This window comes from Lepidochelys kempii, chromosome 6 (genome assembly GCF_965140265.1).
Source record: "Lepidochelys kempii isolate rLepKem1 chromosome 6, rLepKem1.hap2, whole genome shotgun sequence".
Classification (NCBI taxonomy): Eukaryota; Metazoa; Chordata; order Testudines; family Cheloniidae; genus Lepidochelys; species Lepidochelys kempii.
Window position 1 is genome coordinate 118505697 of NC_133261.1, and position 144179 is coordinate 118649875.

Consider the following 144179-nt stretch of genomic DNA (forward strand, 5'->3'; position numbering starts at 1 on the left):
TTCCTAGCATGGGGGGGAATGGAGGAAGGGAGAATAGGAAATAATGATATGGAAGGAGGACATGAGGACACAACGCCCAGGGCATGTGGCTTTGGTGATTAATGTTGGGGGATGGAGCTCTTGCCATGGTGGAGAAAGGGGAAAGGAGTGAGCAGGCAACTTCAGGATCCTGATAAGATAGGGTCAGACAGCCTGGTCTCTGCACAGGATAATCAGCCCCTGCTTGCTCACACTACCTTGTGGAAGTGTTCTGCATACGTTCGCCGTGCTGGGCTCTGTCTGGCTCCCCAAGGGGGTTAAGATACAGCCCTGGACTGGGCAGCGTCAGACCAAGGCCTAGGCCCGTGATGCCCCCAGACTCTAAATGTTCCTTTAACAGGTTTTTTACTCCTTACAAAGACCAGCAGAGCAAGGAAACGCCCGGGTGTCTGTGCAGCAGGGAGCAGCACCCCTGCAAGGGCCTAGGCCCACCCCAGGGGGCAGCTCAGCGCTCGCTGCTCCGGGACACACCCCCCCCACACCCCCGGGGAGGCAGGGCCTGCATTCCCCCCAGGCCTCGGCAGAGTTGGCTCCCTGTGGGTGCGGCTCATGCCCAGCCATTGCACTGTCCCCGCCCCGCAGTATAGGGGGCCAGCTGCCCATTACCGCCCCGCCGCACGAGCGCTTGAGGCACGGGAGAGCCCCCGACGAGCCAGCCCCTGTTCGCTGTGCGCCAGGGGGTCGGTGCAGAAAGAGCACCGCTGCGCGCAGGGGGGCAGGGCCCACAGCCCAGCCTGAGCCGTCTTTGTTCCGGGGGCGGGGGGGCGCGCTGCAGAGGGGCCCGTCCAGCCGCACGAGGACGCTGCAGCGGCAGCAGCCTCGGCTCCCGGGGGGCGGGGGGGATGCACCCTGCGCGGCCGAGCGGAGAGGCGCGCCAGGGCCCGGTGCATGCGCGAGCCGCGGCCGCCGACCCGGGCCGACAGCTGCGCAGGCTGGAGCCTCCCACCGGTAAGCCGCGAGCCCCGCCCGCGCCGCAGGGGCTGCCGCCCTGCGTCCCTGCAGCGCCTCCCCGGGGCCCGGCCTCGCTGCTCCGCAGCAATCCCGCTGCTGTGGCTGGCCCCGGCCCGGCTCCTCCTTGCCGCTCTCGGGCTGCATCGCCCGGACATGGGCGCTGCTCCGCCGCGTCCCCGGGGCAGCCTCCCGCCCGGTGCTCCTGGATAGGTCGGGGGGGCAGCCCCTCCTGGCCTCCGCGGTGCAGCGGCGGCAGCATCCCGAGAGGCTGGCTGCCGCCTGCCGGGCGCGTCCCCCCGGGGCGGCTGGGCGCCGCCGGGGCTGCCCGCACTCCTGCCAGATGCCTCCGAGCTTAGCGCTGGGGCTTCGCAATGCAGTGGCTCGTGCGGGAGTCGGGAACGGGCGGGAGAAACGATATGACCCATGAACTGCGCTGCAGGCGGTGTGACCCGTGGCCCCGGCCGCTCGTGAGCCGCAGCAACGTAATACACCAGCGGGATCGCTGCTGCGGTCTGACATCGAACCGCGACTGGCGGCGTGCGTGTGAGGTTGTGCCTCCGGGTGCCGAGGTGTGCAGGCGCCTGAAAAACGAGGCAGGGAGGAACTAGATCTGGCAGTGCAGGGTTGTTGTTGTTTATTATTAATAATGTGTATTGGTGTAACGTGCAGAATCCCGAGGCATGGACCAGCGCCCTATTGTCCTGGCGCTCACTGTAGTGTAGACACATAACAGCGTCTCCGGTCGTGTCAAAGGGACCGTCAGACTCCGCAGGATAGTTAAAGTAGCGGGGCCAGGTCCTGTTTGTTCTCTCCTCCCCCAGCACTTTCCTATGGCTGGTTTCAGAGTAGCAGCCGTGTTAGTCTGTATTGGCAAAAAGAAAAGGAGGACTTGTGGCACCTTACAGACTAACCAATTTATTTGAGCATGAGCTTTCGTGAGCTACAGCTCACTTCATCGGATGCATACCGTGGAAACTGCAGCAGACTTTATATATACACAGAGAATATGAACCAATACCTCCTCCCACCCCACTGTCCTGCTGGTAATAGCTTATCTAAAGTGATCATCAGGTTGGGCCCTTTCCAGCACAAATCCAGGTTTTCTCACCCTCCACCCCCCCGCACAAATTCACTCTCCTGCTGGTGATAGCCCATCCAAAGTGACAACTCTTTACACAATGTGCATGATAATCAAGTTGGGCCATTTCCTGCACAAATCCAGGTTCTCTCACCCCCTCACCCCCCTCCCAAAAACCACACACACAAACTCACTATCCTGCTGGTAATAGCTCATCCAAAGTGACCATTCTCCCTACAATGTGCATGATAATCAAGGTGGGCCATTTCCAGCACAAATACAGGTTTTCTCACATCCCCCCACCCCCATACACACACAAACTCACTCTCCTGCTGGTAATAGCTCATCCAAACTGACCACTCTCCAAGTTTAAATCCAAGTTAAACCAGAACATCTAGGGGGGAGGTGTAGGAAAAAACAAGAGGAAATAGGCTACCTTGCATAATGACTTAGCCACTCCCAGTCTCTATTTAAGCCTAAATTAATAGTATCCAATTTGCAAATGAATTCCAATTCAGCAGTTTCTCGCTGGAGTCTGGATTTGAAGTTTTTTTGTTTTAAGATAGCAACCTTCATGTCTGTGATTGCGTGACCAGAGAGATTGAAGTGTTCTCCGACTGGTTTATGAATGTTATAATTCTTGACATCTGATTTATGTCCATTTATTCTTTTACGTAGAGACTGTCCAGTTTGACCAATGTACATGGCAGAGGGGCATTGCTGGCACATGATGGCATATATCACATTGGTGGATGTGCAGGTGAACGAGCCTCTGATAGTGTGGCTGATGTTATTAGGCCCTGTGATGGTGTCCCCTGAATAGTGTCCACTATGGCTGTGATCACAGTGAATTTGATAGTTACTCCTATCCTTGCTACCTCCAATGGGTTTACAAACAGATTTCCACAGGTCCCAAAATAGTGAGCGTTGTATCTACTGCACCTTATGGGACGGGATGTGGGGTGAGGACGTGTGGCCACCTTTATTTTGTCTGAAAATAAGACTCAGAGTGATGAGTTCTTTGTTACTTTGATTCTTATTTGATTTTGTAAGATTTTATTTCTCTGTTGTCCCTCCTATTCTGAAGGATGTGAAATCGCTTTACAAGTGATTAGCCTAATCCTACTCCTGTTGAAATCAGTGGGAGTTTCAGCACGGATATTGGTGGGAGCCATTGTGTGTCCTATGAACATGCACAGCATTGCTGAACAACAGATACTACCCGACATGGGACGGCATCCGCCCGTGCAGCACGCAGTGGTGATGGAGAGATGAGATAAAGTCGGTGGAGAGTAGACAGGACCCTAGTTTTGAAAGCCAATAAGAGGGTAGGGCATGAACCCTGCCACTGACTCCCACTATTACACATGAAAGATCACCAGACAGTAACATTCATGAAACACATTTCTCCTGTCTTGGAAGGGTGGAGTGCTGAGTTGATCCTATTAGAATTTATAAAAATGTATGTGGGGAGGGGGGTTGTTTTAATTTTCAGTGATCAAAACCAAACACATTTTACAGATACTCTCTCAAGAGAGGAAAGGGGTGTATTAAACATTTGTCGTCTTTTCTGAGCTTGTTAAACTAGGATCAAAATGTTGATCCCTCGGAAGTTGTGTGCTTCTCCTTCTCTCTCTCTCCACTTGTGTGCTTGAGTAAAATTTCTCATGTAGTGCACGTTGTGTCTATCAGGTAATACTCTGTGCTTGTGTAGCTCAAGAATGCTTTAGGAACATATAGTGCAATTTTTGTATGACTTATTTTTCAGGGGATACAAGACAGTCTGAATGACACTGTCATTGAGCGTGTCGTGAGACACGGAAAGTCAAAGGCTTTTGTGCTTCTAAATCAGTTAGGCACTTACTGATGTTTACAGTGGATTTGATTAAAGCATTATATGATGAACTTTTCTAACTTCGGTTGCTTATTTACCTTTTCATTGCATAGATTTTAAAGATATTTAATATTCTTAGATTTAATTGTAGACATTATGTATTCTGGGTGTCTGATCCAAGCTCTTAGTTTTGACTTTTCCATATTGGGTCGCTACTTCTGTTTCTGCTACTATTTCTGCTGCAGGCTGCTTCCCCGAGGCAATATCAAACAATTCCTCTGAGTATGGACCCAGGCCATGTTATGGCTGCTCTGGCAGCAAAGCTTCCGTGGGGACTGGCATGAGCATCAGAGTCACATCATGAGCCTGATCCGGCAGCTAATGGCTCTCCTCCCATACTATTTTAGGCCTGGTCTACACTAGGAAATTAGGTTGGTATAACTACCTCGCTCAGGGGTGTGAAAAATCCACACCCCAGAGTGAGGCAGTTAAACTGACTTAGCCCCCATTGTAGACAGCGCAAGGTTAGCAGGAGAATTCTCCCGTCAACCTAGTTACCCCCTCGGGGAGGTGGATTTCCTGTTCCAACAGGAGAACCCCTTCTGTGGGTGTAGACAGCATCTTCACTGAAGTGATACAGCTGCAGCCGTGCCGCTGCAGCATTTAAAATGTAGACAAGCCTTTAGATTCGGGGGGTTAGAAGGTCGCCATCCCCATTCATCAGGCTATTGTGAACCGCTGTGGGCTCAGTGCAGTGTGAGATTTAGAAACCAGCATCTGGTCAAATTCTTCCTAAAAGAGGCAGGATGACGGGAAGTTCCCAGAAGTGCAGTTCTCATCCCTGGCTTTCCAATAGTCTGTCTTGAGCCATGAGATCCTTCCCTCCGCATCGGTCCATTGAATCCCCAACGCTGCTGACTTACCCAGTATTTCTTGGTATGCATGGTCATTTCTGGTACTCTTACTGAAGTCAAATGTCTTGTTTGTCTCAAACGAGAGATTTACTGGAATCTGACTATGGTCCCATGACCATAGTGCTTAGCAAAGGATGACTTCTTCTCACTGGTCATAACTAATTCAGGGAGAGGAGAGTTAACTCTGTTCAGTTCGGAATGAAATGGAAGGGCTAAACACCGCGCAGCTGTACGTGAAAGGGAGAAGGGGGGTTTGCTTCTGTTTCCTGGGAGTTGATTGGCTAATCTTGGGATAGAAAGGCAAGAAACATTCGCCCATGGGATTGTGGGGTACTGTTTTTCAGACTCTCAGGGCACAGGTCTGGAGACCTGGCTCGGAGCTGTGTCCATGCTGAAAAATGATAAAGTTTGGACCCGACTCACAGTGGGACTCTCGTTTGGACCCTGCCCCACAGTCAGGTCCTAGGGCCTGAGTACTGAGGGTTTACTGGCCTGGAGTCGGACAGATTTGTGTGTGGACAGACAGGTGTTTGTGCTTAAACCTGAGTCTGAGCCCAGGCTTACACTGTAGTGTAGACATACTCTTAGTGGGAGTTTTGGTTCCACAGGTAATGAATGCAGCATTAGACCTTCAGTGAATAGAGGTCACTGACTTGGATAAATGGCTTTCTTATTCTAGAGTAGTTTCAGTTCTGGGGGAAAGGTGAGAAGTCAGGCCAGAGCAAAAGCAGAGTCCATTTGATGTTAAGGTTTGGTAACTTCCGACTGTTTAGATGAAGCAGGTTCTTTTTAACAAAAAAATCTGGAGTTTCTACCCAGCACAAAGGCAAATAGAGAATCATTTTTCAATTTCAATAGACTGTGTTTGGGGCATTCCTAATGATATCAGTGGGAGAAGTTACTAAATTGTGGTGTACATACCACCTGGCAGATGTTAACATACTGCACTATCAGAGAGCCCTGTTAGCTTTTGTATGACCTCCACAGTATGCGCCTTTATCACTTCTTCAGTGAAATAAACTGGTCTTTGATACTACTACAATTATCTTCACTTCACCAAGAACTCAAATTTTGTCCTCTTTTGCCTTTAGAAACACCATGGATACAGCTAGCCACAGTTTAGTCCTCCTGCAGCAATTGAACATGCAGCGTGAGTTTGGTTTTCTGTGTGACTGCACCGTTGCAATAGGAGATGTTTACTTCAAGGCCCACAGAGCAGTGCTAGCTGCTTTTTCGAACTACTTTAAGATGATATTTATTCACCAGACAAGGTAAGAACGTACCTCTTTTTCTGCATTTAAGGCAACTTTTAAAATTTGTTCTTTAAAAGGAATTAAATTCTGAAGGAACATTAGTGAGGGATTAAATGACTCTGGATTGGTTACATAAAATAATTATGGAGTTGTAACCCTCTAAAACCAGTTCATTTCCAGCCTAGAATGTAGTGTCAGAAAGTCCTTTTGATCTTACTTGTTTAATCAGCATAAGCCAAAGTTCAGGTCCAACATCTGGCATTGCTGCACATTTGAAGAGGGATGAATGGAGAAACAAAAGTTGAAGAAGTATCACAGCTTTCTTAAGCGGCAAATGCCTAGAATTTTTCACTGAAGTTGTGTGTACATAGAAATAAATACAATACTTTGGCTTACCATTTGGACCAACACTGAAGTTTTAAAAATAAAATTGAGTTCAGAGTTTGTGTTTCCTGTTGACCTGTAAGGCTTGGGAACTAACTTTGTACAGTATTTGTCTACAGAATACACAGAGGATGTCTGGTAGCTGGACAAGCTTCCCCCCACGCTCTGTCACCAAATGACTCTGGCAAGACTGGTGTAGTTCAGCTTCCAAACTCATTCAGTTCATGGCCTTGCTGTTGCAACTACTAGCAAGGGTAACGGTGCCATATTGTGCTGCAGACACTTACAGATAACAGACTGTGCTGAGACCATCAATTCATCTCAAGTGTCGTAGAGCACTGAGTATCAGTCACCTGGTGACATTCAGATGCTGCACCCCAGTTGGGTAAAAAGTGGTTTTGAAGGCGTCAGATTTTGTAATTACATGGGATAACTCCTGAGTTCTAATCCTGCCTCTGACATGGAGTTGCTGTCTACAGATGAGGTGTCTGTCTGTGTGCTCACTTTCCTATCTGCGAATACTCCTTCAGCGATCTTGAAGGCTCTTTGATTAAAATTTGGAAAGTGCTTTGATGGCTGGGAGTGAGAGATTAGTGCTGAGTGTTTGTTATAATCAATACCATTCATTGACATTGGGACATAAAGCTGATAAAATATATGCCTATTGTAATGCAGAGTGGATAAAAATCAATGATTTTTAAACACAAAATATTTTTTTTATTTAAACTAAATGCAGGTTTATTTTAAAATAAACCTATTTAAAATTAGTTTTGAAATTATGACAACCTATTTTAATGCTTAATGTATTATAATCTGTTAAAGCCAATTAAATGCAGCACAAAAATACTAAACAGTATATATTTGCTGCCATGTTTTAAAGTCAAACCACTGAATTGGTGGAAGTCACTCTCTAAGCATCTAGATCCAGAGTTTGCTGAAGGGCTAAACTAGCTTTTGACAGCAGAAGCCTCTTCTGCAGGTGCAGAGAGAATATTTTCTTCATTTCAGTTTATTCAACTTGGTCAGTTCAATGACTAGTTCATTCAAAGTTAAGAAAAACAGGAAAACAGTCTTCATTTACTAAACTATGAATACAAACTAGGTGTTTAAGGATGAGATCTACTTGTTCTGAAATTTGAAGGACATGGTGACCAGAAACAATCCGTTCAAGTCACTAACTACAGAAATCTCTTCCTTTCTTTAATAAATTAGCTAGTTTTTAATATAAAATGTTTTGCTAATTTTAATGCACTTTTTTCTTACATATCCAGTACATTTAAAGTAGTTTTATTTAATTAAATTTTTAAAATGCTCTTTATGTGCATTTTTAATTGAATTTGAATATCCATCCAAATAGAGCTTGACACAAATCACAAGTAATCATCTAGTAAATAAGAAATGGGTCATTCACCATTTTCTAACATCATAAATGTAATAAGAATCAGAATAAATGCAAGTTAATCTATCTAATTGCTTAAATAAATGTGTATAGATATAGTGTATCCTCCTGGTTATCAAAAAGAATAATGACACTTAGTATAAAGGCTATATTTAATTGCAAATCAACATGTTTTAATGGTTGCCAAGCAGCGAGAATCAACCTTTCTTTAGGAAAATAGCTAAAAAGTACAGATGCAAAACACATTTAAAATTGATGATTTACATCAAAGTTTCATCCTTGCTAATTTAAATCATGATTAAGATTGATGGTTTAAATCACTTTGATTTAAATCAGTCCACCCTGTTGAATTTATTTAATTATTGAATTTAATAATGAATTTATTATTTATTTAAATATATAGCAATAGTCTTAGGCCCAGATTTTCAGAATCGCACACAATAAGTGAATTCATAATTTGCAAACAATTACTGCAGTGGCATGCAAAGTTACACTGCATATACAAATGACTGAGTGGATGGCTAACTGGTCACGTTCGTGCACAATTGATGCAGTTATGCACGCAGTCACTATAATTGCACATGTAAATTATGCCCATGTCCTTTTCTTTGTGCATGTGTCATATTTATTCTGAATCTGGGAAAGGTAGCCAACGTGTGTTCTCTCAAAGTAAATGAAGGGCCACATGAATGCTTAAATAATGGCCAGGATTATAATTTGGAGAAACAGATATATTTAATCATGTGTTCTGTTTTAAACAGTGACTGCATAAAGATTCAGCCTACAGATATCCAACCAGACATATTCAGTTACTTGTTGCACATCATGTACACTGGAAAAGGTCCAAAGCAGACTGTCAACCCCAGCCGGCTGGAGGAGGGCATTCGATTTCTCCATGCAGACTACCTTTCCCATATTGCAATTAAAATGAACCAGATACTTTCCCCAGAGACGATGCAGTCTTCAAACTTATATGGAATTCAGATTTCAACCGCACACAAAGCAACAAAGGAAGGTCTTGGAGCAAAAGAAAATCTGACAAATGCCAGCAACAGGTCTGCTAACCCGGGCGATCACCCACAGTTACAGCTCTCACTTGCCATTGGACTAGATGATGGTACCCTCGAACAACAGATCACCCATCCTTCCACCCAAGCAACTGGGGTTGCCAAACCAGTGGAGGAGCTTCAGAAATCATCTGTGTCTATAAAGCAGGAGAAATGTGACCCCGAGCCAGTGATGTCCCAAAGTCACGTGTCGCCCGCTCCAGATGTTTCTAGAACTAATCTCAAAATGCATTTATGTCATTACTGTGGGGAGCGCTTTGATTCCCGTGGGAATTTGCGGGAACACTTGCATACTCATGTCTCCGGCTCACTTCCCTTTGGCGTCCCAGCCTCCATCCTGGAGAGCAATGACCTTGGTGAAGTGCAGCCTATTACTGAAAAGGGGGAAGCTATTGAAAGTCATCGGCTTGGTACCTTCCTAAGGAAAGAGAAGGAGCATCCGTCAGAACATCCAAACCATAGTAACACAGAGCCCTTACAGTATGGCCAGTGGTCGCTAGTCTCCAAAGACACTGAGCCTGTGGAGTTAAACTGCAACTTTTCTTTTTCAAGAAAGAGAAAAATCAGTTGCACAGTCTGTGGCCACAAATTTCTCCGAAAGAGCCAGTTGCTGGAACACATGTACGCCCACAAAGGGAAACAATACAAATATAACCGAGGCCAAAGGTTTGGTAACCCAGTAGCCCACAGGTTTCATCCTTATTGTGACAGTTGGTCTGACTGTCCAGTAAAAAGTGCCAGGCTCTCTCAAGATCACCTAGATTCATCATGTGCATCGGAGTCTGATCTTGCTCCAGAAAATGTTGATGCGATCCTCGTAGAATAGCTTTGTACGTTGCCTCTGATGAGCTGAAACTATGAATGCTTCACTTTGTTTGTGTCCTTTCATTTTGCTGAATGTTCTGGGTACTCTTCTGAAGTTTTTGCTTCACCGAACAGCTCTGTCTTGAGCGAGATGGGGCTGTAACAACTATGTACACCCTTTTACTTGTATATTTAAACTTTAAAATCCAAGTTGATTAGAGAACAAGCTATTTGTCGGCAATGTCCAGATAACTTAGATCAGTCTTTCATAAATTAATTGTGCATTACCCAAGATGAGATTGTAGAAGTTAGTGAGTGTGGGGTTTAAGCATCTAGCACACTGAGCAGAACTTTAGGACTGTGTGTGTCTTTAGAATTATTCTGAAACCAAAGTGGGTTGAATGTATTCAGAGGATATTACTTTTCTTGGTTAGGTTTTTTTTTTCTTTTTTTAGGTTAATATCAATTCCCTAGAAAGAGAGAATACCCCAAAGTACAGAGGACATGTGGGAAATGAACAAGCTACAGCACATAAAACCTCAGGCTGTTCCCTTTTCTGGTAATCCTGGAGGTTGATGTAGAGATAGTGACCCTGGTTCGGCAAAAGCATTTGCAGCCCCATTGACTTTGAATACATTCAGAGTCCATACATGAAGTGTGGCATCTACTTAAGTGCTTTGCTGCAGGAGAACTAATGTGCATCCTTCCCCATTCCAAGCCCAGCTGGCCTGCCCCTGCTTGATCACTCCCCTCCACAAATGTGGAACCAAATCCTACTGAAGCCTTTCAAAGGGTCCCATTAATGAATCTTCCTCTGTAAGATGGAATGAGATCCAGGCGAAGAGTCCCCTCCAAGAGGATCTAAGAGGCAGTGGTTCTCAACTGGGGATCGATGGACCCCTTGCCCTTTCAAGGGGGCCGTGGGGCCCCACAGCTGAAGCCCCGATCCCCAGTGCCCCCTGCTGTGCTGAAGCGGGGGGAGGCTCAGGGCTGAAGCCCTGATACCTGAAACCCCCCACGGGGCTGAATCCCTAAGCCCTGGTGCTCCCTGTGGAGCAGAAACCCTGAGCCCATGGTGGGCAGAGTTGGGGATGTGGAGGGCATTGCCCTCTCCCTCCCCCCAACTGCAGCACAAGATCAAGGCAGTCCCAGGAGCAGCTCCACACCTCCCCTGAGTCCCCCCTCATCTCCTCTCCCCACCCCCTGGCCAGGTTGGAGGCAAGAAGCCAGAGCTGGGCAGTGCAGGGCAGCTGGTGCCATGGAGCAGGCAGCCACAGCGTTCCTTCCTCTCCTGCTCGTACCCCAGGTTGAAGATGCTCATCGGCTCCCATCCCCCTTTGCTCCTGCAGAGGCAGCCGGTAAAGAGCAGCCCCGGGGGGGAGACCCGGCTCCATGGCTGGCAGACCCCTCTGGGAACAGGGACCGCAGGGGAGTCCTCCCAGCACACACCCCTAATACCCCTCTCCCTAGACCCTGAGCTACCCCCTGCCCACACACAGCTCTTAGTACTCCTCTTCCTGCACCCTGAGCTACCCCTTGCCCACACACAGCCCCTAGCCACCCCGCTCCCTGAACTCACCCCCACCCCGTGTGCACACAGCATAGGCACCAAATTCCCCGCTTTCCTGTGGGTGCTCGCTCGCTTCCCGTCTGCCCCCGGCTCTCTCCCCACTCAACCCCTTCCATGAGGCCCCTGCCCCGCCTCCATTCCAACCCCTTCCCCAAAGTCTCCGCCCCTCCCCCTCCCTGCCAATATTCCAACTCCATCCCCAAATTCCCACCCCGGCCCCTCTTCCTCCCCTGAGCATGCCACGTTCCCGCTCCTCTCCTTCCCTCCCGGAGCATGCCAATGCTGCCAAACAGCTGTTTGGCAGCGGCCAGGTGGGAAACGCTGGGAGGTAGGGGGAGGAGCAGGGACGCGGTGCACTCAGGGAGGGGTATAAGGGGAGCTTGGCTGCTGGTGGGGGCAGAGCACCCACTAATTTTTCCCTATGGGAAAAATTACTGAGAAAATTATGGGAAAAAACTACTGAGTCGGCACCTGTGCACACAGCCCCAGCTACCCCCTGCGCACAGCCCCTAGCTACCCGCTCCCTCCACCCTAAGCTGCTTTCAAACTTTTTTGAGCTAAGCCCCCCCCACCTTTGAGTTATAATTTAAATATATAAACTCCCCCCCTCCCTGGACCTCACCGTGTGGAGGTAGCTTGAGCCCTGCTGACCCCTGCCCCCCCAAATACAAGTCAAACTACACCTATTCCCAAGATCCCTCCCCCAAGACGCTCCCCACCTCTCCTGGGCCCTGGAGTTTTTATAGTATGTCGAGGGGGGCCTCAGAGAGAAAAAGGTTTAGAACCCCTGATCTAGGGGACACCATCTCTTTTAAAAAAAAAAATCCTTTTCCCCACTACAAGTTATTTCTACATATGAACAGCTTTGGATAATATGCTCCTAACTACTAGGGTTATGTGAACATTAAAAACTCATAGATAAGGCACATTGTCTCTTTTTGGGCTCTTCTACAACCGTAATACTATTCAGATAGAATTTTTGTATGCCTTTGTTATCATTTCCTGCATATCTCAAAAAATGTATTCTTCCAAGTCAGTTACAAATGTGCATTCACATGCATTCTGACCTCAGGTTAATATTTTGCTCTTCTATAGTGTTATTTCATCTGAGCATCACAAACCACTTCCTGCAGTGCGGGGTGTAAGGAGCGCCCAAAGAAGTGTACCATTGCTGGGGGCGGGGAGAGGGGAATTCCGGCCAACAGCGAAGTGGAGTAATTCTGATATAAAGAACAATTTTTTAAAATGTACTGAATAGATGCTGTGAGCTGCTCCACTCTGCTGCTCATAAAATGTGTGAGGCACTTTTCCAAAAATGTGCGTTAAGACTAGCAATGAAAGCCTCCTATTCGTTGCCATGGGATTGCATCACGAGAGTGCACTGTGATGGGGAAAATCTTTGAGCAATGGTGAGGGAAAATACCTGCCAAAATGCCTGGTCCAAATCTCTTCTGAAGGCAGTAGACTTCATCTGGCTCCACTGAGATTGGATCAGGCCCAGAAAAAAATCTGAAATCAAAACATTTTTGAATTACCGAAGCATCATATGCTAATTATTTTTCGGACTCATCTTGATTTGATTTCTTTATATTATATTCAGTAGAGAAGCCAAGAGCTGCCTGGACAGAGATCTGACTTTTCTTAGACGTGGTCTCTGCACACCAGGGTTGAAGCACCTTCTTAAGGTGATACAGGGATGCTCACACTGCTGTTTCTCGTTGGTAGAGCCCCTTTCGCAAACACTGACACTTGGAGAAAAATGACTTTGAATTGGCAGCCAAGCCAATTTCTGCTTTGTTCCCCCAGTGTAACATCAACCTAGGGAAAAAGGGGTGTTTAACATGTTCATTAATATGCACTAAAATCCTAATGTAGTCAAGGCAGATTGTAGCCCTAACACACATTAGCTGGTCAAGCTAAACCCTAGACTCCCGACTAAGATTTACCTCAACTAGTTAACGTGTTTTAAACAGTAGACCATGAAAACAAAACCAAGGATTGATGACAGTAGGCCATACAGACACAAAATGCTACAGGAAAGAACAAACTAGGGTATATATTCCTTATACATTGTGGTCTTTAGTTGTGCTAAGTGTAATTTTTTTAAACGTTGCCAGAAAGATACTTAAATGGGAATAATGAAACTGAGCAGAAGTCACATCTGCATGAGTTACCAGCTAGCTGTGATGTATTTATATAGTAGTAATGACTTTATCATATTGAATATGAAGAGGAATTTACTTTCTGAAATTAGTAAATAACTGTTTTGTGTTCATGTGTATCTTTTAAAACTAGTGAGCATAAAAACTTAAATGTTCTTCGAGTGCTTGCTCATGTCCACTCCATTGTACGTGTGCGTGTGCCTCTGTTTTAAGGCAGGTCGGTCTTCTCCCATCCCATGATGGCATGGTTGCTGAAGGGCCTGGAGCGCCTTTACCTGCATGTCTAGGAGCCGGTTCTCCCATGGGATCTGAACCTGGTGCTATCAAGGCGCATGGGTCCCCCCTTCGAGCCTTTGGCTTCCTGCTTCCTTCTGCTTCTCTCATGGAAGGTCTCTTTCCTATTTGCTATAACTTCGGCCTAGAGGTGTTCAGGGTGTTCACATCAGAACCGCCTTATACAATCTTCTATAAGGACAAGGTCCAGCTGCATCCGCACCTAGCCTTTCTGCCCAAGATTGACTCCCAGTTCCATACTGGTTGAGACACATATTTACCAGTCCTCTGCCCTAAGCTTCATGCATTGGATGAGGAATGCAGGCTGCATACCCTGGATGTCAGGCGGGCACTGGCCTTCTACACAGATAGAATGAAGCTGTTCCATAAGTCAAGGCAGTTGTTTGTTGCTGTCACAGACAGACTGAAGGGTTGCCCAGTATCTACCCAGACAATATCATCATGGATCAGTGCCTGCATCCACTACTGTTATGAGCTGGCGAAGGTGCCCCTGCTGGCGATCGTGACGGCTCATTCAACGAGGGCACAGGTGTGCTCAGCAGCCTTCCACACTCAGGTACTGATCCAAGAAATTTGTCGGGCTGCGACCTGGTGGTCCGTCCACACATTCGCTTCACATTATGCGCTGATCCAGCAAGCCCAAGATGACGCTGGTTTCAGCAGAGCTGTGCTCCAGTCTGCAAGACTGTGAACTCTGAGCCCACCTCCAAGGACACTGCTTGTGAGTCACCTAAAATGGAATCGACATGAGCAAGCACTCGAAGAAGAAAAATGGTTACCCACCGTTGCTCATGTCCATTCCATTACCTGCCCTCCTGCCCCTCTGTCGGAGTTGTAGGCAAGAAGGAACTAAGAGGGTGTAGTGCTGGTGGTGCCTGATATACTGTGGCATGAGCGGACCGCCACAGCCAGCCCTATGGGTACCAGTAACGCAAAAGTCTCCGATGACCGTGCACGTGGGCGCACGCCCTGCAATGGAATGGACATGAGCAACACATCTTGAAGAACAACAGTTACAAAAGATAGGAAACCGTTCCTTATTTTCTGAAGGACTTACCAGTGTGTTCTCCAGTTAACCTTCCTGGTGCAGTCATCTGTGGCTTGAACACAATTAACTTATTTGAAACGTTATATACTTTACAAAAGTGTGTCCCTTGAGTATTTCTATAGAAAGTCTTTTAGGTACCACTGTGAGTCATGCAGTGTGTGTTAAAATCAATGATTTAAAACATAATTTTAAAAATGGATTTTTAAAAATTGTAATTGGATTTTTCTTTAAATTCATATTTATTTTAAAAAATCTATTTACAATTTGAATTTATGACCACCTACATTAACGTGTAAACTTATAATTATTAAAATTGTTTAAATTAAATAAAAAATATTAAACATATTTGCTGTCAGATTGTAAAGAAAATCAAAGTCACTGAACTGGTGAAAGTCACTGGCCAAGCGTCTGGGGCCAGAGTTTGCTGAAGTGCTAAACCAGCTTTTGACAGCAGTAGCATCTTTTGCAAGTCCAGAGAGAATATTTTATTCATTTCAATTTATTCAACTAATAATAGTGCACTGGTTCCCAAACTTTTTACCTCGCGCCCCCCCCCGCAGTACCCCTGTCCCCACCCCCAGGAGTGGGGCCATGGCTTTGGGAGGGGCACACAGACAAGTGTAAGGGGGCCAAGGGCAGGGGCGGGAGTGGAGCCTTGGCCAAGGGCCAAGGCTAGCAGCTGGGGTCCTGGGTGTGGAGCCGGCAGCTGGGGTCCCGGGTAGGGGCCAGCAGCTGTGGCCAGGAGCGGAGCCCCGGGTGTGGGGCCGGCAGCCATGACCAGCAGCCGGGACCCCGCTTGCAGGGCCAGCAGCTGGGTGGCACTCCCCCACCCTCCCTCTGTTGGGGTTGGCACAGGCCCCAGCTGTGCTCCCCCGGAAAGTTCCTTTGTGACCCCCCCACCCTCGCCCGAGGGCAGCATCCCACAGATTGGGGACCTGTGTAATAGTGACTGAACTGAATTAGCTGAATAAACTGAAATGAAGAAAATATTCTCTCTGTACCTGCAAAAGAGGCTACTGCTGTCAAAAGCTGGTTTTGCACTTCTGCAAACTCTGAAGGCAGTAAAGCACCAAATTTAGTGTAAAGTCTGTATTTCGTTGCTAATCAACATGTTATGGTTACCAAGCAATGAGAATCAATCTTTCTTTAGCAAAATAACTGAAAAGTACAAAACCATTGATTTTAAGTAAAGTTTTGTGCTTCCTGATATCCGTCATTACTAAAAGGGGTGATTTAAATCACCCCATCAAAATCAGTCCACCTTGGATGAATGCAAGCTGAAAAAGCTAGAGAGACAGAAGTCTTGTCAAATCTAAACAGTGGTAACTGGAGCTACTCCTAAAAACATCTTAATTATAAAAATTTTGCAGAATAAATGCAAATCTTGGAAAAAGCTACATTTCCAAGTAATGACAGTAGTCATGACAGCCACTCCTGGCTATGTATCAATATACTTTTTATTATAAAATATTCAGAGGAATGTATGTTTGAATTTATGGGCAGACTATTCTTTAAAAAAGACCCTGTGTATCCTCTACAATTGGACTGAAAGCAATGCATTTATCGACAGAAATAAAATCACTTGACACAATAAGCACAGTGACTGGGTGCCATTAATTACTCCTAAATATCTGAAGTTATTTGATCAACACAAAACAGATCTATTCAGAGAGCTGAAAAAATGGTCTGTAATGTGAACTGAGGACACTGAAAACTTATCATAAAATAAGTGGAAAGTTTTAAAGAAAAATATCATAACCCTTTTCAGTGAAGCCTTCTTTGAAACATGTAACCTTTTCAGTTTTATGAGCACTAGTACCAGTGTGTTTTGATGCATTCAACTGTGTGCTGCTTATAAAACAGAGCAATTCTATCAAGAGTTCTACGTGATCTAGGGGATTGTGATACCAAACAGTTTCTGATGAGACTGGGAATTTTCACTTCTCATTACTCTCCAATCTGACCCAAGTCAATAGTCATTTTCTTCTGGCAGTTGATGATCTACGTCAACAGGTGTCCACCTTGCAATTGGCACCTAGATTGGCAGTGTAAGCAGAGAGCTAGAGGACGGAATTGGCATGAAGTGTGAACTGTACTCATCCCCAGATGTAGTCCCTGCAGAACCCTGCTCACGCTCTTGATGTGGCAAGGGTTGTACTGCTGTCTCCTGTACTGAACCAATTCTGTGGCTAAATAAGATGTCATTCTTCAGGGCTGGTGACCTAGCACTTTTCACCAGTCCTAAACATACCCTTAGGCCAGGTTCAGTATTGAGGTGGTATGCTGTACTGTCAAAAATCCATTCTGTGACTTGTGAAGGGTGAAGAGCCTCATACCGCCTTCTAAAGCCACTAAGGGATAAACCTAGCATTCTGGTCAGCACCATTCCCCTTCTTGAGATGATGGCTCCACTCTGAGACTTGAACTGAGTAGCACTATTGCTGAACAATAATCAATAAATGAATGCCTTGTTTGCATACTGTGTCCATAATGCCTGGTTTATAACAGGTACAGATAACTAGAGTGAAACCAAATTTTACTCTACTTCAGCAGATGTTTTTCAAATTAGTTTCCCAAACAATAACTGCACCAGGGACCTGTTCCATCTGAGTCAGCTAAGATAGTGAAAGTTCAAAGTAAGCCTCTTAACATCGCAATGTGCTGTGTAACAAAGCAACACCATTTTGTAACACTAGAGGATTGTGTCTGTTAGCTCTGAATATTCCACTTTTATTGGAGGGTTCACCAATCTGTCACTTCATGACTATTTGGAGGAAAGTAGCTGTGCTGAAGGATGTCTGTGCTATGAAATTTAAAAAAAAAAATTGGTTTTATTTGGAAGTCCACTTTCTATGTGGGTTTCACTGTTATCTTCCCTAAGCAGTGAAGAAGTGTGACTACATGCACAGATGAGTTCACTAATATCCAGCTGGAGAGGCTTTGTCCAGTTTGGCAGAGGAAAAGGGGGCCCTCCCCAACTGCCATAGCTAGTAAAGGGGAAATGGGGGAAGTTTACAAAGATTGAGCAGGGAAGAAGGGAAGCACAGGTCAGGGAGACTCTGCGCTTCCTGCTGCCCAGAAGAGAGAGAGAGAGAGTGTGTGTGTGTGTGGGGGGGGTGTATTTATACCCAGTGCAGCCCTGAAAAGCCCCATGTGATCAGACTTGGGTGGGCAGCACCCGTCCACTCATGAAATCACCAAAAGGAGCAGGTTTCCTCAGGATCCACTATGGGCATTACTCTAGTTGTCCTTTTCTTTGGGAGCTGAGAAGGACCTTTTCTCTCACCACCAGATTGGCCAACCTGAGGGTTGTGGGGTTTTGTTTTGTTTTTTGGTTGGTTGTTTTCTTTTGCGTGGAGTTTGAATCATAGAGTATCAGGGTTGGAAGGGACCTCAGGAGGTCATCTAGTGGGGAAGGGGAAAGGAACAGATTGTTGGGTTTTGTTTAACCTTCTCCACAGCAGGCTGGGGTAGTGATTGAGGTTATAATTTTGCAATTTAGAAGGTTAAAACTAGTGGTGACTGGCCAGTGCAGGTACTTGTTATGGCAGGGATCCAGATATTGGATAAAAATGGTTGGAAAAAGATTTGAAAGCCAGCATTCCTTAAGGGAGCTGAGGAGGGGGTGTTTGCCATCCACTACCAGTTTTAAGTACTAAATTGCAACATTATAAGTTATAACCTAACCCCCCATCCCAGTCCATTGGGTCCCAGAGCTGTGGAGGGGAAGGCAAAAAAACCCCAAAAAATCCAAACCCCACCTGGCCTTGGCCAACGTGGTGGTGAGGGAAAATATTCCTTTTATAACCCTTCATCCAACGGAGGGTCATAGGGGCCCAGCAAGGGACTAGCTTGGACAAGGTTGGGGATAATGTGGCAATGATTAAGGAATGAAGATGAGGTGCACTGTACAACTTATTGCTGGGTACTTTCAGATATTTTAGGTGACTAAGGTTGTGGCCTAATTAAAGCAAATTAATTGCCTCCCAGCTTCTGGAGTGGCTGGACAAGTGCTGAGTTCCTTCTTAGGTACTGAGCTTGTAGCCATCCCCATGGCCTCCCTCTAAGCCCCACATTTTGTCCCATCTTAAAATTAATGCCACCTTGAAGCTGGGGGAATAACATGGACAAGGCTAAATATACTGCTTTGGCAACTTTGCCTGTGTTAGGACTTGGTTGGCCAGAAGGTGGTACTGATGCACAACTTGACAAGTTTCTCCCTTGCCTGAGCTACATTAACTGTTCATGCTCGGCTTAGCTGGGATCTGTGACTTGGGTTTCACGCTTATCATCCCTCAGCTGTGAAGCGAGCTGAGCTCAGCCTTCATCCTGCTTTTCCAGCTTGTAACAGATTTCACATGCATTGTCTTGTCACCTGGCTACGTCAAGGCTATAAACACAGCTTCCTAAGATTTCTTCTAGATTGGGAATGGGGGTGGGGTAAGCGAGTGATGTTTTCAGCAAAACTGGGTCTTTCCACTTCAGAGATGCAGCACACATACTGAAAGATGTTAAATAAAATTTGCATCAAACACGCTCTTTCAGAAGGGACAATATTAGTTTTGCGATGGTGCAGTGAACTGAAATTACAGACCCATAAAATTGCACTAGTAAACCACTTTAAAAAACCATCTTGAAATGTACAGAGATGCTGTGATGTGGAGGCTGACTGCAATTAGCTAACATCACTGTGGATACAGACTTGCAAAACCTACCTCACTGTGCGTTCAGACCTGTGGCTCTACAATTACAAAAAAAGTCTTAGGGTGATCAACCTCCAGTTACAGCCTTTTAACCCTCTGCTAGTCCCCTGTCCTGAATCGTCAGACAGCAATAAACCTTGCCAGTCAGAAATTAAACTCCTATTTCCTTTTACAGGAAACCTGAAAGCGATAATGTCAATCACACAACTCCAATTGGATTTTTCAATCAAAAGACCACTATTCCTGCTCTTAAGCTGTTACTGACTGGTGTTCCTGTCAAAGGCAGGTACCAGGACAAACAATAAAAGAGCAATTAAAAACTTGGAGACAAATGTAATGAAGCTAGACTATGGGCTGACTGTTTATGAATGACAACAAGCCAGAGCTTAAAGCACCAAAATGTAATTACATCATTTATAAGGCTCTGAGGCGTTTCCATTGATCAGCTAAATAGCCAAGGGCCCAGCTTCAAAGACACAAAACACCACTCCTAATTGTGAAATTGCTGTTTCCGATGCACATGGTAACCAGACAAATGGCTCCTTGATGTAAAGTGGATGAGTGAAGGGCCTAGTTTTTCATTTTATGCCAAACACGTGAAAGAGACTTTGGAAACTGAAGAGAGCCAGGCATCATGCCTGCCCCATGGAATGGGGGGGTTATGCAACTTTATGGGCAAATCTTTCTCTAGACACCTGTTGATCAATTACTTGAACAACAGTTGTAAGGACTTTGAACAACAGTTCTTGTGTTAGGGCCAGGTTGCGGTCCATGCAGGGGAGGGAGGGGGTGTAAGGCCTGCCCCCAAACACCCCTACACTTGACACCTGCATTGTGTGTGAAGCCCCTGTCCCACTCCCCAATCACAGACACTATGGTAGCCACTGGCCAGTGCAGTTATATCAACATGCTCGGCGAAGCAAGCTGTGCCAGGCATAGAGCTGGGGCAGATTGTGCCCTCTTCGCCCCCCCCCCCCCAGCAAAGGAGGAACAGCAAACCAGATTGTAAAAGCTTTTACGAGGGAACACCCGTCCAACCCTATATTTATTAACAGGTTTTTTTCCAGCAATGGTGAGATTATTAATTTTCCTTGTGTGCCTGTGATAAAGGCCCCCCTTGCTCTCACTGGCAAGTTGAGCCTAAATTCAGCAGCACACCTTGGCATGCCCTCCTCTCTGCCCTGCTCCACCAGCCCTGATTCTGGCAGCCTGTTATGGCAGGCACCCTGACTCATTGGTAGTTCTGCAGCAGCGTCAGGTCGAGTCAAGACGAGAGACTTGCATTGCATTCAGCGTGCCCTGAATAGTACAATCAATTCAGCATTTCTTGGGCTATTGATTTGGATAGTAAATTCAATGACATTTTAATTTCAGAATGTTTCTCCATCATTTCTCCTGCCTCCAACCTCTTCAGATTTCAATGCAGGATGTCGATGATGCACAGCTGCTTTAGAGAAGCTGTCAAGGGACAAGTGGCACTGAAGGCACTCAGAAAAAAGCAGGGGGCTGAGTTTTTGTAGCAACAGGGAGATGATATATCATTCCCTCTCCCTTGTGGGCAGGAATGGAGATGATCTGTAATGGTGTGTGGGGGGGTGTTTGAACATTTCACTCCCCTCCTCCCCCCACTCCTGCCACTCAGCAATATCTCCCCCTACAGATCTATCATTGCTGAGCACAGTGACGGACACACACTTCATCGAGAGCTTTCTGTACACCTATCAGCAGTGAGCATTCAAATTTTGACATTTAAATTGTCAGATTTCAAGGTTAACATTCTGAGACCCACTGTTGCCCTTAGCTAATATGCACAAAACTTCCAATGTGTGTCCACTGAGAATTCGGCACCAGGGCTAGCTCCAGAGAGGGATTTAGGCACCTAACCCAAAATTTAGATTCTTAAAGGTATGCTCAGCTGCAGCCCAAACCTGTAGGTGCCTAAACTCCCTAGGCACCCAGGTTTCCAGCCATAAAGTCCCCTAGGTGTCTCCATTTCTGCTGGTGTGCACTTACAAAACTGCTCACATCGGATGGTGCTGAGAAGCCAGGCCCCTCACTCACACATAAGCTCCAGCAGAAACCTCAACCCCTCTGCCTTGCTCAACTGCAGGGCCCAGTCCAGTAGGTATTCGCAGCATATGCCTAGAGGCCTATAGCACTCCCTTAGGATGGGGGAGAACCAGGTTCAAAGTCTTTCTCTGCCTGGCGTGGAGCAGAGACCTGAAGAGAGGTATCACCCCGTCCCAGGGAAGTGCTCTAATCACTGTGCTGTAGGGTATTTTGGGGTGGGTTTCTCTCACTCTCTGCTGTTGAAGGGGTCAGGTCCCAGTCCCTGCTCCCCTTACTATTTAATATTTCATACAAAGTGGGACATACAAATTTGAAACCGGGTCTCCCACATTTCAAGTGAACGCTCTAATCACCGGGCTCTTGTGTAGGAAGGGGATGCCAGCTGTATCACCTCTTCCTCCATTCTTAGCCAGAAAGGAAGGACCTGGCTTCGGTGTCCAACTCCAGGAGAGGGTTCATAGCTGTGAAGCAGAAATACATGCCTCCTCCCCAGCCCAGAATTAGGCACCTTTGAGAGTGGGCATAGCTGTGAACCCGCTCCTGGAGTTGGGCACCTAGGCCAGGTCCTGCTCAGCGTGCTAGCTTCTGTGAATCCCCTCCTTAGGCACCTAACTCTCCCCACATCTCAGGGAGCCCAAAGGCCTATCTTGTGGCTGAGGATTCCAGTAGGTGACAGGGGGCCTGAAGTTAGCCCTTTAATGCCTCCTTTGTGGATCTAACCCTTGGTTTAGGCTGCCTGCAAACTAAGGCTGACAGTATTGCATCTGTTTGTGTTGAGGGTTGTCTCTGCAACCGTATGGTCTAGAAATGGGCGGGGGGGGGGGGGGGGGAGGAAGGGAGAGGAAAAGAGGAGAAGCAGGGGGGAAGTTGAATTAAAGCTTATATTCTTCAATGGGAATGGATGACTGAGCTAATTGCACAAGCCAGAATTGTGGAAAACATGCCTGCTATAAAATGTTATCTGCTCCCTCTGAAATGGCTTCCTGACAATACCAAGTGTGACTGAGCTGTCACTAATACGGGTCAACAAGGTGTCACGTTTTAAAGCCCTGTCCACACCAGAATCTGGTGTAATAGCACCAATGACACAAAAAGCCTTAGGATACACTGGTCATGGACTGGCTTGCTGGTTTTTTCCATGCTTTTCGAGCCTAGATCAAATTCTCCTCCCTCCCCTGATTTGTACAAGTTGTGCTGTACACACCGCAGAGCTTATTTTCTCACAGATTTGCCAGGAGCGATGGCTTCTTCACCAGCAGCATCGCCATGCTGTTAACGTCTTCAGCAGCACCTCTAGAGGCCTCCTAAGAACACGGTGCTAGTTAGCTCATATAGGTGTCTGTACACTCGTGCCTGGCCAGGGCAACGAGATATGGCTGCAGCTAGAGGCCAGGATTCAGAACGGGACTGTGATGCTCAGAACTGCCCACCTTTGCTTTCACGAGCTGCATCAAACTGTCAGTGCCTTAGACACACTGCTTCCCGAGCCTACAGCTCTGCCCCACGTGACGCCTTTCTTGGAGTGGCAGGGGCAGGGCAGCAGAATGGGGCTGCCTTCTCTGCCCCAGGAGTGACAGCAGGCCCTCCCCCGCCTCCACTTCTCTTTCCCTCACCCCATGAGACAAGGGGAGTAGCACTTACCTCAGTAACCAAGCAGAGGCTGCTTAGGTGAGTGGGCCAGGCCTATCGCACTTTGCTCCTGCCACACAGTTCTTTGCTGGGATGGTGTCCACAGGTCCCCCAGAGCAGGGGGTTTTAGAGTTGCCTGGGGCAGCTCACACCTATCAGTGCTATTGCCTCAGGCTCTCTGCAGACCTCATTGCATCAGTTACTTGCTTTTATTAAAATGAAAGCTGAGATTCTGATATAATCACGTGACTCCCAGGGCTGGGGCCCTTCGCACAGGCAAACGTTTCCTATGTCTCAATCCAGGCCGCTTATGAAGCAGCACTGCTATTGTAACCAGAGAGCAGCTATTAATTTATAATTATGAATTGTCCCCAATCATCTCCCCCTAAAACTCAAAATTACTGTTATGAAAAGCCAAGAGAATCCAGCGAAAAACTAAACAAAAACAAATAAGAATCACAGTGTGAAGATGAATACAGATGATTTCAAGATGCAGTACACCCCAGCTTCCTTGACAGACACGGGTGGTCAGAAGTAATTACAATAACCTAAGGATTACATTAGCAGAGAATTGTTTCAATGAAAATATGCATTCCTTCTGTCATGGCCGGGTTTGAAACAAACAAGGGAAAACTAGAATTCCCAAATACCTGGCTAGTGTAAAACTGATGTAGCTCCTTGCTCTACTGAGAAATCTGTCCACATCTTTTCTCTAAGAAAGATTTCAGACTCATCACCTAGTTCCATGTCATTTTGCCACCTACCTTCCTGTGTCTTTTAAATCTGTCCCACCTGATAAAGCCACACAACCCTCTGAATCAGAACTAGTGAGCACAAAAGTGTAATGACAAAGTGCAATCTGGAAGTTCGTGTTAAAGAGTTATGCTATGTTACTACACTAAGTTTTATAAAAACTTATGATCATTTTGAGGAAACCATAATGGCTGGAGAATGAGTTTTTGGATCCATCAATGAGGTCCATTTTCCATTTAGCTTAAATACCACTTTTTTTTTTTTTCCTCCTGGATTAGGACTGTTTGATTCATTTACTTGTGTACATTTGTGAAACAGCTCTTGCACTTTCATAAAAATGATCAACAATGTCCAACTAGCTCTGTGGATTTCAGTGGGGCTACATGGATTTGTAACAGCTGGGGACCTGGCCCCACACAGTTCATTCATTTTAGTGTCCTACTGTACTTGTTGAACCATTTACCAGAAGTTTTCACAAGGATCATTTAAACTAACATGGTTGCTTTCTGCTCACTATTACCACAATACAGTTGTGCCTAGACGGTGAATTGTTCTAAAAGCTATTTAAGTTTGTATTAATGTATTTTAATACTCTTCCTTCTTTGTTGCTTATATTAAAAAAGCTGTAAGAAAATAAAATATCGAACATGACATTGCGAAGTACCAATGGGCAACTTGTTGGACAAGAAAGATGAGTTGTCCCTGCCAAGGGTCATGCTGGAAATGTTGGGGGAGAGAAGTAGGAAGGAGTGACTAGAGGGAAGGAAAAAAAAAAAGCATTCATTCAGACAAACGCCGGACAGAAACCACTTCCACAATTCAAAGAGGCAGCAGACCAACAGACTCCTGAATCAGAAGCAAGATGGCTGGAGAAGAAAGTAACATACGTGCTCAAAGTCAGACAGTAAGCATTAGAGGTTAACTAGCATATGGTTTCTTTTAACCACCAGTGAAAAAACACAGTCTTTTTAAAAACTTCCACAATACCTTGTATCTGCAGCTCTTGCATAGCCAGGCAATCATATGCTTATAGGTTTCATAGCCCAGTTACACCCACACAACTATAAAACAAACTTACCACTCTTTATTCAAGAGGCTAGCATTCGTTGTTAGTAATAAACTAATAACCCTTCTGTCTGGTCTTAACAGAGGGAGGCTGTGAGGCTTAATTAATTCATGTTTATAAAGTTCTATGTTCTTTGTGATGTCCTGTGATAAAAGTGCAATGAATGAAAGTGCAGAAAAATTACAAGTATTTACTATTACATACTGTAAAATACTTATGTGAAAGATGCTAAATAAAGGAAGAAGGGTGCTAGGGGTTGTTTGATCTGTAACACAAATTAATCTCATTTGCTACTGTTGTTAGGACTAAAAAAAGTCTGAAAAATATAAGAACAGTGAGCCAAACGCAGGTCTGTGTAATGGGTGCAATTCTACTGACTTCACTGGAGTTGCACCTTCTTACACCAGGACTGAACTTGACCTAGTATGTCTGAAACCCACGCAGCCTAGTGAAATTATTAGTCAAAATGAAGCCACACTAATTATATCTAACACATTAAAAATGGGTCACACTTGCTTTGACGCACAGTAATCAAAGTTAAGCCTTTGTGAAAAGGACACATTTGCTTAGATAGTCTCAAAAGTTCTAGCAATGTCTAGAAAACCTGTTTCTACTCACTGTATGGATGGATGCCTGAGTAGCTAGAAGTATTCAAATCTGGACAGGTGATCTTTATTGTAGATTAATCTTTCAATGTAAAATCACTATTTCCTGCATAGCCACCCAGTCAATCACAATGCAAGAAAACGACAGGTGTATTCATTTGTAAGGATGTGCTTGTGAGTTATGTATCCAGTTATAATGGAAGGAAAAGCTAGCTACTGTGCAAAAGGATGGCCAACACAAACCTCAACATATATCAGTAGTGAACACCTGTAGGCCCAAGGTTGGAGCACAAATGTATTTTTGTCAATCACAAGTTTCATATCATTTTCTTTTAAATATCTACACTGGCCAGTTCCTCAGCTGGTCTACATCAACATGAAAGCCACCTGAAATTGATCTCAACGGAGCTATGCTGACTCCCACCAGCTATCCCACTACGGAGTCAACTTTTATCCATTTCACAGAGCACCTGACATTCTCTTCCACAGCCTACAGACCTTCCAGAATTACACTGAGCTGCAGCTTTCTCTCCCTCCAGCAGTGATCTATCAAGACATCTAGTGCAAGTCCATTAGCTCAAACAAGCCTCTTCCTGCATTTCTGTGTTGTGCCGGAGAACGCTGGTAGAGTTCCAAAGTTGCGTAAAGTGCTGAAGAGTCATTTTTAAATTATGCCACAATATTTGCAGGGAACGGTATAAAGCACTAATTCATTAGTGTTACAGATATTGGATCAGTGATACTCTGATCCAAACTACAGTTAAGCAAATACATTCATAGAAAAGAAAGTTTAAACACTTTTTCACACCTCTTGATTTAAGACTGGCGTTCTACACATACACACAGAAGCATGCCCTGGTGTTCATTGCTCATTTTCAGAGTGTGCCATTGAGTGAGTGCTTTGCCCGGATTCTCTACCTCCAATGTTTAAAATGTGACTGAGCACTAGTTCCTAGGGAAAACTGTAGCCCTTGTATTTTAACACAGGATCCATGTACTGTCCTGGGGAGGAAAAAAAGATTCCCAAAATTGCAAATGGTCAATGCATAATTGCCAAGTGAGGTTGCTCTCTCTGCATCAGCTCAGAAATATGCACAAGAAGGCATGTTTTCAGGAGAATATGGTTGTTTATTTGTCTGCTGCACATAAATTATAGCCCCATGACCCACATTCATTCTTTTACAGATTACAATCAAAAGGCTTCTTTTTAAAGAGCTGGTAATGAACAGGGCAAATGATACACACACACTTACTGTATATATTATACAATATACAGAAAAACTCTCACAACAAAGCATTTGGTATTTTCTGTCAATGACAAACCTGTTTCAGGATTCACCTATGGCAGGTGTTTAAGGGCTTGATCTGAAGTTTTTCTGACTACTTCAATGGGAGCAGGATTGGGCCATTCCAGCTCAAAGCAGCAGTACCCAGCAGTTAAGAACATAAGAACGGCCCTACTGGGTCAGATCAAGGTCCATCTAGTCCAGTATCCTGTCTTCTGACAGTGGCCAGTGCCAGGTGCCCCAGAGGGAATGAATAGAACAGGTATCAAGTGATCCATCCCGTCGCTCATTCCCAGCTTCTGGCAAACAGAGGCTAGGGACACCATTCCTGCCCATCCTGGCTAATAGCCGTTGAGGGACCTATCCTCCATGAATTTATCCAGTTCTTTTTTGAACAGTTATGGTCTTGGCCTTCACAACATCCTCTGGCAAGGAGCTCCACAGGTTGTTGTGTGAAGAAATATTTCCTTTTATTTGTTTTAAACCTGCTGCCTATTAATTTCATTTGGTGACCCCTAGTTCTCGTGTTATGAGAAGGAGTAAACAACACTTCCCTGTCTACTTTCTCTATACCAGTCATGATTTTATAGTTCAGAATACAATGCCAATGATAGTGTATTCAAATGAAACTGCAAGGAGAAATTAAGTGGCCTAATGCAGTTACACACAGATGGGATGGATTTGTTTGCCCAAGTTCGGAAGAGCTATGAAGCTGGGGGGGAACCCTAAGACTTATTAAAAAAAAATGCTGGCTGCAGTCAAGGGCATTAGCAGTAATTAAACAAAAAATGCTCAAGTTCAAACAGACTGATTGGAGACCACTGCAACTGCGGGAACTATTTTAACCCTGAGGCAATACTGTACCACTAATGCACTAGCAGCTCACTCCTATTTATATTACACACTACATAGTAAAAATGTGCTAAAGCAACGGGCAGGCCTCAGCACTCCGACATTATAAAAACAAAGGAAGGCATCAGAAGAGAGTATCAGTAACTTGCTCACTTAGGCCCAAACCTGCACTACTGATGTAACTGGAAGTTTTACCATGGACTTCAATGGCACCATTTTTTGGCAACACCATGCCCGTGGGTCAGAGTGCATGACTGCAATGCATCTGAGACGCGCAAGACATTCTGGGCAGTGGAACAGGCTAAATTACATGATGCACTCTATATACCTGCCTCACTTTATACAATAATAGTATTGACATGTCAGTTGAGATTGCAGTATTTTTTAAAAGAGCATCCTGAGACACTGACCCAATCCTGCAAGGTTCTGAACATGCTCAACTTGCACTGAAGTCAATGTGCCCAATCTTGTCGGCATTGAAATCAATGGCAAAACTCCAACTGATTACGCTGAGTACAGGCCCAACATAGTTGAGAGTTCTCAACAACCCATAATAAATAAAATATAAACAATAGGAAAAAATCTAAAATATATAGTGACATAATAGAGCCCCCAAACTGCGAAAGAGACAAATTGAAATACAGCCACTAAAACAACTTACCTTTTCCACAGCTATCAACAATCACAATGTTTTAAAGCCCAATCTCATGAGCCTGTCAACACTTTGCAGGACTGAGTCCTTATTCTTGGATCCATTTTACATATACACAATGGCCTATCCAGCATGCAGAAATACACTACACACAGACCGCAAATACCTAAGGAGTTAAGACTTTCTAGCCTTTCATCTTGGTGCTAAACAATTTTAAATTGCTGCTGAGTCAGACTATATTTTGGGGCATTCTTGTCATTACAGAACACTGTTATGTTTACTATGGTCCAAAGCCATTTCATTAACCAGCTGTTCTACAGATGACTGAATCGCTGCCTTAACAAGGGAAGCAGCAGTTTCTATCAGAAGCAATTCATACTGTTCTGAAGTTCCGTGTTCCTGATCACTAAGACCATTGGGTGACTGAGCAGGAGAACTGACTTTAGCCTCCCTCCTGGGGCCACTGCCTGCTACTACGGCCTCTTTGCGATTAGAAAGTTTACTGAAATTGAGGTTCCCACTTATTTTTTTATTCACCTTTTGCTTATGTTCACATGAAATTGAGGACAGTTTGCAGTCCTGGTTCGACTCCTCTTCATCAGGCTCATCATCTGCTTCAGTAATTGTAATCACAATGCTCACTCCACTGGCATCCTTGTTTTCTTCTAATTTCAATTGTTCATTTAAACAGCTCTGCACACTTACTGCATCATCTTTAAATGCCGATTGATTGAAACTCATTATTCTCTCTCTCGATTTACAGTCTTCACTAGCATTTATGTTCCTTCCAGACTCTCTACATTCAAGCCCTGTGTCATGGATGTAATTTATTTCTTGTACCTCTGTGGCTTCAGCTACTCTATCTGGCAGGTCCTTAGAAACATTAGCGCTAAGGGTGGTATTGAGATCAACTCCCTGGTTTGCTACAAGTGTATGTTCAGGAGTTTCATGTAGGCTCTTCTGGTGTAGCTCTTCCTGGAGCATTATAGCAACTGCCTCTGAATTTGCTATTTCAGACTGAACGATGCACTGTGTGTGTTGATCAATGTCTGGTCTGGACTCTACCAAAAGTGCATTCTTCCCAGTGGAATTAAGTGAGTTCCTGTCACTTTTTTCAGATGCTTGGCTGAAGGATTGATCCATGCTAGATTTGACTGTTATTGTCAAATTCTCTGGTTCACTGTTAGCTTTATTCAAAATGCCCATCAGTTCATTTGCTTTAACACTGCAATCTGATTCTTCTGTTATTTCAGAATGGCTGGGTTTTTTCTTGCCTCTTGAGAACCGTATACAGGGAATTTTAAGCCCAGAACTAACCTGATTCTTTGGAAAACTTTGCAAGCCAGGATCCTCAGCATTTATCTCCAGTTGCACTTGAGAATCAGAGTGTGTCTGCTTCCTTGAAGATTTTGACCTTCTCTTAGGTGTCACTAGACGTTTTATAGTTGTCCAGGTTCCCCTTGATGACTGAGATTGGTTGGAAACTTCCCCTTCTCCAGGGGCTGCACTGATGGATTGGCTTGTATGTTTCAAGGTTACAGAGTCTTCTTCACAGACACCTTTCATCTCCAATGCCTTCTTACATGGCTTCTTTCTTTTCTTAAAGCAAAACATTGTGAGTTTTTCTGCCTGTTCTTCAGTTGAAGAGCACAGTTTTGCTGCACTAGGATTTTCTGATTGTGCTGTGTTTTCCATTTGAATTTCTTTAGCTGCCTTCTCCATATTTGTGGTCCTGCCTTCTAATTTCTTCATATATTTTTCTTTTCTATTAACCCATCAGATAAATTAATTGCAGGTAAGCTCAGAGTGCAGTTCTTTGAAATTTCATCCAAAAAACATGAAATTACTTTTGTGAACTGACGAGGTGTTATGCAAAGAAATGTTCTGATGGACTTGTTACACTACATTTATATTTCCACTATGATTTTTTTTCTTACCTGTCCTGAGAGAAAGACTGACTGGATAGATTATCACACACTTTACTGCAGTTTATCAAATAGGCTCACTTTCATCTCTGGGATGGCCAACCTGAAACACTACTTGATACGAGGATATTATTTCAGCAACAGTTGGACTTTTTTTAAATGGATGTTAAATCAGATCAAGAATTGACCGTTTTCATTTTATGATGGGCATCAATCAACAACTACTACTTGCTAATATGTTCATTATTTCACATTCTTTGAGCAATTGTATTGAAGTGATATTAAAAAAAAAAAAAAAAAGATACACCAAGCGGCCTTATTTTGCCTCCAGTGATAGGGTCAGCTGTTTTTCCTCTTTCCTTCTTTGCATTTCATTTGCTTTCAATTCATATTGCAAGGTTTGCCATTTATGTTGAAAAATATGGCATAGGCTTTCATCTCTCGAATTGCTTCATATGTATCTGCAACAAAACAAACAAATGATGAAAAACGTCATAAAAATGGATATACAATTTGTGTTTATAAGAACTGGGTAATTTTTCAATTTCTAAAATTCCGTGCTCTGTGTCCTGATATACGTGTGCGCGCGCGCTATTCTATGCTCAAATACACCCTTGTAATCAATGGGAGCTGTGTTTCAATATATGAAGGCAAAATGGGGTTTCAAGAGTGCCACTCTAGTTACACAGGAGAACTACCACACGAATCTTGCATATATATGAATTTTTATGTGGGTAGAAAGGGAAGTTTATTTTTATATTTTACTTGTTAGGAAAATGTTTTTCCCATGAGAAACACTTTCCCCTACTGACCCATACACACTCATAATTCCCCCAAGGGAAATTCTGAATTGAGATATCAGATGTTTTTATTCTTAATGCATAAGATGATCATATGCAGCTCCATAAAATATAAAATGGAGGGTTTGAGAGTTATAAAAGAGAAGCTTCCTTCATACAGTTTGGTTTATTTACAGTGTGTGCAAGCGTTCCATGGCAACCCCACTTTCACAGAACACATGTTCATCATAAAATGTATGTAACCCTTCCGAACATTCCTGAATATAAAGATACAAATACACATTATACCACACTGACATACTTCTCAGTGAGTACATGGGATCCTCTCTCCTTGGATAACTCTGGGAAATTCTTTTTTGAAAAATATTTTCTTTTGTGTCCTACTTTTTAAAAAACACTATTGTATGTATGTTTTAAAAAACTAAACTTCTAAATGCAGTAATTTACTTATCTAGTATGCATCCGATGAAGTGAGCTGTAGCTCACGAAAGCTTATGCTCAAATTAATTGGTTAGTCTCTAAGGTGCCACAAGTACTCCTTTTCTTTTTATGAATAAGGACTAACACAGCTGTTACTCTGAAACTTATCTAACATTATTTGCTGTGGCTTAGGGATGCAACAACATATAAAAATACAAGCAAAGCAATGCACCGATATTTTATTTGATTATGAATTCAAGTCACTGACATGCAATCAATTTGTATATGGGCAAAAAATAATGTTTTGCCACAATTATTTGTCAATCTTTGCTTTCCCCTAAACCTTACTCTTGAGACCACATGTGCTATGGAGACTATCTGCAATCCAGAATATGGAATCTGTAAACTGACACAAACACTGATTTTGGAAAGGAGACCCAGACCAGCATTCCTTAATCATCATTAGTTTCCCCCTGTATCGACATTACTGTATTTCTGGCTGGAAAGACAAGGAAATGGATCTGTCTGAAGAAAACAGCCAAGAGAAGATTAGGTGTCTTCTCCAGTCTCATTCTCTTTTTTTATTTTTTAAAGCAGGATGCCCTGGGATCACTTCATGACATTGCTCACATCATTGTGCAATTCTAGATCAAATGACACAGTAAGCATTACATCTCAGTGCTTTCACCTCTTGTACACTCCATGTGCCTGGCAATTTATTTCTTGAATGGCAGAAAAAATGGATGCTGATTATTAGCAATCTTCAGGCTAGTGGAGTCTGAAATTGCACAGAATGAGAATTACAATGTGCTTAGTACCTTACTGAATTGAAGCCTTAATCAATAACCCCTTTTCTGAATAAATCTTTCTCAGTTAATTTTTTTTAAATAGAAAATAAAGGAAATAGAAATGTTCAAATTACAGAAAAAGCCTTAGGATATCCATACCAGCCAACAGACCCAGGCACCCACAATATAAACACCTTTGATTTAATGCAGGTTTCTTTATATGGTCTCCAAATCTCTGGAGGTTTCCTAAGCTATAGTATTTGCAATGGAAATGGAAACATTTCTGATAGTTTGCAAACACACTGTTTCCCAACAAATAGGTTCACCTTACATAAGACTGATGTTATGGCCAAAATTTTCAACAGTGTTGCTAAAAGTTCAGCTCCTTCATCATTATTCAGACAACTAACCAGGTGGGTTGACTTTCAAAGGTGCTGAACACTCCCAGCTCCCATTGTGACTAATAGCTGTTGTGGGTGCTCAGCACCTCTGAAAATCATGTCATTTATTTCAGAATCCTAAATATGGATTTATTTCTCTAACTTTCGGCCCAGTGTTTGAAAACGTTGGCCTTTGTCTTTATGATGCTATGGCACTCACCAAATCTTCAGCCAAAACTTGCATCAACTGTGATGTGTTACCCTGCCATACACAGACAGGGAAAGTCTTTCTAGGGAGCGATTGATAATGAAAAGCCTAGATTCCAGCACACTAATGCAAAAGATCCATTCGTAATAATTCGCTACATAGAGCGAGCAGGAAATGACAGAGATTGAAAACTTTTGCCTGTAAAGAGATCTATCAGCTCCCTTGTGGAAAGGAAGAGAGGCTGCCGCAACACAAGTCACCTGTCTCCTTCGTGTGCCAGCCACCGTAATGAAAAATGAAGCTAGAGGCAAAGAAATAGATGGGGGGGCGGGGGGGAAGAGAAGAAACATTCTCCCTCCGATTTTCCGTGTGAACAGTTCCATCATCCGGAGCCGGGGTCTGAAGCGCAACAGGGCTGGCTCGGCAGCAGAGGAGCTGAGCCCCAGTGAATCCTCTCCGGCTTGCCCCATTTTCAGTCTTCTCCCTTTGTGCCGGTTGCCTTCAGGCTTGGCAGGGGGCTGAGCCGGGAAGCGATGTGCCCCTCGAGGCGCTCTCACCCTCTCCCTCCCCTAGTGGCACACCCCCCACCCTCCCCGGGGTGCTCCAGGGAGGCTCACAACTCCTCCAGACCAAGGGAGGGCTGCAAAGGTCCGAGGAGGGCGGCTGCCCCTCAGCTCCCCGGCGGCCAGCGCTGTCCCCTCCCCGTGCCCAGGACTAGCCAGCTCCCCGGACGCGGAGCACAGAGCGACCCTCTCTGCACAGCGGCAGGCGGCTCCGCGCGGAGCCGGGGGCGCTGCACGAACGCAGCCCAGCGCCGCCCAGCTTTGCTCCCCGCAGCCCCACGGCAAAACCCGCTCCAGCCCCAGGGCCCCGCGCCCGCAGCTCGGGCTGACGCTGCCCCGCTCCGCCCACGTGGCGTGCAAGGGGCACGGTGCCGGGCGGCTCCCTGACCCACGCAGGCCAGCGGACCCGCCCCAGCCCACGCCCGCTCTCACCTGGCGCCCACGGCCCGCCGGAGAGCGGCGCCCGCAGCCCGCTCCGCCCGCTGCTGCTGCTGCCAGTGCCGCCGCCGCGGGGACCCGCCCAGCCGCCGCCGCCGCCGCCGCGCGGGGGCAGGGAGCCCGGCCCGCCCGCCCCGGGGCAGGGGACGCGCCCCGCTCGAGCCACGCCCCCGGCTCCCGCGCGCCAGCGGCCCGGCGGGGAGGCGCAGAGCCGGCGCGCACGGGGGCTGCGGGCAGGGCGTGGCCGCGGCGGGAGAAGCAAAGGGGGCGCTGCGGGCGGACGAGCGCTGCGGCGGCTGCCCGGAGACGCACCGTGCGGCGCCCCCGCCGAGCCCCGCAGCGCCCAGCACCTCCGGCCCGGCAGGCACCTGCCTGTGCAACCTGCCCCCCGCCGGAGGCCGGCTCGCCCCTCGCGCCCAGCCTGGGCTGCACCGCGCCGTGCACAGCCTTGGCAGGACAGCAACACCAGCCCGAAGTTTGTTAGTCTCTAAGGTGCCACAAGGACTCCTGGTTGTTTAGCTTCAGATCCACAGATGCTCTATGGAGAATGAACGCCTCTATGATCTGTCCCGAGATTAATGACACTCTCGTCAGGTTTGCTTTCAGCCAGTCCTTGGCCAAGAGGGACAAAGCCCGTGTTTAGTTTTTAAAGCAAGGTTGTACAAAAGAAGTGGAAGGGTAGGTGGGGGCTAGGAGAGGAAAGACAAGACAGGCTGAAGGAACAAGATAAAGTTAGTAGAATGGAAGACTGCAAGAGGGAGATGCCATAAGAAGTGCAGCCATGAGATGAAACAAGTATTAAATGTAGCAGCTGACACAAGTTAATTAGCCTCTAGCTCTGTCTATTCTGGCATCCTGGCTCCAGAACTGGCCTGTCCAGGATGCCTTAGATGAAGAAGCTCCTAGGGTGCCTAGCCACATGCACTATTAAATATGGGGAGAAAATCCTTCCTGACCCTATGCAAGTGGTCTGGTTTATGTTCTGAAGATTAGTTGTTCTCGTTGGAATGATATTATATAAAAGAAAATTTAAATGCATCTAGGGATTTTATGACAACTTAAGTTACTCTAACTTCACTCTTGTGACAGCCATGTAATTGTTACATAATTATTCTCCTTGCTAGCTTACTATATATAGTGTATGTGTATTACAGATCAGCTCATGTACTGGTTGGTGCATACACCTACATCAACTTTTCTTCCAGTCAGAGCAATTTTTTAACATATGCTAGGTCCAGATCTAACACAAGCATATGGGCCTTGCAGTTTTATGTGGAAAGAATTATCCAAAAATATTTAGCTGCTTGCATAGGCAAGTTATTTTAGGCAACTGACACAAAGAACTTGTGGTCTCACTTCAGATCTTTTATAGTCAGAGTACATCCAAACCCACTGAATAATTCAGGTAATTTATTTTCCTACAGATGATATGCAGTACCCCAGAAAGGAAACTGGATTAAATTTATACAGTGGTGCACTGCAGGCTCAACAGTATTACTGCAATAATCACTTTTACTTGTCAATACTGGGACTGCTGCCATGTACGATCCCGAAATTCATCATAAAAATAACTTCTATTTCATTAATCTCCATGCATATCTTAAAACCCAGGGAACTCTTGAAGGATTTTAGCAATTTAGTGGTGTTAATTAGAAGTCTGGCAGTAACTACATTTTCACGTTATGAAGTGATTTTTTGGCCTATTGTGACAAACCTTGTTACAGACCATTTCATTCAGTGCTAGGGCTGTCTTTTCTCACCAAAAAGGGGATTTCAACAAAAGTTGTTACATCATTTACAAATCTCATCCTTGCTCATCAGCCATCTATTGAAAACCACGTATGGAACAGCTTCCCGTCCCCAGCCACAGCATGGTGATCCAGTCTCCAAAAAGGCAAAAGTCTATATGCTCCACTGCCATTAACAATTTAGTAGGTAACAGAAACACAGATTGCAGGGCTTTCTTAAGACTGGATAGAGTGCAGGTGCCCACAAGAAAAATTCAAAGCAGAAACTAACGGTCAGAAACTTTAGGGTAGGAACAGAAGCAAAGGGATTCTTCCCTACTACCTACTTTTCATTGAATTAGTGTAGTCTGATGGCACATTTTCTCTTTTAATGCTAGCAATAGATTATAGAGTTAAGTGCAATAGGAAGATACAGTGCTCAGACTTTAAGGGATAAGGTGTATCTGTGCTCTAAAACACATTTAAAAACAACCAGTTAAGCCCTGGGTTGTTGTAAACACTGTACCAATTGAGAAACTGCAATTTTATTGTTATATTTTAATAAGTAAAAATCACAGAGCTTGAAAGAGGGTATTAAAAACAAGTTTTGTATTTTGCTCCATCTGCAATTATGAAGGGCAAAAGCAATGACCTCCTGAGGTCCCTTCCAACTCTGATATTCTATGATTCTATGAAGGCAATATCATTGAAAAACATCAGTGTATAAGATTTACAAGTTCTTATGCTCACTGAACTAAAAGTTAGCCTGAAATAAATTTTTTTTAAAATTTATTCAAATTAAAAAAATAAATGCATGCATTTCATTCGTTTCCAAATGCTCCTTTCTCCCAGTCACTTCATGTATTTCATTTTCTCAGCCATATCTTATTTTGTCTTAAATCCGGGGATAACTGAGTTTGCATTACTCATCAAGTAAGCTTCAGGTAGCTAGAAAGAAAAATGAAAACTTAATTACTAATATATATGTATATCTATACATCTAGCATATCAAAGGCAACTTTTAGGAGGAATTACAACCAAATGCCATTGGAAACATATGGCTTCATAGTTAGATGTGAGTAAATCCCTTAACTCAACCCAAAGATTTGCAAGGCTTCTAGCCTAAGTAAGAGACTTACCTTTGGTTAACATTTCTTTTCAGAATAGCCCATTCACCTGTTCTGAGACTGGATCCAAGTCAATATCATAGAAACAGGGCCGAGTAGGAAGTCCTGGCATAGTACTCATCTAGCAGACAGAAGGAAAAGTGTATTAGTGGAGAGAGCCTGGGACTGGGAGTTATGCGGGCTTGGTTCTGTTTCTGGCTCTTCCATTGACTCAAGTGTGACTTTGTACAAATGATTTAGCCCAAGATTTGGCAAAGCACTTAAGCATGTGCTGAAATTTAAGCATGTGCGTAGTTCCACCGATTTCAATGGAACTACTCATATGCTTTAATTAAGCTTTGCTGGACAAGGGAATAACTGTACCATGGTCTCCCTGTTTGTAAGATGGGGTGGGGATCTCAATACCTCACAGAAGCGTTTTGAGGCGTTCATGTATGTCTGCATGTCGAGCTGGATATGTAAATTCTAGCTTGAGGTGACACAGCTGCACTAGCTCTGATGGAGCAAGCGGGCTAAAAAAATAGAGTACAGGCGAGTCTCATCTTACGCTGGGGTTACATTCCGCAGGCAGCGCGTAAAGCGAAAATCGCGTATAGTCAAAATTACATTGAGTGCAATGGCGGGCAGAATCGCCTGCACTACAGGTACAGTATTTAAATTGTTATTTTTCTTTTTTTTGTTTTTGCCGACCGCGCAAAGCTGAATTTGCGCATGTTAAATGCGTGTAAGATGAGACTCGCCTGTACAGCATGATGGTGTGAGGGGCTAGTCACCGTGAGCACATACCTGTCCAAGACGTACTCAGCACGACTAGCCTCTCTCGCTGCTGTGGCTACATTCTATTTTTAGCACACGAGCTCTGATCACGCTAGCATGGTGATGTCTCCTCAAGCTGGAAGTTACACCTTTAGCTCACAGTGTAGATACACATAATAAACATGTCAGAAGTGCTCTGAGAGCCAAGGATTGAAGGCATTACCTACATGCCCAGTACTGACTTGGAAAAGAGATGGATTTTAAGACAGACGCTGGGCTTGCACTGAGGAGGGGAGGGGCAACTCATTTCCACTGGATGGAACAGCCAGTCACATTAAACTGTATGGAAGTTCTGAGAGCTGTTTTAAGTCAGGACAGTGGTGCACTGGCCAAACAGAGTGCAGAAGCTTGCACTACACCTGCCTATGCAAGCCAATGCCATCGCTTGTTCAGTTGTCAAGCGCCAACATTCACAAATCCATAGAGTTTAAGGCCAGAAGGGGCCATTAGATCATCTAACCTGACAGCTGTAGAACCTCACCCAGTTATCCCTGTTCTGAGCCCAATAACTTGCGTTTGACTAAAGCGTATCATCCAGAAAGGCAGCCTGTCTTGACTTAGAGACCTCAAGAGATGGAGAATCCACCACTCCCTTTGGTAGTGGTTAATAGTCATCACTATTCAAAATCTGTGCCTCCTTTTTAATTTGGCTGCCAAAGACAGACAGACTCAATCATTGGTTCTTATTACACCATACTCTGCTAGGTTAAAGAGCTCTTTCATGGGAATTAAAAACTGAGTACTTGTGCACTGTAATCATGTTACTGCTCAATCTCATTTTTGCTAAACCAAACAGACTTAGCTGTTTAAATCTTTCTCTGTTTGGTGTTTTCTCCAGCCCTCAAGTAATTTTTGTGGCTCTTCTTTACGCCGTCTCCAATCTTTTTAAAGAATTATCAGAACTGTACGTACTATTCCAGTATCAGTCACACCAATGCCATATACAAAGGTAAATCACCTCCCGACTTATACTCACTCTTCCTCCTTTTATACATTCAAAGATAGCATTCGGTCGTTTTGCCACAGCACTGCCCTGGGAGTTAACATTGAGTTGTTTGGCCACTACGGCCCATAAATCCTTTCCAGAGAGCCCCTGCTTTCTAGGATACAGCCCTCCATGCTGTAGGTATGGCCTGCATTCCTTGTTCCTCTACATATTACATTTCACTTGGCTGTATTAAAACATTCTGTTTAAAGTGAGCCAAGGTTACCAAGTGATATAGACCACTCTGTATGACTGCCTGTCCTCACCATTATTTACTTTTTTGCCACTATTTGTGTCATCTGCAAATTATCAGCAGTGATTTTATACTTACTTCCAGATCACTGATTCAAATGTTGAACAGTGTTGGACCTAGAACTCATCCCTATGGGAACCCATTAGAAACACCCCCATTTGAGAAGGATTCCTCATTGATGGCTGCTTTTCGAGATTGATCAGTCACCCCATTCTTATTCCATTTAATGTGTGCTTTACTGATATTGCATAGTGTTATTTTTTTAAATCAAAATGTCACGCAGTACTAAGTAAAACACTTTACAAATGTCTAGGTATATCACATTGATACAGTTGTCTTTGATTGATAAGCTTGTAATCTCAAGTAAACACCTCTTGTAAAGGAAAAACAGAAAATTGTTGAGCATAAAGTTAATCACAGTATTAAAAAATAAATTACACTGTACCCTGAACACAACAGAACTACAAAACCTGTACATCTCCATAGCAAACCATTTTCTCCATCACATGGATCAGCACAGAAAGATAGGAAAGCATGCAGGATACCAGCTGCAATTATTTCTAATCTGTGCTTCCTAATGTCATAGATCTCATTGGCTTTAAATGATACCACACACTTGTCCACGTACATTGTACTTTGCAGGCAGGCTGGATGAAAAGATGGCTCTGAATTAATGGGGTGGGGGCGGGGAGGAGAGAGAGAGAGAGTGTGAGTGAATGTGTGTGTGTGTGAGAGAGACATTAATTGCTCTGTTTCTTCCTTGGGAAGAGCATAAAAAAGGGTAAGTGCTGACTTGACACCAGGAGATTTACAAGAAGATTAAACTTTCCTTTCAAACCTGTGTCCTGGTTTAAGAGGATGTTAAAAGGGCAGCTTCTTGTTTAATACAATAAACGAAAACACTAAAAGGATGTTTTAAGAAGGTTACAAGTGTGGCAGGGGAAAACAGTGGGTCCCCGATCCTGCAACTGACTGTACCTACATGAACCCCTCTATTCACCTGGAAGTCAGCAGGGCTTCACATAGGCACAGGCAGGTGCAGCATCAGGGCCTAAAATAATTCACTCCTTGATGCTCTAGAATTCAAGTAAATACTGTAGCTAACTTTCAGCATGACAATTGTTTGCTATCTCCCAAAAAGACCTCTTCTAGAGCAAAAGGTTACTGTATGTCAGATCTCTTTGTCTATTATTCAGCTTCTTCTTCTTCTTCGTCTATTATTCAGCTTCAGTCCCTGGAAAAATCATGGAGCAGGTCCTCAAAGAATCAATCCTGAAGCACTTGCATGAGAGGAAAGTGATCAGGAACAGCCAGCATGGATTCACCAAGGGAAGGTCATGCCTGACTAATCTAATCGCCTTTTATGATGAGATTACTGGTTCTGTGGATGAAGGGAAAGCAGTGGATGTATTGTTTCTTGACTTTAGCAAAGCTTTTGACACGGTCTCCCACAGTATTCTTGTCAGCAAGTTAAGGAAGTATGGGCTGGATAAATGCACTACAAGGTGGGTAGAAAGCTGGCTAGATTGTCGGGCTCAACGGGTAGTGATCAATGGCTCCATATCTAGTTGGCAGCCAGTATCAAGTGGAGTACCCCAAGGGTCGGTCCTGGGGCCAGTTTTGTTCAATATCTTCATAAATGATCTGGAGGATGGTGTGGATTGCACTCTCAGCAAATTTGCGGATGATACTAAACTGGGAGGAGTGGTAGATACGCTGGAGGGGAGGGATAGGATACAGAAAGACCTAGACAAATTGGAGGATTGGGCCAAAAGAAATCTGATGAGGTTCAATAAGGATAAGTGCAGGGTCCTGCACTTAGGACGGAAGAACCCAATGCACAGCTACAGACTAGGGACCGAATGGCTAGGCAGCAGTTCTGCGGAAAAGGACCTAGGGGTGACAGTGGACGAGAAGCTGGATATGAGTCAGCAGTGTGCCCTTGTTGCCAAGAAGGCCAATGGCATTTTGGGATGTATAAGTAGGGGCATAGCGAGCAGATCGAGGGACGTGATCGTTCCCCTCTATTCGACATTGGTGAGGCCTCATCTGGAGTACTGTGTCCAGTTTTGGGCCCCACACTTCAAGAAGGATGTGGATAAATTGGAGAGAGTCCAGCGAAGGGCAACAAAAATGATTAGGGGACTGGAACACATGAGTTATGAGGAGAGGCTGAGGGAGCTGGGATTGTTTAGCCTGCAGAAGAGAAGAATGAGGGGGGATTTGATAGCTGCTTTCAACTACCTGAAAGGGGGTTCCAAAGAGGATGGCTCTAGACTGTTCTCAATGGTAGCAGATGACAGAACGAGGAGTAATGGTCTCAAGTTGCAGTGGGGGAGGTTTAGATTGGATATTAGGAAAAACTTTTTCACTAAGAGGGTGGTGAAACACTGGAATGCGTTACCTAGGGAGGTGGTAGAATCTCCTTCCTTAGAGGTTTTTAAGGTCAGGCTTGACAAAGCCCTGGCTGGGATGATTTAACTGGGAACTGGTCCTGCTTTGAGCAGGGGGTTGGACTAGATGACCTTCTGGGGTCCCTTCCAACCCTGATATTCTATGATTCTATGATTCTTACAAAACTAAATTCACCTTCTAAAATGATACACAAAGAATGTTAGGCATCAGCAGTGTCTTACCAAAAAATTTACAAATCCAAGTTTTTTAAAAAAAAGGACACACTAGCCTGATTTTACCACAAAATTCAGCGCCTTTTAAGTCACTTTGCATCGTTACACAGTACATTAAGAGAATGATCATCTCTATGAATGTTAATTATTCATATATTTTTATTGTCATTCTGCTGTTCTCAAAACTAGATGTAAATGACAGTGTGGGGTGTTTTCCTTAATGTAGGCACTGAAAAGCTGAAGAATGCAGAGTGATTATCATTGCTTAGTTACGCATGGAGAGGCACTGAATCCACCCACAGGATTAACAAACAAAGCAAGCAAGCAAGCAAACAAAAAAAGGCCCAACAATCAAGCACCTATTATATATTACAGGCTAAAAATTTTCAAAAGCACTTAGTAACCTGTTTTCAAAAGTGACCTAGGCACTCAGAAGCCAATGTCTCACTGAAAGTCAATGGGACTTTGGCTCCTAAGTTCCTTAGGTTCTTCTGAAAATTTCACCCATTTCTAAGTACTTATCTGGCCCAGCATATCATCATCTAAGGCAGTGGTTTCCAAACTTTTTACCTCATGACCCCTCCTTACCTCTGTCCATGGCCCCCCCTCCCCGCAGCCTGCAAGCCGCGGTTAAGAGCTGGGGCCAGGAGAGGGGCCACAGTTGGGGCCGGAGTCACAGCTGGGCTGGGAACCAGAAGCTGAGGCCAGCGCTGCAGCTGGGGGTGGGTCTGTGGCCGGGAGCAGAGCCTGAGCCAGGAGTGGAGTCACGGCCAGGAGCTGGGGTTGGAGCAAAGTTGGGGGCAGAGCAGAGCTAAACAGCCTTCCTGGGGGACTGCACCACACAGTCTGGGGTCCATTAATCTAATGGTATGCCTACACTGCAATTTGACACTTAGGAGCTGTTTAATTGTGGTGTAGACATTTGGGTTCAGGCTGGAACCTGAGCTCTAGGATCCTGCAAGGTGGGAGGGTCCCGAACCTCTGTACCAACCCCTTGAGCCCACATCAGCTGACACAGGCCAGCTCTGGGTTTTTACTGTAGGGTAGAGACACCCTAATGGGCTTAGACAACAGCCTGAATTCTGCATTCCCCAGAGCTGGATCCTGCAATCATGCCCCTCTAAAGTCAAATGGCTTGGTGGATACTTGCACAAGACTGATCTGGTTGCAGGGTCAGGGCCATAATCATAAATCTCCTATTAATCCTGATGTTATTGTGTCGATTAGAGTTAATGTCTTGCGCCAAAAAAATACTTTAAACATTTGGAAAGCAAGACTGATTTTGCAGAACTGACACCATGGGAGAACAAACCAGTTCCATTTGGTTTTAATTTCTGAAAACATCCCCCTCTCATACATCTGATCTAAGATGCATACCCCATGGTTGCATTTCAAACTCTCCAAAAGTCATTGGATTAAATTCTGTGTTGTTTGCAATGAATGTAACTAATGATGGGAAAGGGCTCAATTTATCTTTCACTGTATCCAAACACATATGCTCTTTTTAAAGAGGACAGATTATTTAAATGAGACCTGACTAATTCCTTCATCACAGGTAATCTAGAAATATTTACACTGCCATGTTCTTCTTGTTCAATCAATGAACCCAGCATTGAGATTTTGGACAGTTACCACTTGCAGCAAGGAGGGAAAACACTCTCTATGCCCTATCCACTCAGAGAAACAACATTTAGTAGGTCCTCTACCAGCGTCTGCCCAAACAGGACTAGATTCCTCCCCTCCAGATTTTCAGGCACTCCTTTATTGCTGATGTTATTTCCTTGGACATGATTGTCTGTAGCTCCCTTTCACTCTGCTTTGATTACACCAGCCATTTAGGGTGGTGATCCCATCACGTTCGTCACTGGATCCTGTTCCCACCCTGGTCATCTCCAGCTGATGATGTCACTTCCCCACTTTTGTGTGGTTTTTATTGCTGTCTTTTTTTTTTCTTCAAACCAACCAACCAATTTGGAGGCAGTGACTGAACCTAGTTTAATGGATTAGATGCAGCTCAAGTTTGAGAAAACTGAACATAATGCCTGTGGTTTAACTTTGTTCGCATGGCACCAACACTGTTTCCGCATCTGTAAGTCGCGACAAGGCCACTGGAGATCAATAATCTTCAAGATGCTCTAGGAACCAAATTGTTGAGTGTGCCTGAGCCATGAAGAATTCAGTGAATTTTAGTTAACGACTAAGCACGGACGGTCTGAGCAATGGTAACAATATTGCTCTTTTAGGATACTTAAACTCATTTTCCAGGTTTTTTTGTTTTTTTTTTTCTTGAACTTCAGGGACTGTTTCTAGTTAAATATATATTTTTGTTTTGTTTTTTTTAAAGCATGGATTTAAAAGAAACATTCAGCTGTTTAGGGAGGCAGGCAATTTCTTGCTCGTCATGACTGACTGTTTACTCTTCTACTTGGTGTTAAAAATTAATTTAATTTTTTAAGATTTCCTCAAACACAACAAATCTAGTTACAGTGAATTGATTAAGATTCAACCCCACAGATCTAAAGCACTACTCATCATTTCAACTGTCTTAAAGTCAAGTCTAAGAGCACTAGCGTTACATCTGAAAGGGGGATTCTAGTACTCGAGAATGAGAATAGCACCTAAAATTTGGCAGAGTGCTGGCGGGCACAACCCAAGTCTCCCTCTGCAACTGAAGTAACACACTTTCATCCTGACCTTCCTCACCCTTGCTATTCTGGTCTCCACTAATCAGAGTGAACGGACTCTTGCCAAATTATACTGTGGTTTTACAATGTGGACAAATGTCAGCTAAATCCAAATTCATTTCACTTCTGACCCAGACTACTTGGTCAGTGATATTCCATCCTGACAAATCAACCCAGTGAGCCCATGCACTTTTTTCTTCTTTTAAATTCATATGGTTTTAGGGTTACAGCAAGCAAGCTGCTGTTGGCTACAGGTAAGAACATAGGAATGGCCAGACTGGGTCAGACCAACGATCCAGCTAGCCCAGAATCCTGTCTTATGACAGTGGCCAATGCCAGGTGCTTCAGAGGGAATGACCAGAACAGGCAATCATTGAATGATCCAACCCTCTGTTGTCCAATGATCCATCTCTTGATGTCCGCTCCCAGCTTCTGGCAATACAAGACTCAAGTTTTTAAATTAAAAAACACCAGCAGTTCAAAATTAGGTGAAGATGTTAAAGACTCTTTAGTCCTACCCCATGTATTTTCCTATTTATATCTGATAACTGACTTTACAGTAAGGGGCAGTTGAAATGTGCATCTTCCTATTAAATATATTGCTTCCTTAAATTGGAGAATTGAAATGCTATTGACTTTCCTGTAGCACTCGGACCTTCCCCTTTCAGTGAAACAGTTATGAACTTTCCCAATTGATTTTTGTCCTTTATTTGGCAAATGGAGCTTGCTTCCTCATTGCCTTATGCTCCCCATTTGGTTTACGTCTTAGTATCAGCAGCAGCAATCAACTGTTTGCGGCAAAGCAGGAGGAGGAGCTTACCTTGAGTCTGATGCATTCAAGTAGTTAAACTAATTCTCTGCAGCTGTACAGACCCTTTAGCTACAGAATTTCAAGGCACTTCACAGTTAGAAACTCCAAGCCACAGAACACCCTTGTGAACTAAGTATTATCCCCATTCTGCAGACAGGGATGCTCAGGGAAGTTAAGTAGCTTGTCCAAGGCCAGTGTTATTCTGGGAGTCTTTGCTGTAATTAACATTCCTTCAATCACACAACAAGGAAAGTAATAAATATCCAATTGCATCACTGACTGTATTGTGCACATTGAGTGCTACTTCTAAACAGACTAAATTACTCTGCAATATTACGGAGAAGGAGTGACTGGTGCAGGTGCTGTGCCGGACAGATTAATTACTCAAAGCCCTTCCAATGTAAGATGGGACAGCTAGCAGGGAATTCTCTGTTCGGACCCTGGGAACTCACTTCCTCTCCAAATCTGCACCCCAGGGTTTGTTAGCCTCACGGCATGTTGCATGGCTCCCCCATTTTGCTCTGGCTCATGAAAAAATTGGCACTGGATAGGGCTAGGTGTGGGACTTGGCTAATTTCACTATAAATTGGTGTCACTGCAATCGATGCAGCAGCGTCGATTTAGTGGGTCTGGTGAAGACACTAAGGCACTCTCCCATCAACATAGTGTGGTGTAGACACCGCTGTAAGTCGATCTAAGCTATGTCGACTTCAGTTATGTAACTTACCTAGTGTAAATTAAATTGACTTACAGCGTTGGTGTAGACCAGGCCTCAGGGACCATATGTAAGGTCAGTTAATCTGCCACATTTTATGTTGTTGCTGGATATTGGAATTATCTGGAGGAAATGAGGGGTTTGTTTATTTTAGCATATTTTTAAAAAACTATCAAGGGCATCCAGCGTATTGTACAGGCGCTCCATTAGGAGCACTATATAGACACATTATTAGTACACTGTGTAAATCTACATGGATAACGTGTATGGTATGCAGAGTTCCCTCTCATAGGATACCAGCAAGAACCACTGATTTAAACCACCAACTGGAATGCACACGCATTTTTTCCAAAACTTTTTCCTTTATGGAGCTGAGGTTTTAACTATGACACTTACCGTTCCTACCAATGGATACAGGAATCCAGCACCTACACTGGCCCTGATATCTCGGATAGGCAAGATAAAGCCTGTAGGCACACCTTTCTTCTCTGGGTCATGAGACAATGACAGGTGAGTTTTAGCCATGCAGATTGGCAGATTTCCAAATCCCTGGGGAAACAAGAAGGGGCAAGAAAATGGGATATAATTTGTAAAGTGCAAAAGTAAAACTTTCATCTAGGTAATCTGCTTCATTCTGCCATTCTTTGGATTAACAGACCATCTTGTCTCTCAGTAACTGGTTTGCCTACAACCTGCATGTTACTGTCAAATCAGTTCTGTATCACCTTTCCTCTTTTCTCCAGTCACTAAGGAAAAAACAAACGTTGTCATGGCCAGATCCAAACAGAGAAGAGGTTAATGCTTTTATAGGAATCCAGTATATAACTAAGCGTTTTTGTGGGGTTTTGTTTGTTTTAATTAATTTTTGTTTTAACAGCTCAAAATTAAAGTTCTCAGCCCACCTGAAGTCTTTATCAGATCAATATAATTGCAGGATGTGCGGGACCAGCAATTACACAGCTATTATATGAATGGTCTGTAGAATATAAAGGGACATGTAAGAAATATGAAAAGGGAGCAGCCATACAAATAATTTCACAAACAAATGTTCTCCAAAAGAGAAGTCATTCAAAACATGCAAGACACCAAGAAAACACAAACCATCTGCACAGCACTCAGCTTCAAAACCGTTTACAGACATTAACTCTCACAGCCTAGCTGCAAGGGATGTAATTATCACCAGTGCCCTATTACAGAAGGGGAAGGAGAGACCAGCTAGGATGGTGACATGACTTAAAACATTGGGTGAGCCAGTGTTTCAATCAGGAGAAGTTCGTAACCAGAACACCACCCTTTTCCCAACAGCTGTGCCGATTCCCTCCAGTCTGTAGGTGCATGGTTTGATTAGCACTGACACTGCCCTTCACATATGGAATTCACATTTTAAAAACTCAACTGTTTAGTGCAAATGTTTTAAAGGGAAAAGACAATGGGCAACAATGACCTGGAGAACTCACCTGCTTAGTGTACACTACAACTTTCTGCTCTGCCTCTGGAGATAGCTCAATGTCCTTTGCCCCATAAATCTGCTGTGCAATAATTCTGATCTTCTCTACAACCGGGAGCTAGAAAAGAGAAACAAGTCAATGATGGCCAGTCTATCAAGGGCTGTGACATCACAGAAGCTCTGCAGTCCTGTACACATCAAGGGACACGCAACCTGCAGCTATTACACCAATTTCTACTTGCAGCTCTACAACAATGTGAGGGTTTTCAAAACAGGTTTCACTCATCACATTACAGCGGTTTCTTTTGACAGTAGGACAAACAAGACTCATGTATTGTCACCAGAAGCAAGAAAATATGCATAAATATTCTTTAAGCTGAGCTTACATGTTAACCATCCAACCTGGTTACAACAGTGAAACACTTAAGAGGAGTGGTGGTGGGAGGGGGGAATGGTAACTTCTGAAAAAGTCCAAAGCAGTTCTAGGTACTCAGGAAAACAAACAGCATGTAAAAGAGAAATTCAACATCTGTTAAGGTGAACACATTGATTCAAAAATATAACATAGCATTTCACTAGGCCCTTAGACAGCTGTCTGCTACAGAGGAAGCCCTGAAGAAGAGCTCTGTGTAAGCTCAAAATCTTGTCTCACACGAATAGAAGTTGGTCCAGTAAAAGATATTACCTCACCCACCTTGTCTCTCTGCTATAGAGGAAGTCAGACATGTTCAAGCCAGAAATGGTGGTTACTGTTAAACACCAGATCTGGAGACACTGACTGAAAGATGTATAAGCCAGGCTCCTGGACCATTTAGGCACTCTCACTGGAGCACTGTGAAACTTTTGCATGAATATCTGGCACTGGCTTTCAATAAAAGAATCAAACTTTGGCGCATCAGTCAAGATTTTCCAGAAGTGAATAGCGATTTTGGTGCCCAACTCCAGACACCTTAAGAGGCATGATTTTCAAGGGGTTGCTACTTGGCATTTTCTGAAAATCAAACCCCTTTACAGTGTGTCCGGCTGGGCACGCCAAAAACTGAGGTCAGTGCAGCACCCACTCACCCACAACAAAATGGCGGGAGGGACATGTACATTAAATATGAAATCATCATCACACCAGTGTTTCTGGGGTGGTCCTCCAGTGTGTGCACAAGCATGCCCTGTGAACCCCTCCATTTTCCTTCCTTCTTTCACTCTGTCCCCCCTGCCCATTACGTATTCGTGGTCCCCTCCTGGCTAGCAGGGGGGCACCACGCTCGAGCGTAATAAACTTGGTGTTTTTTGGGAACTCTGCAGTTGTGGACTTTGTTTATGTGCCTCAGCCTAGATTCGAACTGTGCGTGTCCTACCAGGTGTAATTTGTAGCATTTGTGTGCATGTCCTACCAGGTGTAATTCGTAACAATACTGACATCCAGGAAGTTACCCTCCTTTTGGCTGAAGGATGCATGGGTCTCTCTTAGGCTAGTAAGTCATTAATTGCACTACAAAGCATCAAAGGGAAAATGGCAATTGAAGGATTAAAAGCAAGTAGAACATGGAGATGTCCTCCATGTTCTTAGAAGAGATACAGAAAACTCCAGAATGGGGAAGGTGTGGCCGGAAACTGAACTACGAGAGCTCATTACACCTGTAACAATCTTAGAGAGTTACCTGAAACATCCATCAACTCTATTTATAAACCACATTTCCAGTTACTTGCAGTATTTTTAACTTATCACTTAGCTTCCATGTATTTAGAACAGATGATTTTCAATCCTTGTGAGACATTAAATGATTATTTGATTACTCTGTGGACTCAAGACAATAGAGTTCGAATCAAATTCGCCCTTGGATATAAAATAAATTGATCACGTATTTGTTTTGTGGTCAGGCAGGCAGGCAGATTTCAGTGAGCTCCACCCCATGCAAAGCAAGAGGCACATTCTGAAGTTCTAAGAAAGATCACAAGTTGAGAAAAACATCTCTCAGGTCTCTTCATTTCAGTGTATGGCCTGGAAAATGCATCTCAGTTTGAGGAGTAAATACCCTCACTGCCCTGATCCATGGTTGCCTACAGTAGACGTGCTTCACACTCTGAGTGGGAGTTCTGGTAAAGCCTTTCAGTGCAGACAATGAACAAGTTCCAATCAGTCATCCAAAATGCAGGGAAAGAGACTTTACAATTCACTGCCCAGACTCAAAAGATCTAGGATCCAATGGAAGTCTCAGATTTTAGGGTGATCTTCAGTACTTAGAGCAGTGGTTTTCAACCTTTTTACATTTGCACACCCCTAAAAAATTTCAAATGGAGGTGTGGACCCCTTTGGAAATCTTAGGCATAGTACGCAGACCCGTATGGATCCACAAACCACAGGCTGAAAACCACTGACTTAGAGCAAATAGATCTAGGCAACACCAGCAAATGGATACAATGCACTTTCGTGAAGTATCACAGACCACAAAGCATGTCTGTAATTCTAATCCGCAATGTCCTCAAACATTTTTGTTGAAGTGAAATGCAAAGTCACATAAGGTCTCCCCTTTGGTCAATGCATGTTCTCACCTCCACATTGTAGAGAAACTTGAAGTTACTCAGTTCCTGTGAGGCTCTCTGAACGGCCTGAGCCAGAGCAACAGCTCCTTTCCCTCCCTCTGCCCAGTGAGTGCACTTCACAGCATCATACGCCCCAGCTTCTTTTGCTAGTTGAATGACCAGTTGCAGCTCAGCCTCTGTATCAGATCTGTAAAGATGACCAAGTATACACATTTAGTACTCAGATGATTTGTTTGCCTCTTTTAAACATACAGCCTATATCTTTCCCCCCAAAATATCCTAAAATGCTGAACAAAGCAATCCTAGAAGCCAGCAGACCCACCCTAACAGTCAGGATAGATTTTCATATAGGCCTCCACTATCTTGTGAAAGAAGCCAGTCCACAGCAGTACAGCCAGCTCTCTCCGTAATGGCTGCGGTGTATACAGAAATCTATGACTGACAGAGCAGCATCCTGTATTTTCAGTGGTTTCTGTCCTATACAGAGGTCAGCGTCACCAGCATAATTCTTGTACTAGGAAGTAAGAGACTACCATGAAAGCAAATACCATTGTTGGTCTATGAATGGAGATCGGATGGATATAATGCACTTCTTAGAAAGGCCAAAATTGATACTGTGCTACATATCAGAAACTATTCACTTAGGATGGCAAATCCTTAGCTGATTACTCAGTTTCAGACTGGCTGAGATCTGCAACTGGAATCAGTTTAATAGCAGTTCAAAGCTTTGTTGCTTGTATAAAAAGGGACAATAGCGACAGCATAGACTATTATATACTTAATCTTCAGGACACCAGAAGCATCTTCTGATCACAATCATTTAGTTCGCAAGAATGAAAATTACTGGCTCAATAAACAACAATCCTATTTTATCAAGATTAAAACTAGCCAGGGAAAGAATTTAAGAGATTGACAAAGGAGCTCTCTTAGTCATATTTATCAGACAATTTTGTTCAATGCAAGATACTAGTTGGTAGCAGTTTATACATTAGTTTATAGAAAGCAAGAAAAAGGTGACATTTCAGAATACCGGCACTTCACACTTGTGGAATGGCTGCAAACACAGCTCTAACTACTAGCCTCACTTACTTGAAAGCATTGACAGCGACTACCACGGGAGTGCCAAAGGTCCGGGCATTCTGGATTTGTTTGCCTAAGTTACTACAACCTGTTGCCAAGAGCTGAAGATTCTGCAACGATATCAGTGAGAAACGAGATACATTTTGTGAGGAGCAGTGAAACTTCGACCAGGAATCTCTGACTTTAACAGCAGATGAAACTAATAATGATAATAGTATCAAAATAGAAATAAGGCCTTAAAGACAAATTTTCATGCTGCAGCTTTATACAAATATCACTGTTTTGTTGAATGACAGATAAGTTTCCTTACGGGAAAGGAATGACCATCTCTAACCAGAACAATGAAATCAAATGATTATTACTAGTTTAACAGCTTAAGATATCTTCAGTTAGTTTCAGCTGCCAACCAAAGGTGGAAGGAATCAAGTCTCTGAAGTCCTTGATTTCCTTTTAATCCATTCCCTGCATAAGCAGAGACAGAAGCTCAATAACTCCTACAGTAAAGCCTCATTTTCATCCATGACGCATTCTTGTGAAGTGTTGAATGTCATTAACACTGAATTATGTGACACTGAAGTCTGTGTTAACAGCTTTGGGTTTATGCATATTTACATTTGCAGTGTTTCAGGTTATCAGCATGGGATGCTGGCCATTTCATTACTAGTTGTGCAAAGGGGAATTCAAACAGAAGTTCCACAAGCAAAGACGTGAGCCTCATTAATAAACAGGGGCCATACTAATTAGCAAAGTGTACAAATGCATCCATGTAAAGTTATGACTTTAACCTATTTCCCTTCCACACTTGCAAAAACAGTATTCCTTAATCTATACACAGCTCCAGCACTGAAGGGGTCATAGGCAGCAGAATGGAAATTACCATGAAAAAAATCAAGCACTTGGACAATTACATGAGCTCAGGAGAAACTGAAAGCTCTGAACACTGACTAGGTCAATAATGATAACTGCTTGAGAGAGCACAGCCAAACTGTCATTATAAAAATGAAACATTACAGTCTAAGATAATAGTTAGACAGCAATAATAAAGAAATACTCTGACAGCAGCAGAAGTGATGCACACTAGTTATTGGTTGTGCATTGCATGACAATTAAAGCAGCTGGTTAGCCGATGGCAACAATTGGATTTATAATGATCAGAATTACCTCTTCGGTGTATTCCTTTGGCAAGGGTACCCCAGCAGTGACCTGCAAGAAACGCAAGAGACTCCTATGAATGATAGCAATTTGCACTGAGTTGTATCTCATTTCAGGTTAAGAATTAGACCCTATTCTGCAGTCTTCTTTCTTCATAAGACTCTGTCATCTTTTTCTGAATACAAGGAATTTGCAGAGTTACATATTCCGGATGTGACAGAGATGTCCCAGAGTGCAGAGGCTTCATTACAATAATAAAAACCAAGCAGGGCATGCATCTCTAATGTACCAAACAAAGTCATGTACAGCCTTCAGGGATACATTATTAACTTTTACCACTGACAGTCTCAAAACAAAAGCATGCACAGGACAGATTGTCAGAAGAGCCAGTGGCACACACAAGAGCCCATTAGAAAAAGGATGTACAGCTCTACAGTCCAGGCTGGAAAAATAACACCCAAATGTGATTCACTTTGCCAACAACCATTTTAGCTTCTTAGATCTGGGAAGGCTTCAGGGCAGAGACGAAGGCTACAGGGGATAATGGACTGGGGAAAAGACTATAGGGGAGCAGAAGGAGACACACGTGGAAGGCAGAAAGGACCAAGAGGGGATTGGCGGGGCAGGCAAGGGCTGACAACTGCAAAATTCTAGATTCACTATCAGTGTGGGTGGAGGTTTCCAGTTCCTAGGAGAACTTTGCTTTGAGAGCTCTTTGGGACAGAGGCTGCATCTCCATACCACGGGGAGAGCACGTACTATGGTGTTATTTGGTAGCATCCGCAGAAACCATATGGGCAAATAAGACAGTGTAACAGGGATTTGGCCACCAGAGGAAGCCACAGCTGCCAGATTGCGTCACTAAAACAAGTGGTGAGTCTATGGAAGGCCAGAAAACAAAGCCTGATAGAGGGCTCCTCTATTGGAAGTAATTGCAAAAGTGCCTCTCCACTTAGGACCCGCTGAGGCAGCTGAGTTGTTCTGGAACTGCAGTGGTTAAAAACCTCCCACAGAATCAAATTTGCAAGAGTCAGACACAAAACAAAGTGTAGATTAATGAGCCAGACATATGCCCCTGGGATGAAATCCTGGCCCCAGTGAAATCCATGGGAGTCAGGATCTTAGCCTGCTTTTATCTCTAGCTACACACAGGACTTCAAAAGGATTCATTTATAACAAGAATTGTCCCTTGGGCCTACAGAAAGTATTGCCTAGTACTCACAGTGGGTCCTCCTCCATGCATTTTCAGAGCTCTGACAGTGGCAACCAACACAACCACGTGGGGCCGGAGGCCAGAATACCGGCACTTAATGTTGAAAAACTTTTCCATGCCAATGTCTGCTCCGAAACCTGCTTCTGTTACTGTAGGCGGAATAAAGAGCACATTAAAACAGTGAACAGGGAAGTCAGCTCTCTTTGAAAAAAAAAACAAAAGGAAGTCTCTTTTCCAAGAGGAAAGACAGCAAACACAAATTTACCAACAAAGCCTTCCTGACCCACGAGCTTCAGTGCAATTTTATCTGCCAGAACAGATGAGTTGCCATGTGCGATGTTGGCAAAAGGTCCAGCATGAACGAACACTGGAGTCCCCTGGAAGAGAAAGGACAGGAGAAAACAAAAAAGGGAAGGTTCAGTACCTTCTGAAACTTTGCAAGGCTAAGGACCACAGCATTTGAGGTTGAGAAAAATACACTTGTGGCAAACAGCAGTTCTTAAAGCCTTCTGATCAAACGTTCATTCCCAGTAGTAAGAATCTGAAGCAAAAATGATTTTAATAATCTGCCGAAGTGGAGATATTAATCCTCCCAGGAAAGAGATGGTTAAATTATAACAATACTTTTCACTTCTGTAGCACCTTCCGTCAGAGGCTCTCAAAACATTTCACAAACATTCTATCGTCCAAGTATTACAGAGGGGAAAACTCGGGCAGAAAGATTACGGCCCACATTTTTAAAGGTATTTAGGTGCTGCTGAGCTCAGGTTCAATTCTTACATTTTCCAGACCAAAAAATAGTGCAGATTTATTCTGCTTGGGGCTGGGAGATAGAAAGGGTAGTGCAATCTAGTGACTGAAGCACAGGTCTGGCAAAGGGGACTCTTGGGTTCTAATCCTAGCTGTGCTGCTGACTTGCTGCATGACCTTGGCAAGTCACTAAGGCCCAGATCTGTCTATGGAATTTAGGCTCTTAAGTGCCTAATTCTTTCTGAAACTGATTTAGGCTCCAAAAAAATCTGGGCCTCAGATCATGCAGCATGCTAATCGCAGAGCTGGGATTAGAACCCAATGATATGTCTACATTGCAATTAAAACACAGCGGCTGGCCAGTGCCAGTTGACTCGGATTTGAAGGGCTTGGCTTAAGGGGCTATTTAATTGCAGTATAGACATTTGGGCTCAGGGTGGAGCCCAGGCTCTAGAACCCTGCAAAGTGGGAGGGTCCCAGAGCTCAGGCTGTAGCCCAAACCCAAATGTCTACACTGCAATTAAACAGTCCGTTAGCCCAAGCCCTGCGAGCCTGAGTCAGCTGGCACAGGCCAGCCACGGGCATCTATTTGCAATGTAGACATACCTCAGGAATCCCCATTCCCAGACCAGTGTGTTAGTCACTAGACTGGGCTGCATCTTCTATCTCCCAGCTCCAAGCAGAATAAACCTGCACTGGTTTTTGTTTAGAAAATGTAAGAGTTGAACCTAGCAAGTAGAGAATGCATCATCCTGGAGGCTCCTGGTCTCTGGGGGTATGCTACTCTGTAGCTGGGAGCAAGCCTCCCAGCCTCAGCATGCTAGTGGCTCAGACTGGAGCTTGGGCTCTTATGCCCCAACACCACAAGTCTATGGACCTGGGCTCCCAGACGCATTGCAGACCCACTCTGGGTATGTGTGTATGTGAGTGTAAAGAGGTTGTGTAGGTAAAGGGGAAGAGGGGTAAGGAAATGACTGAGTGATTCAGGCACCATGGTGACTGGCTCTAGGGAAGTCCTCTCCAGCCCTCCTTACACAGAGGAGTTACTTACCAGTAACTGGAGCTTCTTTCTTCAAGATGCGTGGCCCCTATCTGTGTTCCACCATGGGTTACACATGTGCACCATGCGCCCGGAGAATTTGAAAGCGGTGTCCGTTGGCTCACACATGAGCCTTGGCTCACCCTGTGTCTCCGACTGAGAGGATAAAGACTCTAGAGGAAGTGCCCGCAGCATAGACTGCATATTGGGGAGCAGTCTTTGCTACCACTTTTCCTTCATCTATCAACACCTGGAAACATGCTCTGTCCTGTTGTGGCAGACTGTTAGTGAACTACACCAACTTGGAGCAGTTCAAGAAGTCATATTTGGCCAGTAGTGCCTGATATTTGGCTATCTTGAGCAGGCAGCTAGATGACGAAAAGACCTCTCTCTCCAGTAGGTCCAGACATATCTTCTTTGTCAACAGGGGCAGATCAGGGATGTTGCTGTCTAGCCCTTTCAGAAGCCGCTTGGACTACCAAAGAACTGGGAGAGGATCGAGAAAACAAGAACTCAGACCCTTTGGCTGGCACTTAATAGCAGCACTTTCCAGCCCTCGAGGGCTGGAGCGCAGGTAGCAGAAGTGCGCCAAACAGCCCTAGCTGGCTCCATTGTAGCCTTATTAATGGGGGGGGCACTATTTTGTTGGATCCAGATGGGTAGAGGATGTCCAGGAGTTTGTGCTGGGATTCCTGAACCGCTTCCACAGGAATCTGAAGTTTGCCAGCAATTCTATGAAGATAATTCTAGAACTGCCTGAACTCAGCAGGGAGGGGGAGACACAGGGGTTACCGCTTCCTCCGGAGAGGATGATGGCAGTCTTGCTGGCTCTGGCAGAACCGCCGAATCTGGTGTGTTTTGCTCTTCCTCTTCGGAAGGATCCATGCGGGAGATCTGAGTGCCTCCTTCAAGGGGAGGAAAGGAGTGACTCTCTAGCAGACCTGACCGACTCTGCAGGGGGGTGCCCGATTCCAGGGCCCCCAATATAGCCAGTCGGAAGGGTTGAAAGGGTGACGTGCAGGCTCCCATGTCACAGAGCGCCAGTGGCTCAGAGCTAAATGCGGAGGTTGGTTCCAAGGTGGTGCAAGTGTTTTGGGTGGCAGAGGAGATGTAGGGTAAGGAAACAAAGGCTCCTCTGGATCGGTGTCTCCCGATGAGGAGAAAACGGATTCCTGTTCTAGAGGCAGTGGTGCTGGAGGGAAGTTGCATCTCGAGGAAGGACCAGGCGATAAACTTCTTCAAGCAGTCAACATCTCTGGAAAGGAATGGACCTGAGAAAGGGGATTCCAGAGTGCACGGGACCCAGTTCTTCCCGAATTGAGAGGGATTGTGTCTCTGTCCGGACTATCAGAGCCAGAGAGGGTGCTGACGAGGACGGTGCCGGGATAGTCAGTGAACAGTCTTCAACGGCGCTGACAGATCCAGAGGTTTGGGAGGTGCCGATGACAGTACCGATGGAGCCAATGTTTATGGACTTTCTCATCAAGCCTCGGGACTTAGGACACATTAAGTTCTCTTGGGCTGAAGTGTTGGGCTTGCTCAGAGCCCAGTCCGACTTCTTTGAAATGTATTTTGAGGAAGATGATGTAGTCTCATACATATCCTGAGAAGATCCCACCACAGGGGGTCTATGGAGGCAGATTCTCTGGCACCAATGTCAGATTTAGCAGCAGGAGGTTCACTCCTTGCTGAGTCAGACCAATGTACAGGGAGGTTCCCTGGCCTGGGTCTGACTGAGGGCTCATGACTATTTCCATAAGGTATGTTTGGAGGTGGAGTTCCCACCCTTCTTGGGTATGGATGGGAAAGGAGTGGCAGATACTGCACCTTGCTGAGATGTGGCATTGGTGATCGTTACTGATCAAGAAGATTGTGGGCAAGAAGCACAGAGTGTGAAATCTGGAGTCTTGGCCATAGTTCAGTACCCCCAACAATTAATCTAACACTAAAACTATGAACTGTACAAAATGCCAAAATTATTTAGCAAGGTAAATCATATTTTAAGGGATGAGATTGAAGCTACGGACACAGAGCAGTTCCGACCTGAACCAAGTGGTGATGAGAAGGAATTGGAGAGGTGATTGGTCCGCCCTGCCCTGCCCTTTATCCTCTCGATCCAAGGCACGAGGTGAGCTAGGGCACATGCACGGACCAATGGACACTACTTTCAAATTCCCCCAGCTCCAGGCGCATGCATAACCCACAGTAGAATACAACAGGAACCATCACTTGAAGAAGAATGTTCAGTTATTTATTTACTCAAACTGTGGGTAGGGGGTGGGCGGAGTAAAATGTAGCAACTGGATGTGGGTGAGAAAACATACAGATAAATCATCATCATCTTGTGCTCTACTCAGTGGTGAAAGGAGACAGAAACGGAGAGTGGGGGCTCTCGGTGCGCCAGCCAAGAAGGAGGGGGAGCTGCAGGCGACACTGCTACCCCAGGCCAGGGAGAGAAAAGGGAGCTCCCCATTGCTTTCAGCAGAGGAGAGGAAGCTGCACTTCCTTGATCCCCCTTACTCTAGCTCCCCCTTGTTCCACTGTAACAACCAGCAGGTACTCAGACTGGACATGGGATCATAGGTCTCACATCTGCTCCTTCACCCCAAACCACAGTCCCCTTTACAAAAATTCTGCTGGAGAACCTTGTGCCAAGCATTGGTAGGAGGAGAGAAGAGATCAAGTCACTGGGAGCTGGCATGAGAGTTCCTTCCGGCAACCCCAAAGCCCTTGGGGACAAGCACCCTTCCCCTGGACTAACAGACACAAAATTTCCTCCCTTTAATTAAAAAAAACAAACAAAACAAAAAAACCCAACCAACCAAACAAAAAAACAAACAAACCGGAAACATTTCACATCCCCCAACTATTGCTTGAAAGAATGAACAAGAGAGGCAGATCCATTTTTACAGGCATCAAATGAAATTAAAGCTTTGCAATTAAATCAGCTTTTCCAGGCTTCATTTTGAGTTTGCCAGTCTAGTGAATGTACATACCGAAGCGGTCCATGAAGGAGTGTATTGCTCACCTCTAACGTCTGCATGAGATTTGGCTTCACTGCATCTTTCATTAAGACAGACAGAGCACCAGTCACTCCCTAAGGGAACAAAGGAGAACAGAACATCAATTCCCAAGATCTACTAAGGCTGTGTTCGTACCATTCTGAAATTCCTAGTCAACACCCAGGCTCTTCCTCCATTATGGTGATCCTTCAAAGAACAGAGCTAATAGCACTTACTGATGTACCAGTTTCACGATTCAACGTGGCCCACTGAAGAATGCTATGTGGTCTAGTCATGCAACAGGGGGGAGATCACTGCAGTGAATAAGACACTCATGTGGAAACAGTGTATTGTGCTAACTGCCTCAGCTTCTCTTTCAGTCACAGCATTATTTCCTTTCATTGATGGTATCTAATCCCATTTAAGATATTAAAAAAAATCTCCATGTCTTTAATGTATTTTTTTTCCCACTTTTGTATCTAAATTTATATTTACTGGCCTCAGAACTAATGCATCCAACTGCCACATTCTGGCCAGGTCTGTCTGGCAGAAACAATTTTTTTAAGTGAATTTTGGTGCTTGCGAGAAGTGCCCAATTGTCCTCACTGGAGTCTGAAGTCTTCTATTTATCCACAGCATAGGCTCAGCATGGGCAACAGTAGCTCACTGCTCCACCCTGGAGCCTCAATCCTTCTGATGCCTGCAAAGGGGGAGTGAGTGACCTTATCTTCATGCACATTCCCCATCTATTAGAGTCATTGGAGAGGGCGTTTTTGTGACTGACACCAGTCCACTAGGAACTGAACTGAGACCACTACAAAGCCCTGGCAGTAACAATTTTAAGTCACTACCACCAATGACTGGATTTGAACAAGTGAGCTAAGATCCATCATCAGTCCCTTGAACCTTCCGGTCTCTTTCACTGAGACAATTTTATTCTCAGCTGGATTGTAGTATTCAATAATACACAAGGAGAATTTGCAATTAATAAAAAAAAAAAAAGACATACCGATTCATTTAATTCCTGTTTCAATCTCACTCTGAGAAGGTTTTGTTCGCATTTAATAGATTAATTTTAATTTTACCCAGCTCCAGAAGAAAATAATGAAAAACTGCAAAGCAATATTACTGATACTAGACTTCTGTATAATTCAATGGACCCTTAGATAGTTTTAACTATTCCCCCCAAACTCCTCGACTGTCTTTGTATCCTACGAGGAACTTGTAGCCATTAAGTTTTGCTCCAAAATTTCTAACTTTCAAACTTCCAGACAGAACAGTGATATCATTGCTGCTGTCTGTGCCATGTCTGAAGGGCCTGGGCAGACAAGGCTCCCACTGAGTCAGCTAGAGTTTTGCCTGTGTAAGGCCTACAGAGGCATGAGGAGGTATGCGTGTGTGTCTTTACTGCATTACATTGTGAGACTGGGCCGGCCAAATCTAGAGGAAGACACTCAAATGGCCGAGAGAAGCAGTGAGTTAGATTTGATGAGATCCTCTACTTTGCAACAATTAGGTAAAGAACAATTATAATTCAAGACTGATTTTACCCAAATTCCAACCAGTATTAACGCACCTCCCTGACAAAGTGCTCTCTGCCTGAGTAACGAACGTTTTTCTCCCCTCCCTGAGGTTCTGAACTAGCCAGGCCTGTTTAACTGGGAAAGTCTTGGGGGCAGGAGTTGACATTTGAAAAACTGATTAGTGGATTAGTCACACTGCTCCCATTTCTTTCAATGGACACTGTGTGGCTAAATCCCCTAGTGGGCTTTGAAAGCCTCAAGCAGGGCATTTTCAATGAAGGGCGCCCAGTTTTGGAACTTAGCTTAATTGTTCATCTGCAGAGCCCAAATCTGCTGAATTTTTGGTCATCCTGCAAAGTGACTATTCCACCGAGATTTAAAGTGGGGCACGATGGATGGGAGGAGCCTTAATATTAAGATATTTGTAACAGTTTCTAGTTTGAGATATTGGTGCAGTGGGTGGATTTTTTTATTGGTGCTTTTCATACAGGAGGCCACTTTTCTGGAAGGGCTCATTCCAAACAAGGTGAAATAAACGGAAACATTTCCAAGCATCTCCCTGTTGTGCTGATTGTGGCCTTCGGCAAACGAGGCTTTTGAAAGATATAGTTCCAAATTCAGCCATGACTCACATCTATGTAGGCTCAGGTGGGTGTCAAAGGGACATTGCTAGGCAATGGACAGCGAGTGTTCTTTTTAGTGGGAAATAGTGGACTTTTTTTTTAAAAAATTTTTTGCAAGGCTGTTTTCTGGAGACCCTGTACTCCTATAAAAATGCAGCCATTTGTGAGTGATTCACCTTAATCACAGTATTTTTTGCCATTGCATATTTCCCCATTAATTCTTAGGGCTGAAACCTCATCTTGACACATAGCAGATCGATCCCACTCACACAGCCTCCCAGCTGCCCTAGCATCAAGGGGACTCTCTCTCTTCTCAGGATGAAATTTGAGCCTCATTGAAGTCAAAACTCAAACTGAAGTGAATGAGACCAGGATTTCATCCTTAGTTTTCAATAGCCTACAACCCCTCCTATGTGGAACCATCTTCTTACATCTTCTTATTGTTTTACATCAGAGGACTTTCACTTGCAACAAGGAGAGTTTTACATTTAGGGATGTAGCAATTATATGGCTCTCTTACAAGATCATCTGTAGTCACTGGCTCTCCTTTCTTGCTAGAGGCTACCACCATTTTGCCCAATCGTCTTCTCATATCCCCTAGTCCATCAGTGAGTGCCAAGACTGCCATAATTTCACTTGCCACCGTGATGTCAAACTGGGCCTGTAACAAACAAAGGGGGGGGGGGAAGAGAAGAGAAATGTCAGGGCTGCTAAGCAGAAATTTTAGCTGCACTGAATTCTTGGAAATTTATTTTTGCCATTTTAAAAGAAACAGATCTATAGTATCACAACTAAGAGTGCTTAAAGTTCAGTGTTTAATTAGGGTTTTTCTACAATTTAAAGAAAAATGGACAGGCACCACATTACTCTACTAACATCATATGAAAATATATTTCTCTAGGCACATAAGCTGGTTAGTAATGTAGCATCAGAAATCCAGTATAAAGTTTCATGCCAGAATGTATTTTAAAGAGCAATCTAAGTAATTGGTCTCAATGCTGCAGCATGTGGGAAAAAAACTACTCGTCTCTATAAGACAGAAAGTCCCTGGAACAGCTGTAAATGGTTATTGCTGCACTAAATAAAATATAATTCTGCATGGCTTGGTTTTAGGTAAAGAGACTCTACACAGATCATTCGAGTCCACCATGAAACCAATGTTCAAGGAAAGATTTTTTTGGTGACCAAATTTTAAAACCAAATGAGGCAGGTTTTGGGGTGGGAATTTTAATACTGCTAGGGGCTCTGCTTCACATCCTCTCACCTTCATTTGAACAGGGAGACAGCACAATGCACATTTGTTAATTCCTAGCGGAAGAAAGGCTCACAGAGGTGAACATGACAATTTTATTCAGGGATTGTTTTTCTCATGCTTGCTTTTCAAAGGGTTAAATGCCCCAAGAGGCAGGAACCAGTTACCGTTCGCGTGAAGCCCTTCTCTGTCGGAGACTGTCCGATAGTGATCTTCCTCAGGAACCTGTCATTTGTGTCCATCACTGCAGGGAGCGGGGAATTGCAGGGAGTAAAAAAGAAACCACCACATTAAGCTAATACATGTGATTTCAAACTCTGAAATATCCATTCGGTCACTCAGAACATTGACATCCCTAAGAGAAGGGATAGTGATGAGAAGGACCATACTCTTTAAAAAACTAAAATACTACTACTAAATACACAACGCTCAAACCTATAGATCTTAAAGCCCTTTTACAAGCTATTACTACATCTTATTTGTATTATGGTAGTATCTAGAGATCACAACCGAGATCAGGGGCACATCGTATTAGGTGCTGTACATACACATAGTAAGAGACAATCCCCTGCCTAAATAGCTTACGATTTATGCACACAAGACAAAAGGGAACAGAAGTATTATAATCAAATATTAATAAAATCTAGCTCTTATATCACGCTTTTCATTCCTACATCTCAAAGAATTTACAAAGGAGGTCAGTATAGTCCCCATTTTACATATGGGGAAACTGAGGCACAGAGAGGTAAAGTGACTTGTCCATGGTCACCCAGCAAGCCAGTGGCAGAGCCAGGAATAGACATTCAGGTCTCTTGAGTACTGGTCCAGTGTTCTATCCACTAGGCAACACTGCCTCCCCATTTTACAGGTGGAAACTGAAGCAGAGAAAACTCAAGTGACTTGCCCAAGGTTACACAAAGACTCTGTGGCAGATCTACGAATCAAATCTACAACTGCAGTCCCAGCCCAGTCCCTTAGCCACAAGACTACCCCTCCTCTCTAAAGGGGACTTGACATTATCCCTCTGGCTGTCTCATCCCCATCAGGCAACAACAAGAGATTGGGAAAATACTAACGGATGAGAGAGAGAGAGAAATAAGGACCCACAAAGAACTGAGTAAAGAAACGCTCAGACACTACTGTTTTAGTATCAAACAGTTCTTTCTTTCTGCATTTCGTAACAGAACTGGGTGTGAGAAATATTCATTCAGAATTCACTACAGACTTCTTATTTCCAGTCAACTGGTTGCAAGTTTAAATACTTCACAGTATATTGCCAATGATGTTAGTCTCATTAAGTTCTGGGAGCCGGATATGAGAACACATTTCACTTCCCATTTCTGAGAGATATAGGATAATGTCTGGATTCAATCAAAGAAATTAAAATAAATCAGTCCAATAACTTTTTTGGTTTGCTTTTGCTAGTAAAATTCTAACCAGCCTGCTGCACAGACCAAAGGGATCATATTTTTAAAGCACTAGGAAAGCACGAACCTCAGTCTGTTGCTGATATTTGCGAAGTACATTCCTACAATACCTCCTAAAGGACTCTACTCCTGACTGCGGGGGTTTGGATTGCAAACATGAATTTGGATACAACTTGGGATCTTTAATCACACTGGTTTTAGAAGCATCTCTTATAGAATGAGCATGGATTTTTTGAGGTAGGAGGTCCTGAATTCTAATCTTAGCTGCATCGTTTTGCCTTTGTTTCAATTTCCCCCACCTGTAACATAAGGACAGTTGGCTATTGCCACTGAAGTTGGGGTAATGGTTATTTCCAGTGAACTCATGGGGTAGAGGGAGGGTGCAATATCTGTACAGGGATTTGAAGATGTAAAGTGCTATATAAAAGGGGCAGTGTCACCCATTGACTAGAGAACCAGACCGGGACTCAGGCTACCTGGATTCTATTCCCAGTTCTATCACTGGCCTGCTGGGAGACTTTGGGCAAGTCATTTCACTTCTTTGTGCCTCAGTTTCCCCCATCTGTAAAACAGGGACAAAGATACTGACCTCCTTTGTAAAGCGCTTTGAGATGTATGGATGAAAAGTGCTATAGAACAGCTAGATATCGTTATGTAAATGCCAAGTATGATTATTTTAAGGTATTGAGTCAGTGAGTGATTTTAAATTTCTTTAAAATTTTGTAAAACCTTTGTAAAAACTAAACTGAAAATTAGTAATGTAATCTTAATATAAAGTTTATAAGAAAATAACTTATAAATGCATTTTTTAAAAACCTGTCACTATTGGTAGGGTACCTTGTTTGTACGTTACAGAACTGCCATAGGTAAAAAACCAAAACACTGAAAATTAAATCAGCAAACAGGCACTTAGCTCTACTCACACACACTACTGACCTCAAATGACTTGTGTGCTTAAAGTTAAGTAAGTGACTTAAGTGTTTATAACATCAGGGGTTAAATTTGTATTTTTATTAAAAACTTCACTCTGAGCAGTGTATAATGTTTGTGAACATAAGCAAAATTGCTTCAGTGTTAAAAAATGAAATGTCAATTTAGACTTTCAATACATTGATGCTGTCAATTTTTTGCATATACACAGGCCAATCTTTTTAAAAAATAGGCTACTAAATCCATATTTAGGCACCTGAGTGTTAGATTTTCAAAAAAACAAATAATTAACTTAGTCAAAGCATTTCAGCTTCCTTGACTTATGGAAGTTCAATACCTCAGAAAACAGGATTGGTTGCAAATATAGCACAGGATGTTTGCTTGTCAATGTTGCGTTTGAATTTGTACCATTCTCCCAGTAGGATGTTAATGAGTTTCTGGATTTGCCTTTTTAGTATAGATAATGAAACTTCTTAGTTCCTAACTGTAGTAGGATTTCAGATTTTACGCAGACGTTATTTCTACCAAGGCTTGCTCTACATACAGATTTTTGTTGGTATAACTATTTCACCTAGGGGTGTATGTGATTTTTGTTTTTTAACTGCTATGGATACACCAATACAAGCCCTAATGTGGATCCAGTAATACCAGTGAAAAGGTACTTTATATAACGAAAGCTTTTTCCTTTACAAGAAGTGGAATAAAGCATGTTAAACTAGACCAGTATAGTAAAAGCATTGTGTGTGTTGACAAGGCCTAATTAAAGAAAAGTACAAAAAACACACTTCAGCATTGTAAGGCTATAAAATGGTAAGAAAATAAATAACTAGAAACATGAAAATTTTAGAAATCTGATTTAAAAAAAATGAAATTTTTTTAAATCAGTTTTTTTACAAAATTGATTTTATTGTTATTTAAAACATGATTTTTATCCACCCTGGTTCGAACTACAATTTAAATACTCAAGAGACTACATTCTTTTCTTAATGGAATGCCACAGACAGAAGAAGTTTAACATTCACTTCAGAAAAGAGTTATTCAGGCTGAATTACTGTTACTCAAACATTTCTTGCAATTAATAATTAAATACAGAGAGTTAAGCCATCTGTTCCAAGCTATTCTAGAGGAAGTAAAGGTCCAAACAATGCTGTTTGACATTAAAAATCACTGTTTTAATTAATCAGGTATCATTTCTTCCTGGCAGCTGTAACTGAACCAACTAGGATAGTAGTGAAATCGGTCAATGAAAAGGTTTAAAATCTGCTAACAGAATGACTGGATTAAATTCTACCACCCAGCTAACACAGAAGTGAAATTAATGGATTGAGACAGGAAAAATAAGAGGCAGTGGGGCAGCTTCAGAGCTGGCGTAGGTCACCAGAGCGAGCTAAAGACCTGACCCACTCAGTGGTAATGCGAAGGCTGAAGCTGAAAGCCCTGTTGGAGTTTGCACGGAAGGAATAGTACCATATCTACCCTAGGGACTTACCAGCATAGTATCTGAGCACCTCACAGTCTTGCATTTATCCCCACAACATCCGTGTGCAAAACAACTTTGGAAATCTGTCCCCATGGTCACGCAGGAAGTTGGTGTCAGGGCACGGAAGTGAACCTGGTTCTACCAAGTGCCAGGACGGAGCTCTAAAGACTTCCCTTCTTCTCAGCATGGGGAAGACTAGGCAGCTAACCAGGGCTGCCAATCTTTGTATTCTCTCACTGAGCTACTGGCAAAGTCTGAAATACAGCTTTGTAGCAATTAACTAAATCTCACCTGAGCACATCAAGATTCAAGCCATCTGTGTCAACTGCTCTAGGACTGAGACTGAAAGAAGAGCCCCAAGAGTGAATCTATCCCACTGAGCATGCACAATGTCAGACCCCCCGTTGTGCCAGTAAACACAGCTCCCTGTACGTTTACAACCCCTCTTTTCACACATTTGTCCTATCCGGCAGTTCAACTGTCTATTGCTCTGGTACCTCTTTGCCATGTTATGGTGGCTGGATCAATATCCAATCTCACAAATTTGTTTCTCTCTTCATCCGTCAATGTCCCGGGGTCAGTTTTCTCAATACCCAGTTTCTGGGGGGAGGAGAGGGGAAAAAGGAATAGTCAAAAGGTTGAAGGAAACGAGCCTATATTAAAATGAGGAGCCTTCGTACAGCAGCTTTCCCCATTTTTAGCAATAAACGGAGGGAGAGGGTGCCTCCCGAGAGCTACTTCTCCCTGCATAAAGCAGGGGTGGAGAATCTGTTTCTGAAGCAGTGTGCCACTAGGTAATCGCAAATTCTGTCAGAGGGCAATGCATATAACACAGTCCCTCCCACCAGAGCGAGTGTCAATGTCAACACAGGTACAAGACAGCTAGTGACATTTTGAAGAGGAAGGGAAGCCCCTTCCATCTGCATCCCTAAGAAATCATGCAAAGCTCTACCTTACGTGCCAGGTTCTAATCATCAGTTTTGTGTATTTATACACATTTCTCTTTACTTAACCTGGGGGGGGGTCATTGCACACTGCCATAAGTATTAAAACACTGCTTCTTCAGAATGCTACATACAGTGCACGAAGGAGGCACTAAACAATTCAGTCACAAGACCGTCAATATCCCAGAAAGCCCTGCCTGAAGACCAGGAACTTGTTGAAGATGGGCAATTTGCCAAGATGCTTAACAGAGAAGCATTACCTCAAGGAGCCCGATTCAAGTACAAGCTTAGAAATGAGTGAAGCGATGGAACTGATTTAGGAACAGCAAGCATTTTATTTAGACAACACAGTCCTACATGTCACCAGAAGAGAGGCAAGAAGGGACAGGTTCTCCTGTGTCGCTCTCCTGAGCACCAGGGGTTCTCAGAGGCAGCAGGTCTACGTTTGCCACCCTTCACACCTCCACATTACAGCCAACAGCGCTGCGGCAGCAGGGGACTGGCCAGGGCTCCCTGCAGAGCCTGTCAGTAACACTCCATATAATAGGCCTGAGCACTTGACCTGACATAGCCCGGCAAAGGAGGAGAGACTGAAACTGGCAATCAAATGTGAGTATCACATGGTGGAGACATTACAGCCAGTTAATGATACAAAAATGTAGAGCCCCCACAACGAGACTGTTGTTCTTGCCCTCCCAATGGACACCTGTTCTGGATGTACAACATAAAAGTAGTCGTACAATTCTGAGTGCCTCAGGCTATGTTAATAGGTAGGCCAACTGATTAACCCGCAGACAACTCCAATAACTTCCCCTGAACCTACCACCTAGATGATCTTGTCGCTACTGTGAAAGAGAATTGCTAAAGAGACCAGGAACACACGGTGGCCCATGCTTTTTGCTGACAAACGACTCCATTTGCTTCCCAAGTTCTAGTCATTTAAATGACCATTGAACATCTGTGTAGCTAGAGGAGAGGAATTCAATGGAGTACTTTTCCATGTAAAAACTGACACACAGAATGTGCAAATAAAATACGTCTCTCCTTTTTTGCTCAGTTTGTATTAAAACAATTTCCAGCAGCTCACGTTCAGAAGGCTGTGTTTTTGTGTTCACTGCCACAATAAATACCACAGCAGGAAATGTTCATCTTCAGTTATGACTGTGTATTTGGGGCAAGGACTATTTATTTCTGAGTTATGCTGCATCAAGGACACTGAAATAACAGTTGATTATTTATAAGGGGCCCTTGTTTCTTCCTAACTTCCTTGTAGTTTACTCATTCACTGAATAGCATATAAAGTTAGACTGAAACCTCTTCAAGGACAGGGCTGTGACATGTCTTTAGTTGGATTGTGGGGTAATGCATTTTTGGATGCTGTGTAAATAAATACCAACAAACAGACCAATGTAAGGTTTTTGTAATTTATCTTTTCACAGGGTAAAGATGACGCATACAGAACAGTACTAGAAACCTAACAAGCTTGATCAACTCACCTGCAGTCTTCGGATCTGAATATCAGAGAACTTCCTAACACCATTGATCAAAGGCACCAAGCGGGTATAAAGAGCCTTGAAGAATGAGATATAATTAGCAGCTGCAGAGTGTCCAAAAAATCTTGGCAAAATAGACTGTGCTCAACACAACACAGAATGGAATCAACTACATCATCTCTTACCTGATCAGACTGAGTTTGCTCATGGAACATACGAGCATCGATAGCTGCAGCTACTAGATTATTGGCTGCTGTGATGGCGTGGATGTCACCAGTCAGGTGGAGGTTAAACTATAGGAAAAAATGGACATCAGTTATTTCACCCTTCTTTTACCCTTTTTTTTTTGGGTAGTCTGTTATAGCCAGATGGAAAGAGAAATATCAATAGCAATGTTACTGGGAGAGCAGCAGGGGGAAACTGCTCTGTGGAATATGTGGAACAGAAGATGGAATTTGTCTAAAACAGAAACATGCCACCCCCACATTTATGTCATTTTACAAAACTTCCTGAACTAAGTGTTCAAAATGAGTTTATCATACAAGAGTCAGTTCCCCCAGCTATGCCAGGATCATCAAGAGAAGGTTCATGCAAAAGATGGAAAAACATGGCTATACTGCTTTGTTGTTACCTTCATTTGAGACAACTGATCTGATTTGTGCAGCATAGTGGGATTAGAGGTTAGGTTTACAGCTGCTTCTTCTACGTTTGGCATATAAAAATGGAGGGGTGGGGGGGAAGAGAAGGGGATTCAGTTAGGGCAATTATGCATAGCAGGAGTGAAATGAAGAAGGGAGATGGTGTTAGAAAAGTCAGAAGAGATGACAGCAAGAGCCATAAAATCTTAATCCCATAGACTCCGGAAACCTCAGTTACTAAGTCTTTAAAACAGAGAAAGATATCCAGTGTCAGTTACTCTATTTTTCAGCTTTGTACTAATCACCAGATGCAATCTTATTTTAATATACAAATATGTGCCATTGCTTATTGCCTTATTTTGCACCTCTTGTTTTATATTTCTCTACTGGCTAAGCCCTTCCTGGGCCGGAGATTGCTTGCAAAAGGTATCCACCAATATCTCAGAGCCTGTACTGTGATGAATAGTTCTACAGACTTTCAATTTAAAAAAAAAATAAAATAAAAAAAAATTATGTTTTGATTAAAAAAAGAAACCCAACAAGATTGGAATTGATTTTAATACCAGAGGTCAGAGAGAGATCTTACCTATCTAGTCTGTTTTCCAGCCACAGCAGGATTGTTCCTTATATTGTATATGGGCAAGTGTTTTGGCCAGTCTAGTTAAGTGGCCCAAGTGACCGGGCTTCCACAGCTTCCATTGGGAGATTATTTTTCCTTCCTTGAATTCAATAATATACCCCTCAGCACCATGCTAACTAAATCTTTGCCTGCCTTCACATTTACACCTTTTGTGGACTGTACACATGAATCGTTCCCTACAATCCCTTTATCATTTCTGCTGATCTTCCTTGAATGCCCTCCAACGTGTCACCATATTTCTGGCAAATAGAGAAAATATCATATTCTAGGTGTATAACACAAGAGACATTGCTTTCTAACTCCGTGCCCTGCAATGCTGTGTGTATGGATGCAGCCCCACCCTGCCCCCAGCCAAAAAAAAAAAAAAAACCAAAAAAACCCAACCCACCACATCACCTTTGCTGCTGCCGCCGTATCACACTGCATATTTCTGTCTAATGTGCTGGCCACTAGCACTATGGCCTTACTGCTTTCCGAGTTTCCCTTACCCACTGTACATTATCAGACAATTATGTAGAAGTAGCATACAGAAATAGTGTGTTCCTGAGAGTGTAAACCGTCACTGACAGTGCTACTCAACTCTCTTCCCCCTTAGATCTAAAAGTGCCTTATAAAAGGAGGGCCATTGTTACCCCCACACTACAGATGGGATATTGAAGCATATAGAATTAAAATGATTTGCTTATGGTCACGCAGTGAGTCAGTGATAGAAATGGCAAGGCAATCGAGTTCTCCTGATTCCCAGCACTATACCCTATTCGCTGACCCACGCAGCCTTCCATTAAAAACAATGAAAGATTAACTCCCTCTGTCCTTAAAGTAGCTTTGCCGAAAGAAAAGTCAATACCCATTCTTAGACTTTGATCTCACTACAAACAAAAGATTTCCAAGAAGTTAACTGACTACAGCCGCTCTCAGCACAGTTGAACATTACACAGTCAATAAGGTCTTGTGTCAAAATTACCTCCTCCATGGGGATAACCTGCGAATATCCACCACCTGCAGCTCCACCTATAAAAAGGCATAGAAGGAAGTAACCAAACCATGCTCATTAATGGCTCTGTAGCTTTGAGCACATTTGCTTAGCCATTTTTAAAATGTCTTTATTATTGAACAAGTATGATTAAACGCTGCGCTGGATTTCACTGTGACTGTATCCAAAACTTGCTTTCTTCCTAAATAAATCAGATTCTCTCCCCACATGTTTGTGTAACCCTAAATGACCTCAGTGGGGATTACACACCTCTATACAGAAACAGAAAACACACTCTCCTAAGAGTTGAAATTTCTAGAACACCCATCGGCTGAATGTGCCTTCCCTGCTACTCTTCTATCCTGCATGAATGGTGATCAATATGACGCTGCCAAGTCATACCTTTTATGCCAAAGGTTGGTCCCTGAGAAGGCTGTCGGACGCAAGCAAACACATTCAGGTGGAGATGTGCTCCTAAGGCTTGAGCCAGGCCTATCGTAGTGGTACTTTTCCCTTCTCCCAGGGGCGTAGGTGTTATGCTAAAATACACAACACAGCATATGCAATAAAATACCTGAGACCAAGAACTTAGCGAGATTCAAAATGGGATTGGATGTCTAATGGATAAGAATATCCAGTTATCAGAGTTAACGCTAACACATATTTTGGAAGGGATATAAGACCTCATGCTTCAGGGCTCAAGATAGCCTCTTGTAGTTAGAGTTCAGGATGAGTCCTAGAGCTTGTCTACACTGGTGCAGATTAGAGGGGTGCATATTTTCATTCACACAAGTGTGTCGCGCACTAACTGGCCTGTGTGCACCCTGCTGGTGAACACCAGAAGTTCCTTAGTGTGTATTGACAGTCCCATTTCAAACAGTACTATGTTAACATAACTAGGGAACTTCTAGTGCTCACCAGCAGAGTGCACACAGTCCAGATAGTTCATACTAGCATGTCACAATCTAAAATTTACATCCTTCTGCTGTGGGCAAATGCACGGTGTAGACAAGCGCTAAGTGTGGAGCCAGTTTATCCTACTGCAGCGGTTTTACACCATCCTTTGAAGCCTCTAGCGCCAGCCACTGTCAGACAGGATACTGAACTAGATGGACTCTGGGTCTGATCCAATTCCTATGAAATTACTCCAAGTTTCCTCCAACATTCTTAAAACTATAAAGCAAAGCAACAAGACTCCAAAACCCTCCTCCAGAAATTCTACATCATATTCCCCAATATCACCTTTAAGGAAGGAACAACGTACCCTGTTACAACGACATATTTGCCATCTGGCTGGTCCTTCAGGCGTTTGAGAGTAGACAGCAGAACTTTGGCTTTGGTCCGACCGTAGAGCTCCACCTCTTCGGAGAGCAAGCCAACTTCTCTAGCGAGATGACCAATGAGCTTGGGTATGCAAGATCGAGATACCTCAATGTCGCTTAAAGAAAAGAGGAGGGGAATCTAATTTGCTGAAGCATGAAACCGCCTGCTTCCCAACAGGTATAGCCCACAAGCACCCCAATGTAGGATTTAAAAACTGAAATCTCTAAGCTTTACAGCTAAAGAAGTCAATCTGCCCAAGGAGGTCCTCTCAGCCCATTGTAGTATGGGTAAGGACATCTCCCAAGGCAGCTTTGCTACTGATGCCTGTTACTTGGGAATCTTCTAGTCTTTCCTGTGACATTTCAAACACTTTCAAGTGTTTGTTATTAGCAGGAGCTCTAACCCAACAACTCTTATCCCAAGGTGCTCTTGCTATCTCAGACTTCAGCTCTCTCAAGGTGAAGGAAAGCATCTTGCTACTTGCTGCTTCAGCCATTATACATCTAACTGGCCCTAGCAGTCTCTGCCTCGCAAGAGGGCTGAGAAGATTTGCATTTGTACAGAGCTTTGAGGCCCAGATTCAGGAAAATATTTAAGCACATGCTTAAGTCCCACTGAAGTCCATCAATGTGACCGATGGCCATACACAATACCTTGCTGAACTGAGGTCTCCATGTGTAAATGACTATGTAAGTGCGAGCAGTAGTGCTCTGACACAGCATCATTGCCCTTAAAAGCAGCTTGGTATTATCATACAATTATCCATATTTTAAAAACTACGATGTTGCCACCTGCGTATTGGCCAATACTATAAATTGCATCGTTGTACACAACAAGGCCTCTGTTCTGGAGCGATGTGTGCAGGTGGACCTGTGTGCCTGTCTGAAGCCCTGATGCCACTGATGCGGCTCAGACAGGCAAAGGAGCCTGGTCGCACATGTCACTCTGCAGGATTGGACAGGAATGCTTTCCTCTGCAAAACACTGGGAATTTTAAAAATTAGAATGAACTCAAGTAGTTACCCTCCTGCGTACAAACCTGCCATGGGAATTCCCATACACAGTCCCAGAGAAAACAGAACAGAAACACGACGTTACAAGATAGACAGCAGTAGTTTATTTAAAGTGTTACCTTGGCACAGGAGTCCGTAAGCGGAGCTGGTTGTATTGGATGTTCCATTTCCCAGGTTGGCATTGCTCTAGAAATCGTTGTGCGCTCTCTATTGTGCTCTGAACAGGTATAAAAAGGCTCAGTTTACAGCCATAGATGTTGCAACACGTTGGTTAGTAAACACAAGTCCAGAAAGGACTGCCCAGCCCCCTCCTTTCTATCCCAGACAGCAACCAATGCAAACCTCTGATTAAAGCATTTATTTACATTTCTCAAGGAGACTTTTAAAATGCTTACACTGGACTTGTTTCCTCCCTCCCTCCCTTGCCCCCTCTCCCCTCCCCAAAATCAGGCGGGGCTGCAGTAGCGTTAGGCAAACAAGTCAGCTGCCTAGAGTGGTGGGGCCAAACCTGAGCAGCACTGTAACCCTGTGAGCCCGGTTGCAATGTCACTCATTCGAATTTGACCCAGCTGCACACCTCTGTCTTGGCAGAGGGGCAGCCAGGCCATATTTAAGTGTCATTGAGACCTGGCACTTGCCCCCTATCATAACCACCAAACCATCAGAAGGCTTGCTGCACCCCCTAGAAAGTCCTACACCCGTCTCCCCTCTGCAGTTGAGAATCTCTGTTCTAGGCAGCCCCGTGAAGTTTTGCCTAGGGTGGCTGATTGTCTAGAGCAACCTCTGAAGGCAAGTGCTGTGCTACTGCTCTCTTTCTAGGGCCACCGCATGGCTTGTTTTAAAATTACAGCTAGCGCTCCCTAAGAGCCCCACCAGCGAAGCTGTTCATCCCACTTTCCAGGCACTCTGGGTTCCTGTGCAGGGCCGGCCCTAGAAAAAATGGCACCCCAGGCAAGGAGCACCTTCAGCACCCCACCCTCCATTTGTTAAACTTTTGAATGCCTTATTTTTATTGAATTTGTAGCCCATTTCATGACTTTGATGCACAATGTGCATGCATGACTTATCCCTGTCATATGAGATGATAAATTCGTACACTAGGATCTGTACATCTGTATTTATTCATGCCATGTATAAGCAAATAAAAATGTTTCCTCTAAGCTTATAGAAACTTTTTAATTTTAAGAATAACTGAAATGTACTAACATCAAGAAATTGAACTGGGCACCAAGATCGGGTGGACCAGTATTAAATGGGGTTACAGTAGGTGACAGCTTTAGAACATTAACCCTAGTCTTTTAGTTCAAAAGGTCACTTTTCTCGCCTTTGACCTCGTGAACTGAAGCATAGCTTCTCATTAAATATGTCCTTTATTAGTCACTACTTACACTCTTCAAGTCTTAACACACAAGTACACTTTCACAATTACACAGTAAAACAAGGTTCACGATATCGCAGCTGGGGCTCTTACTTCATTCTTATATCCCACTGACTGACTGGTGACTCCCCGCCCCCTATATACCCACAAGGGCATTACTGACAACATTCCAGGAGATTCAAGAAAAGTGTAGTTCTCAGAAAATCTGGAAGGTTCCACGAGATTCTACAAAGGTCCAGAATGTTCTAGGAGGTTAGTGAAAAGGGAATCTACGTACAGAATACCTGAAACATTTTACTTCAAACATTCTATTTTCCCTTTCGCTGCTAACAAAAACAGCTCCCCAAGCCTGGTGCATCCCCACGTCTGGCGCCCCAGGCAGTCACCCATCTCTAAATCCAGCCCTGTTCCTGGGAGTCATGAGCCATCTCCCAACAAGCTGGAGCTTCAGTCCGCTTGCACTGTTGGAACTCTCCTCCGGAGAGAGGGCAGGGGGGAAGAGAGACAATGGACAACTTTCCTCTGTCAGGAATCTAGCAAATTAAGCCCACTACAAACCTGGATTGCTTTGCACAGCGTCAGGAAGAGGGTATGCAAGACACCAGGCTAGTGACAGTGGAAATCCCTCAACTCGAGACAAACCCCATTAGGTAACATGATGCGTGTCAGTGAAGTCAAGCAAAGAGGCAGCGAACAAAACCTCAAACACACACAAGTAGCGTACACACAAAGCAGCGTAGGGCATTTCTGTGGGATGCTTGACCAGTGGCACACAGCCTAACTCCTCCCAGGCACTCACCCACCCCCAGAAATGCCCACTGTTATTTACTGTGTGTTAGTTGGCTAGTCAGACAAACGCATAAAAAGGACAGGTAGGACACAGTCAGTCTATAGTTCACATACCTGCATTAGCATGGCCACAGTCATTGGTCCAACACCGCCAGGGACGGGGGTGATGTACGAAGCTCTTTCCTTCGCTGCACTGTAAGCCACATCTCCTACTACCGTTTTCCCATTGGGCTTTGTACTGTCTGGGAGGGAGAGATAAAGTTACACACAGAGCATTTCACTGAAACAAAGAAGAGGCTGAACTCCCACTCAGACGAGGGCTCGCACACATCGAAATAAAAGTTCAGCCACACGGCAAGCAGCAAAAGAGATAAAATAATCAAGCTGGAAAATGCTAGATTTCTTTGTTTCCCAAAGGGTAATTTTAGGGCCTGTGAAGTCAGACTGGATCAACAGCACTGTCTACCCAGAGACCAGGTAGAACACAGGCAGTCTCTACTTCCTTGAGGGTGCTGGGGCTTCCTTAAAGGGACACGAACCTGGGAAATGTCATAGAAGGCTCCAGATCACATGGTGCTTCTGGGAAGGGAAAGGAAGGGAGGGACCATGTGCTCACAAAGTCCTGGCTTTGTGGGAGCAGGAGGGGAAGCTGAGGGGTGATCCCACCAATCATTTAGCCCACTACACAGCTGTCGGAAATTGTCCTGAATTGCAAGTACAGCTTTCAGTCACACTGGAAGCAGTGAGGGGTGGAGGAGGAACATGTTTTCCAGTAATAAGAAGCTGTACATTTCCCTTTGCTCTTCATATTTAGGTTAAATTAGATTTCCTGCATTTCAGAGCAAGCCGAGGCTCTGATCTCTTCTGCACTGAAGTGATTACATACTATGAAGTGTGGCACATGACTTAAAAATATGTGATGGAATTAGGTAGAACATTTAATCTTGCCAGCATGCTATACATGACACAGGAGCTGAAACTGAATACTAATAGCCCAATTTATAACACAAGTTACACTTCAATTTCAACCATTCCGAGTAAATATCATGCCATACGCTGGTTGACTTACATAGAAGAAATTCACCACTCTTTAGAGAGAGGACAGAGTTTTCCATTTCCCCCACACCAAGTTTCTTGCTTTGTTCAAACAGTTGGCAAGCAATACTGCAGTATCAATAGATCAGTGTCCAGTCAAATTAAACTTGAAATACAACTTAATCCCCCTCCTCCATTTAAACATCTTAAATTTCTATTTCTCTAATAAGTCTCTCTTCTCTATTTGGCAAAGGTTAACCTCACACACACACACCCCTGCCCTTTCCCATAAATAAATGGTCCAGAATCCAATATGTGTTCGTATTTTTTTTTAATTCAATGTGCATTAAGTGAGGTTTGCAGGGAGAGTCACCTGTCCGGAGACAGCGCTCATTCATTTATTCAGCAGAGGGACTCAATTTTAGGCGCAGGACACCAAAATGGTGGCTTGCACTTTCGCTGCAAGAGTGGTGGATGTTAATATCAGTGATTTAGAACGCAGAGGACATTACATGAAGAGGGATGTAAACATCTGGTCTGAAAGAAGTTTACACGTCCCAGTTTATCTCAAAGCAAGAAATCAGAAATATTTAATTTTTTATTAAACCAGAAAGAAATCTCAATTAAGCAGTACTCTAATCAGAGGGCCACTTTTCACCCTTGGTTGCTCTTGTGCAACTCCATGCACTTCAATGTGGCTGTCCAACAGGAATGTTGGACAGAATATTATCAAAAGCTTTAACAAATACTATGAAAAAAAAATATAAAACAGGAGACTGAAAAATTGAAAGGGAAGTCAAAAAACAAAAGCAACTAAAGTCAACACTAATTCTACAACCACTGTTAGTGACAACTAGCAGTTCTGAAGTTTTGCTACATTTGTGTGTTAAGTGAGAAGCTTCCTTCTCCTGTTCAAAGCCTGAACCATGTCATGGCTGTTAAATCCTGTTTCTACAGCAACTGTTAGTAATCTGCAGACTTGCTGCCTGAGCTACAGAATAATTCAACCTTCCATTCTGAAGGGCAACTTGATTAGGAATGCAAAAGGCAAATAATGTAATTACATTTTCTTCTAAGGATGCCAAGGATGACTACAAATCATACCAGCAACAAAGCCTCAGTGCCTGAGAACAAAATCAAACAATTGATAAATTATGCACTCAAAACAAAACATCCTAATCTGTGTCCGATACACAGGCAAGGCAGAGAAGCACATTTTATTCTCCATTGTGAAGCTAAGTCTGCAAGATAATATAAATGAAGAGGAAATGGTGACTATTTGACCAGCTTTAAAATATTTTCCCTCTTGTGCTCCATGAAGTGGTCAGTTAGAGGATCTTTTATTGGCTGTTCTCCCCCAGTCATCATCTAACCCACCCCTCCACTATATTTCCCACACACACACGCTGCATCTTCCTAAACATACAACAGATTTTCTTCACTGTTAAAATATCAGAGGACAAAAACATTCAATAGCTAGAGGTCAAAGAAACTAAATGGTGGCATTTTATAGATATGAGACTACAAGGCTCCTTCCCAGAGTACACAGTGAAATCTGTACTCCTGAAAGTGAACTGCTCACGTCAGGATAAAAGACTCAACATCTGGAAGGACAAGGTGGGTGAGGCAATATCTTTTACTGGACCAACTTCTGTTGGTAAAAGAGACATGGTTTCAACCTACACACAAAGCTCTTCTTCTGGAAGTCAGTTGTAAAGATATTTGCTGTTGGATGCTACTGCTGTACAATTTCACAGGGCCAGACTGATTCCCCAGGGGGTTAGCTCTGCACAGGGACATGCAATCATCTACTCAATGTTTCCTTGAATTTCGCCCTAGCAGTCCAGGGCAGGGTGTTGATTTGTCTTCTCCTTCGCTGAAGCAACCTGGAGTTCCAATCCCTAAACTCATGGATTCCAAATAGTCTACTGAGGCTCAAGGACACCCAACACAGGGGATCTCTGATACACCTCCATCTTCCAGCTCTCCCATCCCACACAAACAGAGGCTCCCTAGGATCTAAAACTACCCCTTAAATGGCGGGTTCCAAACTGTGGAAAGGAAGCAGTGTAAGCAAGAGTCCCCTGTGGGATTTTTTGGAAAGAGGGCAAAGACTATGCTGATTCTGTGGCCCACCCCCAGTACTGCTCTTCTTTCCCCTCCCCACACAGAACAGAGGATTTCTGCAGGGCTGGAACAATGCAGATGAGGTGGCACTCCCCCATCTGCATCCCTTGGGCCAGGATTTGCTGTATCTCAGCCCTCTCCACAGAGGGAGACCAGTTATAATACAGTGCTGAAGCTAAACAGCTTCCTCTCAGTCCCAGAGCTGCAATTCACATTCTGTGCAGGTATCTAGCCGGAAACACTTACATCCACCGGAGGCCAGTTTGTGCTACTTTCTACCTAGCATTCAGAGCACAGGACTTCTGTTAATCTCAGACAATGGGCCAGCAGCAGCATACCTTGGGAAGAGCTTTTCTTGGAGAAGCTGACAAAGCAGCCACTGTTTCCCCTCTAGCATCATGATCCCACGCTTCCTGGCCCTGGTTTCCCAAGGGCTCCACAGCATTTCCCTGGGGTTCTTTTAAAGCCTGTGATGAGGAGGGGAGAAGCTGGAGGAAGCTACAGAGTTTTGCAAAGCTTCTCCTACTTCTTCCCTCCTCATCACAGGCTTAAAAAGAACCCTAGGGAAATGCTGTGGAACCCTTGGGAAACCAGGGCCAGGAAGTGTTCAATACAGAATATTTCCACAGGATACATTTTAAAGCGCTTATCTGCTAAGCCTCATATCTCCCCAAGTGCACCAGACTATAGAACTGCCACAGGTGATTCTATGCTAGGTTCAAACCTTTCTAAAGTCAGAGAGACTAAAGTGATCATCAAGGAAATCGGGACCAACTTCTCAGACATGCAGTCCAAGCAAGCTCTTGAACAATGGCAAAACAGTGGTATACCAGGAACACAATGGTATTTCTATTTGCAACATGCTAACAGGGGAGGCTGCAATCTGCTTTGTTTTATGCATATCAAACATGGTTCCTGACAGATTGCCAACGTTTGGGTGGCTCGGCTCAGATATATCAAACAACAACAAACAGCAAGGGCAGTTTTATGTTAAGCAGAGGACTTAATGCTTTTAACTACAACAACTCAGATGTCATCTGCAAGAGGTAAGACAGCTGAGCTGTAGGCGAGAAATGTCTTTACCTTCCATTAGATAATTACATTGCAACAAAATGACTGATCAATTATAAAACTACCTTCTTAAAAGCCCTGTGGGCGTAGGCATGATGACAGCTTGACTGTGACTAATTTCCCATATCATGTAATACCTGTAACTTGGATTAAAAATGAAGGGAAAAAAACAGAATGAGCCAAACCATCTGTTTCTTCTTTACAAGCGACAAAAAGTAGTTAAATTAACCCTTAGACAAAAATCCATAGCCAGTTGATTTTCTGCCAGACCCTCCAGTGGTTTGCAAGTTATATTATGCTTCAAGACAATAGTCCTTCAAGTTTAAGTAGAGGTCTCCAGCAAGATGCAGCAATGGTGTAATACCCCCCACCCCCACACACATGCTTACCTGGTATATGGTTGATTCCACAGTCTATTACTACAGCACCGGGTTTAATCCATTCCCCTTTTACCATTTCAGGTTTACCAGCCGCAACCACCAGGATATCAGCTTTACCAACCTATCAAAATATCTGTGTCACTACAGCAGATACAAAGCAGGTCATTTTCGGTTTACTTTTAGTTATTTGCATATTCAAAAAAGCAACAGTGTCCCCAACACAAAACAAAAATCCTCCTGGAAGCCCAGGGATGGGTGGGAAGGAAATATTTCTATGGCTACTGTGAAGACCTCGTGACTGAATTTAGAGGCATGGAGTTAAATCAGGAGCACCTGGAGGTCACCTTTCCACCTCATGCTTACTCTATTTGATCTTTATAACCATTCATCTCTGTTAATGCAGGTCAGAGTTATATCTATTATTATTGTTGGTATTACAATAGCACACAGAAGCTCCAACCAGGAGGGGGACTCCATTGGGGCAGGCACATACACTGTACACTGATATAGTGAGAGAGAATCCCTGCCCTGAAGAGCTTATAACCTAAGGAGACAAAGGAGGCAGAACAGAGAAGCTAAGTGACATGCTCAATGTCACACGGCAGGTCAGTGGCAGAGGTGGGAGTAGAATCCATGTGTCCCGATTCCCAGGCAAGGACCCTATGTTCCAGCCCATGCTTAACACTACCGTACATTCTTTTCTTCTCCTCAAGTTAACCTCTAGAGTTTCCTACAGCAGAGCTATTCTTTTCAAAGTAGGCTGGTTGGAGATAGAGCCAGCACATCTCAGAAAGCCATCAACCATACCTCCTGCACAGGCCTCTAAACCACCCAGTGTTAGCAATCCAGTCTTCTGGCTCAAAATCATTATTAATTATGGATTTATTCTTTTAACATTCATGAGGTTGTAACACAAAATGCACTGTAATTTGGCATGACCGCTCACTTAGACCATATTGGTAAGTCTGGCAGACCTACTCAAAGCTCTATAGTTAAAGATGCAAACAGAAATCTGTTATGAGGGTCATTTCAATACTTCCTTCACCCAGCTCAGTGGTTTGAGCATTGGCCTGCTAAACCCAGGGTTGTGAGTTCAATTCTTGAGGGGGCCATTTAGGGATCTGGGGCAAAAATTGGGGATTGGTCCTGCTTTGAGCAGGGGGTTGGACTAGATGACCTCCTGAGGTCCCTTCCAACCCTGATATTCTATGAGTCTATGAATTCCATCTAGTTTTTCATAGGAAGTAGTTATCTTTTTGATTTTTCTTTATATTAAAAGGAAGAAAATTTATATTTGAGATTTTATTAATACTTCGCACTTAAACCATTAATAAGCCTAACAACAACCTTGTGAGGTTGGGTCAGTTTTGTTATTCCCACTTTAAACACCATAGGAATACCCGAGTCCTGTTTTACAGTACCATAGAGCACTAGAGCTTTTCTGATCTGTTACACATTAACACACATCCACTCTTTTGCCTGACTGCTGAAGCATGCCAATTGTCTGGAAAAATCCAAGTAGGTGTCAATACTGCCACCACACCATTGCTGTGATTTACTCTTGCTGTTGAGCAGGAAAATGGGACCAGTCTCGTGAGCAATTTTAAAGACCTCTGTGAAAAGCTTTTTGGGCATTAATCTTAATAGAAGCTTCTGAAGTACAGGCTTTTTTTCATCTTATTTTTTGAAAATTCATTTGTGGAAAGAGACAGGCATGTGTATATATTGTACAGGGTTTAAATAAACACCTTATCCTTACCTCCTCAGCCAGTGCCGCAGTCTTTGTGTGGCAAGTGGTTACAGTTGCATGGCTCCACAGTAGAAGGTCATGCATTGGAGCACCGACTATCTTACTGCGTCCAACCACCACTGCTTTTTTACCTGCAATTTGGATGCCTGAAACAGAAGAAGATTCGGTTTTAGGTTAGCAGTCCAAACAACCTGGGCACATCCCAGCTGTCAATTAATTAACTTTATTCCAGAGCCATTAGTCAGCATGGATCCAGCTGTGGCTCTTAGAAAAGTCAAAATTAGTCATCCTTGGCTAGAAAACACAGCTGTCCACGCAATGGGGCTTTGAAGGTCAAGAAGTGGAAGGTGAAGAGCTTTAAGAAGGCAGAGGGACAGGGGTTGGCACCTCAAGGAAAACTAGTGCTTTTAGAAAAGGCTATCATATACTGCACACTAAGTGTAATTTTACAGCTCATCAAGGGACTGACACACAGTGTACTCATCAATAATGAGGACAGGACTAAGGAGAACCATCAGTCCTTCAAATATACTTTAATTACTTACCTGTCTGCCTGATAAGCTCCATGCATCCTTTGGGTGTACAGGGGATGAAGCAGTCTCCAAGGTCACCTCTGGAAAGTTTCCCAGCATTGATGCTAGTTAACCTAAAGTATATGAAGGGAGGGGACAATGGTATGTATGTGCCAGGAATAGGATCTTAAAGTTACACTAACTGTTATTCCATAACACCAACATTTATATATTTTAAAGTTATCTGTTAAATTTAGAATCCTTATTTTAAAGGGATAGTTTTAAAGGAAAGAGAGCAAGTTGTATGCAAAAACAATTACCCTCCAACTGCAAAAATCAGCTTACCCATCTACATCTTTTTCAGGGGCAACAGCATTGGTCACTTTCTCTGTACTGATGGGTTGATCTGTCTCGAGAGGCAATTGTACTATAAATCCATGAACTGCAGGGTCTTCATTCAAAGCAGTGATGCACCTCAGCACCTATACATTTAAAGTGGGGACAGGATAAAAACATTAAGAATGATACATTTAAACAAGTCTGGTGCAAGTACTTGAACGTTGCATTTTCTAGCTGGATAGAATTTGGGAACACCACACACACAATGTTTAGTTCTCCCATATAAAAATATAAATTACTTGTGGATTTGTCTTTTCAGAAACATCTAGATTAAATTCTTTAAAAATGTTCAGCATTTGGTGATCTCTCCTTTTTACACCCCTTAAAGGCAAGTGTTTCTTTATATGAAAAGATAGGTCAAAGAAATACACACACATTTTATCTTTTTAATACCAAACCAAAATTAAGGGCTTCTTAACGAGACTGACCAAGTCACTTACCTCAGCTTCTGTTGCAGTGTTTGGCAGCTTAATGTGATTGGCATTGATCCCAATCTGCAAAAGAGAACTCAGAAGTGATCTGGTTTTCTACTTGACGTAAGAGGCACTATGTAAAAACAGCGTGGCAATTCTCTCATTCCAGCCCAGGCTTGCGATAGAATCTATCATGCTTTCTAGTCTGACTGAGGGACAGGCAATAAAGTTCTGTTACTCAGAAGTACATAAACCAAAGAGAAGATTAGTACCCCGCTGAGTTAACTTTTCTGTCATTGTTTTTATTACCCTACACTGTAACATAGGTTACAAAAGAAAGAGAATCCCTAGTTATGGGATGGCAATTCAGCTTGATAGCAGCTGCTGTACTAGGACTGACAAAAAGGACACTGCTCTGGAATGCTAGCAAACAGCAACAAGACATCAACCAACATTTTGGACAACGGGCCAATTTCCCCTTCCACAAGACAGGGTGTACTGTAGCATACAGTGGCTGCAGGGCAATGAGCTGAAATGAAGCAACTGCAGGTGTATGCCTTAATGAGGTATAACAGGCAGGGGTCTAGGGGCTGGCTAAGCCAGAGGACAGAACAGTGCAGTGAGCACACGAAACTAAAAGCTTGTCTACACTATAAACATTTGCACCAACTAACTACACTGATGTTGCCAGAGTAATCCACACAGTGCAAGCCCCAGTTTATATCAGTGCAGCTTGTCTACATTAAGGGTTTGCATAGGTATAGCTATATTGAAGGCTTTAAAGGCACGTTTTTACTACCTCGTGCGTGTGGGGTGGGGTGTATAATATTTACGAAGAAAATCAAAGTTATGATCTAGGCATTACCTCAGCAGCAGCCTTCAGCTTCATGCTAATGTAGATATTTGAATCATCTCGATCCCCAACCTAGAGGGTGAAAGGAAAGAGACAAGTCACAATGGAAAGCAGAGATACAGATAGACAGAAATATATATCTGAATTTGAATGACTGTTCCTTTGTTCAACTGTAGTTATATTACAGGGACAGCTTGACTCAAGAGTCTTCCTATAGCAAAGGGATACAGCCAGACAGAGCTAATGGGAAATGTCCTTTTAAGTGAAAGATGGGTAAACAGTTTGGCTAATTTTCTAAATAGCAGCCATTTATGCCTTTTGAAAGCCTTTAATATGGTACATTCCAAAGCAGAGAAAAATGCCCAGTCTCTTTCCTGAAAAAGTTAAATCTAAAATGTATTAACGTGACTTGCAAACACAGACAGTTTTATACCCAATAGCACTGCCAGGATTGATCACAGCCTTATTGATCACTGACAGAAGACAGCAACTTCCCATAGTGCAGAACACGCTATGTAGAGTTACGGCTATGAAGCACGGTTTAAGAATAAGAGAGAGTTTTTGGACACACCAATTATCAGAGGCTACATCGGATGTGAACCACTGCTGTGCATGCAGTGAAATCAACAACATTTCCACACTGAAATAGTCACCAGTTATTTGCTTCCTCTGATTGAGGGCAGGGGTCCTGAGGTGGTGAGGAGACAAGGAGACACTCTTGACCTCATTGTCTGGCAGCATACAATACTGATATGTGCTCATGTCGAATTTCCACCAGAGTCAGAGCATGCAGGGAGGAAAACCCACCACCAAAAAACATCAAGATCTAAGCTCAGATACTCGGCTTCTATGTCAGTTCAAAGTAGGAGTTCAGGTTACACACACAATTAAACCCCTGGCCTTCACCTCATTCACGATGCCCCTCTTGACACAGCAAACCTTGCTGCTGCACATATTTAAGCAGCATCTCCCTTGCCTGGATTCTTGTATCTAAACACACTAATATACCTGCATGTCCTTTAGTGTTGGAGCAACAGGTCAAGATCCTGACTGCACTGCTCCTGGGGGCTTCAGAAGGATGTCCATACTGGGAGAGATTCACTGCTAGCGGCGTGAATGTGTATTGATTCTGAACTGAGCTCATTTCATTTATGAAACACCCAATTACTTGATTAAGGCCATCAGGCAAGTTGGGCCTATTTGATATACACAAAGTCTAATTATGTGTGTATAGTCATGATTAATCCCAGTTTTAATCACACTATTAAACAATAATAATATACCAATTTAAATGAATTAATAAATAAATATTTTTGGATGTTTTTCTACATTTTCAAATATACTGATTTCAGTCACAACTCAGAATACAAAGTGTACAGCACTCACTTTATATTATTACTTTTTAGTGCAAATATTTGCACTGTAAAAAAGACAGCCAAATAAATAGTATTTTTAATTCACCTCGTACAAGTACTGTAGTGCAGTGGCTCTGAACCTTTCCAGACTACCATACTCATTTTAGGAGTCTGATTTGTCTTGTGTACCTCCAAGTTTCACGTCCATTAAAAACGACTTACTTACAAAATCAGACATAAAAATACAACAGTGACAATACAATATTACTGAAAAATTGCTTACTTTCTCATTTCTACCAATAATTATAAAATAAATCAACTGGAGTATAAATATTATACTTACAATTCAGTGTATAGTATATAGAGCAGTATAAACAAATCTTTAGCTGTATGACATCTTAGTTGGTATTGACTTTACTAGTGCTTTTTATGTTGCCTGTTGTAAGGCTAGGGAAATATTTAAATGAGCTGATGTAACCCCTGGAAGACCTCTGCGTACCTCCAGGAATACGTGAACCCCTGGTTGAGAACCACAGCTGTAGTGCAATCTCTTTATTGTGAAAATGCAACTTACAAATGTAGAATTTTTTTCTACATAACTGCACTCAAAACCAGAAAATGTTAAACTTTATAGCCTACAAGTGCACTCAGTCCTGCTTCTTGTTCACCCAATCACTAAGACAAACAAGTTTGTTTACATTTAGGGGAGATAAACATCACCCGAAATTGAGAAAAGGCATTTGCATGGTACTGTTGTAGCTGGCGTTGCAAGGTATTTTTGTGCCAGATATGCTAAACATTCGTATGCTCATTCATACTTTGACTTTTTAAAAAATTGTTTACAATGCAAATATTCGTAATCAAAAATAATATAAACACTGAACACTTTGCATTGTAATTGAAATCAATATATTTGAAAAAGTAGAAAACATCCAAAAATATATATAATACATTTAAATTGGCTTTCTATTATTAATAGTGTGATTAAAACTGCAACTAATCACAACTATTTTTTAATCGTGATTGTGATTTTTTAAAATCATTTGACAGCCCTAGTGCATACATATATATGGGTGCGTTTTTATGGATATTCAAAGGCATATATGGCAACAAGGTGCCCCAAACTAACGGGCATTGGGCATCTTATGCCACTTGTCTCTTAAAATTTCCACTGACAGTTTTCCAGCACTGCTGTGCTGTAAATAACCAAAATCGAGCTCAAAATGTAAGAGAAAGTGACGTGGGACACAAGCTTGTAATTCTTGGTATCAGGTGATTACAGTGCTGCCAGGCTTCAGAAAGCAGGATGCATACTCCAGCCTAATTTGTCAAAGAAAGACTCTGTGTAGCAAGAACAACATCAGGGAGAGCTGGCAAGACTCCAGCAGACAACAGGGTGAACTCCAGAAATGCTGCTCCCTAATGACTGGATTACAGATGGCTAACTCTGCTCCCCACATAAAGCTGTAACAAGCAATTACTACTACTTGTATTATTGAAGCGCCCGAAACCTGGCATCCCCATACAAAGAGTGTCCCTGCTTGGAAGAGTCTGATGTCTAAAGAAAGGTGGGGGGCATGGAAACAAGGAAAATGGCCAAGGTGATGAGTGGCACTTGTCGTCTTGATTTTTTATCAAACTATATCCCCAGCTCCCACAGCTAGCTAATTTCTTGTACAGAAGCTACAGCAACGATGGATCTTAAGGGTATTGTTGGGGGAGCAGCTTTGCAGACCAGCTCAGGAAGGCCATGTCTGTAGGGGCGAAAGGGAAGAAAATGTGGAGATGGCAGTGGGAGACATGAAGAAATAGAAAACATCTGTTTTTAGTGTGAGAAAGAGAATGTTCAAACTCTGCTTTCAACGTACAGCTTGAGATTTTGTTCATGAACAAAATGGCCATGTATAGTACCCAATGTAACCTAATGAAATGGAGATAAATGTATGAGAATCTACACAGACCAGGAAGAGTTTCCCTGCCCACCTGCAATTAATTACCCTGCACTGTTAAATCAAACAGCTGCAAGACAGATGGCTCAGGAAATTATTAATGGATATGGGATTTTGCAGCTGTAAAATGCTGTATGCTAGCCTATGTGAAACAGACTGGTAACACCAGTCTAGTAAATGGGCAAACTTACCATAGAAACCACCATCACATCTGGCATCCTTGTAAGTCACAGTGATGCCAAGGACTGAATGGGCCATGAGGACTGAATTTCTCTGAGACAATGCAGGGTTGAGGTACATCAGAGGGAAATTCTGCACTAACAGACGTGTGGCAATTCTCCATAAAGGGCCATATTTTCAGAGTTTAATGTACCCACTCTACACACACCCACATCACATATCATTTGAAAGCTTACTTTATGTATGTTTAGATGAGATACAATGTGGAGCTGTCAAATGGTGCCCTAAACCTGTAGACAAAGTGAAACAATGCTCCCCAAAATAAAGGGTAAGTTTTTGCAGTTTCAAACACACTGCAACATTACTGACTACAGATTTTTATGTTTACATTAATTTCAACACCTTAACATGGTGTTTATTGCTCAGAGCTATCAAATGACAATGTATTAAAAGACTTTTATTGGCATTGCATAGGCAAGCTTTTTTTCCCCCCAGAAATGACAACGCTGTTTAGCATGTGGCAAAAATGGCAAATATCAACATTTTGCAATATGTTAAGATGACATGTTTTCACATCGCGTAATCTTAGATGTCCAAGTATCTCACTAGGGATAATAGTTTTCTATATTTTCAATTGAAATTTGCTGACTAGATCAGTCTCACTCCGAAGGCTGTGCACCAACAGCAGTAGATTGCATGCCCACCGTTTGTACTGCATAGTGGGTAGACAGAAAGGTACGTGAATTCCTGGTTATGCGTCTCCATTTGTAAGCTTTTGTACACACAACATAGCAGCTAATCTGCCTGGTATTTGGTTTTAATTTGTAATTGCCTATGCATAAAGTACTAGCCTTTGAAAGAGTATAAAACTAGTTTTTTAATTAGCGTCACTTATCCACAGGTCAGTATTAGTGTTAGAAATTACAATACACAGCTTCATATTGGGCTTCCATTAAAGTGCTCACTAAACAAAAATGGCATTTTTGATACTAACATATAGATCTAATTTGTATCTGATTTAGCACAAGTCTTATACTTGTACAAAATGAAAAATGGTGGTAGTAATGCTAACAATATACTTGGGGATTTTACCTCTACAGAGAAGCTAGAGTATATGAAGACATGGAGGATTAAAGCCCCTTAAGGCTCACATCAAAAAGAAAAAGACTCTCCACACAAAAAAAGGTGAAAAAATGTGTGATTTGTCAATAAATTCAAAAGAATGCAAAAAACTGTCAAAAGCCACCAGTATTGGACAGACGTCTGTGATGCTGGTAGCAGAAGGCATGGGGGGGATGAACTGTACTGATGGCTACTGAATGAGTTTTCTAGTTTAGATGATGGGGCAGCAGCACCCTAATATAGGAGTTACTTTCAAAAATACACAATATGAATTTGGCACATGTCTCAGTTGTGCTGAACCCAAGAAAACAAAACAGACTCTGAAGCTGATCAGAGCGCACCTAGACAAATTGGAGGATTGGGCCAAAAGAAATCTGATGAGGTTCAATAAGGATAAGTGCAGGGTCCTGCACTTAGGACGGAAGAAGCCAATGTACAGCTACAGACTAGGGACCGAATGGCTAGACAGCAGTCCTGCGGAAAAGGACCTAGGGGTGACAGTGGACGAGAAGCTGGATATGAGTCAGCAGTGTGCCCTTGTTGCCAAGAAGGCCAATGGCATTTTGGGATGTATAAGTGGGGCATAGCCAGCAGATCGAGGGACGTGATCGTCCCCCTCTATTCGACATTGGTGAGGCCTCATCTGGAGTACTGTGTCCAGTTTTGGGCCCCACACTACAAGAAGGATGTGGATAAATTGGAAAGAGTCCAGCGAAGGGCAACAAAAATGATTAGGGGTCTGGAACACATGACTTATGAGGAGAGGCTGAGGGAACTGGGATTGTTTAGTCTGCAGAAGAGAAGAATGAGGGGGGATTTGATAGCTGCTTTCAACTACCTGAGAGGTGGTTCCAGAGAGGATGGTTCTAGACTATTCTCAGTGGTGGAAGAGGACAGGACAAGGAGTAATGGTCTCAAGTTGCAGTGGGGGAGGTTTAGGTTGGACATTAGGAAAAACTTTTTCACTAGGAGGGTGGTGAAACACTGGAATGCGTTGCCTAGGGAGGTGGTGGAATCTCCTTCCTTAGAAGTTTTTAAGGTCAGGCTTGACAAAGCCCTGGCTGGGATGATTTAATTGGGGATGGGTCCTGCTTTTGAGCAGGGGGTTGGACTAGATGACCTCCTGAGGTCCCTTCCAACCCTGATATTCTATGATTCTATGGTCACTGCTTCTATAGCCACCAGAGCAACCATGTCCTCCAACTATCAGTCCTGTTGTAGTGTTTCCTTGAGAGCAAACACACACAAAATACAAGACGACACTTCTTAAAACAGAAACGTTTGAGTAAGCAACCAATCTAAGAGATGCAGCACTTCAACAAGGAGATGACGACATGTTGCGCAGGACATCTGTGGAAGGCTTGACTGGTAAGGATGCAGTTTACCACTCAACATGCATTTCTTCCTACTCGAGCAAAACAAATAAAGCAAAACCATCTAGTTACACTCCAACAATACAGTCATCTTAGGACACTGCATTTTATCAGTTGATTGAAGAAATAGATAATTATCCTATGTACAACAAAGAGGCTCTTCTCCTGGCTAAGCTGCTAAAAAAATATAAAGCCCTACTTCATTCAGATGTAGAAACTGCAAGCTATTCCAGTAGCAAATTACCGGCAAGATTAGAAAACACCATGGCCTGCAATTTCTTACCATGCACACCATGGACAAGGCTAGTCTACCATTGTGCTATGCAGTGCAATAACACTAGCTGATGCTATCCAAGCTGCTAATAATCTGAAGAATGAATTTAAGTCTTCCAGATGTTTTGTGGATGTTCTTCTGGCGAGTGAGCCTAAAAAATAGCTTTCAAATTAACAAGTGGTTTTGTATAATGCTGCTTCAATCTTCCTGTCTGGTACAGCCAAAATGAAAGTGTACAGTGTACAGATTGCAGTGTACAGAGGTCAGCTACTTTTGTGCCCCAGATGGTGAAGAGTTTTGTATTTTGGTTGATAGATAAAGATAGAGAGGCAGATAATTCAGCCACCCTCAGTAGGGCTTTATATTGCACCCTCAGCAGGGCTGCGAATGGCACTAAACTGGGAGGAGTGGTAGATACGCTGGAGGGCAGGGATAGGATACAGAGGGACCTAGACAAATTAGAGGATTGGGCCAAAAGAAATCTGAGGCGGTTCAACAAGGACAGGTGCAGAGTCCTGCACTTAGGACAGAAGAATCCCATGCCCTGCTACAGACTAGGGCCAGAGTGGCTAGGCAGCAGTTCTGCAGAAAAGGACCTAGGGGTTCCAGTGACGAGAAGATGGATATGAGTCAACAGTGTGCCCTTGTTGCCAAGAAGGCTAACGGCATTTTGGGCTGTATAAGTAGAAGCATTGCCAGGGGATCGAGGGACGTGATCATTCCCCTCTATTCGGCATTGGTGAGACCTCATCTGGAATAGTGTGTCCAGTTTTGGGCCCCAAACTACAAGAAGGATGTGGAAAAACTGGAAAGCGTCCAGCGGAGGGCAACAAAAATGATTAGGGGGCTGGAGCACATGACTGATGAGGAGAGGCTGAGGGAACTGGGATTATTTAGTCTGCAGAAGAGAAGAATGAGGGGATTTGATAGCTGCTTTCAAACTACCTGAAAGGGGGTTCCAAAGAGGATGGATCTAATGTTTTCAGTGGTACCAGATGACAGAACAAGGAGTAATGGTCTCAAGTTGCAGTGGGGGAGGGTTGGATATTAGGAAAAACTTTTTCACTAGGAGGGTGGTGAAGCACTGGAATGGGTTACTTAGGGAAGTGGTGTAATCTCCTTCCTTAGAGGTTTTTAAGGTCAGGCTTGACAAAGCCCTGCCTGGGATGATTTAGTTGGGGATTGGTCCTGCTTTGAGCAGGAGGTTGGACAGATGACATTCTGAGGTCCCTTCCAACCCTGATATTCTATGTTTCTAATAGACAGATAAATGAGGGTGGACAAGGACAGAGACCACTTCTGTAAACATTCATTTCAAATCCCATAAATTCTCTCCACCCACAGCATTCATTCCTGTGACATGATAGCTGCTCTTTACACCTACTCAATTTGAGATTGAAAAATGCTTCTGACCAGATAACTTCTATTTTTCACAACAGCACAGAAGACGCTGCATTCTGCCAAATCTGCCAAATGTATAGGCCTGCACTTTTACTCATGCTAATATTCCCATTTGGGCTTGCAGGATGGCTTTTATGTTTGGATGGGTGCCATGGAAAAGCCAGACTACAGCTCGTAGAGTTTTGTTACATTCACAGTAACTAAACTTTTTCACGTTAGATTCTCTTTCACATTCCCTAGCAGCAAGAACTGAGTCAATCACCCTAATCACCACATCATTAAGTTGATTTCTGATGCAACAACCTATGTTTGTGGGAATTACAAAAGCAGGTATATCTTGCAGTCATATAAGGTAAAAAGACGTGAAAAAGAGTCTACTAGTGAGGTTTGCTGTTAGTAGATAATACAGGATTTGTGTAGCAGTCTATACTTGTGAAGTGTTTTCACATTAAAAGAAGAAGAATGAAAACAAATCAAACCAGATTGAGGGGAAGGTCAGACAGGTTGGGGGGGGGGGGGGCGACTTTTCCTGGACCCCAGTAACAGACACACAGATAATCACACTGCTACACTGTGTTCAGCAGGAATTTTTGTTTTAAAGCATTATTTTGCTGAGTCATTTCAGATGAAGACAATCAGTTTTCCATGGTCTTACAATTAGCATTACAGAGCAGAAGGGCTTTTTCATTTTTTTTTGTTTTTAAAGAAGGCAACAATACCTGCAAAATTGCAAGTCCTGGTCTGAATCCAGGGACTCTCTCCTTCATCTGAGCAACTTGAGTCTTCAGTCTCTCTCTCATTTGCCTGGGATGGGAGGGGAAAAACAGAAATTAACCAAGAAATTGGGCTTTTGAAAACCCCACCCTATACTTCCAAGTTCTCTCATCCTCACAGCAGTTGCATGGCACTCAAGAGACATAGGAAAAATAAAAAGGTTTAAAGCATGGAATTGAAATTCCAGACAGTCACCAGGGTGTGTTGATTCCCAATCCCAAAATGTACGACCACACCTGTCTGCAGCCCGCTCCATTCAGTACCTTACCAACCAGTTTCATGGGAGAGAATGATCAGAATAGTCTAAAGCAAGTCAAAATAGAAGGAGGTTTCTAAGGCCCAGATCCTCAAAGGTATTCAGGTAACTAACTTCGACAGAAATCGATGGGAATTAGGTGAGCATCTGGCTTAAGTGAACAGCTACTGGTAATAGGATGAGCACCCCAGTTACTCATGACTACCAAGGCAGTTATTCAGCTACCAAGACCAACAATAAACTTCATGGCCTAAGATTTTAGTCCTTCATCCAGATGCTGGGCAAAAGATATAAGGTTTCAGTTTACAGGTGGTACATTCAGGGTTTTGCTAGGCCTGCCTACTTCTCACCGAGTATACGTTTATGATCGACCCACAGTTTTCCCATGAGGGAGGTCTGTGTGGGCGCCAAATATCTGACGGGTGAAACACACAGAACTCCATTATATATGTGTCTACAGCCATGGATATGATACTGGACAGAAGAATGCTGCTGCAGTTCCCAAACTAGTGCCAGCACTTCCCTAGCTGACAGGGATCTTGTGAGCATCAGTTTATGTCTGTGAAGTGCTCAGATACCATGGTGATGGGTGTTACAAGGAAAAACACTAAATAAAATAATCAGGGACAAGGTCACCATTAACAGGAACCCTGCTAAGTCTTAGACACGTGATCATGCAGGGCCAGAGCCTGAGCCACGGCTCCAGCTCCAATACCCCACTCCCACGGCAGAAATGGAAAGGAGCTCCCCCAGTATGGCAGCACGGGATTCCTGCTGCAGAAGGGAATTCCAGGGTGATGTAAAGCCAGTGGAACCAGCACTATGCCACCCGCTTAGCCCCAACCCCAGGGAGGCCAGAGGCAAGAAAGGACATGATCAGAGCACACTGCCCTCCTGCAACTTGGGCTTGTTGGAACCACCCTTGAGGCAGCTCTAACTTGCACCGGAGGGGAACAAACCAGCCTGATGCTGCCTCTGAGATCAAGCAGAGAGTGGAAAAGTTGCAGGAGCACAGGTGCACCCAAGGGTCTGGCTGAATTTAAGTACATAAGAATGGCCATACTGGGTCAGATCAAAGCTCCATCTAGCCCAGTATCTGGTCTTCCGACAGTGGCCAATGCCAAGTTCCCCAGAAGTACAGAACAGAACAGATAATCATCAAGTGATCCATCCCTTCACCCATTCCCAGCTTCTGGCAAACAGAGGCTAGGGACACCATCTGCACAGCTACAGACTAGGGACCGAATGGCTAGGCAGCAGTTCTGCGGAAAAGGACCTAGAGGTGACAGTGGACGAGAAGCTGGATATGAGTCAGCAGTGTGCCCTTGTTGCCAAGAAGGCCAATGGCATTTTGGGATGTATAAGTAGGGGCATAGCGAGCAGATCGAGGGACGTGATCGTTCCCCTCTATTCGACATTGGTGAGGCCTCATCTGGAGTACTGTGTTGTTGGATCATATTAAAGAAGTTCTGTATTAAAATCACAAATGAGTTTGATTCCCCATAGTTTCAATTCCAGGGTATTGCTGATTGGGAGGTCTCTTGGTTTTTGGTGCTGTTTCTCTCCCTCTATGTGTGAAACTTGCAAGCTGCTAATTGTGTTAGTACATTCTAAGACAGAATCTGTTCTCAAAGCAATTCACAGAGAGAGAGACTCAAAGCAATACTCTAACAACAGAAACAGCACCCAGAGACTCCCCGCCCTTTTGTTGTATTAACAATTGTGATTAAAATAGAGATAGAGGATGTATGTGGATGGATGCTTGGTGTGGATAATAACTGAATGATCAGGGAGGTGCCAGCCTAAGAATCCAGTGTCCATCGGCTGAAGAAGGCGTCAAGTGGAAATAACCAGAGGACCCCCCCGGAGGGCAGACTGGAATCCACCCAACAGCCTCAAGAATGGGAGAACCAAAGAACAAGATAACATCTTGGAGCCGTCAGGAATGTGCTATCTGCTGATTGATTCAGCAACAGCATGATGAAGCAATTCCCATAGACTGGCATAGGAAGAAATTCCTATAAAAATAGACTCTAAAAAGTGAGAACTTTGGGGTCTGATTCTGCAAACCAACTTCCAGGAGCATCAGATGAGCATCTGACAAGGCCCTGCTCCCTCCTCATGTCCAGGCCACCTGGCCAGTGACTTGGCATGAGCAACTCTAAGGCTGGTAACTATGATAACAACCTTGCAGAACCTGTATGTGTGTGGGTGTGTGTTTGTATGAATGAATGTGTGAATAAATATGAGATTGAATGGAATGTTATAGCTATAACTAACTGCTTACTATGATTCTTTCTGTATTTACAATAAATGTGGTATTTTGCCTTTTCCCTTTAATAAGATCCTGCTGGTTTTTATTTTATTGGTACAACAGTGTCCAGTTTCGGGCCCCACACTTCAAGAAGGATGTGGATAAATTGGAGAGAGTCCAGCGAAGGGCAACAAAAATGATTAGGGGACTGGAACACATGACTTATGAGGAGAGGCTGAGGGAGCTTGGATTGTTTAGCCTGCAGAAGAGAAGAATGAGGGGGGATTTGATAGCTGCTTTCAACTACCTGAAAGGGGGTTCCAAAGAGGATGGCTCTAGACTGTTCTCAATGGTAGCAGATGACAGAACGAGGAGTAATGGTCTCAAGTTGCAGTGGGGGAGGTTTAGATTGGATATTAGGAAAAACTTTTTCACTAAGAGGGTGGTGAAACACTGGAATGCGTTACCTAGGGAGGTGGTAGAATCTCCTTCCTTAGAGGTTTTTAAGGTCAGGCTTGACAAAGCCCTGGCTGGGATGATTTAACTGGGAATTGGTCCTGCTTCGAGCAGGGGGTTGGACTAGATGACCTTCTGGGGTCCCTTCCAACCCTGATATTCTATGATTCTATGATCCCTGGTCCTCCTGGCTAATAGCCATTGATGGATCTATCCTCCATGAATTTATCTATTTCTTTTTTGACCCGTTATAGTCTTGGCCTTCACAACATCCTCTGGCAAGGAGTTCCACAGGTTGACTGTGCATTGTGTGAAAAAATACTTCCTTTTGTTGTTTTAAACCTGCTGCCTATTAATTTCATTTGGTGGCCCCTAGTTCTTGTGTTATGAGAAGGAGTAAACAGCACTTCCTTATTTACTTTCTCCACACCAGTCATGATTTTATAGACCGCTATCATATCCCCACTTAGTCATCTCTTCTCCAAGCTGAAAAGTCTCAGTCTTATTACTCTCTCCTCATATGGAAGCAGTTCTATACCCCTAATCATTTTTGTTGCTCTTTTCTGAACCTTTTTTCCCCAATTCCAATATACCTTTTTTGAGATGGGGCAACCACATCTGAACACAGTATTCAAGTTGTGGGAGTACCATGGATTTATATAGAAGCAACGTGATATTTTCTGTCTTATTGTCTATCCCTTTCTTATGGATTCCCACCATTCTGTTCATTTTTTTGACGGCCGCTGCACGTTTCTGGCTGAACTCTTCAAAGTCTCCCAACAGGAGACTCTAGTAGAAGAGTTTTGTTTTCATCCCACTTTTAAAATAATTGTTTAGGTCCTGGCTTTCATGCAGGTCTCAACACAGCCTCCACTACCAACTGTGATGCTTACAAAACACTCAGCAATGGTTAGGTACTGGTCTGCTGTGGCAGTTTTTCAGGCTGATCAGTATCATTGATTTCCTTGTGCTTCATCTGTTTGAGCCCCCTGTTGCCTATATGTACACTGAGACTGTAGGCTCTTTGGGGCAGGCACCGTCTCTTTTTTATGCCAGGACAGTGCCTAGCACAACTGGGCCCTGGTCTCTAGGTGCTATCACAGTAATAAAAATTCTGCTGGCACAGTTAATTACACTTGAAATTGTACTTATTTAGATGCCTGTTCACCTGATTGTGGGTGCCCTGAGATCAAGGTACCATAAGTTGTGTCCACAGACTGAAAAGGTGATTTTGGAAAGGCTGAGCTTCAGAGTCACTCAGATCCTCGTGATAGGTGGCAATATAAAATCCTAAGAAAATCAAAACGAACATTCATCCCCACTGGACTGGGACTTTCAGGAGACCTGGGTTCTATTCCTGGCTTAAGCACAGGCCTGGTCAGTGACCTTGGGCAAGTCACTTCACCACTCTGTACCTCAGTTTCCCCAGCTGGATAAAAACCTGGACCCCCTTTGAGTGCTTTGAGACCTACTGATAAAAAAAAATGCTATATAAGAGCTATGCTTTATTATAATCCCATCTTATCTTTATAAAGCAGCTAAATATTGCATAATCATCTTACTACTGATAAATATGAAAGTACTTTAAAGATACATGCTTGTTAAAGGAAACACCCCTGAGATTACTTTTGTTGGAAACAAAGTTTGTGTACGATGCCGATGAACCCCAAAATGCTCTGAGAGTCATGAAGCTAACACAGGATGTGGTAAATTACTGCACTGGCAAACAGCTAGGGTCCTGATCCTGCAAAAACTCAAGAGCTTAATTTTGCGCATCCAAGTAGTCACCCAAATTGGATTACTCATACATACAGTTAAGCACATGCTTAAGCATGTGCAGAAACAAGATCTAAACTGTAAAGTATACGGTACTTTAGAAGTCTTCAGTGCAGATATGTCAACTTTGTAAAGTTAAGACCCAATCCAACTCTCACTGAAAACTTTGTTTCCCTCTACCTTCTTAACAAGAGGACTTCAGAATATTGTGGTATTCATTCATTTAATACAGAATCAGGAGCCACGGCTTACCTCAACTCATACTGCATTCATTAAAAAAAATAAAGATTAGCTCAGTTTTCCTCTACAGCAAGAAAGTAACATGAGAAAACTCAATGGAGCGCGAGTTCCTACTGCTCTCTAAGCACACACACACACACCAAAAAAAAAAAGTCATTTGTTAGAAGGCCATCTAGCGTTTGCTAAAAAGCAACTACATTGTTTCGGTTGCAAGCAAAAGTAAAAGCCACACATACTGAAGTTTATTTAAGAAAGAAAACTATAATAAGGATCAGCTGTAAGAAATTTTTGGATGTTTAAATCTACAGACTTAATTACAAATAAATACATTTTAAAAAAATATTTGGAAAAAAACAGCTCTTATCAACTGAGGGCTCTGTTTTGAAATATATTATTATTTATGTGGAATTATTTTGCTTTTAAAAACAAAGACCAAAACACTGCAGTTCACTTTGAACTAGAGATATTCTGCAGTAGCTTTACTTCTCTGGCATTAAGAGCCATATACGACGTCCATACAAGCTCACTCACATACTGCATGTGCCAAGGGCACACACAAGTCAAGGACAGGATGTGGCCCTAAGAATATATGCTCAAAGTACTCAGCTCCAAAGTTATGTGACTTCAGTTTATAAACTACACTCCCCCGCACTGAAGTGACTGCCAGAAAAACCAAGGGGAATGGATAAGAGTGCTTTTAAAAATCTTTTGGAGGGAAGGAAAATAATTCACTAAAATTAGGAGATGCTCATACAAACCCCACATCACCACATGATACCTGTAGCTAGGCTAGGTAGTGAGGGAGCAGAGGTTACAGGATCATCAAGATTCTGATATCTGAGTTGAAAGAGACAAACATACAGCACTGAGTTAACACAGTTAAGCACCTTTCCTGGTGTTTGTGTGAAAATTGGCATATGTATGACAGCAAGACAGCTAAGGCCCCGCCCAGACAGATTAGGTGCTGTTGCAGTTTCCCCACCCAATCCTCCGGAAGATGCCTCCCCCCTCTAATTGAGAGTTTTTGTTCATTAACTGGGGATCTGATTGGATTCCCCAATTACAGTTGATTATCAGGTTTCAGAACTGGCTGGGAAGGCTTCTGTTTCATTCTGTCTGGCCAGGAGATTGAAACTTTTTCTTTTGGATGCACATCTCATAATGGTGATTCACATCTTTGTCACCTCAAGATCTGACTGCTGCAAAGTGCTCTGTTCTTGGGGTTAGCTCTTAAATGAATCTGAGTGCTGAACCCGGTGCAGAATGGAGAAGCCTGCTTATTACACAGGGCATCCCCAGGCAAGCACATTGCACTGGTGCTTTGCGATCTGCACTGGCTGCCTGTGGGTTTCCAGGAGGAATTTTAGACGTTGATTTTTACCTGTAAAACCCTAGCTGATCTGTGTCCTGCCTAGCTAAGAGATCATCACACCAGGCCATACTGCACCAGGTGCGATCAGTGGAGGCACTCAGGCTAGAGCTCCCTGCCTCAATATAAAAAAGGCCGATGCTGGAAGGCATCCTCTGTGTGGAACTTGCTTCCCTCAGGTCAGAAATTGTCCTAGATTGTGGAGTTTCAGGGTGCCCTGGCTTTTGGGGAATGGTACTGATTGAGGGATGGTATCTGGGCAGGATAGAGTACACAGTTTGTTTTGCTATGCTGTGCTAATCTCAGCTAGTTTCACAATTGGCATTTTCTGTGGACGTTTTTCATGTTGTGATGGGCATGCCTCCTCTCCATCCTGCAGTGCATCTCTCTCTTGCATTTGAGCTGATAAACCCAAAGAAATAATAAAATATAAACAAGTGTTACATTTTGTAAAATAATGATGCCATGACTTCCTACTTCATAGGATTGTTGCGAGGACTGGGAAGTCCTTGATCTCTGAAATTTGTGAAGGGCTATAAAGGTACGTCCACACTACAGCTGCTACAGCAGCACAGCTATGGTGTGCCGCTTTCTGCCATATTGTACACGCTTCCTATGTCAATAGAAGAGGTTTTCCCTTGAGGTAGATACTCTACCTCTCCAAACATTCTTCCATCGACCTAACTACAGCACAAATTGTCCACAGCCCTCAGTGATGTAGCTAAGTCAAGCTAATTTTTAAGTGTAGACCGAGCCTAAGTCAGTTTTCAGACAGAGGGAGAGCACTAACCAAGGGGACAGAGCCTGGGACCAGAAGGAGGAGGATAGCCTCAGCTCTACCCGATTCACTATGTGATCTTGGGCATGTCACTTAGTCTCTCCTCCCTGGAAGCAGATAGCTATTTTACAGGGGAAGGCTGTTCACTTCTAAAAGGCCTGACTACTGTTCAGTTTAGAGCATAGCCTTTGGCCCGGTCTATGTTTGCCACCACAGCAATGTTGGTTAGGAGTGCGATTTTTTGCCGGCACATCCACGCTGGCAAAAATCCTAGGGTAGACTCAAATATACCAGCAAAGTAGTTAAATTGCCTGTATACCTTATTTTGCTCAGGGAACTAGTATAAGTTATACCACCAAAAGGACATTTTTGCCAGTAAAGCTGCATCAACATTAAGAGGGTTTTCCAGTATAGCAAGCCTTTGAATGCAGACATGGCCTTGAATGTCTTCAGATGTTATAATTGAGACTAATTGTTACTCTGAAACCTGTCATAATTGAGACTGGCTCCAATCATAGTTGTGCTGTGCAAGGTTTTCTGCTGGACTATGGAACCATAATTGATTTAATCTGTCCCACCACAGGAAGCGTGAAAGATTTTAACTCTATGGGCCAAATGGCACCTTGGAAGGGAAGTTCATGTACTGGGTTGAAAAGGCTGAGAAATCAAACTAATTTCAAGATGATTTCTATACCACAGGAGAGGGGTTAGGAACCACATTCCTTCAACTAGGGCTTTCTGCTGCGGAAACAAGACAACAAGTAGCAAAAACCTGAGGAAAACTGAGGTAGACAGCAAGATGCAAAAGCCAAAAGAAAGACACCCAACCCCCTGAAATATTTGGGGCCTGTCTATATTATAAAAACGACAGTGCTAACACACCTTAGATGCCATCTGCTTACCTGGTCGTACCCTACAAAGACAAGACTAAAGCACAGTGTTTAATAAAGAACAAAAACAATCAGTAATACCCAGAGTGAAATCCTGCCCCCCCTGAACTAAATGGGAATTTTGCCAATCTGGCCAGCATTTCATCCACAGCGTAGACATGTCTCCGCAGGTGGAACTAAACAGTTACAACACAGTTGTGTCCTTTTAACTTTCAGCTCACCTTTTTCACATTTACTGTACTTAGGAACTTCCATTACAAAAAGAAAGAATTGTGTAGCTGTCATCCGACTCTCCTAGTCTGTAAATATTTGACTAACCTCCAAATAGACTCTTTCCCTGATAAAAGGTTAAAGCCATAACATTACAAAAACTAAGTGATTACCACATGCACACCACCATACACAATCCTGACTTTGCAAGCTGTGGTAGAAGCAAGTTCCCTATACATAAACAATCATTGCCTCTTGTAAAAAATCCTGGAAAAACACACACGCACACACCTTCTTCTATTGACAGACCTTTATTGGACCTGAGATTACATGTTTGATTGCCTCAAGACACTTTTATTCCTGAACTTTGTCCCATCTCAAGGGTGATCAGAATTCTTTGATATAACATTTCTCTATAGGATCCAGAGGAGAAAGAGAACGTTAAAAGATATGGAGCCACTTCCCTCAATCTCCTTCATTTGAAAAATTCTAGCTAAAATCTGGTTCCTTCCATCCCGGAATGTACTCTACTGGTTTTGCTACATTTGACCAAACTCATGACAGGAGCAGGGGAATTGGGAGGCAGGAGAGATATTTGCATGTACAACTGCAATTATTTTCCATACTGCTCCTGGAAAATCAATTAGGCTGGAAGCCCATTTATAAAGTGTGGCAGGATAATTTGCTCTTTTCATTCTTTTCCCAGGCTGGTTAAGAGGACTAGTTGCCTCATATACATGTAGCTTAAACCTAGACAAAATAAATAAAAGAAAGACACTTTGTTTTTAAATAAACAGTAAGAGTGACTGACAGTGTTGTAGCTGTATTGATCCCAGGTAGGTGAGGTAATATCTTTTGAAGTTTGTCCAATAAAATACATTACCTTACCCTCCTTATCTCTGTATTAAGGGTGATTAACCACTGGAACAAATTATGAAGGGAAGTGGTATATTCTCCATCTCTTGATGACTTCTAATCAAGACTGGATTCCTTTCTGGAAAATACAGTCTAGCCAAACACAAGTCATGCTGTGGACAAGCACAAAATACTGGGCTCAAGTAAATGGGTAACTAGATAAAATTCCACGGCCTGTGATATACAGGTCAAATCAGATCTAATGGTCCCTTCAGGCCTTACCATCTGTGAACCACTGCTGATGGCCCTGCTGGGATAAGTGACTTGGTCATTTGCTGCGAACAGTCAGGACTTTAACCATCTCTCCTCTGAACTGTCAGCACTCACCTCTGACACTAGAGTGGAACTGTGCTACAGGATGTAACCCTATTTTCTTAGATAGCTACTCTTGTGCACTAGAATAAAACAAAAGGCAGGTGATATAAAGCAGCCTCTTTTGATTGCAAAATACAAAGAAGAATTCAATAGCAGCCACGTGGTTAGTGAGATCAATACATCACAATGAAAGCCCTCAATTCTGTCTTACCGAATTAATGGACTATAGGAGCACACAGTTTGAGCTATGACTAAAGGGGCTGCTGGTCTTTTTTTGGCATCGGATGGGAGGGTAGAGTCTGTGGTAAGCACTGGGCAGGGATTCAGGAGATTGACATTAAATCCCCAGCTCTGCTACAGATTTCCAGTGTAACTTTTGGCAAGTCATTTAGACTTTCTATGCTTTTGTTTACCATCTGTAAAATGGGAATAATTCTACCACTCGTCTGATTTTTCTATTTAGATTGTAAGCTCTTCAGGGAAGGAACTGCCTATTACTGAGTCTTTGGACAACACCTGGCACAGTGGGGTCCCAATCTCAGTCTAGCTGCTACTGTAATACAAATAACATGTAGTAATCAAAGTTTTTCTAGTAGATTTATCAACTTAAAGTAAATGACCAGTGTAAAACATATTGCTAATAAAATTAGCAGGTTTGATCTTCCAGATGAATACTCTATTATGATGATTTTAATTAATGCACACAGGGCAAAAAGTACTCACTCTATCAAACTAAACACCAGCAAAATTATTTTAAGTACTTCACTTTTTTCAGAGACCTATAAATCAGTTTATATCTGCAACAACTATAGCCCATGAGGATCTGCTACAATTCAGGACCTGTTTCTGTGCCAAAGGTAAGAGAAGAAGTCTGCAGCAGTAACAACATGCAAACTTCCCCAGTTTTACCAGTAGATTCTGCAGGCATTAAGTGTAAAATTCTGAGAACATTGACTTTCAGAGTGCCATAACCATGACACAGCATGGTGTAATGGACAGTGCAAGAGACTAAGAAACTGGAACTCGAGAGTTCCAACTCTGCCACTAACTCACTTTGATACGCGGCCCTTACATCCACATTTTCTGAAGTAGTGTCTGATTTTGGATGTCCAGCTTCAGACATTTTTGGCCTGATTTTCAGAAGTGCTGAGCATCCACAATCCCAACTTCAGTTAATGGAGCTGCCACAGCTCAGCACCCTGAAAAATCAGGCCCAAGGTCTCACCCCAGAGCTGAGGTAACTTTTGACTTCAACATCTGTGTCTTAGTTTCCCCAACTGTAAAATAGGGTTAATATTTGTCCAGCACTTTGAAGGGGTAAACACTAGACACTATTTAGTACTAAGCCTTTCAAGGAAGAAAGGAGAACATTAAGCTCTTTCATTCCATTTGGAAATTTAGCAATAAGACGACAAAAAGATGAGAAGAAAGCAAACTAAAGGTACAACATACAGTCTTGCATAAACCCTCATTTCCCACCTACTGAAACCTAGAAAGGATCCTAGCAGGAGACAGAGAACGGATTTTTAAAAGTAAGAAGGGATTTCACCATACTGCAAACATTTAGGCAGATGATTTATCTCTGCATGAGGACTGATACCAAATGCCAGTCAGTTATATGCCACTACAGTAATGTTAGGCCAGTGATATAATAGAGAACGAAAGCATACAAAATTAAAGAGAGAATGATTTTAGAAGACAGAACAGTTATTTAAGTAGTTTGAAATGACTTGTTTTTGAATATTTCTAAAGATTCTTTAATAACCTTTCTTCCCTGTACAATGCTGTCTTAGTACTTTCCATTCTCCCTGCCCACAGACCATTGCATTGTTAGTACAATAGTGAAAGGGGTGAGCAAATCTATAGTGTGCCTTGACTTCTTTTGCTACTGCTGTTCACTGACAGCAAACACCAGAAGCAGTAATTTAACAGAACCACCCCTGCTTTTCTTTGCTGACACAGGTGACCCCGATTTAGAGGGCAAGTGAAGGCAGCTGTAAAAAAACAACAAACAACAAATGGAAGAAAAGGGAAGTTGATAGCACTTAATATAAACCATGTTAGGAATGGTAGAAAATTGATAAGGGAAGCCAAGGGACACAAGAAGAAATCTATGGCCATCAGATGCGTTAAGGACATAAGGAGTTTTTAAAATATATTGGGACCAAAAAGAATCCTGACAATGGTATTGGCCAATTACTATATGGAAATGGTAGAATGTATCAATAAAAATGCACAAGTGTTCAATAAATATTTCTGTTCTATATTTGGGGAAAAAACAGAAAATAAAGTCTCATCATATTTTACTAGTATTTCTGGAGAATGTTAAACAGAAGCTACTAAAGTTAGATATCTTTAAATCAGAAGGCCCAAATAACTTGCACGCAAGAGTTTTTATTAATGTTGATTTTTTTTGTTCAGTACGTCTTGGAGAACTGGGGAAATTCCAGAAGACTGGAAGGAAGCTAATGCGCCAATTTTTAAAAAGGGTAAACAGGATGACCTGGGCAAGATAATGGAGCAGTTGATATGGGACTCGATTAATAAAAAACTAAAAGGTTGTTAATGCAATTAATGCGTATCAGCATGGGTTTATGGAAAATAGATCCTGTCAAACTAACTATGTTTTTTGATGAAATTACAAGTTTGGTTGACAACATTAATAGTGTTGATGTGATGTCCTTAAACTTCTGTAAGGTCTTCGACCGCAAAACATTTTGATTAAAAAACGAGAACCATATAAAATCAACATGGCATACATTAAATGGATTAAAAACTGGCTAACTGATAGGTCTCAAAAACATAACTGTAAACAGGGAATCATTATTGAGCAAGTGTTTCCAGTGGGGTCCCACAGGGAGTGGTTCCTGGCCCTATCCTATTCAACATTTTTATCAATAACCTGAAAGAAATCATTAAATCATCACTGATAAAGTTTGCAGATGACAAAAAGGTTGGGGGAGTGGTAAATAACGAAGAGACTGATTAATGATTCAGAGCTACCTAGATTGCTTAGTAAACTGAGCACAAGCAAACAATGTGTTTTAATACAGGTAAATGCATACATCTAGGAACACAGAATGTAGGCCAGACCTACAGGATGGGGGATTCTATCCTGGGAAGCAGTGACCCTGAAAAAGATATGGTGGTCATGGTGGATAATCAACTGAAGCTGAGCTCCAAGTGTGATGCTGTGGCCGAAAGAGATAATGTAATCCTGGGATGCATAAACAGGGGAATCTCAAGTAGGAGTAGACAGGTTATTTTACCTCTATATTTGGCACTGGTGTGACTGCTGCTGGAATACTGTGTCCAGTTCTGGTGCCCACAATTCAAAAAGGATGGTGATACATTTGAGAAGGTTTAGAGAAGAGGAGCCACATGAATGACTAACGTTTTAGAATACATGCCTCACATTGATAGGCTCAAGGAGCTCAATCTGTATCACAGAATATCAGGAGATCATCTAGTCCAACCCCCTGCTCAAAGCAGGACCAATCCCCACTTTTTGCCCCAGATCAACTCAACAGCCCCCTGAAGGATTGAACTCACAACCCTGGGTTTAGCAGGCCAATGCTCACACCACTGAGCTAATCTATTTAGCTTAATAAAGAGAAGGTTAAGGGGTAATTTGATTACAGACTGTAAAATACCTACAGGAGAAATATTTAATAATAAAAAAATAACACTTCAGTCTACCAGAGAAAGGTATAACACAATCCAATGCCTGGAAGTTGAAGTTAGCCAAATTCAAATTGGAAAAAAGGTGTACATTTTTAAAGGTGAGAGTCATTAACCACTGGGCCAATTTACTAAAGGTCATAATGGATTCTCCATCTCGGACAATTTTTAAATAAAGATTGGAATATTTTTCTTAAAAGATATGCTCCAGGAATTATTTTGGGCTATGGACTGTGCTATATGAGAAATCAGTCCCTTCTGGCATTACTATTTATGAATCTATGGACCCTACTAGACAACACCATGTTGAACCCATCAAGATTATTACATGAATTGCAATAGCACTTCTCGACCCCATTGTGCTAGGCACTGTACACATGTAATATGCACATGGTCCTCACCCTAGAGCACATGCAATCTAAATACATCACGAAAGGCAACAGACGGATGGAACCAACATTTGGGGGGAGAAGAGCACAAGGTCACCGGGACTGTCACCGTGTTAGGATTAACTTAAGCAGTGGTTGCAGCGCAGCAGCCACCAAGAGAGACAGACAAGTGAACAAGTGGGTAAGTGAATGGCTGCGGGGAGGAGGGGGGGATTTACCAGAAACCATCCTGTCTACCCAGGGGTCCATCCTGGCACTGGAAGGCTCAAGACTAGCCAACGTTTACAAACAAAACAAAACAAAACAAGCCCACCATGGAATAGTGTTTGCCCTCGTACATCACACTTCATGGGACGATTCCAAAGCATACCCCCCCCAACCCAGCCTGCCCCCCCCCCAAAAAAACCCCTCCAAACACGCGGAAGCCGCTTTCAGAGCCGGGGTCAACTTAGGCTGGGCCCCGGGGCTGGAAACAACCGTGCAGAGGTCCCCGCTCGCTCCCGCCCGGGCGCGGAGACCCGGCGAAGTAACAGCGCCTGCGGGGGCCGTTTCCCCAGGCCCGGGCCAGGCGAACGGGCTGGTTTCGGTCCCGCCCTGCCAGTCTCCCGTCCCGCGCGGGCGGCTCCCCAGGCAGGCGCCCCGCCGGCGGCAGCGGGACGCGCCGCGCCGCACCCCCGGGGAGAGCCGGGCGGAGCGGGAGCACCGCCCTGCTGGCCTGGCTGCCGCGGGCGCGCCCAGACGGGCCCCAGGGGCGCTGCCAGGCTGCAGCCGGGAACCCCCCGCCCGCCCGGCCGGCCGGCCGGCCGGCCCCGGGGTACGTACGCGGCGGCGGCTTTGCCGCAGAGGACCTGCGCGGGGGCCATGGTGACTGCTCGCGCGCCCGCCGCCCCGGCGCTCCCCGAGGCTCCAATGGCGCGTGGCTGCGCCCGCGCGCCCAGACACCCGCCCGCCGCACCCACGTGGCCCGAGCTTCCGCGCCCGCCGGGCGCCCCCGCCCCCATGCGCCGGCAAGGGACACGGGGGCGGGACCCGCCGGCTGCGCTGGCTCATAGGCCTCCCGGGGCCAAGCGCCCGCCCCTCTTTAGCCAATGAATAATCGTGTTGTTCGCAAAAAGAAAAGGAGGACTTGTGGCACCTTAGAGACTGACCAATTTATTTGAGCATGAGCTTTCGTGAGCTACAGCTCACTTCATCGGATGCATACTGTGGAAACTGCAGCAGGCTTTATATATACACAGAGATCATGAAACAATACCTCCTCCCACCCCACTGTCCTGCTGGTAATAGCTTATCTAAAGGCTCTTATACCTGCACATCCACCAATGTGATCTATGCCATCATGTGCCAGCAATGCCCCTCTGCCATGTACATTGGTCAAACTGGACAGTCCCTACGTAAAAGAATAAATGGACACAAATCAGATGTCAAGAATTATAACATTCATAAACCAGTCGGAGAACACTTCAATCTCTCTGGTCACGCGATCACAGACATGAAGGTCGCTATCTTAAAACAAAAAAACTTCAAATCCAGACTCCAGCGAGAAACTGCTGAATTGGAATTCATTTGCAAATTGGATACTATTAATTTAGGCTTAAATAGAGACTGGGAGTGGCTAAGTCATTATGCAAGGTAGCCTGTTTCCTCTTGTTTTTTCCTACCCCCCCCCCCCAGATGTTCTGGTTTAACTTGGATTTAAACTTGGAGAGTGGTCAGTTTGGATGAGGTATTACCAGCAGGAGAGTGAGTTTGTGTGTGTATGGGGGTGGGGGGATGTGAGAAAACCTGGATTTGTGCTGGAAATGGCCCACCTTGATTATCATGCACATTGTAGGGAGAATGGTCACTTTGGATGAGCTATTACCAGCAGGAGAGTGAGTTTGTGTGTGTGGTTTTTGGGACGGGGGTGAGGGGGTGAGAGAACCTGGATTTGTGCAGGAAATGGCCCAACTTTATTATCATGCACATTGTGTAAAGAGTTGTCACTTTGGATGGGCTATCACCAGCAGGAGAGTGAATTTGTGTGGGGGGGTGGAGGGTGAGAAAACCTGGATTTGTGCTGGAAATGGCCCACCTGCTGATCACTTTAGATAAGCTATTACCAGCAGGACAGTGGGGTGGGAGGAGGTATTTTTTCATATTCTCTGTGTATAAATAAAGCCTGCTGCAGTTTCCACGGCATGCATCCGATGAAGTGAGCTGTAGCTCACGAAAGCTCATGCTCAAATAAATTGGTTAGTCTCTAAGGTGCCACAAGTACTCCTTTTCTTTTTGCGAATACAGACTAACACGGCTGTTACTCTGAATCCTGTTGTTGTGACCCACGCTGCTGGCGGGCCCCATCGGGGGCCACCTTCGCCGCAGGCGGTAGCTGCTGCACCAATGCAGCCTGGCTAGGCCTGCCCCCCCCTCCTGAGCCTGTGGGAGAGAAGGCGGTCCTGGTCTCCACTGCAGCCTCTGGGCTGTGGAGCGTGGCCACATTAAATTACTCCTGCGGGAATGCTGCACCCTTGCGCAGGCACAGAATTCATGTCCCCCACAGATTTCTTTGCTTCCCTACAGGAAAAAATGACTTTCTGAGGGGGAAGCAAAGGGAAGCCACAAAAGCGGCCAGGCAACCCTCCCCAGCCGTCTGTTTTGGGTGCCCGGGTAGCTGTCAGAGAGGTAAATCACTGAGGGGCAGGACTAGGGAAGACCTGGCTGGTGGCTCCTATCCTGTGCTGGGATTAGCTGCTAGTCCTGGCTTGGCTAGGGAGGATGCGACTTCCTCTTCCCCTGCATGGCATCCGGGACTGGGTCAGACCCACCCCCAGGTTTCTCCCCCAGCTGCAGGGAGATCTGCAAACTCCCTTCACGCATACACTTCCTGCATCCATTGCTCCTCAGCTGCAGATGGAGGGATCCCTGTACAAGGAGCTGCTTCCCCCATCCACCCAACCCTGGTGCATCCAGACCCTCCTGCCAAGCCTCACCCCTCTGCACTCAGAACCTCCCCGATAAGCCCCACACTTCTGCACCTGGACCACACCATGAAGCCACCCAGATCCCACCAAGCCCCAACTAGCTGCACCTGGATGTCCACCCCACTGAGCCCCACTCCCCCAGCATCTGGATTGCTCCCCACTGGTTGTCCCACACCCAGATCTCCCTACTGAGCTCTGTTCCCCCCACACCTAGACCCCCCCCCCAAACACCAACACCCTCATCTGGACCCCCCTGCAGAGTCCCATTACTGCTGCACCCATAACTTCCCAACAAGCCCCTGTGCATTGTTAGGGGGCTTATTCCTTCACCCACTTACTTCCCTGGTCCTTCTCGCATGAACAGAGAGCAACAATACCCGAAGTCCAAAGGTGCAAACAATTCGATGTTTATTGGGGTGAACTTCCAGCAAGCATGATTCCAGTTTCCTTCCTTAGTATCCCCCTTCCCAGCTCTGACACCACAGACACCTGTGTCCCTGTTCCCATTCCTGCCCTTAGCCAAACATGATTCCAACTTCCTTACTCCCATTCCCTGTTCCCTTTTCCCCTTTATATTCAGGCCTGTCTGCAAAGGCCTGTACTTTAAGAATGTAGGTGTATTCTTATCACTTGGCTAGTTCTAGAGGTATAAAAGAAAGAAAGAATCAAAATCACTGTCTGCTGGTGTAAGGGCCTTCTCTTACGGTGACAGTCTGAGGCCCTGTTCTTAGGCTAAGGCCTTTGGCCAAAGCAGCAGAGGCAGCCATAAGCTGGGAAGCGAACAGTCACATCCTCACATTCCAAACTAGTCACATTGAAATAAGATGCTGTTGGGCTGTTAGGCACTATCAGGACAGGATTGTATGCCTATCACCTCCAGAGAAAGGGAAGTGCCTAGAAAATGTAAAAGGAAACTTAGTTTGACAGCATCTTGTCTGGCAAGAACTCACTTATCAATAGCTGGGATGTGAAATCCTCACTTCTGTATTGTTTTGTCATTATAGTTTCACTTTGCTATTGTTTGTCTGTATAATCTCTGTCTGGTTCTGTGATTGTTCCTGTCTGCTGTATAATTAATTTTGCTGGGTGTAAACTAATTAAGGTGGTGGGATATAATTGGTTACATAATCATGTTACAATATGTTAGGATTGGTTAGTTAAATTTCAGGAATATGATTGGTTAAGGTATAGCTAAGCAGAACTCAAGTTTTACTATATAGTCTGCAGTCAATCAGGGAGTGGGTGGGTATGTGGGGGAGATGGGAACAGGGAATGGGGGTAAGAAAATTGGAATCATGTTTTGCTAAAGAGGGAAATGAGAACAGGGAATGGGAGTAAGGAAGTTGGAATCATGTTTGGCTAAGGGCAGGAATGGGAACAGGGACACAGGTGTCTGTGGTGTCAGAGCTGGGAAGGGGGATACTAAGGAAGGAAACTGGAATCATGCTTGCTGGAAGTTCACCCCAATAAACATCGAATTGTTTGCACCTTTGGACTTCGGGTATTGTTGCTCTCTGTTCATGCGAGAAGGACCAGGGAAGTAAGTGGGTGAAGGAATAAGCCCCCTAACATGCATCAAGACTGCCCCCTGCACCTGGATCCCCCACTGAGCCGCCTGCACTCAGATTGCCCCACACAGAACTCTCTCACTCCACAGCTGGATCCCCCCACACTAATCCCCTCTGCACTTGGATCCTGCTGGGCTGAGTCTGCCTACTCACACCTGGTGCACCTGGCATGGAGGGGCAGGGCCCAGGGGTGTTTCTGGGGCAGGCCTGGTCCTTGTGCTGTGTCCTTGGGTGCAGCCTCACTGCTGAATCCAGGTCCCAGCGTGGAGCTGCAGAGTGATCTCCAACTTCTGTGCCAGTAGTTTGTGCTCCCCAATGCCATGCTGGAACCTCCACATTTATTTGACAAATAAAATTTGCAGAATTTTATAATATTGTGCACACAATTTTAATTTTTTTGGCACAGAAAGCCCACAGGGGTAACATTAGTAGCTAAGGGTGAAAGGCTCCCAGAGCTGGATGGGAAGGGTTGTGTCTGAGACAGTCTGACCATCCATGTCAGGCACAGCCCTTCCTGTAATGAAAAGGAAACCTCACAGTGCAGTATGGTAAAATGTGGTACAAGATTGCCATACTTTTATATATTGTTGCTGCTGTGTTCTGTTAAACAGTGGCTACGTTCCTCTAGAGAGGGGGCTGCATTTCAGGGGTGAGTGAAATAATCATTGTCTAAGCATATTGTGCACAATTGTTTGCTCTTCTCAGAGAGGCATACACCACATTCATAGGGCAAGAGATGGATGAAGTAAACCCCTAATATATCTGCTGTTGAAACCAATGAGGCATCTCATGTGAGTATGGACTAAACCAGGATTAGGCCTTCATATTCTCTGTTAACCTCAGGATGCCGTAATAATTGACAAATAGTGGAGTAAAACGAGTGACTAGTTTAAAGGGTGAAAAGTTACTTATCTGGGAGTGTGTCTTCCCTGCTTTTGTTTTTTCCCCCCAGTCAGCTGGACATTTGCTTTACTTTGCTTTTTACTGGGTGAAAACTTCAGTATCTCTTGACCCATAAAATAATTTCACTAAGAAAGAAACAACATTAACTTCATAATACGTTGTAACCATAGTGTTAAAGCCCAGACACTTCCCTTTAAAGGTAACCTGTAAGGGAGGGGAATAAATTGAGTCATTCCCTTTTTTGCTTCTATATGATACATAAAGAAAGCTTGCAAGAGCTTTCTCTTTCATTCTTTAAAAGTTCCGTACTCTCCATTAGAAATTCTGGTACCCTGTTTTTCCCCTGGATGTCTCTACAGAAATCTGGTGGGATTATACAATTAAAACCATTTAATTAAGAGAAATGATTTCCCCCACAGCTTGCTTAAAATTCTGTCTTGTTTGCTTTTGTTGATGTCTCTAATTCAAACGCCTGAATGAACAAGTGGGAGAGAATATGTAAAAAAGATTGAACACACCCCACTCCTTCAACGAAGGCTGAGAAAGCTCACAAAAAACATCTGAGACAACCCATCCGCCAGCGAAACCAGGGAACTCCAAACTTGGCATTCCTAAAATTGCTAATGTAAAAAAAACCAAGCAGGATTAAAGAAACAAAAACATTCAAGCCTTTCCCCACACATCGAAAAGAAAAGAAGCACAGTTCTCTTATAAAAAATGTTTCCAGTCATCTATCCAGGAGAGTGCTGCAGCAGCAACCGCTGCCATCAGAATCAGTGGATACTAATCCAGTCTTGTCAACTCTCGGTATTTGTTTGTACAGTGCCTAGTACAAAGGGGTCCTGATCCTTGGGACAGGGCTCCTAGGCACTAAGGTAATACAAATAATCAGAAAATCCTAGAAAAGTAGGGCTGGAAGGGACCTTGAGAGGTCTTCAAGTCCAGCCCCCTGTGCTGAGGCAGGACCAAGTAAACTTAGAGCATCCCTGACAGGTGTTTGTCCAACCTGTTCTGAAAAACTTCCAATGACGGGGATTCTACAACCTCTCTTGGAAGCCTCTTCCAGAGCTTAACTACCCTCATGGACTCATAGACTTTTAAGGCCAGAGGGGACCACTGTGATCATCTAGTCTGACCTCCTGCACATCGCAGCCCACAGAACCTCACCCACTCACTCCTGTAGTAGGCCCATTACTTCTGGCTGAGTTACTGAAGCCCTCAAATCTTGATTTAAAGACTTTAAGTTACAGAGAATTCACCATTTATTCTAGTTCAAACCAGCATGTGACCTGTGCCCCACACTACAAAGAAAGGCAAAAAATGTCCAGGGTCTCTGCCACTCTGACCTGGGGAAAAATTTCTTCCAAACTCCCAATATCACAATCAGTTAGACCACATTGCCCCAGGCCTCCACTGCCTCCCCCTGCCCCGCATCCATCCCACCATCGCCTCTGGTCCCTGCTGCCTCCCCCTTTGGCCTCCCTAGCAGAGTTACTAGCTATTTGTATGTTTGTTAATATCACTTATCACTTTTCATAGCCTCCCAGGTAGCTAAGCAAGCTGAGATATTAACAAATATACAAATATCACTTTTCACAGTGAGCCCTAGGACCCACTAAGCCCTGGATGGGGGGGGGGAGGAGGGCAAAGGGGGAGGCAGCATTATTTTTGTTATTGAGTCTGCCAAAAAACCCTATTAATACACATTATAATTATTTGGATGTGAATCTGTGCATATTTAATTTTTTCCCCCTAAAGTTAAATAAGTATTTTAGGGGGAAAGTATCAGTGCAGCCACCAGTGAGAGTTGGTGGTCGCACGCTGAGGCCACCAAAAAATTTGTTGCGAGAACCCCTGAGTTAGATCCTGAGCACATGGGTGAGACCCGCCAGGAAGATACCTGAGAAAGAACTCTCTGTAGTAACTCAGAGTCCTCCCCATATTGTGTCCCTTCTCCATCCATTTGAGATGTTTGCTAATAGCAGTTGCAATGGGCCATATGCCATTTGAGGCGACCTCATTATACAATCCACCATCATCAACTTATCAAGTTCAGTCCTGAAACAAGTTAGTTTTTTTGCCTCCACTATGCCCCTTGGAAGGCTGTTCCAGAACATCACTCTTCTGGTGGTTAGAACCAAACAGCCCCGTCTGAAGACTTTTCAAGTCCCCCCTCAATCTTCCCTGCTCAAAACTAAACATAACCAGTTTTTTTGTTAATGGCCCACCTTGATTTTCATACACATTGTAAGGAGAGTGGTCACTTTGGATAAGCTATTACCAGCAGGAGAGTGAGTTTGTGTGTGTGGTTTTTGGAGGGGGGGTGGGCGGTGAGAAAACCTGGATTTGTGCTGGAAATGGCCCACCTTGATTATCATACACATTGTAAAGAGAGTGGTCACTTTGGATGGGCTATTACCAGCAGGAGAGTGAGTTTGTGGGGCGGGGAGGGGGCGAGGGGGGGAGGGTGAGAAAACCTGGATTTGTGCTGGAAATGGCCCAACTTGATTATCATACACATTGTAAGGAGAGTGATCACTTTAGATACGCTATTACCAGCAGGAGAGTGGGATGGGAGGAGGTATTGTTTCATGGTCTCTGTGTATATAATGTCTTCTGCAGTTTCCACAGTATGCATCCGATGAAGTGAGCTGTAGCTCACAAAAGCTTATGCTCAAATAAATTGGTTAGTCTCTAAGGTGCCACAAGTACTCCCTTTCTTTTTGCGAATACAGACTAACACGGCTGTTACTCTGAAACCAGTTTTTTTAACCTTTTCTCAGTGGTCAGATTTTCTTAAACCTTTTATCATTTTTGTTACTCACCTCTAGATTCTCTCCAATTTCTCCACATCTTTCTTAAAACATGGTGCCAAACACTGGGCACAAGTACTCCAGCTGAGGTCTCACCCATGCCAAGTAGAGTGGGACAGTTATCTTCCATGTCTTACATATAACACTCCTGTTGATACACCCTAGAATGATATTAGCCATTTTGGCAACTGCATCGCATTGTTGGCTCATATGCAAATTGTGATCCACTATAACCCCATGATGCTTTTCCAGCAGTACAACCACTTCACCAGTTATTCCACATTTTGTAGTTGTGAATTTGATTTTTTTCTTGCAAAATGTAGAACTTTGCACTTGTCTTTATTGAATTTCATCTTATTGAATTCAGACCAATTCTGAAATTTGTCAAGGTCATTTTGAATTCTAATTCTGTCCTCTAAAGTGCTTGCAACCCCTCCCAGCTTGGTGTTATCTGTAAATTTTATAAGCATACTCTCCACTCCATTATCCAAATGAATGAAAGTGAAAATGTTGAATAATAAATAATACTTCTAATATGCTTTATTTACCCATTTTAGTGTGAATAATTAGAAGAGTGTTAGAACTCTGAAAATAGTGGACAGATCTGACCATGGTAATTGTAATACCAGGGCAGATTTTTATAAACTCAGCATCACTCAAGATGAGGATGGGGCAACTTCATCCAGTTGGGATTTAAAGCTTTCACTGAGAGTTTATTGCTTTGATCTTGTGTGTTGCCACAGTGTTGTTGCTTTGCTTCTGCTCTGTTAGCCTCCCACACAATCCAGGGTTTAACTTGGCAGCTCCCGAAGTTTGATTGTTTAACAACACATCCACTGCCTCTTACACAAGATGTCAAAAGTCACAGATATTGCTTTTTTTAAAAGCCATGAAACTCACAAAATCCATGCAAGACCTGCAGCTTCAGTGATACTGGTGAGTTAATAGCTGAGCCTATGTTTGCAGTGGGTCTTAGTAGGTGCATCATGATTTCATGGAAAATTGACCTCTTATTGGCTCAGGATTTGTGGAAAGGAACTAAGGGTTTTCTCCATCCAGTTAAGATAAACCCTTCCTCCCTTAGACCATCTCTATATGAGGAGAAGGACAAGTGAAAAAAGTGAGGTTGGTCCCATGGGCGGTGCTAAAGAAGCTGAAATGGGGAATGCCCGTTCAGTGTAATATGCAGTGTTGTTGTAGCCATGTTGGTTCAAGGATATTAGAGAGACAAGTTTTCAAGCTTAACTTGTTTCTCTCACCAACAGAGGTTGGTCTAATAAAAGATATTACCTCACCCACTTTGTTCACTACAACACAGGAGTGGAGAACCAGTACTGGGCCCTGATCCCACAAAAATTTACGAGCGTAAATAACTTTTTGCACAAGATAAGCCCCATTGAACACAGTATGATTGCTCAAATGTGTAAAGTTACACATGCTTAAGTCTTTGTAAGATTGTATCCCTAGAGCAGTGATACTCAGACTGAGGCTTGGGAGTCGCTAGTGGCTCTTTAATGTGTCTCCTCTGGCTCTTTGTGGCACATAATATTAAAAGACTGTGATTTAATTAATCCATCAGGATGCTTCTACTGTGTTATTAGCCAATTGTAGTTGATAAAATAATACTTGGTCAGTCATTTTGCTGTGAGAATTTATATATTTTTATATATATTTCCCTGTCATACTGTTTAAATATTAATATATAGTACTATAGTAAATGAAAATGAATTCACACTACTGTGGCTCTTTTGGGTACTGTTGATCACTAATTGGGCTCCTGAACCACTGAGGTCTGAGTATCACTGTTCTAGAGAATGACTGATGTACAGAGTTTGTCTGCATAGGGGAAATGCATCATGTTAGAAAATGGGTTAGCTCACATGTTGAACACTTTTTAACCTCTTGTGTGGACAATGACAGTCATGTTTAGCTGGTGCTGGTTATCTCTAGGCTCACTCAGAAGATGATAAAAACCCTAACCTAGGGCTAACCACAATCAGTTAACATATTTTTTAAAATGACTGTCGTCCGCACTAAAGGCTAAGCTGTGTTTCATAGCATGGTAGATAATGTGCTAGTTCTCACCTTTTCTATCACAATGCATTTTCTCAATATAAATATACCGTTATTTGTGGGCATTGTAGTTTCGAGGATTGAGCACGAAGCTGGAATCCAGAAATCCTGAGTTTGACCCCTGCCTTTGCCTCTTTCTTGCTAGTTAGACAAGTTACTTAACTTTTTGGTATATCAATTTCCTCCTCTGTAAAGTATACCACTTGCCTATCTCATAGTGATGTTGTGTATAGTTAAAGTTTGTACAGAACACTGAAGACTGAAATAACTAGGTTTTATTTTCTGCTCTCCCATTAGAGTTTTTAAGATCAGTGATAAATACTTGTAAATAGTTTAGTTTAATGCATTTTCCATTTATTGTTTTTTGTTGGTTTCTTTTTCTGTTCCTTTAGATGGTTGGCTTGTTTGTCTTTTTTTTGTACCATTGTTTGATCAACCTCCCTGTAAATAAATCACTTTACTTGTAAAACAAAAATCATCTTCTTCACCTGCTATGATACCTCTTAGGCATCATGCAGAAGCAAAATATTTGTTAACAGTTTTAGCGTACCTTACATTGTCTTAATACTATTTGGAACAATGCCGGAGACCTCAAGATACACCAGGCCCTGGGTCATCCTGACTCTTTAAAGAAGATTGATAATTCAGAGCAAACAAGAAGTTTCAAATTGTCATTTTTCCAAGGTAATAATCATTATCCCCATTTTTTAGAGGAGATAAATGAGGAAGAAAAATTGAGGCTCAGATCCTCATAGTTGAAATTAATGGGAGTTAGGCCCCTAAATACTTTTGAGGACATAGGCCTAAGTGATTGCCTAAAGCCGCACACTGAAGTCAGAGGTAGAGCTGGGCTTAGAACTCAGGGATCTTTGACTTCTAACTCCCTGTTCATTCCTTTAGACCAGTAATCCTAAAGCAATGACTTGTGGCCACATGGTGCTGTTTCTTCTTGTTTCCAACTGCTAAGTTGCATTGAAAAATACATTTAAATACATTCCCAATATTAATTTTCACAAAATTCATTCCCAAATGTAAGCAGTTGCTGCCATGATGTTGTGCAGTTGTGGACAGGAGGTGAGGTGGTTTGCATGATCATGAATAGGAGGGGAATGGTCCCTAAAATAATCTTGCTTTTAAGATTTGATCCACACTGAAGGAATTTGAGAACTCCTAGTTTAGGCCATGCTATTATTTAAAAGCTGGTTACCTGGCATCTTGTAAGGAAAGTTTATACAAGCCATAGAGTACTCAATTTCCCACCTCAGGGAATCCCCTTAACACAGGTTCCACCCTGTCAGGTGCAAGTTAGCATACCCAGCTCTGTTACTCACACAAGAACAAACCTGCCCCTGCCCCCACATAGGGAGTGTGTCAGGGTGTTCCTGGGGAAATGGGGGCATGGTCTGGGTTTTTCCTTACCCCAGCTACTCACAGCTACCATAATGGACCTTGGGGGCTGTAGGCAGCTGGGCACAGGTTAGGGAAGTATGAGGGGCCCTGAATTGGCCCAATTTAGGAGAGGCACAAAGAAGCATGAAGCCACAGACAATAAATTCAGCCCTCTCTTTTTCTTTTTACGTAACTGCCTCTGAAAGGCAATTGGGAGCCAAATAATTTGAGTAGATCCCTGGAGGAGACCTCCTGGCTGATTGGAGAGACAGTGAGTCTGTTGATTATACTGTTCATAGAAATAGGTTTGTTATAAGGACCAAGGATCATGTTTTTATTTGAATTTTCCCTGTTTAAAAATATTTTTCCATCTATAAAGTTAATATATATTTCCCCCATTTTCATTACCCCTGAGCTGAGCGGAGATGCTGGTCAGTTAACTGGGATCTGTAGCGAGATTTGTTGTAATTCAGCAGGGAAAATGTTTGTTCGCATACAAAGGTGGAGCTGAACAAAACAAAGATTTTCTGCGCCACCTTGCAGATATTTGGGAACTTTGTTTCACTCAAGGAGGCATAAAGCTTGTCCATTTTTTCTGAATTATACTTTTCCTTCAAGGTGGAATTGCACTGGAGATCAATGAGCTCCAGTTGTAATTCTTGTGGGGCTTTCTCGTAGTCAAATGACAGTGGGCATGACACCAGCTCCAGTGTCTTCTCTGTAACCCTTCTGCCCATCAGAGTAGGCAGCAAGAAGGGCCAGGTTCAGTATCTAGGGGATCCATTCCAATAACACAATGCAAAACCGGCTCGAGCCCCCACCCAGTGACCTGGGACAAATATATACCACCCCTGCTGGGCACCTCCAAGAGGCAATACTTCCCCTCTCGCAAGCAGGGAGTCTGAGTGTAGCAAAAAGCCTTTTAATAACAGAGAGAAACAATGTGGCATTATGTTGGGGAAACACCACGAACAGGATTCATAACACAACCCATGAGCAAAAACCCACCCCAAGCAAATTGGGGCATGTCCTTTCCCTTGGGTTCTTGAGTCCAGCAACCCGAAATCACCCAAAGTCCCAAAAGTCCAATGGCCCAAAAGTCTCTGTCCCTGGTCAGTGCAGCCCCAGAGTTCGAAAGTTTATCTGCAGAGTTTTACCTCCCAACCTGGGTGGAGATGGAGGGGGGGGGAGAAATAAGGGGCACCTTACATGATCTGAAGCTGACTGGCCACAGCTCCATAGGGCTTTGCTCCACTTCACCAGCCAGTCCACAAACTGCTCTGCTCAGCTCCGCTCCGCGTCCCACAAGCCGCTCCAGCCATCCCGCAAACTGCTCCACAATATATCTTCAGGCTCCCCCGCTACTTAACACAACACTCAGTGATTTCAGCTCTTAGTCAGTTTAGCTCTTTAGTGATTTCAGCTTGTAGTAGGGGAGCCTTAGCACTGGTGCACCATTAGCCCAAAGGGAATTCAGCTCAGCAGCCTGTAACTAGACTCCTAATGGAATCAACATTAGCTCTGATATTCCACAGTGGAGAGAGGAGAAAGTGTAATTAGCATGTAAGGCCCTCACCAGGGGGCCCATGTCACCAAGTATAAATACCTGTCCCCAGCCTCTCTCTCAATTCACAGAGTTTTGGAACCCATGACCCTTGCCTAGTGAGTGCTACTTAGTTGATGGCGAGTCCCTCCATCATAACAAAAGGCCCAGTACAGTTCCAAGCACAGTTCCCATAATCAGGGTAATAACAATTTATTCTTCCTGCCCCAATAACAGAGACACTGGGGATCCCACAGCAGCCAAAGTGACCATTTGGGCAGCTATGGCCTCATTCTAGGTAGGGTGGGTGTGCCTATGCAAATGAGATCAGCCCCTGAAGTTCTTTTCCACAACTTGCCACACCTCACCACCAGATGTCAGGGTGGAGCTCATCCTGACTCTGCTTACATTTCTATCTTCTCAAAGACAAAGAATCAATGAGAAAATTTTCTGTGCAAGTCACTGAAAATTTTGCTGTACTCTTCTGTCTGCTCTGGCGACACTTCCAAGTATTTCAGTGTTGTAAACTGAGTGAATATTTTGTCCTGAATTTGTTTTAAAAACAAGACTAACAAGAAAGCTGTCACACTAGAATACAATTCGTGTACAAACACATTATTTCCTTGTAGCTTCACATTAAGTTCATTTAAATGTGCCAATATATCCATACCAAAAGCGAGGTCGCACACCCAGTTTGAATTCTTTAATTCAGGGAAATCATTTTCTTTTCCCTGCATCTCCAGAAAAGTGCAAATTTCATCTCTGAGCTCCCACACTCTTTGCAATACTTTTCCTAGGCTGAACCAGCGGACATTTGTATGATAAAGTAAGTCCTAGTGTTCAACATCAGTGTCTTCAAGAAGGGAAATGAATTGCCGATGATTAAGTCCCCTCGCTCTTATGTAGTTCACTATTTTCACTACTGTGCGAACAACATGATCGATGTCCAGGACGTTTTTGCATCTCCTGATGTATAATACAATGCAGAAAAATCACCTCTTTATCAGGGTCATCTTCTTTTACTTTGTCCTGAATTCTTTTTAAAAGTCCTACGTTTTCCCCAATTACATTTGGCGATCCATGTGTGGTTACGTTTGCCATTTTTCTCCAGGGGAGCTTCAGATGTTCAAGGCAGCCAGACACCTTCTCGTATAAATCCGATCCCGTAGTTGTGCCTTTCATTGATTCCACTGATAAAAATTCCTCTGTGATTTCAAATTTGTTGTCAGTTCCTCTGACAAAAATCAATAACTGTGCCATGTCCTTAATTTCAGTGCTGTTATCGAGAGCTAGCGAAAACAACGTAAAGCCCTGTGCTTTCTTGTTCAACTCAGAAGCTAAATGTTCAATCAATCACTTTTACAAGGCGAGTAACAGTTCTCTGTGACTAACTAATGTTCTCACATTTGCTTTGGTATTCTGGGCACAGCATGCCAGCAACATCAGCCATGAATTCTTTCAAAAACTCCCCTTCAGCAAAAGGCTTATTTTGTTCAGCGATTTTAAACGCCGGAATATAACTTGCCTTTGTGGTGGCTTCCTGAACTGTAGCTTGTCGCACATAAATATTTTCCTGAGCTTTCAAGTTTGTGGTGAGTTTCTCAGCTTTTCTTGCCCTTTCCTCAGTTGTTCAATTGCTGCCATAATTAAGATGTTCCGTTGAAAAATGGTGCTTCAGATTTACTCCATGAACACCGCGATGCTCTCCTGACAAATCAGGCATACGGCCTTCAAGTTCACGTTTGTGCAAAAATATTTTGCATTCCATTCTTTGTTGAAAACCCAACACTCAGTGTCCACTTTTCTTTTTTTTGCAGCGCCCATTTTTGAAAGGGAAAAGAAAATCCTAACTGCTGCCCTTATTTCAGACTGCTGTTTTAGAAGATTGCACGCACTTCACGCGGGGCCTCATTTTCAAAAGAGCTGTGACTGCAACGTGTTTTTTCAAATCAGAAAAGACTCATTGTACCAGGGGTGTAACCACGGGTGGGCCGTGGGCCACACACTTATTATCCAGGCCCACCCCATCACTTGCCACACTCTGCCACCCGGCACTCCAGCTGGGGAGGGGGATCGGGGGCTTGCCTCACTCCCCTCGCCCGCCTGGCACTCCTGCCCAGGAGCGGGAGCGGGGTGCAAGGGCTTGCTCCCTAGTAGGAGCACCGGAGCGAGGCAAGCCCCTGAGCCTGCTCCCTGGCTGGAGCACCAGAGCGGGGCAATGGAGCACCGGGTCTAGATTAAAAGCTCTGACGGACACGGCCTGCGGGCCATAGTTTGCCCACCCCTGCTGTAAATCCTACACAGCAGGAATGGTTTCTATTCTGTGCTTGCACGGTGCCCAGCATAATGGGCCTGGCTAGGACCTCTGGGCTCCCAAATTGAGATAAAAAGTAAATAAATAATAAATAATAACAATGTAGCAGAGAGAAAAATCAGACCCCACCATGCCTATTGACCCCTTTGTCATGGCATGTCTGCTATCTTATGCACTGTACATTTATCTTTCCATTATGATTACTTGTTACATTCTGAGTGCCCCAAAATGTGCTAGGCATCTCACTGAAACAAGAAAAGACATTGTCCCTCCCCAAAGAGTTTGTGCTCTAATTTCAACATAACATAACAAGTGAATGTCATGAACAGACAAGGAAAGGCAAGGGTAACAAGGGTTTTCAATTCAACTCATTCCTGTCTACATTGCAAATAGACACCCATGCCAGCTAACTCAGGCTTGCGAGACTTGGGCTGCGGGGCTGTTTAATCGCAGTGCAGACATTTGGGCTCATGGTGCAGCCTGAGCCCTGGGACCCTCCCACCTCACACTTAATAAAAGTCTGTTTTGTAGTGTTTTCTTTAACTTCAGTACCAAATTTTCTGAAGAGGTCAGCTCCCATTTAGGCATCAAAATAAGAGCTTAGCATGCAGAGGCCTACCTAAAAGGCTTGATCCTGCAAGATGCTGAACACTCTGACCCTCATACAATAGAGCACTTACACATGTGACCAGTACCTTTGAAGTCAATTAAATGACTTATGTGATGAAAGTTAAGAGTATATGCTTAAGTGCTTTGCTGAATCAAATACACAGTGCTCAGCACTTTGCAGGCTCAGGCCCAGATCCACAAAGGGACTTAGGCATTGCAACGTCTAACTTTTAGGTGTCTAGAAATATTTAGTCCTGCCACAAGAGCAAGGGCATGGACTAATGACCCTTGAGTTCCCTTCCAGTCCTACAATTCTATTTATTTTTTCAGGGGTGCAGCGGGACAGTACGCCAGATGGCTATGTCAAAGAGAAGCAGCAGCCTGAATTTTTGTACGAGATGGTGAAAAGGAAGCAGCAGGCATTACAGCTTTACCAGAAGCAGGATTCAAACCCACACAGGATCTTACCCATTAGAGCTTGAATCTAACACCTTAACCACTTGGCCAGCTATACCAGAAAAGCCTTGGGCATGCTCCAGTGCTCTGGTTTTGGATAATTACCTAGCTAACTACGGCTCAGCGAGGTTCAGAAAATGCTACTGGTGAACTTAGTAAAAGGAATTAATACCTTAGTAAATGGAATTAATACCTTGCTAGGATCAGAGACTGGAAAGGATAGTATGAATGGTGCTAAGTGATGCTAATTGCTCAATTTATCATATCCTAGCTAAAAACAAACAAACAAACAAACAAAAACAACCTTCCATGTATTAATTATTATTTTTTACTTAGCAGCCCCAGTCAGGGGTCAGGGCCAATTTTGCTAGGCACTGTGCACATACATAATGAAAAGGTGTTCTCTTCCCTGAAGAGCTCACAATCTAAATATCTGGGATTGAGCTTCAGCCTATATCGTAGACAGGATTTAAAAGAAATTAAACAAGACTCCATCGCATTCAAACAATTCAGAACTCTCATTCTACACTATAAACAGAGTGTCACTGTAACAGAGATCACTGTAAGCAGTGATGAGCTGCCAAAATCTTGACAGCTGGTTCCCTCCTCACCCCACGAGGGGGTCGTGGCCCACCACAGCCCCCTGGGACTCCTGCTCCATCCAACCCCCCATGTTCCTTGACCCCCCCCCCAGGACCCCTGCTCCATCCACCCCCTGCCCTGTCCCCTGACTGCCCCCAGAACCGGGCAGGAGGGTCTCGTGGGCCACCGTAGTGGGTGCCCACCCCGCCCTACCCCTAAGAGCCAGAGGGACCTGCTGGGGGACGAGGTAGGGAGACCCAGCAGTGCTTACCTGGGGCAGCTCCCAGGAAGTATTCCGCAAGTCCCTCTGGCTCCTAGAGGCAGGGTAGCATAGCTGGGAGGGAGCAGGGGGAGCAGCCGCTCCCACACTGATCACATCAAAAGTGGCACTTTAGGCACCGACTCCGTGGGTGCTCCAGGGCTGGAGCACCCGCGGGGAACATTTGGTGGGTGCAGAGCACCCACTGGCAGCTCCCCACCTCACGCCCAGCCCCAGCTCACCTCCGCTCTGCCTCCGCCTCCTCCCCTGAACGTGCTGCCCCACTCTGCTTCTTCGCCCCAAGCCCCCGGCTTCCTGTGAATCAGCTGTTCGTGTGGGAAGCCTAGGAGGGCTGAGAAGCAGGCGGCAGCTTCGCACTCAGGCCCAGGGAGGCGGAGGTGAGCTGGGGCGGGGAGTGTTCCCCTGCACGCCCCCCCCCCCGGTTACCTGCTGTGGCGCGGGTGGCCCTCCTTGCACCCTCCCCACCCCAGCTCACCTCCGCTCTGCCTCCTTGGGCCTGAGCGCGAAACCGCCACTTGCTTCTCAGCCCTCCCAGGCTTCCAACGCGAACAGCTGATTCGCGGGAAACCAGGGGCGGGGGCGGAGAAGCAGAGCGGGGCAGCACGTTCAGGGGAGGAGGCGGAGTGGAGGTGAGCTGGGGCCGGGCACGGGGCGGGGAGCTGCCGGTGGGTGCTCTGCACCCACCAAATTTTCCCCGTGGGTGCTCCAGCCCCGGAGCACCCAGGGAGTTGGCACCTAAGATGCCACATTTGGCCAGTTGTTAAATTTAGAAGCCCTTCGGTTCTAAAAGGGCTTCTAAATTTAACAACCAGTTCCAGCAAACCGGTGCAAACCGGCTCCAGCTCACCACTGACTTTAAGTATATTCCACTCTAGTTCATAAATTTAACAAAGAAAAAGGAGCAATGAACTAAATAGAAACATTCTTGATCATAGCTGATACATTTGTATCAAGTTTAGGATTTCCCAGCCTTATGTCCTTTGCCCATTAGTCACTCGTATCCAAAAGGCTAATGTGTTTCCAGTTGCAGAGACCATGTTCACTTTGATTTCTATTAGGAGCTTCTCTATGGCTAATTTGGGATTCCAGATTAAGTACTGGTTTCAGAGTAACAGCCGTGTTAGTCTGTATTCGCAAAAAGAAAAGGAGGACTTGTGGCACCTTAGAGACTAACCAATTTATTTGAGCGTAAGCTTTCGTGAGCTACAGCTCACTTCATCGGATGCATACTGTGGAAACTGCAGAAGACATTATATACACAGAGACCATGAAACAATACCTCCTCCCACCCCACTCTCCTGCTGGTAATAGCTTACTTTAGATAAGCAGGAGAGTGGGGTGGGAGGAGGTATTGTTTCATGGTCTCTGTGTATATAATGTCTTCTGCAGTTTCCACAGTATGCATCCGATGAAGTGAGCTGTAGCTCACAAAAGCTTACGCTCAAATAAATTGGTTAGTCTCTAAGGTGCCACAAGTCCTCCTTTTCTTTTTGCAGATTAAGTACTGTACCCTTTGTAAATGATGCAGAGTTTGGCAGAGTATGCTATAGCCCAAAAAAGACTTGGCTCCAGATTCTGTGAAAGGCTATTAAAGCATGGGCTGCTGGCAGCCATAGAATTCCAGGTTGTGCCCTTGTCAGCTTTCACACACTAAGTAGGCTCAGAGGTCAGTTTTTGGATGGGAGGCCTGCAGAGAAAACTGAGAGTATTGAAGGAGCAGTGTTGGATATTCATTGGGTGGCAATTCTCCATATGCTTTCAGGAGGCACTGTATTGCAGAGATGTCACCTTTTAATGGAGATATAAAACTAAGATCCTGACCACATGTGGTTGTAAAAGTGAGGATTCCCCCTGATTTTTTTCGCCCACATTTTTGTAAAGAAGTGAAGTTTCCATCTGGTGATCTTGATATTGCAGTATCACGCTAGAGAACCGTACAGTGAAAATGAAGCTGACTTGAATCCAAAATGAAATTGCCTACTCCGTTAATAATGTAAGATGTTGTTAGTAACACAGGTAAGGAAATCTTTTGGTTTTTTTAAGCGCATGTGAATTTTAATCTTCGTGTATAGTGAAGTTAGAGCTTAACTACATGGCATGCTGTCTGGACTATGGGGGTGTGAACCGTAGAGAGGTCTAATGTGCTGTGCTCTAAGTGTCCCATGCAGACCCTGCCGGCGTGAACTAAAAGGCACTTAGTTCACATTGATGTAGTCCTGTTTCAGACAGGACCATGTTAATGTGCACTAGGGAACTCTTAAGTTTTGCCAACAGTATTTACCTGGGGCGCTTAGGCCAGGCCCACACTGCCACTTACTTTGGCATAATTTACATTGTTCAGGGGTGTGCATAAGTCTCCCCCCAAGCAACGTAAGTTACACTGATCTAGGCACTGGTGTGGACAGCGCTCCATTAACAGGATAAGCTCTTCCCCCGACAGAGCTACTGCCTCTCATGGAGGGAGATTTATGATACTGAGGGGAGAGGTTTCCTCCCATTCCCTTAGAGCATCTTCACCAGACGTGCTGCAGCATCACAGTTGTGCTTCTCGTGTAGACTAGCCCTTAGCGCAGGGGTGGGCAAACTTTTTGGCTCAAGGGCCACATCTGGGTATGGAAATTGTATGGCGGGCCATGAATGCTCACGAAATTGAGGGTTGGGGTGCAGGAGGGGGTGAAGGCTGCTGGCTGGGGGTGCGGGCTCTGGGGTAGGGCCAGAAATGAGGAGTTCAGGGTGTGGGAGGGGGCTCTGGGCTGGGACAGGGGGTAGGAGTGTGGGTGGGGAGGGCTCCGGCTGGGGGTGCAGGCTCTGGGGTGAGGCTGGGGATGAGGGATTTGGGGTGTAGGAGGGTGCTCCAAGCTGGGACCAAGTCGTTCAAAGAGCAGGAGGGAGATCAGGGCTGTGGCAGGGGGTTGGGGCACTGGGGGTGAGGACTCTGGCTGGGGGTGCAGGCTCTGGAGTGGGGACAGAAATGAGTTCAGGGTCCGGGAGTAAGCTCCGGGCTGGGGAAGGGGGTTGGGGTGCAGGAGAGGGATTAGGTCTGGGGCAGGGTGTTGGGGCATGGGAGGAGGTTAGGGGTGCAGGCTCTGGGTGGTGCTGACCTGAAACAACTCCTGGAAGCAGCAGCATGTCCCCCCTCCAGCTCCTATGCCAAGGTGTGGCCAAAGAGCTCTCCACACTGCCCTGACTGAAGGCACTGCCCCTGCACCTCCCATTAGCTGCAGTTCCCAGCCAATGGGAGCTGTGGGGATAGCACTGGAGCTGGAGGGGGGCCATGCTGCTGCTTCCAGGAGCCTTGGCACCAGAGGTGAAAGTAAGCCGGTATGCCCCGGTATGGCGTACTGGCAAGAGCTGGTGCACTGTACTGGGGTGGATCAGCTTCCCCAGGCACAATTTAAAGGGCCTGCGGCCCCCAGCAGCAGCTGGAGCCCCCGGCCCTTTAAATTGCTGCCAGAGCCCTGCTGCCGGAGCCTTGGGGTAGAGACGGCAGGGCTAGGTAGCGGCAGCTGAGCCCTGGGCCCTTTAAATTGTCCCCAGAACCCTGCTGCCACTTTCCCAGGGCTCCAGCAGGCTCTGGGGACGATTTAAAGGGCCTGGAGTGGTAGTGGTGGCCGGAGCCCTGTCCCTGGAGCCCTGCTGCCGGAGCCCTGGTGAAGCAGCGGCAGGGCTCTGGGGATGATTTAAAGGGCCCAGGGCTCCGGCCGCCGCTACTGCCCAGGGCCCTTTAAACTGCTGCCAGAGCCCCCGGCTGCCGCTATTACCCCAGGGAGGGGGAAGGAGGCACTTGCCGGTACAGGGTGGGCTGGGGCTGGCTCTGACCCTCCCAACCCCGCCCCTTCTGCCTGAGGCCCCACCCCTTCCAGGGGCCAGAGCAAGCCCCAGCCCAGCCCCGTACCGGTAAGTATCTAGACTTACTTTCACCCCTGCGTGGCACGCATGTGCGGAGTGGCCTCTGACCCCACTTCCCGGCTGGAGCGTGGGAACAGGGCAAGCCCCAGACCCCACTCCCCAGCAGAAGCTCGAGGGCTGGTTTACACTGGCTGGAGGGCCAGATGTGGCCCTCAGGCTGTAGTCTGCCCACCCCTGCATTAGAGTGCTCTACACTTCACACCCTCATGGTCCAGACTGCAGGGCTGTGTAGACAAACCCTGAGAGATAACAAAATGTAAGAGAGCCGTACCACAAACCTTGTCCTTTTACCTCTTGCTGTCGTGATTTCATAAGAAAGTTCTTTTTTACTTTATTTCCTGATTAAAATATATGCAGGGATACAGCTGCTGCTGATCTATTTTTACAGAGAAGCACTGAATTTGTTTCAATGTTCATAGCTCCCTACAGATTCTCCTTTCAGAAAAGTTTGAAGGTGACTGAGTCATGTGGTATCTGAAAGTGAAATCACTTGACCAAGAAGGACAAGACCTTTCAATCTTATAGTTCCTGGAGGGCTCCCAGTAATTCTGGCCAGTTTCTGAGATTACTTTATAGCATTATGTAAAAGATGCTTTAAATGTGTTAATGGGTCTGGAAAAAGGTTTTGTACTGACAAAAGATACTTTGAAAATACATAATTAGAATCATAGACCTCTGTGGCCATGAGATTTTCTAAGGAGATTTCTCAAAAAGTACAAATGCATTATGGGCAGGTCACTAGGCTGATAAAACTGTATGAAAAATGGGGCCTCATTATTAATTATAATCACACTTTACATTTATACTGTGCCTTTTATCTATGGATCGCTAAGCACTTTAGAAATAGTAATTAAGTCTCACCATACCTCTGTGAAGTAGATAAAAATTATTTCCGCTTTACAGACTGGGACATTACAGCAGGGGATTTATGTAATGAGACACATCAAGTCCGTGGCAGAGCCAAGACTAGAATCCAGAGCTCTTGAGTCTCAGTCCCATGCTCTAACCACTAGACAATGCTCCCATGTAAGCAAATCTTGTCCTGTACAGCTGTATCTAGCCATTATTTTAAGTGCCTAGTGACTGGATTCCATTGCAGTCTCTGCACTGCACTGCAGTGGATTGCAGTGAAGTTGGGGTTTTTTTGTTGGTTGGTTTGAAGTGTGGAGTATAGTAAAATCTGCCTTAGAGACCACCTCTGAAGAGAGACCACCTGTCACAAGTGACTACTTGCAGCGGCCACGGAACATTACTGCTCTCTGATGTGCAAACCTTTGAAGAGAGACAACCTCTTACGAACGACCACTTTTGCTAACTCCTGGGAGTGGTTGCATTTGGCAGGTTTTACTGTACTTCCGGTCGGACATGCCAGGTACTGGATGTAGTAGAACAGGATATCTGCTTTCCCCCCACAAACCTTGGGCAGCAAATAAATATTGGGCCAGGGACTATCTTTTTGTTCTGTGTTTGAACAGCACCTAGCACAATGGGATCCTGATCCATGACTGAGGCACCTATGCACTACAATCAATGTTCCCTCTAATTTTTAACAGGCTGCGTACGCAAAAAATTTTCTTCTGTGCTGCCGCCAAAGCAAAAAAAAAGCCGCCGTCGAAGCCGGAGTGCGCATGGTGTTTCACCATGTGCGTGGAGTTTAAGATCTGTGTGTGCGCACACATGTGCACAGCTTAGAGGGAACAGTAACTACAATAGGATCTAAGTTCCCTCTAAGCTGCACAGCCACGCAGCAGGCTATCAAGGGCCACACAGGAGGGGAGAGGCACCTCTCCCCTTGTCCTGGCCCTGGAGCTGCCCTGGCAGGGAGAGGCGCTTTCCCCTGGCCCTGGGCTACTGTGGTGAGAGAGGGCTGGGAGGAGTCCTCTCTTCCCTCCGCAGCCCTGGGGCAGCCTGCACCCCAAACCCCTCATCCTTGGCCCTACCCCAGAGCCCATACCCCCAGCCAGAGCCCTCATGCCCCTGCACCCCAACCCTCTGCCCCAACTCTGAGCCCCTTCCCACACCCTGAACCCCTCATCCCCTTCCCCACCCTAGAGCCCGCACCCCCAGCCAGAGCCCTCACCCCCCTGCATCCCAAACCCCTCAGCCCTGAGCCCCCTCCCACACTCTGAACCTCTCGGCCTCACTCCTGCCACACATCACCTCCATATTTGTGTACATAACAAAATTGTGGACATGGACGTAAAATATTAGAGAGAACATTGACTAGGACAAATTAATAATAATAATCAATGAATTTTCATAAAATATATGTAAAGTGCTAGATAACTGTTATTGTTAAAGAGCCCCTGATGCTTGCAGGAGCAGACAGCAACACAGCACAATGGAGAATGAACATCCCTCCTTATGTCCTAGCTTACATGCTTTCCATATTGTTAAAGGGGTAGCTTTGCGTGGAGGGGAAAGAGATTCTCATGAACTACAAAATGGCAGGGATTGGGGCAGAAGGGAATGATTGGAAGAAGCATTTTCTGCAGAGAGAAAAGTAGATTTAAAAAGAAAATGAGAGAGAAAGAGATTGATTCTCATTCTTAATGTTGCATATATGTGCTCTGTCTCCCCTCCCCCCGCAAAAACAGTAAAAAATAGAAGATACTTTTTTGTTAACTTAGTAATAACCATACTCAGGGTTAATGAACTTTGTGAGGCCAATTTGCTCTAGTAATCTTTGGTCTTGGACTTTATTCAGCCGAAGAGATATAGCTAGTTATTGCTTTGTAAGCAGAAAGCATCCTCAAGTTTTCATGGAGATATAGCTACAGATTATCTACCAGATGCCCTTCTCTACCCAATCTGTACATCACAGTGAAAGGGTGAATATACAAACATGAGCACCCTAGTGCCATTAAATTCTTTATTTCTGTGCCATAGCTGTTTGAGTGCCGAGTTGTAACTCATACAGGTATGAAACCACTAGACTATGTGGGCCACAACATTAGGATCCATGTACTGATCACTCCGTCTGCATGAAGAAAGGGGTCAGTTGTCTCTGCAGCACTGTGTTCCCCCTCTTCTGTCACCACACCAAGGCCTTACAGCTTTTCTAAGGGAATGGTGGGCTGGATGGGAGGCAGTTTCCTGAACCTGGTGGAAAAAACAGAGGAAAACCAATACAGCCAGAGGCTGTATTCACTGCCCTATCAAGACCCCTCTGCACTGAGGAGCACCCTTAAACAGGGGTCCTTGCTCCACCACTGACTTCCTGCATGACTTTGGGTAAGTCACTTCGTTTCCTTGTGCCTCAGTTCCCTATCTGTACCATCAGGGTAGCAGCACTTCCCTAGGAGAAATACACTGAAGATAGTGAAGTGCTCAGATACTATGGTAATGGGGGGGCTATAGAATTACCTTAAAAACCCTGGGCTACACTGTGGGAGTGGGGTTCGAACTAAGATACGCAACTTCCGCTACGCTATTCGCGTAGCTGAAGTCGAAGTAACTTCGAGTTACCTGGCCGTCCTCACGCCGGCAAGTCAACCACAGCGGCTCCCCCATCGACTCCACTTACTCCTCCTGCCGCAGTGGAGTACAGGTGTCGATTCGGGGATTGATTTATCGCGTCTAAACGAGACACGATAAATTGATCCCTGATAGATCTATCACTACCAGCTGAGCTGGCGGGTACCAGAGTGCCTTTTTTCTCAGGTGAAAGTACAGTGGAAGTTGCCTACAGTGAATTTGGATACAGTGAAAGGCCTTTTTTAGTGAAGCAGAATGAAAGTTATAGACAATTTCAGCACTGTAATGTGCAACTGGCCGTTCCAGTTATAATGATGTTGTTCTGTGAAAAAGTGACATCACTGTAAGAAAATTCCACTTTATGTTAGGGAAGGCACTACGGGCCTATCCCTAGCAATATACCAGGGCCATAGTGCTCTCCTGGATAAAACTGTGGCTATGAAGCATGTCCAGCACAAGAGAAATCCTGCTGCACCAGGCAGGAAGGAGCACCATGTGCCAGCTTAGCACACTCTGAGGTTCCCCCCTGTAAGCACAACAAAGTTATTATTGGTCATAGGGTAGCATGTCTGCTCAGATTTTGAATATACCCTGTTGTTTTTGATTACAATGCACCTCTTGTTACGGAAGTCAGATGGACCTGCTAGTGCACTTTTGTAAATCATGGCAGGATACCTTCAGGTTTTCACATACTGCTGCTGCTTGAACATAATGAGCTGTGGCTGCAGACAGACATCAGAGAAGGGATGGAACCCAAATCCTTTCCCACCAAAACCACAAGCCTTTGCTACCTGAACTAAAGGAGAACTTGTTGAAATGTGACGAAGCAGGATGCTGTTGTAGTTGCTGGAACCCGCCACTAGAGAGAGACATGATCACACAAACTAGGTGTAGTGATGTATTACACAAAGATTTGTGGTTGTTTATACATTTTTTCCTCTTTGAGCTCCTTCAGGGAGGTGGGCAGGATTTAGCCCTGAATATGCAATTGATACATTTGTAAATAAGCAGTTTGGCCCCATTGTTGCACAACACCATTTAGAAGGAAGATCTTTGCCTGTGTTGAAGTGACAGGTAACTACAACAGTTAGGAATTCAGTACAGTGTATTTGTGGTCTCTTTAGAAACAAGTCACACCCTGTCCATAATATCACAGGGTCAAATGCACCTCTAACAGTTTCTCTAAGAAACTTGGTAGGCAGTGACAATCTGGCAGAAGACCATACAGCAAAATGTATATAAAACTGTTGTTCCTCTAGACATTGCTTGAAAACTTGCACACTTTGAGTTGCCAGAAGAATGTAACTTGTATTATCACAAATTTAGTTTAGTGCTTCCTGAGTCATGTCAGATCTTCTCGAGTTTGTAAACCACTCAAATTCAGGATACCTCCTGAATGCCAACGAAGGCAAAAAGCTACGTGAGGATGGCCAACCAGCAAATGGAGCTCTGTCTTTTTGTCAAAGTATTTCAGAGGTGAGAGACTCTAGGGATTTATGTGTGAGTACCAGAATGACTAAGAATCCTTTCCCAGTTTTATAGTTATATCAGTGGCTGCTTTAGAATCATAAGTTTTGTAACACTGTATTTTCATGACACGCTAAAGTGGTCTTTGCATTGCTTTTAATTTGTTGTGCTGTGTTCCGACGAGGGTGAGAAATGGAAAAAGACAAGAGGATAAAGCCACCCTACTTCCCAAGCCATTTTATTTTTAATGAATAATTTGCCAAAAAAAAAAAAAAAAAAGCATAGCAGGGGCCTCTCAAATGCTCAGGGCAAAGTGGGACCTGAGGTTGTTCTTGGTAGGAATAGTGCTCTGTCAAGTAGGATTATGCGCTGGCAGGTCAGAAGAAGGTATTTGAACTTTCATGATGTAAAAGTAAAAGTGCTCGGTAACTATGCTACAACCACAAAATTGTCTGCTCTACCCAGGAAGTAGTGGGCCTTGAATAGCTGTTTAATGAAGGGTCAAGAAGTCAACAAGTGGAAGGAGGGGCTGGGCATTATAAAGAGTGTCAACTGTAGGGTTGCTACCCATTCTGAAATCGACATTGGGTCCAAAATGACAGGACAAACAGAGTCCATAATTTGTTCTCAGTGTCACAATGTCATGCCACTGTGTCACAATGCAGTGTCCTGGTGCAGTGCTGTTATGTCTTGATGCTGTGACTTTGCCTCGGTACAGTATGGCTGAAATCTTGGCCCATTGAAGCCAATGGGAGCTTTGCCATTGACTTCAACAAGACTAGGATTTTGCCCTGTGATTTTGTGTCAGCATCCAATGTTGTCACAGTTGATGCAACACTGTGGCATGAAGCACAAATGTCACAGTGTGGATATTTGGCCACCGCTATGAAAGCAAACAGCAACCCTAGCAGCCAGCCAAGAAAAACAAAGAGTTGGCAGAAGATGACAGGGTGCTCCTAACTTTTTACAACTGTTCAAAATGCTTTGAATACAAACTAAATTTTTGTGCTTATGGATGATCGTCTCATGGCCTGGAAGTGGAATCTGAAAATACTTTTAAAAGATTGAAAGGCTATGTCAGGCACAGCAATAGCCCTCAGTAAATCACAGCAGATATCTGTACAACTCCAACAGTGAGTGGTGTGGGAGAGACTATGTTTCCTTTCTTCTTCAGAAGTGTAGGAACACCAGTGGTACAAAGGGCTCTTGTAAATCAAACATAGGCTCTGCATCAGATATTACATATAGCGATACTGGAGTATCAGAAACTATGGGAATGGGTGCAGCATAAGAAACTGTATAGAATAGAACAGACATCTCACAAACAAACTGCATTTAATAAGAGTCATTCTCTCCACCTCACAAAAACAACAACAACCCTACATTTAAATAATCCTGATTGAATGACTTGATCCGGCATCATCACTGTTGCTAGCTTCCCCATATGGTGTGTGGAGTGGAGCTTGGGGATGAAGTCTTGCCCCTCCCACATCAGTGAGAGCACATGCTGTACCCATCTACAGAGCAACAGAGCTTCAGTTGAATCATGCACTCCTGTGAGCCTCAAGAAAGTGGCTAAGTGAGTCAGAATTTCTCCTAGGTCTTCAGCTGCAGCACAGGCCTCTCTGCATTCCCTGGTTGTGGGGCTCACTCCCTTTTAGCCACGCCATCAGGGGCTCGTTCACCTGCACATCTACCAAGGTGACATATGCCATCATGTGCCAGCAATGCCCCTCTGACATGTACATGGGCCAAACCAGACAGTCTCTACACAAAAGAATAAATGGACAGAAATCTGACATCAGGAATCATAACATTCAAAAACTGGTTGGAGAACACTTCAACCTCTCTGGCCATTCAGTAAAAGATTTAAGGGTGGCAATTTTGCAACAGAAAAGCTTCAAAAACAGACTCCAACGAGAAACTGCTGAGCTTGAATTAATATGCAAACTGGATACCATTAACTTGGGTTTGAATAGAGACTGGGAGTGGCTGGGTCATTACACATATTGAAACTATTTCCTTAAATTAAGTATCCTCACACCTTCTTGTCAACTGTCTATATGGGCCATCTTGATTATCACTACAAAAGGTTTTTTCTCCTGCTGATAAAAGCTCATCTAACTAATTAGCCTCTCACAGTTTGTATGGTAACTTCCAACTTATCTGTGTATATATATATATATATATGTTCCATTCTATGCATCGGATGAAGTGGGCTGTAGCCCATGAAAGCTCATGTTCTAATAAATTTGTTAGTCTCTAAGATGCCACAAGTACTCCTGTTCTTTTTGCAGATACAGACTAACACAGCTGCTACTCTGAAATATGACATCACTGTTGCACAAGATCTCTTGCGCCCCTGCCTGTCAAGAAACATGACTTGTCAAGGCACTTTTGCATCTCGACATCAAGGGTGCCAGATCCCACAAGTGGGAATAGACAGAGGCATCTCTAGAAGAAGAATCCTAGATTTTGTAACCTCACTGGATATATGAACCATCAAAAGTTTTCATTAGCAGCTGGAAAAATTCAGGACTATATATCGGGCTAAACTGTGCGGCCCTATTACGTGTCAGTGAGCACTTTCCCCAGGTACAGTCCTACAGAGGGCTATGATGTTCACCAACATGGGTACAAGTTGCACAGTCTAACCTTTTGAGTTCCAACACTTATGACTTTGGAGCCCTGGGATCAAAACTTTCCTGGTATAACCCAAACAGAAATAAATGGCAGTAATGGGAATTTGTCTCCTATGATTAATGCATCTTTCAATGGTCATTTAGGCTACACATGTAGACTATATGTCTCCATATTATTATTAAATCTGCATTTATATTTCTCTTCAGAATGTATGGTATAGTTGTAAAATCAGAAAATATGCTACACGCTATGGACTCATTTCTCATCTGATTTATCCCAGCTTTACAATGTTGTAACACCATTGACTTCAGTGGGTATACTGACAGGTTTCAGAGTAGCAGCCATGTTAGTCTGTATCCACAAAAAAAAAAGGAGTACTTGTGGCACCTTAGAGACTAACAAATTTATTTGATACTCTTGATTTACATTAGCGTGAGGAGAACCAGGCCCAGAGTCTGCAGAATATACTCAGATTTACAGCTAAAGCAGTGCTACTCTCTACTTGAACAACAGAGGGAGCTTTGTACCAAAGAAAAAGAAGCTGAGACTTGTGTGTTTTTATGAAAAGAGTCAGGGCAGGAGAGACAATAAGGCAGGGAATGGTTTAAGGTTAGACTCATGCGCTTAAGCTGCAAACCTCACCTATGTTTGATTAATTTGGCTGAAGAAAGAACACTTGCTGAAGAGTCAACTAAAGTTCATGCAATCAGCAAAATAATAGGAAATAGGTGTTTATTACTGACTTTCAGCCTGCTAAACTGCTAATCTGTGTGGGTTTTCCTGATCATGAAATTATAGCCACAGTTATGTTTGGATTGGTAAGAATCATTTTCACTTCAACATGCAGCACAGCCGCCTTCATGCATGTACAACAAATAACAGTTAAAAGAGAGATAATCTTGCCTTTGCATGAATAAAAAACACTCATATGTTTTCACCTTGCATTTTACTTGTATATAGAAGAGGGAACTAAACTATAGAGCCACTCATTCCATCCAATTGTCCTGTGAGCAGGGATGAAACTAGAGGAAAAGTTACAGCTTTGGCCCAAATTTTGTTATGGGGAGAGTCACTCAATACAGGATCATTCACCACTTTGTCCAACCCTGTACAAGACCTTCCTTGTGCTCTATTTCCAGGGACATGCGCAGGAATTTAAATGTGACCCTTTTTGGAGGTGCATATTCTGTGCCCCCGCCACAGCCTTGGGGCCAGAAGAGCTCTTTGAAACCTTGCTGCAGCCCTGGGGCCGGAGGAGCTTACTCTTCTCACAGTGGGCCTGGGGGATGGAGGAGCTCTCTTTCCCTGCCATGACCCCAGGACCAGAGAAGCTTGCTCTCTCCACCACAGCCCCAAGGGCCAGAGAAGTTCTGTGTCCCCGCTGATTATTGGGGAGGCCCAGCTGTGCCCATGCTTGCCCCTCCTTGTACACACCCCTGTCTATCACATTTGGGACTATGCAGTTTTGGCATACCATAGCTGAGGCAGAGAAAGGTAGGGCTTAGGTATAGCCATTTCTCATGTCATCATCCCCCTCTGAACGCATGGAAATTTCCTCATGTAAAATAATTCTGATGTTCTCATGTGGGCTCCCACTATAGACCCTCAACTGTCCAACCCTCAAAAGTAGTTTTGGCCCAGAAACAGAAAGCCATTGAGACCACAGCTTTCCCTTAGCCAGGCCACAATGGAGGAAGTGGCAAATGGGGCAGTAGCACAGAAGACCCCTTTCTGTGAATTCCTTCAGAGCCAGAATATTCTCCCATTTATGAGTCAGGTGCACTACATCTCCTGTACAATCCCTATGGTTCAACTCTTTGCCACAGTGCCATGATTTGTAAGACATTCCCTGACCTTGAAGCTGTGGAAATTTCCATCTAGCTTTTGCTCTCCTGGAAGTTTTCACATGGAATGGCATAATTTGTCTTATAGCTTGTTTCTGTAAAAAAAAATATCCTTGGTGCTTTTGTACCGGACTTGCGTGGTGTGGTCAATTGCAATAAACCTGTGGACTGCCAATAATTTTGTAAAGGGAACATTATATTTACACATGGAATCATCCAGTGCTTAGTGCACTCTTATTGTATGCCTAATCTGCTCAGTTTTCCCCCATATAATAACTATGCAGCAATCAAGCCTTTCTCTTGAATAATTTTCACTAAGATTGCAAGTGATAAAGTACATTATATGCCTTTCCAGGTTTCTCTGGGCCCAGTGCTAGAAGAAGATGCCTCCAGATACCAGCTGATTCGCTACAGAAAAGCAGTAATATAGCACATTGTGAATATGCAGCTCTGCTGGTGAAAAACAGCAGCCTCCAAACTGAGGTGCAGAATAAATAAACTGTATTACTGTATCCTGTGGCTTACTGATGCTTTGTTTCAGTAACTGTGAAAAACAAAACAGCATTAACCTAGGGTTTTGTGATTTTAGTTCTATTGCTGGCAGCTAAAGCGCTGATCACTAATAGTTGTTCATTTGGATTGGTCTAAATCAGTGGTTCTCAAACTTATTTGATCGGGCCCCCCTTCTTTGTCTCTCTAGTAATTTATGCCCCCTCCACAAGTACATATACCGCCACCCAGCTCTGAAGGCAGAGTGGAGAGCAGCAGCTGCTGGCTTGCGCCCAGCTCTGAAGGCAGCACCAGGCCAGCAGTAGCACAGAAGTAAAGGTGTCAATGTGAAAAGTGATAGCAGACTTAGCTCTCCACCGCCACACTTACTTCTGCACTGCTGCAGCCATCCCGGGGCTGACAGTCAGAGCCCCGCCGCCTCCAGGTGAGGGATTGGGGAGCAGGGGAAGGAGAACCTGAGCCCGGGTGGCAGGGCTCCAGCTTTCATCTTTATCCCCATCTCCTGGGTGTGCATGGCCCTTCTGCATGAGCTGCAGTCACAGAGGGCTGACAGCCAGAGCTCTTAAAACAAAACAAAACAAAACAAAAAACACAACTTCCTGCTTTTGAAAACTCGTGGCGAACCGGGGAAGTCCCGGATGACTGGAAAAAGGCTAATGTAGTGCCAATCTTTAAAAAAGGGAAGAAGGAGGATCCTGGGAACTACAGGCCAGTCAGCCTCACTTCAGTCCCTGGAAAAATCATGGAGCAGGTCCTCAAAGAATCAATCCTGAAGCACTTGCATGAGAGGAAAGTGATCAGGAACAGCCAGCATGGATTCACCAAGGGAAGGTCATGCCTGACTAATCTAATCGCCTTTTATGATGAGATTACTGGTTCTGTGGATGAAGGGAAAGCAGTGGATGTATTGTTTCTTGACTTTAGCAAAGCTTTTGACATGGTCTCCCACAGTATTCTTGTCAGCAAGTTAAGGAAGTATGGGCTGGATGAATGCACTACAAGGTGGGTAGAAAGCTGGCTAGATTGTCGGGCTCAACGGGTAGTGATCAATGGATCCATATCTAGTTGGCAGCCGGTATCAAGTGGAGTACCCCAAGGGTCGGTCCTGGGGCCGGTTTTGTTCAATATCTTCATAAATGATCTGGAGGATGGTGTGGATTGCACTCTCAGCAAATTTGCGGATGATACTAAACTGGGAGGAGTGGTAGATATGCTGGAGGGGAGGGATAGGATAAAGAAGGACCTAGACAAATTGGAGGATTGGGCCAAAAGAAATCTGATGAGGTTCAATAAGGATAAGTGCAGGGTCCTGCACTTAGGACGGAAGAACCCAATGCACAGCTACAGACTAGGGACCGAATGGCTAGGCAGCAGTTCTGCGGAAAAGGACCTAGGGGTGACAGTGGATGAGAAGCTGGATATGAATCAGCAGTGTGCCCTTGTTGCCAAGAAGGCCAATGGCATTTTGGGATGTATAAGTGGGGCATAGCGAGCAGATTGAGGGACGTGATCGTTCCCCTCTATTCGACATTGGTGAGGCCTCATCTGGAGTACTGTGTCCAGTTTTGGGCCCCACACTTCAAGAAGGATGTGGATAAATTGGAGAGAGTCCAGCGAAGGGCAACAAAAATGATTAGGGGACTGGAACACATGAGTTATGAGGAGAGGCTGAGGGAGCTGGGATTGTTTAGCCTGCAGAAGAGAAGAATGAGGGGGGATTTGATAGCTGCTTTCAACTACCTGAAAGGGGGTTCCAAAGAGGATGGCTCTAGACTGTTCTCAATGGTAGCAGATGACACAACGAGGAGTAATGGTCTCAAGTTGCAGTGGGGAAGGTTTAGATTGGATATTAGGAAAAACTTTTTCACTATGAGGGTGGTGAAACACTGGAATGCGTTACCTAGGGAGGTGGTAGAATCTCCTTCCTTAGAGGTTTTTAAGGTCAGGCTTGACAAAGCCCTGGCTGGGATGATTTAACTGGGAATTGGTCCTGCTTTGAGCAGGGGGTTGGACTAGATGACCTTCTGGGGTCCCTTCCAACCCTGATATTCTATGATTCTATGATTCCCTTGACACATTCCTGTTCCTCCCTTGGGAGACCAACCCCACAGCTTGAGAACCGCTGGTCTAAATTATTCTGCCAAAGAAGGGCCTTTTAAAGCACGCATGCTGAATGGTGGCCTTCATCTGACTCTGGGATAAAAAGCAGCATGGTGAAATTGTTTGCTTGCTTGCAGCCAAAATTATAATTTACTAACTTAATATTTCATGTTTGTATTTAGCAAGAAGAGCACAATCAATAAAAAAGCAGCCTATTAGCTTCCGTGGATAGAAAAGCCAATCTTGTACAAAAAGCATTTTATCATCAATTAAGATACTTTCATGCCCTTTCTCTAGACTTGGGGAAATGTATGGTTTGGACAAAGAGCGATATGTAGGACATGAACACAAGGTTAGGCAGGAAACTCATTTACAGCTAGATGGCTGTTCACTTGCAGGTTTCTCAACTGCTGTCATCTCGATAGTAGAGCCGGCTCAAGTTTTAAGAAAACCCCCCCACAATTTGTATCCATTGCCTTCAGAGTCTTTTTCTGGCTGTGGTTATCAATTTTCTCCCTCCATCTGAGAATCAAAACTTCTTAGTGTCTAGCCTCTCAGCTGAGTTAGAATTTTGTCATTACTTGTTCTGTCAGACCACGAGCTTTCTTATACTCTGATATTTCTAATATTCAAAAGGTAGCTTGTGAAACCTTTATTAATGTCCAGAAACACCTTAATTCTCTGTTGTCCCACTGAAATCAGTGGGACTACTCTAGGAATGAGGTATTACTCAATGTGAGTAAGAGTATCACAATCTGGGCCAAAGTTTTCTGGCTCTAGAAAACACGTCCAGGACCTGTAATCAGCAGTTAGTCATGACTGTGTTATGAGCTAGTGAAAGCTTGTTATGTGTTGAGTTAAAACCTCACTGAGACTGGTAGGTGTGAACTCACCCTTCAGTTAACATAACTGTAAGAATAAGTCCCACCCAAGACAAAAGTGGGGGGTGGGGATGTGTGTGGAGAGAGATCTGCCAAACTTAGGTCAGACAAGAACAGATGGAGTAAGAGAGGCAGCCTGAAGGAGCAGCTAAAAGCATGAGGCTAACCCTGAGGAAATCTAGAGGGGAGGTTTTTTTGTCACGGGTGCAGGCTGAAAACAGTGCTCTTGGTGCTGTGAGCAAAAGAATCTGTTTCCTGCTATTTTGTGCCTTCTGTGTTCATAGACACAGTACTTTGTACATTCTTTAAAAATGAGCAAAATTGTATCAAAGAAATACCTAATTACCACCAATTTCTACACCCCAATGGAACACCCACAGAGCCCCAAACTTTGACTAGCCATTCAGGTCAAAAGGGAGCAACAACTCCTTGTTTAATTAGCACTGTTTTCACTGTAGGAATCTTTCCTATCATTTTGCTTTGGGCATACGACCTTTTTTCCAAATATGCCTCCACGGTGTATTGTGCAGCAGCTAGGGCATTGATTTACATGGTAAGTGCATCAGAACTTCCCCTTTGGGTACAGTTCCTTGCCTTTTGTCCATTTTAGCTCCCTGCATTTTGAGTAATTTACAGACACAGAACTCCTGTGTCCTGAGACGATACTGAGGAGTCAGGGTTCTCTGGCTCCTTTTACAGAGAGTGGAAGAATATTTAGGGAGTTAGATACTCATTTCCCTTCCCTACCCCCCAGGACTCTTTGGTATTATTGCACTATTGATATTGACTAGGAGTTATTTTGGGGAAGTTTTATGGCCTGTGTTATACAGGTCAGACTAGATGATCACAATGGATACTTCTGGCCTTGGAACTATTAGTCTATATACTCTTGATAGTTAAGACACTGTAGTAAAATCAAATAACCCATTTCAAACCACTAGGTCTCATATAATAAGTTTATATGTCAGTACTGGAATCAGAGCTTCACAGGTTTTCAATGTTGCTGCTAGATAGTGGTTAGATTGCACCATCATCTGATCTATTTATTTTTAAGTGACCAATTACAGTAGCAGATTTCTTTTAAAAATTGTAAGCCTGAGAGGCCACTGATTACTCTTCATGCCAGAGTTAACATGGGTCACTTGTAGCTACTTGTCATTCCTGTAATGAGCACGATATTTTGACAGTGACTGTACTGAGCTTGGCTACCGTCTTGTTCAGTTGACTCACACATGACTCAAAAGTACTAGATAATCTATTACTTCTAATAGAAAGTGTTTCATACTCTGCTTATATATGACAATGATTAATGCTATATAAATACCTTAGACAGATAGAAAATAATTGGAAAGACCAGGTGGGTGAGCTAATATCTAACAGAAGCTGGTCCAATAAAATATATTACCTCACCCACCTGGTCTCTCTAATATCCTGGGACCAACATGGCTACAACAACAGCAAATAATTAGTAACATAGCTGATTAGTTTTTGGATTCAGTACATGTAACAGATTATGTCATAAATATAAAGGGAAGGGTAACCACCTTTCTGTATACAGTGCTATAAAATCCCTCCTGACCAGAGGCAACATTCTGTTACCTGTAAAGGGTGAAGAAGCTCAGCTAACCTGGCTGGCACCTGACTCAAAGGACCAATAAGGGGACAAGATACTTTCAAATCTTGGGGGGATGTGTGGGAGGGTGCCTTTTGTTGTGCTTTTTGTTTACGTGGTGGACTGAGAGAGGCCAGACAGAAATCCATCTTTTCCAACCCATCCTAATCCAAGTCTCCGATATTGCAACCAGTATAGGTAAGCCAGGCAAGGCAGATTAGTTTATCTTTTGTTTTATGTAAATTTTCCCTGTGTTAAGAGGGAGGTTTATTCTTGTTTTCTGTAACTTTAAGGTTTTCCCCAGAGGAGGATCCTCTGTGTTTTGAATCTGAATACCCTGTAAAGTTTTTTCCATCCTGATTTTACAGAGATGACTTTTACCTTTCTTTTTTAATAAAATCCTTCTTTTAAGAATCTGACTGCTTTTTCCATTATTCCAAGATCCAGGGGGTTGGGTCTTTGATGATTTTGTAACAAATTGGTTAGGTTATTATTCTCAAGCCTCCCCAGGAAAGGGGATGTGTAAGGCTTGGGGGGATATTTTGGGGGAAGACATCTCCAAGTGGTCTCTTTCCCTCTTCTTTGTTTAAAATGCTTGGTGGTGGCAGCATACTGTTCAAGAACAAGGCAAAGTTTGTACCTTGGGGAAGTTTTTAATCTAAGATGGTAAGAATAAGCTTAGGGGGTCTTTCATGCAGGTCCCTACATCTGAACCCTGACAGATTACATGTTCAAAGTCATTTTAATAATTCTGACTGGCACACAAAATTTCATTTATAGAATGGGTATTGTGAAAGCAGGCATCTTGGTATTTGGGGCAGGTAACAAGCATGCAAAACAGATTGGGTCTTGTTGGACGTTACCTAAATTACTGCACTGACAAAAGGGCAAAGAAATAATAGTAGGTAAAACATCTGCCAGAAGCTGGATTGCCAAAAAAAAAGGTCTCATGAGTATAAATAATCACTGTTAACAAAGGTGTTTTTTTTGAAACCGTGATTAGTTTAAGGCACAGACACCTGTTTCCATGAGAACAGGAACAGTATCCAGAAACCAAGTCCTTAGAGTTCTTGTCAATTGCACAGAGCTAACGCAGGAGGCTGCAAATACGTTCTGCACATATGGACGTTAGGACCAGACAGAAGTCAACAATGGGTTATCTGGGGTGCGGGGGGAAGGGGGAGAGACAGATTTTATGATAACATTTTAAAATCTCTTAATATTTTTGAAAGACGAGGAACCTTTTAGTTTATGCTGATTTTTAAAAATAGAATGTTAATAGTTATTTCTTTCAAACATTTTAAAATGTTCATCAAGAAGTGAATTTATTCTGGAAAACTGCATCTTTTGAGTGGCTAAAGACATGAGGCCAAACCTCAAGCACACGGATATTGAGGATAACTCCTCATTAGCTTAGTCCTGCAGAGTTGTTCCCACAATTGATTTACATTCACATATCTTTTCCTTTAGGATCTTCCACATTTGAGACTCTATCACATACTGTTTTAGTATATGGTAGCACAAGTTCTTTGTAACTGCAGATGAGTTGTATATTTTGGGTAAGTTATACATAGGGCCCTACCAATTTCACATCCACGAAAAACACGTCATGGACCTTGAAATAAGCCCTTCCCCTTGAAATTGATGTTCCCTTGTTCCTAGGAGCGCCCCAGTAAAGGGGGATCCTAGCTCCGGCTGGGCTGGAGAGGGACAGGACTTGGGGAGGGGAGAGGGGGGAAGAGGAGACCAGACCCACCTCCGGGTGCCCCTCCCCGCTGCAGGACACTCTGGGACTGGGCAGCAGCCCCAGAGGTTCCTGCAGCTGAAGGAAGCTTGTGGAGTTAGATTCGATCTTTCCTGTGCTGCTGGGAGCACCCCAGCAAAGGGGGCTCCTAGCTGCTAGTCCGAGGAGGGCTGGGGCAGGACAGGACTTGTTCTTTCCCTGCAGGGCTGCTCTTGGGTATCTCTCCGTGCTGCAGATAGCTCTGCACACTCTTATCCCCACTCTGTCCAGCTCTGAAGGCAGGACAGAAGTGAGGGTGGCAATCCCCCATGACCCCGCTACAACAGATTTATGACACCACCCATCCCCCCCCGCACACACACAAATCCCTTTTGGGTCAGGACCCCCACAGTTACAACACAGTGAAATTTCAGATTTAAACATCTGAAAACGTGAAATTTACCAATTTTCAAATCCTATGGCTGTGAAATTGTCCATAAGGGACCGTGAATTTGGTAGGGCCCTAGTTATACAGGAAAGTCTTTTTACATCAGGTTTCCATATAATTTGCACAAATATTACCCAGGACTTAATAGAAAGCTGAGGGTTCATGTTTTCTATAGTAAAAATAAATGTCCTTAATTGACACATTATACGTTCACTATCCATTTATATATTTCTAATGTGACCATCACCATAGCATGTGGCTCCATTAGTTTGAAAATACAGTAAATAGCCCTAGCTTGATCTACATGGGGAACTATACATGCTGCATGAGGAATTATGTGCATGTATGAGTGGGAGACCTCTAGGGAAACAGAGGAGCTGAAGAAATTGATGCTTGCAGTTCAGTGGGTGACATTCTTCACGCTGAATAAAGCCCCTGATGTTATGTAGCACTGTACTCCTTTAGAAGCTCTCTTTCAGATGAGGTGTAAAAGTCAGGACTGAACACTTGTGTGGTGATTTTAAAAAAATCAATTTTGGCTAAAGTAGCAATCTAACCCTAATTCCAATGGTGGCAATTACCAGAGATTGGAACAATTTTTGCATCAAAATCCCACACCAGACAAAACTAATCTGATTTAAAGTTTCATTGTGAAAGATGAACTAAATGGCTCACATAAACTCTACCCCAGGTTTGCAAAACTTTTAGAATACCTGGGCAGCCCTGGACTACCTAGGAAACCCCCCTCCCCAACCATGTCCCTTCTTTCCCACACATAGTCTCCTTTCTTCTGAAGGATCTAGGGCCCTTCTTTCACCCAGAAGTTGGCTCAACAGGGCCCTGCCCCCTAACTTCCTCTTTTGTGTGTCATCTGGTGGCTTCAGGGCCTCTATTCATTCCTGTCTCAAAGTCTTTATGAAACATAGGGATGATCTGCTCTCTGCAGATCAGCTGTCTCCTGGCTGCCATGTTAGAAAGGAAAACCATTCAATTCCTAAAAAGAAAAGGAGTACTTGTGGCACCTTAGAGACTAACCAATTTATTTGAGCATGAGCTTTCGTGAGCTACAGCTCACTTCATCGGATGCAGTATTCAATTCCTGATACTGCATCTGAACTCAAGCAGGGGCCTGAGACATCACACACAGCTCTACTACAAAAGTTTAGACAGTGTTTTAACAAGAACAACGAGGAGTCTGGTGGCACCTTAAAGACTAACAGATTTATTTGGACATAAGCTTTCATGGGTA

General features: G+C 44.0%; 3 protein-coding genes across 5 annotated transcripts; 1 reads left to right on the plus strand and 2 right to left on the minus strand.

The window, feature by feature from the left end:
- The first annotated feature begins 841 nt into the window (after positions 1–841).
- Positions 842–9933, plus strand: ZBTB25 (zinc finger and BTB domain containing 25). 2 transcript variants are annotated; one of them, XM_073349859.1, is made up of 3 exons: positions 842–987; positions 5908–6087; positions 8614–9933. In XM_073349859.1, exons 2-3 carry the CDS (start codon positions 5915–5917, stop codon positions 9743–9745), a joined length of 1305 nt encoding a protein of 434 aa, XP_073205960.1. In that variant the 5' UTR covers positions 842–987; positions 5908–5914; the 3' UTR covers positions 9746–9933. The 2 variants fall into 2 exon arrangements, with proteins under 2 accessions (XP_073205960.1, XP_073205959.1); XM_073349858.1 differs by lacking the exon at positions 842–987 and adding an exon at positions 2668–2828.
- Positions 9934–26730: 16797 nt separating this feature from the next.
- On the minus strand, positions 26731–34015 carry AKAP5 (A-kinase anchoring protein 5). 2 transcript variants are annotated; one of them, XM_073349861.1, is made up of 2 exons: positions 33930–34015; positions 26731–30799 (listed from the first exon to the last, which is right to left on the minus strand). In XM_073349861.1, exon 2 carries the CDS (start codon positions 30163–30165, stop codon positions 28672–28674), a length of 1494 nt encoding a protein of 497 aa, XP_073205962.1. In that variant the 5' UTR covers positions 30166–30799; positions 33930–34015; the 3' UTR covers positions 26731–28671. The 2 variants fall into 2 exon arrangements, with proteins under 2 accessions (XP_073205962.1, XP_073205963.1); XM_073349862.1 differs by lacking the exon at positions 33930–34015 and adding an exon at positions 32247–33500.
- A 2170-nt stretch (positions 34016–36185) lies between these two features.
- MTHFD1 (methylenetetrahydrofolate dehydrogenase, cyclohydrolase and formyltetrahydrofolate synthetase 1) lies at positions 36186–105839 on the minus strand. Its single transcript, XM_073349863.1, has 28 exons — positions 105646–105839; positions 91240–91324; positions 82879–82938; positions 82041–82094; positions 81547–81683; positions 81235–81335; positions 80699–80835; positions 78949–79060; positions 74441–74568; positions 72279–72376; positions 71089–71262; positions 70227–70363; positions 69816–69862; positions 67759–67866; positions 67577–67651; positions 65634–65736; positions 61467–61543; positions 60568–60708; positions 57928–57996; positions 53376–53487; positions 53120–53259; positions 51907–51948; positions 50755–50855; positions 49675–49852; positions 47138–47245; positions 46077–46229; positions 36802–36910; positions 36186–36610 (listed from the first exon to the last, which is right to left on the minus strand). The coding sequence occupies exons 1-27, from the start codon at positions 105822–105824 to the stop codon at positions 36821–36823; spliced, it is 2946 nt and encodes a 981-aa protein (XP_073205964.1). The 5' UTR covers positions 105825–105839; the 3' UTR covers positions 36186–36610; positions 36802–36820.
- Positions 105840–144179: the final 38340 nt, after the last annotated feature.

Excerpts from the sequence above, each read along its gene's own strand:
- ZBTB25 (XM_073349858.1), top strand. Across the intron at positions 6,088-8,613 it reads ATATTTATTCACCAGACAAG|TGACTGCATAAAGATTCAGC; the intron begins GTAAGAACGTAC and ends TGTTTTAAACAG.
- AKAP5 (XM_073349861.1), bottom strand. The coding sequence starts at position 30,165 with ATGAAGAAATTAGAAGGCAGGACCACAAATATGGAGAAGGCAGCTAAA.
- MTHFD1 (XM_073349863.1), bottom strand. The coding sequence starts at position 105,824 with ATGGGGGCGGGGGCGCCCGGCGGGCGCGGAAGCTCGGGCCACGTGGGT. Across the intron at positions 50,856-51,906 it reads CAAAGGAATACACCGAAGAG|AATCTTCAGCTCTTGGCAAC; the intron begins GTAATTCTGATC and ends ATATCGTTGCAG. Across the intron at positions 46,230-47,137 it reads TTGTAGTGTACACTAAGCAG|GGATTTGGAAATCTGCCAAT; the intron begins GTGAGTTCTCCA and ends TTGTTTCCCCAG.